General features: G+C 42.6%; 1 protein-coding gene across 6 annotated transcripts; it reads right to left on the bottom strand.

The window, feature by feature from the left end:
• Window positions 1–9,915: 9,915 nt before the first annotated feature.
• Window positions 9,916–65,492, bottom strand: ITPRID2 (ITPR interacting domain containing 2). Of its 6 annotated transcripts, none has more exons than XM_074967714.1 (19): window positions 65,351–65,492; window positions 64,401–64,634; window positions 63,988–64,033; window positions 57,112–57,161; window positions 56,142–56,198; window positions 54,236–54,275; window positions 52,406–52,504; window positions 51,666–51,874; window positions 49,561–50,279; window positions 42,695–42,767; window positions 32,525–32,616; window positions 26,425–27,624; window positions 23,678–23,755; window positions 21,583–21,710; window positions 20,331–20,481; window positions 17,996–18,061; window positions 16,762–17,169; window positions 11,706–11,830; window positions 9,916–11,144 (listed from the first exon to the last, which is right to left on the bottom strand). In XM_074967714.1, exons 2-18 carry the CDS (start codon window positions 64,579–64,581, stop codon window positions 11,720–11,722), a joined length of 3,708 nt encoding a protein of 1,235 aa, XP_074823815.1. In that variant the 5' UTR covers window positions 64,582–64,634; window positions 65,351–65,492; the 3' UTR covers window positions 9,916–11,144; window positions 11,706–11,719. The 6 variants fall into 6 exon arrangements, with proteins under 6 accessions (XP_074823815.1, XP_074823816.1, XP_074823814.1 ...); XM_074967715.1 differs by lacking the exon at window positions 65,351–65,492 and adding an exon at window positions 65,116–65,260; XM_074967713.1 differs by lacking the exon at window positions 65,351–65,492 and having other exon boundaries at window positions 64,401–64,798.
• Window positions 65,493–116,123: the final 50,631 nt, after the last annotated feature.

Below are 116,123 nucleotides of genomic sequence, written 5' to 3'. Positions count from 1 at the left end.
CATCTAGCAGGAGCTTGATAAATAATTGCAATAATAATACCTTGTGAATCTAATTTGTTTTACTCCGCATTTCACCGGCATACAAAAACAGTAGAGGAGGAGCATATTCAGAAATCAGTGACCAGAGCTATCCGCTTTGCTTGGATTATGTGACCTCTGAATGGAGGCGTGCTGTAGCTTTGCAACAACGTTTCCTGGGCTAAAAACTGCAGCTATGGCCAGAGACTCCAACTGACAGTTCATGGAGCAAAGGAGTGGGTGTGAGCCTGCAGCTGAAAATGATGCAGTCAGTCTCCTGTGGCATGTAGCCACCAACTAGGGAGAAAGAGAGAGAGTGAGATGAGGAATGAACAACAGTTTAAAGAAGACATAGGCTCAGAGATATACTGGAACAACTTTAGATAGGATGAAGATTAATGTAGTTTAGGGCTTGAGAATGAATGAAGGACAGTTAGATTAGGTACATGGAGTGACTGTGAATGATTTGGATAAGGAAGGAGAGTGACTGCAAGATGAAGTGAGGAAACAATTTAGTTCAAGCCAAGGACTAAAGGAATTTAATTTTTAACCAAAGATAGGTCTGTACTGCAAAGTTCAGATCTGAATTTCCCCCTAGTTTAACAGCATTCAAATCTGAGGTAATGGACTGAAATAGAGAGGGGGGAAGCTGTAGAGTTCAGCTGCATTTGAACATCACCAAAATTCAGAGGTGCTTGGAGCTGTGACTGAGTTTTAACACCACGGCTGGGATTTTCAAAAGTATGCTTCATTAGCCTAACTCTATTCCCATGTAAGTCAATGGGTATGTTACTATTGATTTCAATGGAGCAGAGTTAGAACATATAGAAAATACAAACAGAACTAGAGGTAACCAAAAACCATACTATCCTTAAACACAATCGTAAATCAGAAAGTCAGGAATGGACCATCTGTTTGGCTTAGATGTATATAAGTGACAATGCAGTAACTTCATGCTGTGGCCATGGATTTGGATGTTTACCTCAAGCAGGAAAGTAATGATGGACGGCCCAGTGGGTAGGGCATTAGTTTATATCTGGGTTCAATTCCCTGCTCTGCCTCAGTCTTCTTGCATGACCTTGGGCAAGCCACTTAGTCTCTCCGTGCCTTGGTTTTCCATCTCAAAAATGGGGATAACGGTACTTCCCTTCCTCAGAGTGTTGTTTGATTTCAAGCCTAGATACCTTGGTGGATCTGGGTCATAAGCCCATAGAATGTGAACAAGAACTAGCCAACCAAACACCGGAGAGAGAATGCTCAGTATCACCTCAGAGCCCTGACCCTCCCCGTCCGGTGTCCCATCTCCATCTGAGGCCATGTCTTAATGCTTCATAGGAAGGAGACAAAAAAAACCCAGAATACACTGGGGGAAAAACTTCCTCACTTACCCCTGAAGGTGACCTGCTGAAGCCCTGACACATAAGATTTTAGGAATATTAGACATGAACGAGAAGGAACACTCAGGGTTGCCCGTCCCTTCCCCCACCATCACAAGCAACACCATCACACAATCCCACTCATAAATTTTCCATCGCTTTCTTAAATCTAAGTAAGTTGTTTGCCCCCAAAACTTCTTTGGGGAGACTGTTCTATTTTGGGAAGTTCTATGACATGTGTCATACAGGAGGCCAAACCAGATGATCACAGTGGTCCCACTTGACTTTGAATCTATTAAGCCTCACTCTCTGAGGGCTAGAAATCTTCTTCTAATTTCCAACCTGAACATATTGATGACCTTCAATAAATACCCATGTGTTTTTGTGCCAACATTGTCCTTTAACTTAAATAGCTTTTCACCCTCCTCTGGTGTTTACACACACACACTTACTTCTTTATAGAGAGCAATCCAATTCCCTCTGAGCCTAGGCTAAACAAGGCAAATTCTTCCCCTTTCCTCTCATAATATAGACCCCCACCACATTCAACTAACCATCCTAATAGCTCTTCTCTGTACTTGTTCCATTTGAATTCATCTTTCTTGAACGTGTACACAGTATTGCAAATGAGGTCATGCCAGTGCCTTGTATTAAGGCCTTAATACTTCTCTATCTCTTATCTATGCCTTTCCTTAATCATGCTAGGATTGCATTTGCCTTTTTTGCAGCTGCATCACATAGGTGGCTCAAAGTCATCCTGTGATTAACCAACACACCCCGATATCTGATAAACCACTATTTCATTTTGAAAACGGTGGCATTCAGAAAGACAGTAAAAACAATGTTTAAGTGAGATCTAGTATCTTCTAACATCTGCTAGGGGCCACTGCTGGAGGCCAGTCTGATTCAGTATGGCAATTTCTATGTTCACTTTAAAAAAAGGCCAATCGGTCACATATGTGAAACTGAAGGAGAGGTGATGAACAGAGCCTGAGGTCTGTGTTCATCTCTCCTGGGGAAGTAAATGTGTCCAGTACATTTCTGGGGGTTTGACCACTTCTCAGAATGATTAGTATCTAGATGACTCAAACCTCTTACCTAAGTATGACACTGCCACTTTCCCTATCAGACCCCTTCAGTAATTTTCCAGTGTAGTGCTCTGTCTCTCTGAACCTATTCTTAGGATCTAGGTTTATCGCATATTGTAGCATAAGGTGTTATAAATTGGGAGTTTAAATGGACCTTAGTGGGGTTTTCAAGAAGTAGAACATACAATAATAGCCCTATACCCAGTTAGCAGAGAGTTTATCAAAAGGAAGCATTCATACCAGTAGGGAGACCTGACTCTGAGCTCTTATATACCTGTGTAACTCCTCAGCTTCATCAGTGCTACCCGTAATTTATAGCACTGTCAGTGAGATCACAGGCAGGCGCTTAGTCCACAAAGAGGACTTGCATTTTCTATGCCCTGCATGGTATCCTGGATTAGAGCTGAAAGTATACCTAAGCACTGCCCAATCTTTTAGCTCAGCAGCTGACTGCTGTTTTTAGTATTCAAGCTGCACTTTACTGTTTTAGTTTCCTTCATGATTCAGCTAAAACTGCCAATAAAAGAAAAAACAAATTTCAATAATCAAAAATCACCATTTAGTTTAAGGATATTTCCCCATCTGTGCTATCTCTTATACTGAAGCTGTGAACCTGCATACTGGATGTGACTTTTTTGTGCCCCTTACTGTAATCAAGCTATCAAAGTTGGATAGCTCTATGGATCTTTATGATTTTCATTTGACATGTTTTTTATTCTTTTGGGAGACGTAGTTGCATTAGCCATAGATTTAGGCCCCTCCATATTATTAAAAATGAAACTCAGCAAAAATTAACTTTAAACACTGCAACCCTAAAGGGGTTTGTCCTCTGGTCTCTTTTCAGACCCTTCCTCTGGCCTTTATCCTATCTTCTCAGCTTGAGCCTTCTCTGACTCAAGATTTTTAGACACCAGATTGGTAAAGTGAAAAAGCAAGGGCCACTTTGAAAATTACAGTCCTCAAGGCTTCACCTCCAGGGAGCATGATCCAATTTCTCTGAAGCTGATGCAGGGAAGTGTAAATTACAATTCTGTGAACCTCCAAGGTCTTTTGTACTGCAGGGAGGATTCAGCTTGAGGGAGGGCAGGTGTTGTTTACACTGTACCTTCTCTCAGGGTTCCTGTCAGAGGACAGCTTTGTAGCTTGGTAGCAGCTCCATTAGTGGGAGCCCTTGCAAAGAGGTGGTGAGTCAGTTTCCTTGTCAGGTACTCTGGCCATGCTCTCGTCATACCTAGAACTATCCACTTCGGGTCCATGATAGACCCTTAATGCAGTTCCCAAGTGCATGGAAAGCTGTAGCCATTTTGCACAGCTGCAAGCTCCCACAATAGGAGGTTTGGGGGCATTCGGCTAGGGCTTATGCTGGCTTTGTAAAGCCTTATGTTTTCTCTCCCCTTGTGTCCTTTTATTCTAATGTTCCATCCAAACATTGTATTAGCAAATAAGGAAATGTTCCTGTGATATGAGTCTGGAGTCTTACTTTAATGCCCAGTGCATGGATAGCCATAGCACAACCCCCTCCTCTGTTGGCTATGGCCTGAACATGGAGAATAAATTACTTACTCACCCCTCCAGATGATCCCTCTAGGCGTGGGGAAACGTTGGCAGCATGGGTGCAGGAAAGCCTGCTTTACTGCTACCTATGCTGTACCTGGCCGGTGAATAAACAGATTTCATACTCCAGGACTCTCAATCTGGCATTTTTATAATCACTAAACAGACACAAATATATTAAAAAAAAAGAAGCTGAGCACTCAGACTTGTTCCCAATCACACTTTGGAAACACAGTGGGGAAAAGAAAAAAAAAGGATTTAAACTCTGACGAAGTGAGAATGTAGAGCAGATGGCGTCTGTTTTGGCAGCAATAAATGCTGCAGCAGGCCGGCAAAGTTGTAGGACAGAAATCTGTATTGAGCATACACAGAGGCCAGTGTTACGTGCCAAGAGGCTTTTGTTTGTCCAGTAGCAGGTTGATCGGGTCTCTCCTGAAACATGTCTTTCCTTCTCCAGTATTTCGCCATTATACTACAATGTTCATGCATACCTATGTGCCACATGAGTACAAGGATTCATGTGTTAGCCTAATAGAAATTTCATTTCATAAACTGCTATTTCTACTTATTAAAGGTCTTTGGGTGAGGGTGAATAATTCCTAGAACAGTACAAATAATAATCAGCTTTACAGTAATGTTAATTTGATAGCTAAGAATTGATACTATATCTTTAAATTAAAGTCATTTTACTGGGATTAACAGCTCTCCAGGCTGTCAGGTAATATACAAACATTTACTGATAAATGCTTTCTGCTGTCGTCTGCAGAATCAGCAAGGCCAGGTTATAGGAAATGAGCTAGATAAATGAGACACAGACTCATTAGGCAGCCAAAAGACCCATGTCTACTATGGACTATATTTCAACATTGTAGAGATTAACATATTGGTAATTTAGTTTTGTATATTTATTTCAGCAGGAAATCATGATAGATTTTTGTCCATTAGTGAGAAAATAGTAAACCTAATGTATTTTCCAATAAACAAAACCCACGTTGCCAGTCAATGCAGACTTAAAATGAAGTCATATTACCTCCAGTGCAGACTAAATCATTAATACAAAATTTTACATCGTATCTTTGCGTTAAACAATGCAGATACAAAACTGAGCTCCCATTGTTGTTTTCAATAATTTTTTTTAGGATATTAAGGTTAAAATACAACTGGCAAATATTGCAAGGGAGAAACTACCACAATTTCAGAGTGTAAACTGGGATACAGAGTCTACAAACAATAGGGTACCAAATTCTGAAGCCATTTAAAAATCATTGGAACTTTTGAGATCTCATTGGACTCTGACAAGACACCACTTCCAGGCTGCTGTATTGTTTTTTTTAAATGTATTATGCTCCTCACCTACAATGTGCAGGATCAAGCCCCAAGCTGTGGGCCTGTACAGTTTGGAAAAATTTGAAGAATGGAGGCAGAAATCCCAAACTCTTAGCAACATAACTTGCCTGCTTTTAATAGCCTATATTCCCATTAACTGAATGAAAAGCATGTACTACAATCAACCCAGCTCTTCTCCCCAATTCAAATTCAAGAGCTTTATAAAATTCAAACCCCAAGAGTTTTAAACATTGCTATGAAAACCACATCTCCTTGCTCTGCTTTTCATGGTACCAGTCTTTGTAAAACTGCACCCATTCATAAACAAACACTTGCTGCACTCTCTCAGAAGAGTAAATCAGCTACATGGTTTGCATTTTGTCATGATCATAGTGTCAGCATATGAAGGTATGCTTGTGAAGGTATTCATTTGTCCACTGCAAAGAAAAAGGCAAGCCTTTCATTAATTATGCATATTTAAAAGTTTTTCTTAAACTAGAATTAGCCTAGTCACTGTCTAATCTCCAGCACAAGATATTTCTCTCCCAAATCATTTTCCGTTTCTCTACTATGTCCAAATAAAAGCATGGAAATGACTATGTGTAATTTTATAGAAAAATAAAACAGAATAACTGCAGAATACACAAATGAGTCATAGTAAGACACTTAGGGATAGCAGCAACATTTTGAAAAATAAACTCATTTTTAGGGAAGCAGAAAATAATTTCTTAACCTTCATTGTTTTAGAAATAACTATAAGACTGGCATCCACCGCTAAATGCTTCATACTCAGCAAAGCAGCTACTCCCATGCCCAGACAATGCTTAGCTGTCAATATGCTGTCCTCTTACTACAGTAATTCAATTACTAACCATTATACTGTGTGTAGATAAATTCACTGAGCTGGTCCTCCCCCTTTAGGCTGTTGGGGAGGGAGAAAAATATCTGTAAAATAGGTAAATCTACCGCATGGTGCTTTACCCCAGGAAACATCTACCTCAGAGGTGTGCTGTGTACAAGTTATTTTCAGACTGCCAATTCCTTGCTCCTCCTCTTTTTAAAATGATGCCATGGTGCTTACCATTACATTACTGTGGCTGGGGTTTATTTTGCACTGTTAACTGGATCGAGTTACATTCTAAGGGCCAGATTCTGAATTCCATTATACCAATGTCAATCTGGAGTAAAATCTGGTTGTCCGCTTTCACTGGGCATCAAATATTATGCTATAGTTTCATTTGTTGTTATGCTTAGAGTGCTGAAGACAATAAAACTATACAGGTTATATTGTACTGTAGACGGCTGGAGGACGACGGTGCCATTTTGGGACAACTTTTGCAGTTTCAAAATTTTTTATTCCACATTGGAATGAAACAAAAGCTTTCAAAAGTTTTCTCAGAACAGAATTTTGTTGAAATGGATGATTTTAGCCTGAAAAGCCAAGGGTTTTTATTGGAATTGGTCAGCAGTGACCAGAGAGCCCTGAATCTCAAACACCATCCCAATAGAAATTTCATTGTTTCAATGAAACTGCACATTTAGATGAAATTTCATTTAATCCAAAATGTTCTGACCAGCTCTAGATTTTTGAGCAGGAGCCATTTGATTGGTAGTTCACAAAAGCCATTGGAGGACACAGACCCTGCCCCACAAGGCTAGATTGATTCACATTTGTCAATGGCTGAACTAGGTCACTGAGGATCTAGGTTAATTTCTCTTGTCAGAAGAGACACCAACCAGGATTGGTTTACAGCAACCCAGGCTTCTAGACACCTCATGACATGGGGCACCTCTTGTTGTGTCCAACTCTAGAGTATTAAGAGCCAACCCACAAAAGAACCTACCACTAAGCTGCTGAGGAGCCTGCCACCACTCATCTTTGGGCATAGTGGGGTGCAACAGGATGGCCAGTCTTCCCACTATGAGCAATGGCAGAAACAGCAGCAGGGTCCTCTTTCCCTGCCTCCCCTCCCCCCCCTTAGCAGCAGCAGGGGCCCCTCTTCTCCCTCACAGAGAGGCAACAGAAATGGCTGTAGAGAGCCCTTCACAGTGTTTACCTCAGATATATCTACTTGGGGGGTGGGGGAGGAGGCTAGGTCCAGCTTCCTCCTCCGGCCACAAACAGAGTCATCTGCTGGGTTGATGTTGGCAGTGCTCCCCGAAGCACTGGGTCATGGTGTTATCATCCAGGAGCAGACAGGCCTGAGACAGTTCACATCTTTTTGAGCTATTGTTCCTGGCTGTTCGAATACTCAGACGTAGGTCATTGCATCAATTGATCTCTGGTCACATCTTAAAGCTTTTGCATCCAAGAGGGCTAGAAACGTACTTTATTAAAATGGAAGACGAGATTCTGATGTAACCCTGTGACTCCAGGAGCTGGGGCCCTAACCTATAATGGCTATGCCTTAAGATAGTCTTTTCACTAGCACTCACCAGTCTGTAGCAGTTGCTGTGCTCTAAAGTTCTTGGCCAAGATTTGCAGTCACCTTAGAAATTCAGCTGCCCAGTTCCCATCCAAATTCCGAAGGTAGTTTTGCAAAAATCAGCCCTTGGTTTTATTTCTTTGCTGACTAGCAGTCATCAAGCCACTATCACAAGGAAGCTTTGGAAATGATCTCTGGTAGTTATTATAAATGTATTCACAGTGAATTTAACTGATAAATTCACTAAGCCATTAATATAATTGTGTCACTCAGCATATGATATCAGATTGCAAGACTGAAAAAGGAAAAGACAACATTGATTTGTGATGAACGGGAGCTATTTCAATCATTTAGACAAAATAAAATGCATCCTCCTTCACAAAGTCAGGGTTTTTCCATTACATTTGAAGTGGCATTACCAATTGGTAATGCACCAAAGCAAAGGATGTTTCCTGTAATAAATGACAACTGTTTTTAAGACATAAGCAGAAGTTGTCAGTAAAAGTTGAGATACAAGTTAGGATTAATTTGCATGACAGCAGTGGTGAGTTTTATGAAGGAATATTAAAAAACCTCGTTTCTTAAAAAATGCCATTGAGTTGGAAAACATTAATGATCAATAGCCCTAAAAGAGGGTGAAGTTCATAGAATCATAAGAACATAAGAATGGTCAGACCAAAGGTCCATCTACCCCAGTATTCTGTCTTCTGACAGTGGCCAATGCCAGATGCCCCAGAGGGAATGAACAGATCAGGTAATCTATTCCCTGTATCTCATTCCCAGCTTCTGGCAAACAGAGGCCAGGGACACCATCGGTGCCCATCCTGGCTAATAGCCATTGATGGACCTATCCTCTATGAATTTATCTGGTTCTTTTTTGAACATAGGACTGGAAAGGACCTTGAGAGGTCTCCTAGTCCAGTCCCCTGCACTAAAGGCAGTACCATCAGGATTATAGGCAGCTGAACAGTTTACGTGTCAGTTTCTGTGTAGTTTAGTATAGTATATCTATTTAAAATTGCACCAGAACCTCACTAATCTGGCTTCTGTCAACAGAATGAAAAATTGGTACCGTCTCCACCTTCCAACAAATGTTAAACAGCATATTCTGTACGAGTGAGATCCCACATTCGTATAGGTTCTGACCTACAAACCCAAAGTAGACTGGGTTCTTCCTAGCTGAAGGACCAGCACACGCTCCCTGACCTGCTCCCACAGCAGAGATCACACTGTCCTACCAAGCGAGGGGACTGCTGTCAGAATGTTCTCTCTGAGAGCCCCTTTCCTTTGGGGTGCTCTCCTCCACCCTGGTCTGAAATAGCTCAAACTTGCTGACATTCCAGACATGCTGCCATTTAAGCAGCATTGGAAAGAGATTGGTGCAGCTGGGGATGGGAATTTGGTTTGGGGGAAGAGTGTGATGTGGGAATTTTAATTTATATTGGGTCTACTGAATAGTCAGATGTAGTTGGAGTGACGCAAGGGAGGGGAAGAAGGTGGTCCACTGCTATTCTGATTGCTTGGGTAAATTTACTTTCTTGTGTTTTTAAACTGACATCAAGGGTGCACAAAGCTCTGGCTGGATGTTCTCTGGAGTGGAGTTTTGAAATGTAAATAGAGTATTTGGGCATGCAGGTTATGAAATAAAGCAGAGCCCCCTTACTGCAAGTTATATCCTTAAACTAACTCCCTCTGGCAGCATTTATGCCCTGCCATTTATATTTCAACATGTAAACATCTAGGGTGGCTTTTCAAGAATGCTCTACATTCATCAGTGGGACCAAATTTCAAAAGAGCTTAGCCCCCAGCAGTTTCCATTGATAACAAATGGGAATTACAGGGTGAAGAACTTCTTTTAAAATCTGGTTCTTGGTGCCCTTAGATTTACCTCACGCATTTCTTAAGTGTCCGGTAAATTCAGCATATGAGGCCTTCTGCAGCCCCCAGACTTAAGTTATCTATTGTGATGCTACTCTTCTGGTCCACATGTCCTCATTTTCTAAGGAGGACTGTCATTTGATCTAAAATCGATGTTTTTAAGCAAAAAAGTAGAATGCACAAAATGACATGAAAAAACATACCTGACTGCACCAATGTAAAAAAACACTGGCAAAGACTATATGTAGGCAAAATAAATATTTTATTGGTTTAATATTCCTGGTTTTAGAAAATCAGCCCTTACGTGTGTCTTCCAAACACATTCATAAATCTTTCAGATAAGCCTTTTTATAGAATATTGTTATACCTTAACAATTCTTTGATTGAGACTGACACAATATAAACATTTTTAATAGCTGGAAATGACAAAGGCACAAAGGAGAATCCCGGCAACATTCAGACATTGTGTTACACATCCACTAAACGTCCATCTGACCACAAAAAAAAAAAAGAAAAGAAAAACCAACAACACATATGAACCCCATTTAATTCCAATTTTATCCATTGGAACAAATACATTTTCATGGCCTAAGCTACAATACAACCAGTGAAGGGTGTGTGGGGGGTTAATTTATTTCAATCTCCCCATAATACAACCAAGGTCACCCATCCACTCCAAGTCGCACATCCCCATTACTTTTCCAAGAGCAGTCTTTTTATTGTATTTTGCTTAATAAAAGACAGAAAAGAACTTCTCTTGATATAACCGAGAAGTAGTCAACACATACACCTAGACAGTGTTTAACATAAGGCACATTTCCAAGGAGGGGGAGGACTAGTAAGGAAGCAAAATAAAATTAAAGTTATCTTCTGCACAAAGATAAAGCTTTCAGTGTAAGAACTTTAAGTAGTTTTAGGTAACCTCATATCATTCTACCACTCTGCTAGTAGTAACCTCCCCAAGAGTTAATAGAAATTTTTACAACAGAATTTTTCTTCTTTTGAAGTGGCACTAAGTAACAGCAGTGGAAACAATTATTGGTTGTTTCAAGCTCTCAAAGTGAATCAGTTATTGCACAGTAAATACCTCATAGAGGTCAGTGTTTTTTATTTAAAAAAGCTAGGCTGAAGATGTAGTTATTTATAAATTGGTTAGATCAAGTTTCATGACACACCTCTCCACAAAGAAATAAACTACATACAAATTAACAATAGGGACGTACAAATAAATATTAGGTCTTTCAAACGGCCATAGTTTTCTTGATAGTTTATGGAAAGTAGTAAACTAAGCAAAGTTTCTAAATCACTATATATGGACTCAAGAAGAAAAAATAAAGAATGCATCATAGAACTAAGCATTGTATACAGTAGCCTCTCTCAGCCGCTGAAGTGAAGCCCAAGTACATAAACGGATGCCTTCACCAGTGTACATCATCCAAGAGCAGAATTCCACAGCTTTGCTGGTCCACATGCCTACCCTTTGGAGAAAGAAAAGGCAATGAAATATCTACAATTCAAGAGCAAGACTAGATTCATGAAGGAGCGTGACACAGTGGTGTCCCTTTAAAACTTGCCAATTGCTTAGATAACTAAACATGTATTTTTATTTAGATAGCCTTTATTTGCAGTAGTCAAGATATGCTCTACAGTGAAAACACAGCTGCATAAGCGAGCACTGCAGATACTGAAGTAAGGACGTTACATATTAAGTAAAATTGACAGGTTAAAGGGCCATCACTATCAGATGGCTGGAGTTTTCAAAGCCATCTAACAGATTTAGGCATATATCTTTCATCCAATTTTAATTAAACTTCAACTGAGCTGATGTAGTTTAGGTTTCAGGGGAGAAGAGCAATGTAAGACTTGACTTTCTTGTGGCTGTATAAAAGGATTTTATATTTTAACTGTGCAAGAATACTTAAAAGTGAATCTAACACTTAAAAATACAAATATTCTATATAATGAAAAATTCTTCTGTAGCCAGTTGTTCCATTTCAGTAAGTTAAATTAATCAATCCAGCAAAATTCAAAATAATTACCTGTAGTACCTGTTTCATGGCTGTGTATCTTGCTTTGCATTAGCAGATCTACTTGGGGATGATACAGCTGCTAACAATCCACTTACTATTTCCCGTCTGATTTCACCAACAATAGATTCTTTGATCTAAAAAAAAAGATTAAACGGAGTTATAAGGTCATTAAGTTATACACAGCTCTGCAGAGGGTAAAACTGCACAGTACAGTAGATTAGATATTAGCTGCATGTCCTAGGATCCATAGTAGCAATGAATGTTTTTAAACAATACAGATGGAAAAGAGTCTGTATTGCAAAATAAGACTATCTGAATTTAAAGACTCTGAAAAATCATTGTGTTGTAAACTAAGTAGCTTTCCAGACAGTTTATATTTATATTTGTTTATATCTAGGGTTACCAGTTTTAGGTTAAAAACTGATAAAATCCTGACTACCTACAATTGTGAGAATAGAATTTTAGTAAATATGCACTGAAAACACCCTAAATGGAGCAATCTTTACAGTGTAAATAGATCTCTGGAGAAAGTCCACAAGACCTAAAGACACCTCTATCCCCGATACCCACTCCAATTCATTAAGTAGTTCACCTAAATGGTGGGCGGGGCTTTGGCTAGGACCACAATTTAATATAAATCAAGGAAACAAATTTACAATATTCATGAGGGTTTATTTTTAGCAGAAAAACACCTGCCCACTCACGTTACCAGTTTGCCATTGGAATACTACTTATGCTGCAAAGACTATTTCACATAATTTCTATTAAAATCTGTTAATTAGGCTTACATATAAAAATTTAAAGGTGATTTAATGCTAGTAAGATCCTAGTTGGAGATGGGGAGGAGCAGAGAATGAGCAGATCACTACAGGCTTCAGTAAAGGAAAAGAAGGAGACCATTATGAGCAGACAAGGTGGTACTACAGCAGTGTATTACACGGATCTGACATGAATTAAAAAAAAATGTAAGGCTGAAAGACTTAGTCTCCATGCCAGTTAATCTCTTGGTGCCTCTTCTGAGACTACTCACTAGTGCCAATAGTAGTGGCTATTTTGTATTATATAATACACAAGCATGTAGGGACAGAATCAGACAGGCTACCGAATAGCCAAAAGGTTGCAACAGTTTTTGGTCACTACCAAACTGAGCTGGATTTGAACAGGAGACACAGAAGGAAAGACTCCATCTCACATAACCAGTCAATTCCCTGAGCCATCTAATGTACTAATATTCCATTCATTCAAATGGGGTGCTTATAGGATGTCAAACTTCATTAAAGTACAATTTCATTAAGATTCTCCCACACCAGGGTACAGTCAAATAAAAATCATCATCCTAAAAACCAGCTTCTTTAATTTTGTTAAACAACATGCAGAATAATAAAGGACCCATTTTCACTTCTTACAATGCTGCGATCTAAGAGTCAAGAAGCACTGTATGTGATATTTCAGTGGAGGCAAGACTGTACTTTCATCAAACAAGACAAGTAGTGTTCAGTACTTTGACATTTAACATTGCTGAATTCCTTTCTGTGGGAGTGAGTTCATTTACTCAGAGCTAGCAGTTAAGGTGTTTTTTTTTTAAACCAGTAAATAGTTATTGGTCAAAGCTCCCATACACCACAGTCCACCCAAGCATATTCTGAAACACTACATACTTTCTCCTTCCCCAGCATGAGATCATGTGGCTATACAGAAGGGGCGGCATTATTTAATAAGCAATGGGTTTAGTATTTGTGAAGGCACATACCAAGAATGCATACTAATAGATTTCCTTTCCTTCTCCAACAAAAAAAGAATTCCAGTGCGAACAATGGAGTTACACAAGGATGACACTTTTCAGTTTGTGGTCATTTTAATGCTTATGAAATGGAAAGATCCTCATGAATGGTATTCAGTAGCATTTGCAGACTCTGCAAAAAACTTCCAGACACCCCTATGCCAATCCACCTAAATCCTGACCTTCAAAACAGTTCCGATTTTGGGCCTGAATCTCTCCTGAATAGGGTGCTAAAACGGTTAAACTGTGTGGCAACTTTGTTATGTGTTCAAATATCACCTGTGGAGTGAGTGCAGGCCAACTAAGTCAACATATTTGAATCCCAGTCTTCAGAGCTCAAAGGCTATTGCACTGAATGTACAGAAGCCTCAGAAAACTCAGACAAATGCCATGAATCTCTCCTCAGAGTGTACATCTTTTTTTATTTCCTATCACCTAAAAGGTTTAAAGAGAAACTTCCACACTGAAGTACATTTGAAAAGAACATTTCCTGAAACAACAGCATACTTTGACTCCATTTTTCTTTGTTTCCTGGACTACTCTTACATACTGTTTGAATTATAACTTTCTCCTTCCTCTCTCAGCTTCTTCTTCTGCAACATCCGGCAATGATATCATAATCCCACATATGACATTACAGTTTGTTGCCGAAAGAACCACAGAGATGTCACAAATGCAACATTAGGGCTTCTTTGGAAGACCAAATGTAGAACGGTAAAATGGGCTGCCTGGTCTCTACCTGGTCCTGTTACCTGAATCAAGTAGGCAGTTTCCAGAACTTCTCTCACCTTTCCTTGAGCTACTCTACTGGATGCCATTAAAAAACAAAACAAACAAAGCCATTTACCACACAGTTACTTTCTATTCTATGTACAGGCGTAAATGGTAGTATCTCAACCCCGCTGGTGCAATGGCAGGAAGCAAATGTCTACTTCTTAGTGCTCATCACAGATACAAGGATGCAATCAATCACTCCAGGTGTACCTCACTAACAGCCACGTTGGGAAACCCTTACTCACATTGCATAGGGCCACACTCTACAAATAGTCCCAGTTGCTTCAGTGGGGCTACTCATGGGTGTAAGGTACTATTTAGGGTTAGCAAGGGTATTGAAAGCTGGACTCGTCTGTTTGACCGCACTGCCAAGTGTTTTCCATATTAGCTAAGCTAGATGTATCCTGTTGTAACATTAGTACTTCACTCAATTTTAACACTGGTGTCCAGCCCTTGTACTGCAGTTTTCTCTCTCTTTTCTTTGTCTAGTTAGGCAGTTACCCAGATCTAAACAGATTAAATTCCTTCAGTCTCTTCTCAAACTAGAGGTCATGCTCTCAAGAACCTGTATTATATCATTTACCATTCTGTGCTCCATTTTACAGTGTAAGCATTCCTGCCCATCTAAGTTTAATGGCACAGAAAAATTCTGGGTGTTTGAAAACTTCAAGGATTCTTTATTTTCATTGTTTAGTTTTTCTACCAGAGCACAAAGTTTCAGTGCTTTTGTGGAAAACTGAGGGAGCTCAGAACTTAGCCTATTTAAGTAGGAATAAGGGGGGGCCTCATGCTCCTTTACCCTCCCCGCTCCCTCCCAAAGTCTGGTAGCATAGCTAGGATTGCAGTGTGACCCCACTTCTGTCTGTTTCTCCACCTGTAAAATGGGATTATTATTTACTTGCCTGCTTCACAGTGGTGGGGTGAAGGATATTTAATATTTTCACAGTGCTTTGAAGATGTAAAGCGATCTAACAGTGCTATCTGCATTGTGGGTGGCAACACAGGGGAAGGAGGGTGGTGGAAGGCAATCTCCCTAGGGCTGCTACTTTTCCTTCCACACAGGTAGGTGGAGCTAAAACTGGCCTGCTTGAGGAAGTAATTTGTACAACTGTACTATGTATAGAGCTGGATCAGATTACTTCCCCACCCCCAACATCCTGGAGCAACTGGGGACCAGGTATTAGGCTGAGGCTCAGAGAGTCACAATTTGGTTGTGGTGTGCTCCTGGGACAGCACAACTGCATACTGCCCTTTTTCAGGGTTCACGGCAAAGCCACAATTGAGCCTTAAGTGACCTGCTGAAGGCCAGTGAGTCATTTTCAGAGCTGGGATTAAAACTTTCTGGTTCCCATTCCTGTGCTCAGTGCACAGAGCGAAAAGTCCACATTCCCACAGGAGCACTTCCGGGAGAAAAATATTTGATTTCCTTTTCCCTAGTATTTTCGGTGTCATGAAATTTGAACTATCATGGCCAGTTACATGCAATTAAGAAAATATGTCACTGTCCTATTTTAAAACCAAACCTGCAGAAGAAGAATGTGGCAACCAACCCCCCCTTTCTTTCACAGACAACAGATAACTGGTCCAAACACATACACACAGATGGGGATCACTATAATGGTTCAGAAGAGCTGGAGTCATTTGTTCTGACCACAGCTCACTCCAGTCACACTTCTAGAACTAGCAATGGCTTTGCGGGAGGGACAGGGAAAGAGGTAGAGAGTAATCTCCTTAAAATTTACTGTTGAGACCTTTTGGATACAATGTTTCATCAATAAATTAACCCCAAATAGCCCTTACTGCCAGATGAACTTCAGAGAGAAACACCTTCCAATGTAATTTTAGTTTGAAGCCTGACATGCTTTCAGTGCTACCAAGCAGAGGCCCTGAGGAGCTCTTCCTTACCATCCCCTTAGTACTAACCAGTTATCCTTTATGTGCTCTAGAACACTGGTTCTCAAAGCCGGTCTGCCGCTTGTTCGGGGAAAGCTCCTGGCGGGCCAGACCGGTTTGTTTACCTGCCGCGTCCGCAGGTTCGGCCGATCGCGGCTCCCACTGGCCGCAGTTCGCCGCTCCAGGCCAGTGGGGGCTGTGGAAAGTGGCGCAGGCCGAGGGACGTGCTGGCTGCCCTTCCCACAGCCCCCATTGACCTGGAGCGGTGAACCGCGGCCAGTGGGAGCTGCGATCGGCCGAACCTGCGGATGCGGCAGGTAAACAAACCAGCCTGGCCCTCCAGGAGCTTTCCCTGAACAAGTGGCGGACCAGCTTTGAGAACCACTGCTCTAGAAGGTGCTGTTAACTGTTTTTCTCAGATATAACAAACAATTATGATTCAACCCATTGGTGGCTGACAGCAGGTCCACTGCTGCAGGCTCCAGTGAGTTTGCAGGGAGGGCAGGGGAGAGGATCCTGCTTCCCAGTGTCAAAGAGTTAAGTGCAGTACAACTAAAACCTCAACTAAGCAACATTTTAAAAACCCAGGACCCCAGTAGACTGACCATGTTTTCTCACCTCCCGTATGACTTGCTGCAGCTCCTCGTTCTCCACACTTTTGTGAATTTCATCCACTGAAGGCAAAAGAGGTACTTTTTCAAGTTTTTGTTCCACCTCTGATTTGGAGTCTACAGACTCCTCAGAGCACTCAGCTTGCTGCCCAGTGCCTGCTCTTGCCGGTGGGGTGGGCGTTAAGGCAACAGATGCTCGGTATAACTTCTTGCTTTGGGTCTTGGATTTTCCAGTCAGCTCCGATGAGTTTACAGCAGCTTTTCTACTTGTGTGACTGGAGCACACTGAAGAAGAATCTGAGTTTCCATGAGAGAACACCGACTCTGATCCCTCTGCTGGAAGAGTTTCCAAACCAAACTCTCCCAGTCCCAACTCTGACTTCAGAAACGACTGCTCTCGAATAAGTTCAGAGACCTAGGAGTGCAGAGAAACCAGTTTGTCTTATTTCCCCTTGTATTTTCTATAATGACTTAAGACAACAACAACTAGAAAAATGGTACTCACTGGTGTGTTGCCTGTGTACCTCACAGGCAACGCCAATTCACACTGTTCTGCAGAACGACATAAGTCATGTGCAGACAGGACTCTCCCTATTTTTCTTATGTATTCAGTCACTTAGTCATTCCGTGATATGTACATGCTTTGCCTTTGTGACTGCAACCAAGGATCATAAGGAATAATCTTCTACTTAAAGCCAAACTAAATAAAAATGACTGCAGTGCTGCAAACCACTGACTTTTGTAACAATGGATGCACCCAGTCAAAGCTGATGAAAAATATCCATAAGTCTTAAATGGTTTCTCCCCCAAGTAAAGCAACTGAAAGATGCCTATGTTTCTGCAAATTCTGGAAAGCTTTCTTATGAAGTCTGTTATAGTTCTATTTGTCTAAATCTAAATAAATTAATGACAAAAAGGGTACTTATTCAAGGCTCCTGGAACTGCAAATAACTGACCATAGCATAAAAGAGAAGTACTGCAGCAACCTCACCATGTGCCAACAATAGCCAGCCAAACCCAAGGAACACCTGCCCTCCACACATTTCTCCTAAAACATAAGCTATATCATGCAAATACTTACATACATGGGTTTCTTTGATCACCTGAGCAGTGCCACTGTTTTCAACAGGACTACTCACGTGGGTAAGTGCTTGCAGGATCAGGCCTCTAATAAATATTAAACCTGTCCCACCTTTCTTAAGAAAGCCTTTTCTAACAATGTTTAAAACAAAATTACTTACTGGTTCCATTACGTTCAGTGGAGAAAAGCATGACAGATTATCAGTGCTTCTGCTGCCATACATGCCCTGGAATATTAAGCAAAATTAGTATATTGAGGTTTGTTTTTTTAAGCTGTCAAATGTTAATAAATATATTGCGTAGTAAGAAACATTCTGAAGAAGTAAAAACATGGAAATCAGGACACATATAAAGCTGGTTAAAGAGGGTCTATTTCAGTCATTTTAAAAAGCAGGCCTTTTTCTATGAGAGGTTTTAAAATATATGTATATTTATAATACTCCAAGACTTTAAATTTGGCTTTGGATCACAGTAATCTCAGTTTTTCCTGTGCTTCAAAAATTTCTCCATGACAGAGTCCCACAGAGGAGGATATGGCCTGTGTCCCTGCTGCTCCTGCACACAGACCTTCTATAACAACATTAAAAAGAACAGGAGTACTTGTGGCACCTTAGAGACTAACAAATTTATTCAAGCATAAGCTTTCGTGAGCTACAGCTCACTTCATCGGATGCATACAGTGGAAAATATAGTGGGGAGATTTTATATACACAGAAAACATGAAACAATGGGTGTTACCATACAGACTGTAACAAGAGTGATCAGGAAAGGTGAGCTATTACCAGCAGGAGAGTGGGGGGGAGTGAGGAAACCTTTTGTAGTGATAATCAAGGTGGGCCATTTCCAGCAGTTTACAAGAACAGTAGGAGGGGAAATAAATAAGGGGAAATAGTTTTACTTTGTATAATGACACATCCACTCCCAGTCTTTATTCAAGCCTAAGTTAATTGTATCCAGTTTGCAAATTAATTCCAATTCAGCAGTCTCTCGTTGGAGTCTGTTTTTGAAGTTTTTTTGTTGAAGAATTGCCACTTTTAGGTCTGTAATCGAATGACCAAAGAGACTGAAGTCTTCTCCGACGGGTTTTTAAATGTTATAATTCTTGACGTCTGATTTGTGTCCGTTTATTCTTTTACGTAGAGACTGTCCAGTTTGGCCAATGTACATGGCAGAGGGGTCTTGTAAACTGCTGGAAATGGCCCACCTTGATGATCACTACAAAAGGTTCCCCCCGCTCTCCTGCTGGTAATAGCTCACCTTTCCTGATCACTCTTGTTACAGTCTGTATGGTAACACCCATTGTTTCATGTTCTCTGTGTATATAAAATCTCCCCACTATATTTTCCACTGTATGCATCCGATGAAGTGAGCTGTAGCTCAAAAAAGCTTATGCTCGAATAAATTTGTTAGTCTCTAAGGTGCCACAAGTACTCCTTTTCTTTTTACAGATACAGACTAACACAGCTGCTACTCTGAAACCTATAACAACATTGGCTGTGAGAGGTAAGAGAAACTGTCAGAGACTATGTCATTCTCATCAGTGCCATGGTCTGAGATGGAGTGGCAGAAGCAGACACACAAGAGTACTTTGTTGAGAGGGTGGGGGAAGAGGGAGAATTAAAGAAAAGACGAGACATGAAACAGTTTCTCTCCTACCCCACTGACACACACGTGTATGTCTCTTTTCTTTCCCAGAAGAATGTTTGTGTTACTAGTGCTTCCTTAATTGTTGAGTAGGGGGTACATATATAGTTTGTAGGATGGTGGCAAAAGAGGAGCAATAAAAGGAAGCAAAGCAGAGACAGAGAAGGGGAAGGAAACCAGAAGAAAGGTGGCACAATGAAAAGCAGAGACAAATTTGCACCTATGTCCAGTCCTTCATTCACTGGGGGGACAACACTAGCGGTAGCACACTCCACCTCTTTGAGGCATAAGTATGCACCTCCTGTTGCTCTCTACAATGACTTTTGGCTAGCAAAGGAGCGGCGTGGATGAACTCCTGAGGGAACACCTCCAGCCCCTAGGGTTGCAGTGATGCATGATGGTTACGGTTGTGGGAGTTCAGGTAGATTTCTTGGGTGGGGATTGAAGAAAACAGGAGAAAGAAGAATGGCAGAAGTGAAGTGGTGTGAAAGCCCAAGGTGTGAGAAAAAGATCTGCACAGCTAGGTGTTAATAGTTTAGCCTCAAAGTGGGGAACACTGTATTTTAGTTTGTTTTCCCTGAGCTTGGACTTCCTCTTCAAATTTGAAAGACCCCCTGACAGATAACAATGAAGCGTCACTTCTGAACTAAACTAAAAACACACCTCCAAGATTCAACAGATTATTTTCCCAACTAGTCAAGGAAAATATTCAAAGCTTTGGTTGGAGACTATTTTGATTTCCAAGTTGGTGTCTTCTGCACTGTAAGGGAGACCTTGTGGTTTACTTCAACATGCAATTAAAGTAAACGTGCTGCTAAGATATATGAATACTTATTGCAGAGCAATACGCACTGTGAGCGTCTGAGGTCTGCAAGGTGAAGACATATGTAAAGTTCTAAGCTGTTCCTCCAGAGCAAGTAGACGTTCCTCTAACTGCATTTCTAGCTCCTGTAGCTCCATGCGGACCGATTTTCTCAAACTCTGCAGTTGATCAGCTTCGTATCTATATGCAGGTAAATGATAAAGAACAACAGTATTCTGTTAGCCAAGAGCCATAATCCATCACATCCTCTGAAGCAACATGGCAGTAAGGACACCAGAATCCACGGTGCACCTCAGTATTGAATGATGCTCGTTCACAGGAAACCTGCTGCCACCTGAGTAGTAGTGAAGGGGAAGGGAGCAAAAGGATAAATTCAAAGAGAAAACTTATGTCAGTGGCTATCTGTAAAAGAGAGGGGGGTTGGCTGCCACATTCCTTTTCTGCATAACAGGGATGTGTTCCACAAGTTTCAAATTAAATTCAATATAAGTCAAGCATATGGAGTTTAGACATTTATACACATTTTTTTGAATGGATTCGTTTCAAAATTAAAAAAAAAAAAAAAACCAACAACATCATCATGATCAAAATTTATTTCTCCTGCCTGGTTCTCTCTTCACAATCAGTAGTAGAAACAGGGTCAAGAGGCCATTATCAACAGGCAAACTGCTTGCGAATTTAATTAGTTTTGAATTAGGCAAGTCAAGAGCTGCTTTAAATGTGTGAAGTAGATGAGCAATATTTAAAACTGTTCCAGAGCAGCTGGATGAAGCTCTTATTGAAATCCATGGTCAGGACAGTTAAACATTGCCAAAATAATTTTTAAACTGCACATGGCAGCTGGGGGTTGAAAGAACATCTGAACACTTTGCAATGTATTTATTTCTGTATAAAGGGGGGGGAGAGAAAAATATCTAAACCAAAAACATTTAACCTAAAAAAATTACAAGTGGCCTTTGATAAAAGCTCATTAAAACCCACAACTATCAAAAACACGCAGGGGAGTGAGACAAGGGTTCTGCTGACTGGTGCAAAAGGCGGACCAGAAAAACCAGAAGAGAAGAATTACAGGCATGGGGATGGGGAGACAGCAACCAAAATGTGAGAGAAAATTCAGGCCTCGTCCTGCTGAATGGCAAGTCAATGAGAAAATTGCCTTTAACTTCAATGGGAACAGGAGCAGGTCCCTATCATATAATAGTTTCTGTTGGACCAAATAAGTTTAGATGTGTGCTTATTTTCTCTTTTTTTAAAAAAAAAACCTCAAACAATGATATTTACCTTTCTTCTTCAGTCATGTGCTGATAAACTGTTGTTTGCTGACGCAACATAGTCAACTCCAAATCCATCATTTGTGTTCTAAACAGGTTTAGACTCTGCCTCACAACCTGTAGTTCCTGAAAAGTATTCTAGAAAGGTATGAACAAGAAGGTGTCACGCACAGAATTTTGTTTATAGGCCCTGATCCTACAATTGGATCCACACAGGTGGACCTCCACCCGCATGCAGAGCTCCACTGACTTTCACACAAAGGCCCACCCACAGGTTACATGACTGGAGTCACAGGCTGAAGTAGTTAAGACACAGAAAAGCAGCCAGTTTAAAAAACTACTGAGAAATTTGGGCTTAACTTTTAGTGTCTGACCCTGCAGACACTCACTCCCATGAATAACTTTCAACATGAATCTCGTTCCACTCACTTCAATAAGACTACTTGTATTAAAAAAAATTACATACATGAGTGTTTGTGAGATTGGGCCCCTATTTGTAAGCTCTTTAGAGCAGTGCCTGTGTCATTATAGAATCATAGGACTTGAAGGGACCTCAAGAGGTCATCTAGTCCAGTTCCCTGCACTCAATGTAGAACTAAGTATTATCTAGACCATCCCTAATAGGCATTTGTCTAACCTGCTCTTAAAAATCTCCAGTGATGGAGATTCCACAACCTCCCTAGGCAATTTATTCCAGGGCTTAACCACTCCGACAGTGAGGAAGTTTTTCCTAATGTCCAACCTAAACTGCCATTATTGCAATTTAAGCCCATTGCTTCTTGTACTATCCTCAGAGGCTAACAAGAACAATTTTTCTCCCTCCTCCTTGTAACAACCTTTTACGTACTTGAAAACTGTTATGTCCCCTCCCAGCCTTCTCTTCTCCAGACTAAACAAACTCATTTTTTCAATCTTCCCTCATAGCTCATGTTTTCTAGACCTTTAATCATTTTTGTTGCTCTTCTCTGGTTTTTCTCCAATTTGTCCACATCTTCCTGAAACTTGGCGCCCAGAACTGGACACAATACTCCAGTTGAGGCCTAATCAAAGCGGTACAGAGGGGAAGAATTACTTCTTGTGTCTTGCTTACAACACTACTGCTAATACATCCCAGAATGATGTTTACTTTTTTTGCAACAGCGTTACACTGTTGACTTATATTTAGCTTGTGATCCACTATGATGCCCAGATTCCTTTCCGCAGTACTCCTTCCTAGGCAGTGATTTCCCATTTTGTACGTGTGCAACTGATTATTCCTTCCTAAGTGGAGTACTTTGCATTTGTCCTTATTGAATTTCATCCTATTTACTTCAGACCATTTCTCCAGTTTACCCAGATCATTTTGAATTTTAATCCTATCCTCCAAAACATTTGCAACCCCTCCCAGCTCAGTATTATCCACAAACATTATGGCATTATCTAAATCACTGAAGAAGATATTGAACAGAACCGGACCCAGAACCAATCCCTACAGGACCCCACTCGATATCCCGTTCCAGCTAGGTTGTGAACCACTGATAACTACCCTCTGGGAATGATTTTCCAACCAGTTATAGTAGCTCCATCTAGATTGTATTTCCCTACTTTGTTTATGATAAGGTCATGCAAGACAGTAAGTATCAAAAGCGGTACTAAAGTTAAGATATACCACATCTAATGCTTCCCCACTATCCACAAGGCTTGTTACCCTGTCAAAAAAAGCTATTAAGTTGGTTTGACACAATATGATCTCGACATATCCATGCCGATTGTTACTTATCATCTTATTATCTACTAGGTGTCTGCAAATTGATTGCTTAATTATTTGCTCTATTATCTTTCCAGGTACTGAAGTTAAGCTGACTGGTCTATAACTACCGGGGTTGTCCTTATTTCCCTTTTGACAGATTGGCACTATATTTCCAGTCCTCTGGACTTTCATCCATCTTCCATGATTTTTGAAGATAATCGCTAATGGCTCAGATATCTCTTCACTCAGCTCCTTGAGTATTCTAGGGTGTATTTCATCGGGCCTTGGTGACTTGTGTCTGTACAGTACACAGCACATTCAGGGTACTACTGAAATATTACTAGTTATTAATAAAAACAAATGTACTGTTCCTTACTTCATACAGAGGTAGAATGGATGATCTGTGAGTACTGTAGGAGCCAACAGCAAGATCGTGTCCTCTCATCGCAGGGTACTAAATAAATAAATAAATAAATAAAGACGAACCACTGTAATTGAAAACACCAATAAGACAATTTTACAAATCAATCCTCATGCACTCGGACACTACGGTGACGGACAGCAGTACAGAATCCTAAAAGAGAAGGTCAGCTGTGCAGAGTCTGAGAAGGAAATTAAAACATGCAGCACCAGTCAAACAACAACGCCTTTGTGGCAATACGTGCTCTACAACTGATATAATTACGATGAAAGGGGGTTTTGATGTAAGGGGGGCATGCAGAACAGCCTTCAAAGAGGAGAGAGACAGGACATCATTGAAGCATGTTTTCCCATAGACTCAGTACCAGCAAAGCGCTGAATTAAAACTTGAGATAGAAAAATAACCATGTCGCAGTTATCATGTTGGCCGCAGGAAACAAGGCTATGTTTGGGCCTATATCATTTGTTTAACGTCTTTGACATTTAAGTAGTTCTGACTAACCTGCTAATGCAGCATAAAAATGGATTACAAGCAACTATTACCTCTAGGGCTGCAAAGAGGATTTGTATAAACAAACAAAAACAGGGCACCATTTTCACATCATGATCACATAGACCTTCACTGTGCAGATTTGCCCTTTTTGTATTTTACGTCAACCTGTTGCCGGCATCCAAAGGTCCCTGCCTTCATGTGGTTTTCTGAAAAACTACTTCTCTTTGTTTTGCTGCATCCAGGAATGGAGCAGCAAGGCAGAATTTGCAAAGTGTTACACGTACACACATGCTGCAGTTGAAAACAACTGCGCATAGGTGAAACATTTGAGAAAAATGTGGTTTGTCCAATGTAATTCTGAGAGAGTTCAAAGGGCAACTGACATGCCATAGAAAATCTGAAACACATTGTAAGAGGAGGTTTGCTTAAACATGAGCATTATAAGGTTTTCGTCCCTCTCTTCCCCACCCTCTGGAATTTATCTGTTCTTCTTTATCCCTGACCCGAAGTTGCAATCTAGTGTTTGGAACTTTTCAGTCACCTTCGCAGCAATTACTTGTCATATGACAGAGGACAACTTTGTACAAAGAATAAAGAGAAGCGACAAATTCTCATGCAAACATGTCCAGTAATAATACTGATGGAGTGAAATATAGTAATCAGGATAGAGACTCTGGCCTGGCTGAGAATATACTTGGTGTGGGATTGGGATGGGTGGGTGTCAGACCCTATCTACATTAGGATATTTTACAAAAATTATTCCCACTGATGCTCATTTGCATCAGCTGATCTGGTGTTCGCACCAGTAAGAATCCTGCTAAAGACATGGCTCCAGTGGCTTCTTCTTCACCAGGGTTAGTTAACATGATGGTGAGAAGACTGTAGTGCTTCCATAGCCTTGTCTATACATGCTTTCACTGGAAGGAATTTCTCTGTAAAATTCTCAGTCTAGACATGAGGTCCTAGTCTGAAAAGACGTACTACCAGCACAGTGCTTACAGTGCTGAGCAGTCCCAGTGGTTTGAAAGTCAATATAGTCAGCCCTATGCCAAGACTGGGTGCTAAATTTTGACAAATGGCAACCACAAAAGGATCAACAACTTCATCATCATTCATCAATTCCACTGGTACCCACACATATACTAGGCACTTTTGACAGACAGAACTCCTCATCCCTGTGCCAAGGAGCATACAGACTGAGGTCCTGGACGTGCCACAGTGTGCATGCAAGTTGATGCCCTGCCCCGCATCAAACCCATCAAAATGAATGGGGCTCCACAGGGGCATAAGAATCCACCCACAAACATCACATGAGAGGACTGGGGTCCAACACCCTGATCTTGCAACTGCTCTGACCATGTAGATTCCAATGCCCAGGCAGAGCAGCCTACAGGATCAGGGCCAAAGTTAGCCAGCAAAGAGGATATCAAGCCAAAGAGAAGGTGGAGAAGGAAGGATATCAATAAGACTATGAGGTTAATCAGCAAGGGCTAGTGCCTGGCATAACTTGGTAAAGAGTGGGTTTTACATTTTAATGTATATATTCTGAGTAATCAGATGTCTAAGCTGGCTAGTTTCACATATGCATTACGGCAAAAGTGGGTCTTAACCAGGGACTTTAATGGGAAGAGTGAAGCATCTTGTGGATCGGCTGGGGACCGGAACAGTGTTCCACGTACAGGGATGGCACAAATGGACAGACAGAGATGTCTGTGAGATACAGAGACTAATGGAGTATTGTGGCTGGTGGAGCAGAAAGGATGGAGAATGTAAAAAAGAAAATGTTGGCTAACTGAAGGCATGGAGTGAAGAAGAGGGAATTAAGCAGATCCTTGAAGGTGAGGACAATAATGTGTAAAATAAAATAAAATCTGAGCAAGTCTAAGTTAGACAACACAGTTCATTTTTTCACAATTTCACAAAGTACGATCATCATTGTGTCAACTGCATTAAGGAAAGCCAGTAAAAGCAAAGCCAGCCAGGAGAGATGATCTTACGCAGAAGTTCATAAATAACATCAAATTAACCCTGCACAAAATGTCACATTTTGGAGCATCATGTTACAACTTGATTTATTTGACAGAACACAGCTGGGATAAATCTAGGTCACATTTAAGACTAGATTAACATTTTGCATTGACTTCAACAGCAATAACAACAACCAAAAAAAACCCCTTTTGACCGCAGCTCTGAATTTGATTTTCTCTTACCTGAGAGAGATTCTGCAGAGAGTTGCGGATATCATGCAGGACTCTGCGCAACTGCATTTCAACAGTAGAGGGCGGGTTAATGGCATGAGGCCGATGAGGATATCCAGCATGCCTTGGAGAGTAGGGGCATCCAAAAGCAGAAGTTAGTGCACCGCAGGAAGATCCTGAGATGCTTGGGATGCTATGGTTGCTCAGTGTTCTCATATGTTCACACAAAGGCCTGTCTTGCCAATCAGAAGGAATAGAGTGGAGAGAACATGTTGACTGAGATGTGTGTGCTGGTATGGACAACGGGCAGCTCTGTAATTTGTTGTGACTGGATTCATTCACTGACCTGTTCAGCCCACTCTGGGAAGTTTCTTTTTTCGTGGGTGAAGGGGCAATGAACAGCGTGGTTTTACAGGTAGGCGGACTGTCATTTGTCTTGGTCACTGATTTCTTGTCCTCATCCACTGGTTTCTCTTCCCCTTCGGGTGTATACTTGTAGGTGAAAGAAGGGGGACTGCACAAAGTCTCTTTTCCTGGAGATAACCGGACATTTACAGAAGAGACAACTCTCACAGGATTCAGTAATGTAGTAGGGAGGGATTGGGACCGCCTCAGAGGATAACCTGATCCGGCAAACTGGTGTGTCTGCTTTAAGAGGAGGAGATCTTTTGACGTGAGTAGAGTGCGCCCTACTCTGGAATCAGAAGTGCTGCTGATCTTCGTCTGGGCTCTTTGCAAAGCAACATTAACCCTGTCCACAGCAGAAGGGGATGAACTGCTGCTTTCAATGGATGCCATTGATCTGAGAATATGGTGTGTTTGGTACTGAGGAAATTCGCATTCACTGCTTTTGTCCAGATCACTCTCATCACTGCCTTCCTCTAGTAATTCAGATTCCTTCTGCTGAGTGGAAACCTCTTCACTTTCTGTACTGAAATCCCCTTGACCCATATCTGATGTCTGAGTCTGCTTGCTTTTACTACCTTGGCTCTCATCAGATACATGTTCCATGATTTTCTCAACATCTCCTGTTCTGTTCTTAGAAGGTACTTCAACTTCTATGAAGAGAAATTCCTCCTTTTCCTCAAACTCATTGAAATCCATCTGTTCTTCGGCTATTGGTGTCTTAATCTCCTCACCAAGCGACTTCACTGTTGTTTCACTGTCACAGCTGTCAGCGCTGCTTCCCATAGCCTGCAAAGACTCATGAACCTGTGAAAGGCAAAGCAGAGATAGGAGAAATGCCAAAGGAAGTGAGAGAACACTAAGAATACAACTTCTACCTTAATAAAATTCAGGCTAGTGACAGAGAAAGTCCATACTTCTGGGGGAAAATAATCCTAAATACAGGTATTCAATGGGAGGGAGAAATCTGGGAATCACTAATGCTGAAAGAACTATATTGGAGAGGAAGTTAAACAGGAGTATATAATGAGATATGACACTGAAACAGGCCAAGGCAAATACAATAAAATAGATGTTACAAAGCATGTGAGCCAGGGTCCTTTCTATACAACTTTATAATATTACGTTCCATTCTAGATACCTCATTGCCAGAAATATAAAATGAAGGTAGATCGGAGAGAAAGAGCAAAGTAATTTGGGGGCTTCAGGGACTTATAAAGAAAAATATTAGAACATAGCAAATACATATATTTTAGGTAAATGATGACTATGGGGGAGCAGGGTGTCCAGATATGATGCCACTCTTATCTGAAGGTTCTTATTCAACACTGATACACGAAGGTGATAATTGTCTTGGAAATATCTAGGTGTATAGAAGGGGTAGACACCAACGAGTGAGAGGAATTATTAGATGAGAGCACTTGGTGTCACTTTGAGGTATGGGATGAAATTAAGAATGGGAAAATTTAGGTTGAACACATATTTCATTTATTTAAGAACACACACAAAATCCCAGTACTGTTACATGACTTGGAACCATCAAGCTTTGAGGAGGGGGTTGGACTAGATGACCTCCTGAAGTCCCTTCCAACCCTGATATTCTATGATTCTATGAAGTTCCACATGTTACCAGCCCCGGGGTGGGCCAACTACGGCCCATGGGCTGCATCCAACCTGTCAGACCTTTTGATCCAGCCCTCGAACTCCCACCGGGGAGCAGAGTCGGGGCTTACCCCGCTCCTGATGGGGAGCGGGGTCAGGGGCTTGCCCCGCTCCACATGTGCCATGGCTCCGCGAGGCTCCCGGAAGCAGTGGCATGTCCCGTCTCTGGCTCCTACACATGGGGGCAAGCAAGGGGGCTCCACATGCTGTCCTCACCCCAAGTGCCGGCTCTGCAGCTCCCATTGGCTGCAGTTCCTGGCCAATGGGAGCTGCAAGGGTGGCGCCTGCAGACAGGGTGGTGCACAGAGCCACCTGGCCAGTGCCACACAAATGTGTATAAGGTACAATCGGGGGCTTGCCATGGCACTGGTATTAGAAGACCCAAGAATTTTTTTCCCAATCTCTGATTTCTATTGCTCTGCACCACCATAAAGATTCTATCAATTTGTTTACTATTACAAGATCATTTATGGAGTATATCAGGCAATAATTTCTTTCTCCACTTTGCCCTAAACAGAATTTTCAGCCACGAGCTTCATATTCATAGGTATTAATCTCTTTGTTGCTTCTGTTAAACTAATGTAACTTACAAAGTTTGCAGAGCTGTCTGTCTACTGTTATACCGAGCAGGGGTATTCTATCTGCTACCCAAGATCCATAAACCTGGAAATCCTGGACGCCCCATCATCTCAGGCATTGGCACCTTGACAGCGGGATTGTCTGGCTATGTAGTCTCCCTCCTCAGGCCCTAAGGTACCAGTACTCCTAACTATCTTCGAGACACCACTGATTTCCTGAGGAAACTACAATCCATCGGTGATGTTCCTGAAAACACCATCCTAGCCACTATGGATGCAGTGCCCATGAAAAAGCTTGCAGAATGCAGAGCATCCTGCATCCTGTCTTAAATTAGATTGTAAGCTTTCATGGCAGGATCTGTGTCTGCATATGCATTTGAACAGAGCATAGATACAGTGGGGGATCCCAATCCTAACTGGGACCTTTGGACACTACTGTAATATAATAAATAATAATAAAAAGGAATAGCAGGAAAAGTGAGTTCCATTAGACTGTAGAATGGTTCCCCTAGAGAAGTGATACCAGACAATGGGGCTTCTACATTTAAAAGCTAGATTGGACAAGACACTAGGACAAAACCTGGTGGCTGAACTTTGTGACTTTGTCATCACCCATAACTATTTCACATTTGGGGACAATGTATACCTTCAAATCAGTGGCACTGCTATGGGTTCCCGCATGGCCCCACAGTATGCCAACATATTTATGGCTGACTTAGAACAACGCTTCCTCAGCTCTTGTCCCCTAATGCCCCTATTCTACTTGCGCTACATTGATGACATCTTCACCATCTGGACCCATGGAAAAGAAGCCCTTGAGGAATTCCACCATGATTTCAATAATTTCCATCCCACCATCAACCTCAGCCTGGACCAATCCACACAAGAGATCCACTTCCTGGACACTACAGTGCTAATAAGCAACTACAGTACCCACCTGCTGAAGTAAAGAAACAGATCGACAGAGCCAGAAGAGTACCCAGAAGTCACCTACTACAGGACAAGCCCAACAAAGAAAATAACAGAACGCCACTAGTCGTCACCTTCAGCCCCCAACTAAAACCTCTCCAATGCATCATCAAGGATCTACAACCTATCCTGAAGGACGACCCATCACTCTCTCAGATCTTGGGAGACAGGCCAGTCCTCGCTTACAGACAGCCCCGCAACCTGAAGCAAATATTCACCAGCAACCACACACCACACAACAAAAACACTCACCCAGGAACCTATCCTTGCAACAAAGCCCGTTGCCAACTGTGTCCACATATCTATTCAGGGGACACCATCATAGGGCCTAATCACATCAGCCACACTATCAGAGGCTCGTTCACCTGCACATCTACCAATGTGATATATGCCATCATGTGCCAGCAATGCCCCTCTGCCATGTACACTGGCCAAACCGGACAGTCTCTACGTAAAAAAATAAACGGACACAAATCAGACATCAAGAATTATAACATTCAAAAACCAGTCAGAGAAGACTTCAATCTCTCTGGTCACTCGATTACAGACCTAAAAGTGGCAATTCTTCAAAAAAAAAAAAAAACGTCAAAAACAGACTCCAACGAGAGACTGCTAAATTGGAATTAATTTGCAAACTGGACACCATTAACTTAGGCTTGAATAAAGACTGGGAGTGGATGTGTCATTACACAAAGTAAAACTATTTCCCCATATTTATTTTTCCCCCCCTACTGTTCCTCACAGGTTCTTGTCAACTGCTGGAAATGGCCCACCTTGATTATCACTATAAAAGGCACCCCCACTCCCCCCACTCTCCTGCTTGCAATAGCTCACCTTAAGTGATCACTCTCGTTATAGTGCGTACGGTAACACCCATTGTTTCATGTTCTTTATGTATATAAATCTCCCCACTGTATTTTCCACCGCATGCATCCAATGAAGTGAGCTGTAGCTCATGAAAGCCAATGCTCAAATAAATTTGTTAGTCTCTAAGGTGCCACAAGTACTGCTTTTCTATTTGCGGATACAGACTAACACGGCTGCTACTCTGAAACCTGTTATACCTTATTCATCCACAAGTCATCTCCACAGTCTTAAAATTGTTGGAAGGAGAATCCCTCCAATTTCCTTTTGACAGAGGAAGTCCTTGATATACCCCTTCAAAACAACCCAAAGGAATGCAACATCTGCCTCGGAAATCTTTATTTTAGAATTTGGAGGAGTGGGAAATGTATTGGCAGCTCCAATTTTTTCAGTTTGCTCTTCTATTTCAAAGGAGCTGTTAGAGTAAGTTATTTAACAGTAGATGGCACTAATTTACCATGATTTTAGAAAACAATCTCTACCCATTTTTATTCCTTGAGACTTTTTTTTCCCCCCAAGTCCTCTCCCCAGCTGCCAAGCTCTCACTTTCGTCTTATATTAGCCTAACCACTCACCCAGATTTTTTCATTCAACTATGTACTTGGTTGAAATAAAACAGCGAAGGCAACAGTCTAAACATTCCATAGCACAAACTAATACTGTCTCATTCACCATAATTTCTTGATGTACCCATTAAAACAAGTAAAACAGAAATCAAAACATAGTGCATTTTTCTAATGAACACAGACAACCATCACTACTGGGTCCCATCTAGGCCACTAAGAAGTTAGTTACAACATGGTTTTATTTAGTAGGAGTACATGGGACCTTAGACAAGTTTTATAACTAGTTTGAAGATCAGCACGGACCAGGAATGATTTACTCTTACTCTAACATAAAAGCATTGACTTCAGTCAATTTACTCTTGATTTACGCCAGTGAGGTGGAAAAATAGCCATCAATATACGAAAACTGAATGATTAGCAGAAAAAAACATTGTCCTATTTATACTAATCTTTGCTCACTGGATATTATGAAAGAAGGGGAAGCAGTTTTAAAGGCTCAGCCAGTGAGCAAAGGTTTACCAAAAATCAGTGAACAGGAAATATTGAACGTAAAGCTTATCCCAGGTCCCAAATCATTCAGATCAGATTATCCATCTAGAAGACTTCAAAAAAAGTCAATGCAAAGCTACAAAAGGAGAGCAGACAAGTCCAGTCTTGAAATGGAAAATCCTGTCAGGATCCAGGACTGATAAAACAAAACAAAAATAGTATCACAATAATCAGCCACTTCTCCAACCACAATGTTATTATCATTGTTTAGTATTTGTATTACTGTAGCCTCTAGAGGTACATCTACACAGCTAGCAGCAGCCCACAGCAGTGAGCTCCCCAGCTTGGCTCAACAGATTTGGGCTCGCACTATGGCACTAAAAATAGCTGCATGGATATCCCCTTCCCTAGCCTTCAGAGCCCAAGCCACAATGTCTACACAGCTAGTTTTAGCAAGCTCCACAAGTCCAAGTCTGCTGACCCAGGCTTGGAGGCTCACTGCCGTGAGCTGTGTATATACCCTCAGAGCCCTAGTCATGGACCAGGAACTCATTGTGCTAGAATCTACGAGCAGCTTACCTGAAGGTGACTAAGCGAAAAGCAATCCGTAGACGAATCTTCAGCAAAGCCACTGCTATCAGAATGCTGACTAGCAGTTCGCAATAGTTGGTCTGTAAAGAAAAACGAGGAAACTATGATAAGTCTGAGACAGATTTGGCAATTTCCTGCAATATCCTTGGGAGATTTTATTGAATTAAAAATCTATCTATCTTTTAGGGTCCATTGTATTAAATTAATGGTTTATGTACCATTGTGGGCTGGGATTGTATTTAACCTCTCTAGGAGGGAGACGGGGTGTAACCCTGGGAAGTGGTATAAATGTCAAAGGATATTGAACAATGTGCCAGGCAAGAATGGGTTTTTGGGACAAACAGGGTCAAGTGCTTTTCATGGGACTTTCTAGAGGGAGGCGACGACAAATGCCCCACCTTCCTCCGGTTATGCAAAAACCCAGCCTTTTGAAGCTATGCCCTGAGGAGAGGATCATTGCCTGCTGATTATGGAATTTCAAGATCAAAGGCTCAAAGGAGAGACTAACCTATTCATGGGTGTGCTTGTTCTGAGCTCAAGTGGTTATGAGCTGGTAAGCCACAGAAAAAAAACCCTTTGTGGGGTCTGAAAGACTACCTCCTGCCAGAGCCCTTGTTGGAGCTGGGGAGCCTGGCTTGTCTAGGCATTCTGGGAATATCACAGGGTTGCCAGAGAACTGTGCTGCCTTCACACCCAGTTAGGGGGAAGAAAGATGCGGGTCTCTGCCCAAGAGAGGTGATGGCTGAGGAGCCAGGAGCCAAGAGCGGGTGTCCTTGCTGGACCACAGAGAAGGGAACTGTGACAAAGTTTATATACAGAGACTTTTAAATTAAAGCACATTAACTTTATGCTTTGCTGAGATACCAAGACAATAGATGCCTTTGAAAGCTAGAAATAGAATGGTCCCATTTCCAAATCATCCATCACAAAAAGCAAAATTTGGTGGCAAAGTGTGTGGTTTTTTTTTTTTTTTTTTGGGGGGGGGGGATTGCTTTGAAACATGAGAAAGTACAAAAGGCTCTCTCAGAATGTCCTACTTGGGAAATGTTGACTAGCCGTGGGATACTGGCCATCTTTTACATTTGTCTTACCTGTGTTCGAGGGTGGCGAAAGAAAATTGCATTATGCTGCGGCTACTAACCCCTTACTTCCTCCAAGGTTCCTTCCCCAAAGCTGAGCCAGTGGCCACCCAGATACGCATGCAGTCAGTGCTCCAGTGGTTTGCTGCACTTCCCCCCTCCCACCCAACAGCTGCAGCAGATGGCAGGGCTGTTCCTTCCTCCAGTGAAGGGGGAAAGGAGACACCACATGAGACCACTAGCCTCTGCCAGCCTATCTCCCAGTCTAGAACGGACTGCAGGGAGCTGAGGGCAATAAACAGTCATAACTTCACATTACGGCAGGGATCAGAAAAGGCCACACATACACTAGGCCTTTGCAAGTGGTTGTCAGACCTCTGAAAAAAGCCAGAGAATTAGATTTTGTTTTTATCCCTGACAGGCTCAGAGTCCACATGCAAAATGTAGCCTGAGAAAATGCCCCTGAAAACATGACAATCAGGGCATCAGTCTAAGCACAAAGGGTGAGATCCTCCTCCCTGTTCCCCTGCCTCATCCCCATTCCCTTTACTCTAGGTAAGATGGCTGGAATAGCATAAAAGGGGCTCTAAAAGCCCTGGTTCCACCCATGGAAAGATTCTCCTGGTACAGGAACTCCAAAGGCAGCCATAAGACTGCCTGCCAAAGATACCTTCACAAGCCCTAGCATTTTAGATGTTTTGGGGGCAGGTGTTGACTGCAGGTTTGCAGTATGAGATACTGCAGAGATTTCAGGTAGCAACAGTGCCTAGTGGGCATTCTGAAGAGACCACTGTTACTTAGACAGGCCCACAGGCCCCTTCAGCCTTTGGAGAAATCCAGGATGTGCAAGCATGGCTTAATGTTACTGTAGTCCCTACCCTGACCCATGAGCTGAGAGTTCAGTACCATGCCTCTTAGGGTATGCCTACACAGCAATAAAATATCCATGGCTGGCCCGGGTCAGCTGCCTCAGGCTTGCGAGACTTGGGCTGCGGAGCTGTAAAATTGCTGTGTAAATATTTGGGCATGAACTCTTGGACCCCATGAGGGTAACTCAGAACTGCAAGTTTTGCAGCAGATACCCATTGTACATTTCACAATAACACTCCTATAGTACAGAACTTTATACATCTATGAACTCATGCTGCCTAAGATGGAGGCATATATAATACATATATAGTAAAAACTTTGAGGACCAAACAGCAGTATCACTAATTGACATATTTTCCCCAAAATATTCAATAAGGAATTAAAGCACCTGTATTCTTCTATCTGCAAAAGAGTGTTCAAAAGATGCTGAAACATAATTGCACGACTAGTTCGCTAACAATAACTATTAATCATTGTTGCCTACAAGACAAATTACACTGAAGCGAGGAAAATGTTAACCAAATCAGACTCCATATGCAAATGAAGCATCCCAATTGACTACAGTCAAGATAGTTAAATCCAAAGCAGACTGCAAAGAGTTACAAAGGGATCTCACAGAACTGGGTGACTGGGAAACAATATGGCAGATGAAATTCAATGGCGATAAATGCAAAGTAATGCATATTGGAAAACATAATCCCAACTATTCATATAAAATGATGGGGTCTAAATTAGCTGTTACCACTCAAGAAAGAGATCTTAGAGTCATTGTGGATAGTTCTCTGAAAACATCCACGCAATGTGCAGCAGCAGTTAAAAAAGCTAACAATTTTGGGAATCATTAGGAAAGGCATAGATAAGACAGAAAATATCATATTGCCTCTATATAAATCCATGGTATGCCCACATCTTGAATATTGCATGCAGTTCTGTTTGCCCCATACCAAAAAAGATATATTGGAATTGGAAAAAAGTACAGAAAAGGGCAACAAAAATGATTAGGGATATGGAACAACTTCCATCTGAGGAGAGAATAATAAAACTGGGACTTTTCAGCTTGGAAAAGAGATGACTAAGGGGGGAACATGATAGAAGTCTATAAAATCATGACTGGTGTGGAGAAACTAAATAAGGAAGTGTTATTTACTCCTTCTCATAACACAAGAACTAGGGGTCACCAAATTAAATTAATAGGCAGCAGGTTTAAAACAAATAAAGGAAGTATTTCTTCACACAATGCACAGTCAACCTGTGGAACTCTTTGCCAGGGGATGTTGTGAAGGCCAAGACAACAAGAGGGTACAAAAATGAACTAGATAAATTCATGGAGGATAGGTCCATCAATGACTATTAGCCAGGATGGGCGGGTGTGCAAAACCATGCTATGAAGCGTCCCTAGCTTCCCTTTGCCTGAAGTTGGGAATGGTTGACAGGGGATGGATCACTTGATGATTACCTGTTCTGTTCATTCCCTCTGAAGCACCTGGCACTGGCCACTGTCGGAAAACAGGATACTGAGCTAGATGGACCACTGGTCTAACCCAGTATGGCCATTCTTATGTTCTTATAAAGCTGCTTATGAACTTCAGAGCTATAGTGCATAGATTCCTAATATTTCAGATAAAGACATTCCCCAATATGTGTACTGGTTTCTTGTTTCAGGAAGTTGTATCGCCTCTCATGACAATAAATCTTTATGACCCTCAAAGCCTAATTCTGCTTACCGCGCATAGATCCCAAATCCCGGGTTCTAGCGAGGGTCCGGTGTACTTTAAATCACTTTCTGTTACATCACATTTTTGCATCTGCTTCAACATCCCTCAGCTACTACTACTTTGGGGGCGGGGGGGGGGAACACACCTCTTTTCCACATTTCACCTGTGTTGACAATTTCACAAATGTGTTTAATTGTGGGGGGACATTTTGAGGTTAATCAGGCAAGGCATTTTTAATAAACAGGATAACTTTTATCCAAGGATGAATCAGTATTACTCTACTTTTCCTTACACCAAAAAAACACACCTTATCTCTATTCCCTTTATGTACAAAAACACCCATCTGCCATACTGTGTACGCAGTAAAGATATTAAGAAAGAGTGCTGTTGGTATTCGAGTTACATGATTTTGGCTCTGGTCCATAATAGAAATATTATCAGCTACTATGCTGGGCTATGCAGATGTACAACGGTACCTTCCTCACAACTGCATATGGGTTTCTGATACAGATTCAGAAACTCTCCTCCCTTTCCACCATTTTGGAGCTCATATTTGGCTCATACAGGTTAGAAAAAGGTGCAAAGGACCCACTGAGCTAGACAGATCATGGATAAAATGGCACAGACCCCAGGCAACAGAGAGTTTTCCTGGAAGAGGGACAATCACACAAGGTGCCTGCAACCCATGTTCCACAATCAGGACTGCAGGTGTCCAACTCAGTCCCAAAAAAAGGGCAGTGCTGGCTCATGAAGGGCATGCCTGGATGTCGAAAATGTGCACTGCCTCTGTCATAAAGCTTAATGTAAAGCTACCTTCCATCACAGAACACAAGGGAGCATGACACTTCACCTGCCCTCCACCAAGGTTAATGCCCTCTGGATTCAGTGGCCTCCCACATGCTTAGATTGGTGTAATTTGTACCAGCCAGAGGAAGTCAGTCAAGCCCATTCCATCTCCTCTGTTTGCATTGTAGCAAAGGCATCATCTCTTCAGAAAGTTTGACAAAGACCTCTTCCCCAACAGACTGCAAGAGGCCATAAGGAGATTATGAAAGGGAAACTGGGAAGAGCAGGAGCCAGCCAAGATGAACAGATAAAGTGGAACACTTAACACACTTTCCAACTAAACTAGGAAAGGAATGAATGCACCCTCCCTGCGCTGCATGGCTGGTGTGATACTAAAAAACAAAATCATTTAAACCATTAAAATATTCAAAATATGCCAGTGCAATTTATGCATTCAAAAACATTTAGGCCGACAAAACTCTGAAGAAAAGAGAATATAGGAGTCCCTGATTTATAAGCATGTCTGCATTTGATGGGTGCACAGCACGGTAATTAACAAATAGTGGAATAACTAACTATGCTCTACTTTACCCTACTTGCCTCTCAACCAGCTAGGATTCTCATCATGCCAACAGTCCAGTCAACTAAAGGCAACTTACCTAAACATCAGAATAGTATTTCTGCTATCATCTGCCCGAGTTTGTGCATCTGGCAGAGAAAAGAAGAAGTAGTGCATTGAATCTGTTTATTAACATCTAGCAATATTTGGGTTACTTGTTGCAATGCTTTGCATCATGGATACTACTAAACCCAAATGCAATAAGCTTTTATATCAATATTTCAGATTTGGGTGGGAGGTGCCTACTTATGGGGACCTAAGAGTACTCTCACCTCAGTGCTTCCTTTTTCCCATTTGGTACTCTGCTGACTCTGCCTGGGAGAGGAGCTCAGATCACTGTCTGCAGCCAAATATGCACTAAACAGTGACAGCAGGGGACACCGCTACCATAAGCCGTGACAAGTCTTCCCTCAAGGAAAGTGAAGGGGTGTCACAGCATGTGGAGGGCATGAGCATGAACTCCCCCAAATAGCTGGCTAATTTCAGGCCTCTCTTTCTGTAGATATGTACGTGTGTGTACACTCCCACCTGCCCTACCTGGAGCAGTAAATATCAAATGGAATTAACAGTGGTATTGCCATTAATGTGTACTACTAGCCCATTACTATGGCCTTCATTTTCAAGAGTTACTCGTGATTTTGCCTGCCAAACTTGAAACATCTTGAAGGGGTCTGATTTTTGGCAGCTGGCTGCTCAACTTCTGAAAGTCAGGTACTCCTAAGGAATCACAAGCTCGGTATTCAAAAATCACTAGACCCTGGAAACATAGCACTATGTCTCTTACATCTCAGATGTACAGCCTGTATTTGTGAAGCTCTATTCAGAAGGTGCCGGAAAGAAGTCACTGTTGCATAAATGCAAGTCATCATTAAATGAAGAATTTTGTTTTCCAGCTAACAAAAGCTTCCTTCCAGCTAACTTTGCAAAAGTTTTTTATATTGGACATTTAGCAGAACTTTATGTTTACAGCACAAAGCAACTGAAGCTCTTCATTTCACTCCATTTCACTACAGTCTCCCTACAAAAACCCCACAAGCAAAACATAGCTACATTTGAGTTATGTAATAACAAATGCCAACTCTGAGCATACTGGATAAACTAGTTCAGTACCATTTACAAGACATGACCTAAAAAGTACATTAGGCTGGCCTTACCACGTTAAGAGATACTTAGCGTTCTCCATGCAGTGTTTGACCTGAGACAAACCAAGACACTAACAGCAAAACAACACAACAGCACTCAAGATAGTTAAGTCCCAGGCAGACTGTGAAGAGCTACAAAGGGATCTCTCAAAACTGGGTGACTGGGCAACAAAATGGCAGATGAAATTCAATGTTGATAAATACAAAGTAATGCACGTTGGAAAACATAATCCCAAATATACATATAAAATGATGGGGTCTAAATTAGCTGTTACCACTCAAGAAAGAGATCTTGGAGTCATTGTGGATAGTTCTCTGAAAACATCCACGCAATGTGCAGCGGCAGTCAAAAAAGCGAACACAATGTTGGGAATCATTAAGAAGGGGATAGATAATAGGACAGAAAATAAATATATTGCCTCTATATAAATCCACGGTACGCCCACATCTTGAATTCTGCATGCAGATGTGGTCGCCACAGCTCAAAAAAGATATACTGGAATTGCAAAAGGTTCAGAAAAGGGCAACAAAAATTATTAGGGGTATGGAATGGCTGTCATACGAGGAGAGATTAATAAGACTTTTCAGCTTGAAAAAGGGACGACTGGGGGGGATATGATAGAGGTCTATAAAATCATGACTGGTGTGGAGAAAGTAAATAAAGAAGTGTTATTTACTCCTTCTCATAACACAAGAACTAGGGGTCACCAAATGAAATTAATAGGCAGCAGGTTTAAAACAAACAAAAGGAAGTATTTTTTTCACACAGTGCACAGTCAATCTGTGGAACTCCTTGCCAGAAGATGATGTGAAGGCCAAGACTATAACAGGGTTCAAAAAAGAACTAGATAAATTCATGGAGGATAGGTCCATTAATGGCTATGAGCCAGGATGGGCAGGGATGGTGTCCCTAGCCTCTGTTTGCCAGAAGCTGGGAATGGGCAACAAGGAATGGATCATTTGATGATTACCTATTCTGTTCATTCCCTCTGGGGCACCTGGCATTGGCCACTGTCAGAAGACAGGATACTGGGCTAGATGGACCCTAGCTCTGACCCAGTATGGCCGTTCTCATGTTCTTAATAATTTGCAAGCCACTTTAAAAAATAAGCTTGCCATTTATAATAAAAAACATTAATTTAAAAATGAAATTGTGTGCTAATGGATGACACTGGCTGCTGTAGAATTCAGCATCGTTTAGGCATGTTTTAATAATCGCCAGCCTATTTCAATGGAAAGGAAAAGAACCACCCATTTTTAGTTTAAATACTGTACATTTTACTGCAGACCCTCTTAAAAATGCCTTGGAAACTACAATAAAAAAGTCAGAGAAAGCAGCCACAGTCCTCCTTTTGGAAGTACAATGTCATTATAAGTATTTTCTCCTTTTATATCTCATAAATTCATAATATTCTGTTCTGAACAGCACCACCCTGGTATGGATAGAGAAACAGCCTTCCAAAAATAAAGACACAAGCCTGCATCTGTGAAGATTACATGTGAAAAATGTATCTCTGTTTGGGTGCTTATGTACAATAAAACCATGCAACTGAAACAGGTTAGTGTATGTTAAAATACTTAACAGCAAATACGTTGTAACAAAGAACTAGAGTTTCCACTCAGAGCTGAACTGAGCTAAGGGATCCCTAGCAAGACTAAGGGTATGTCTATAATACCCGCCGGATCGGCGGGCAGCGATCAATCCAGCGGAGGTTGATTTATCGCGTCTAGACTAGATGCGATAAATCGACCCCTGAGCGCTCTCCCATCGACTCTCATACTCCACCGCCGCAAGAGGTGCAGGCAGAGTCAACGGGGGAGCTGCAGCAGTCGACTCACCACAGCGAAGACACCGCAGTGAGTACGTCTAAGTACACTGATTTCAGCTACATTATTCATGTAGCTGAAGTTGCGTAACTTAGATTGATTCCCCCCGCACAGTGTAGACCAGGCCTAGGACTCTTGTTCAGAGACAGCGGCCAAGATTTTTTCCAACGCAACTAGTAGTTTTTGGTGCCTCTGCATTTGTTGAGCACTTGCTCTCTGAAATCAGGCCCCTTGTCTCAATTTGAGCACCCAAAAATCACTAGTCACTTAAAATGCTTCTCTTCTTGAAACTTCACTGAAATTGGTATGGCCTTGTAAGATTCTTACACTAAGACAGTAATGTTTGGAAATAGTCTCAACTTTTATGTTTAAAGTGACAGTTTCGCTATCATTGTAATAGAGAAGACAAACAGAACTGACCCAACAATCAAATAAAGGTAAATGTTTAACAAAACAGGGAAGTAGATGGCTTGTAGTATGATAATGACACAAAGTCTGCTGAGGTTTGGCAGTTATTTTGTGTCCTATGTGAAATAAATGTTTAGGCTCAGACTACTTTCTAGCATAGTAGCTGTCCCCATCACAATTAGCACCCTTCTCGGTAGATTCAGCTGAGAATGTGCATAGGCATGGAAAATTAACTATTCTCTCACTTCTATGCAGCTGTTCCCAGAACTGAGTTGAAGCACAGTGGAGGGGCAATATGGGAAAGCATGTATTGCTGTTGCCAATTATACCAGTTTTGTGGCTATCCAGAAGTTTTCCATTGCTGGGGCTGTCTGGCACCTTTCATGAACACCAAGTTTATGCAGGGCTTTGGGCACATTTTTTTCCTGAGGTGGGTGGAGGTCTATATAACATACCTGTTATATAGACTGTTTTTGGTGGGAAAAGTGCACCTACTAAGGCTTTGAACTTCCTTCAATGTTGGTGAAGACCTGACAAACAGGAAACCCCTTCAAAAAAATCAGATCTCTGCCATACAAACTGCACAGAGCTTTTTACCTGGGGGCTGTAGTCAAATATCAACTGTACCTATAGACAAGTATACCATACGTGTGTACAATCCTAAGGAAAAAGAAATCAAGATGGAATACTGTGAAAGAGGTTGGTTACTGACAGAACTTCTGTCACTTTCTCTTCTCCTGTCCTACCTTTCACAACAGCGGACTAGTAGTCAGTGCAACTGTACGTGTATTCTGAGAAAAACTGCAGTACCTATACAGGAAGTCATCCTTATTAGGCAGTTTTTAATCTTCAGAGTTCACTTCAAGGTATCCTCCAACATACTGAATGCACCTTTACGGCTCTTGTTAGAAGACCACCTCATTTTATACAGCTTAAATTTGTTAATCTCTTAAATTGTTGCTTTAAACAGATTTCTGTCTCTCTTTAGTTTTTGCTGGGATCAGGCGTCCATGTATACATTCCCTAAAAGAACCATTCACTTAATACATCAGGGTCTAGTCTTTCATTGGTTACACGTGCATCAGCTGGAGACTAAACTTCATTTGCCAGCTTTGAATTAGAAGCAATAACAATGAAAAAATGAATTTAAACCTCTGCCTTGCCCCTCTCCCTGTCCAAAATATAAAATAACGTCATTCAAGATGAAAGCGTGCAACAAATGTGCTACATAATCCAGGTCAGGGAGTTTGCCATCTGAAGAACTAGCACTTCCACCGAGTGCACACATATTGACCCTTGGTGTAGTCAAAAGGCAGATGTAGCATAGCAAATAGTAAAAAACTGGATATACCATACAATTTAGGTTTAAAACAATATAATTTTAGTTTAAATGGGAATCTTATATTACAAGATCTGGATGGGAAAAAAACATACAAACTCAATCATCATTTCAGTGTCTCTGCGCCATCATCAATGGTACAAAAGTCATAACATTAATTGAGGTTGTAAGGCTGCCTCATCTCTTGAATTTAGGGTGCCACATTGCAATTACCTTCTGTGATTTTAAATTTAATTGAAAAGAAGGCCTCCCCGCCCCCTTTTTTTTTTTGGAGGATTACAGCTTAAGTAGTTTTAAATACCCGAGTCAGCACTTCAAGATTCAGAGACACTTTTAGGATTGCCCTGGCTCCGAGGACTAGAAGTCTACTCACCTCTTCTTGAATTGGTCAAGTATAGCTGGTGAGAAGTTGGAACATGTACTGCTTCTCCCTCTGTGCTTTGAATCTAGAGGAGAGGAGATTTGTATATTTAGTTATACCGGTGGAACGTGTTCCTGCACCTCAGATTGTGTACAGCGTATACAGTTTCAGGGAATCTTTTTTTAATCCACCAGGTCTGCAACAACAGGTAGCAACCCTTATTCTAATGTATCTTATCTCGCAAATTAAAATAATTCTTAAATTTAGCATTGTAAGAGAACTGTAAAAGAATACCAATCTCTGGAACAATGCCTCCAGTTTTGCAAAATAATGCCTCTGTCTCGCCTTACATTAATTCCCATAAACACTAGGTCACCATCCTGTGACATAATAGTCTGTTAATATTGAGAATCCTATCACTCTTTGACACAAGACTAAACTAGTAATGTAATTCTATCTTTACCATGGTACATTGCTTTTTCCATTCACATTATTTCATACCCTTTGGGAAATGCAGTTATTTTTAGCCTCTTGCATAAATAAGAAGCATGATGTGTGAATAAAATACATTTAGGCCTGGTCTACACTGGGGGGGGGGGGGGGGAAATCGATCTAAGTTACGCAACTTCAGCTACATCAATAACGTAGCTGAAGTCGACGTACTTAGACCTACTCACCGCGGTGTCTTCGCTACAGTGAGTCGACTGCTGCCGCTCCCCCGTCGACTCTGCCTGCACCTCTTGCAGCGGTGGAGTACAGGAGTCGATGGGAGAGAGCTCGGGGGTCAATTTATCGCGTCTAGACTAGACATGATAAATCGACCCCCACTGGATCAATCGCTGCCCACCGATCTGGCGGGTAGTATAGCTATACCCTTCGTGTAGTGAAACAAGTGGCCATTTTGAAGTAAACACACTACATATAGTGTCATCTTGAAATGCTGAGTATTTCACTGCAATATGAGTTTAATGAGTTCTTCTTAGGAAGAACTCAGCTCCTGTCAGGATTGCATCCATATTTAGCTACATTATTATTCTGAGAAATGCTTCTTGCATTTCCCAGTACATAAAATGGAAGATAGCATGTTGTAAGCCATGAAGATTCCAAATGGGAAACTTCAAATTACATACCATGGAAAATTAATCCTACTGCTTAGTCCTTTTGCAAAACAGTAAAACTTATTGTTAAGTAAACAGTTCTCAGATGACCATTCAAACAATGAAAAGAATATGTTTAAAATCTCAACAGAAAGGCCTTTGTTTTGTTTGAAAACCCTAATACATTTTCTTTTTTGTATGTAACAAAAGATCCATTAGTTCGCATGCAAGGCTAGATTGTAAAAATAAAACCCCACACTAATGTAGTAGTCTAACTAAATTCAAAATTCACAAGGAGAGAAACTCCCAACTGCATCTGTAGCTAGACTCAGCTAAAAAAAAAAAAAAAAAGTACCGATATTTCACACAAAAATTGGTATTTTGCTCATTTTTTAAATGTATTTGTCAGAAGCAAAAAAATATATTTACATTGATGTGATCTTTGCTGCAAGAATAAAGCAAAATGCTAAATACATTTTCTCAATTACAGGAGATTCAGGAAGTACTCAGCAGCCTACGGGTCTGCTCTTGACTTCAGTGGGGAAAAGATAGCAGCTCCAACTGACTTCAAATGGGATTAAACTCTACAATAAGAATAGCATCAGATCTGTTCCTCCTGACTGTGTAGACTGTCTCAAGAGGTAAAATAATCATCTTCGCAAAATACAGGCTACTGAAAAAGAAGTTCAGGCTATAACTGCATAATATGAAAATGGATATAACGTTTAAAATTATCACGCAAACTATTCCACAAAGATTAGTTAGAGTAAAGCATTGATTCCAAAGGAACTCATCCTTGGGAGGAATTTTCAAATCCTCTAGTTGTCCTAAAATGAGGAACTGGGATTGCATTCTCCTGTTATAATCAATTCCTCAAACAACAACTTGCCCCTATTTGTTAATTAAGTTGGCTGTCTGGAATCCATGACCACATCACTAAGAGACTTTATGGCTGTCTAAAGTATATCCAGCCGCAATGTCAAAAGGAAAAAAATAAATCTTAGAATGAAAAATATGATCACAGAAGCTACTATATATTCTTCAGTAACTAAAATGGTTACATTTTAATGTATTCAAGCTATAATCTCTGCTATCACTGTTGCACCATGTTGGAATAACCATTACAGAAATAAGAGTGCCAAGAAGACAAGACAATTTTTTTTTAAAGAGCATTTGATTCCTTTCAGGTTTCACAGATTACTTTAACTCATGATATTCCACACTGAAATATTTATATTATATTTTATTAAGGGAAAAAAAGTCAGCCACTGAAGTGTCTTTTTAAATAAAGAGATCTTTGTTCGCACTTGACCTGAGTTTACCCACTTCTCAACTTTCACAGTTTGATGCCGAAACTTAAGATGTTAAGAACTGATAAAATTGCCTTGTTTCTGTTTTCTATAAAAATCAGAGCATGTCTTATGAAACTCCAATTTATTAAAATGGAAACTTCCAGTGTCAAAAGGACTTCTTAAAAGGAATATGGAGATTTTTCAAAACATGAGGTGAAAAACTGGCTCTTTGCTTATTAAAATGACATAGAATACAAATTAAACAACCAGGAGCAATTTGAGCTTTACTTATGAGAAAACAGAAACTGATAAATGATATCAAAGATATAATGTGTTTAGGGGGGAAAAAAAGAGTCTAAAGCACTTTGCTCTACCTTTGTCAAAGAGCTTAAGATTCTGAAGGCTGCTGAGCATCTGCAATGCAGCACGGGACCTAAAACACTTTATGCAGCTCACAAATTGACTTCTTGACTGAGGACCGCAGGTTCAAGTCCTGTGCATTTAATATTTTTGCTCAGCAACATTTTAGGCCAATTTAACCCCAATGTAAGCAAGTGCAACTCCATTTACTTTAACCAAAGCAATGCCATCATTAACATTTAGATATGAAGTGTTTTAAAGAGTGCCTTGCAGGAAAAAATGAATGCAACACAACTGGCACAACAGCTGATGTTTTAATCTGCTGTAAAGGCAGTTTGTAAAATTCCAGTTATAAGACCAGGAGAACGAGATACAAGAAAAGCTATTTCTTCAAAACTCATTAGGCTCAAGTAGCTCACAATCAGCCACCAGTTATTAATTATCAGAAACTGGTCATTTGTATTATCTTTCTTGGCAGCTTTGGCAATGAGAAGTGATTCACTGAAGCAGAACTCAGCAATCCTTTTGAACATTCTAACCTCCATGGAAGGAACATCCAGAAAGGTCTGAGTGAGGGGCACTGCTGTAATGCATGTAAGGTGTGGCTGGCTGCTGTTTACTGCACTAATCATAACCAACCTCACTCTTACTCGTCTCTTGGTTTTATCCACCTGTTATCTCTCATTTTATACTTCAATTAGGTATAATCTGTACTCGGATAATAAATTCTTTGTGGCAGGGACTTTTTGTTCCATGTGCCCTTAGCACAGTAGAAGCCTAAATCTAGCATCATGGCCCCGATTCCACCCCCTCAAAGAAAGAGTAAGACTGATTCAACACAGTTCCTGGTATTTTGCAAAATATAGCTACTTGTTTAAGACAAGTTACAAAGCAGGAAATAAATATTTGAATTAAATCGGTTTACTTTTTAAAAAAAATTGAGAACAGCCAGTCTTACAGGCCCTTGGATTGCACTGGTCTTCCAGGAAAGACACCTTGGTTCTCTTCCCCTCTCTTTGTTTCTGATGGCTAGGCTCTCTGCCTTTCAACTGCCAATCTCCTTTTCATCTTAAATGCCTTCTACCTCCTGACCTTGGCTGAGCTACTGGATCAGAGTTGTGTTTGCAATCCAAGTGTGCTGCCTCGCAACACAAGCCCATTACTCTTTCCCATCTCTTTAGCCAATATTGAAGCTGGAGACAGACCTTAGTGAATCTAATTGGCTAACCGAACAGAGGTTGCTTGAGGGAAATCCTGCTCTGACTCACTCCCACACTGGCAAGCTTTACAGCAACAGCCTTCCTAATGGAGCTGAGAGAGCCTTAGAAAGCATGGGAAGAGCTTCCTTAATATATTTGTCATCTTTCTGATGTGTAGGAATACGTTCCAAGCAAAGCTTAGGAAAGAGTGGGTGAAGAGTTATTTTCATCGCTTCTAATATTGTTTATTGTTCATTGTACCCTCTTTAAAATGCAGGAAAATAAAATTAAAACGACCAGATAACGTTCAGTTTCGCTGAAAAAAAATAAGAATCCCTCCAGGGGATTAGAAAGCAGTTGAAATGTATATACTCTTATTGTATAAACAAAAACTCACCACAACTCTATCCTACGTTTTACTTCATCATGCTAAAACAGCTGTGTTTATGCACTGATAGCATTGCAAACTATGTCAACTAGAGCTGCACAAACTCATCAGTTTTGGGTTGCAGAGGTTTCAGCAGTCCCTTTTTCAGTTCTGGGTCATGTTTTCCTTCAAGTGTCCAACTCAAAGGAAAATTCAGTGGAAGACACCAAGTTCTGTATCATTTCAACCTACCCTCCTATAATGGCCCAGCATTGCAAAAGAAAAGAAAAATCATCTCAGATTTGTAAATCCAATCTGATCATCGTGTGTGTAACAAAACCTAACAAGAGCCAAGTTTTCCTTGGTTGTGTTACAAAAGCTTCACGCTTTTCCAGTGCCAACATAGCAGCAGACATAGAATTTGTTAAGTTCTGCTTGAAAAGACGACACACAATCCTTGTTATCTGCTGTTTGTGTTTTTCAATCAAGAGGGTGGGAGTTTGTTTGTTTGTTTTTTAAAAAAAAAAATCACATCAACAAATATATTACATTTAAATTCTGAAGGATTTTCATAGTCACTGGATATGACAATTTAAAATAGGTCAAATTTGGAGACTAAGCTACTTGACAGTGTCCATTTAAAAGCTCTCACAAAACATCTGTTAATCCATAACTCGTTAGACACATCTTATAATTACTAGTATGAATCATAGAATATCAGGGTTGGAACGGACCTCAGGAGGTCATCTAGTCCAACCCCCTGCTCAAAGCAGGACCAATCCCCAATATTTGCCCCCAGATCCCTAAATGGCCTCCTCAAGGATTGAACTCACAACTCTGGGTTTAGCAGGCCAATGCTTAAACCACTGAGCTATCCCTCCCCTGTGCAGTATTGTTATGTCCAGTTTGAGATGATTAGTTTCTGCACTCACTGGATTACAAAGCAAACCCCATGAGTCTAAAAGACCGCCTACAGGGAACTGAGACAGAATATCCCTCCTGGACAACCATCACTGAAATAGTTGGCTAGAGTTTTTATGGGGGTAATAAAGGGACTAGCCCATTGCTGGAGGCAGGATACTTGATTATACGGCATCATTTTTAGATCATACTAAATGAAAATTTGCTAATCAAGCAATATTTTTCTTGAGGAATTTGTAAGTGGAAACTTTGGGGGCCTGTAAGTTACGAGTTAAAGGACTTCATCCAAAAAGCATACAGTCCAGTCAGAGAATAAACCATCCAGGATCTAGTTCTTTCTGACAGGAAGGAATTGTTTGAAATGCAGAAGTGGCAAGCTTTGCCAGGGACTGCAAGCTACCTGAATTCAAAGAAGTGAAAAATAAGACAATTTAAATTGATTATCAGAAAAAGTCACTTCCCAACAGGGAGATCCAGTAGAATAGCCTCCAGAGAAAAATGGTGTGGGCCCCATCATTCCAGGGCACGTAAAGGGTCACCTGACAAACTACTGTAGACTATATTGGAGAGGAAATTCCTGCACTGGTGGAGAGTGAGTTAGATCAGTGGCTCTCAGCCTATGGTCTGCAGACCTCTGGGGGTCCTGAGACGACAACTAAGGGGTCCGCGAAAGGTTGTTGTTACCACAGAAGAATGGTTTTCAACCTGTGGTGCGCAGACCCCTGGGGGACCACAGATTATGTCTAAAATTTCCAAAAGAGTCTGCAGCTCTATTCAAAATGGTTAGGGGTCCGCAAATGAAAAAAGGTTGAGAACCACTGAGTTAGATGGCCTAATGGGATGCTGCAACCCCTAATTACTGTGAGCAGTTCTTACTTTCCAAAATGTAAAAAAGATCATTTCACGAACATGGAAGTGAAAGGTTTTATCGTCTGTTAAGCTATAAGCTAATGTTCCTAACTCTTCTAGAACCAGTGACATCACTAACACTCAGCAGAGCAGGGAGCTATGTTGCTTACACTACTAGTAGAGCCAAGGACGTCATCTGCTGCTGTAGAGCAAACTCAGAACCACTAACTCAAATCACAGCAGGCAAATAAATGGAGGAACTAGGCTCACTCCAGGCCTGCTGTAAATCAATTTAGTTTCACTGACATCAATGGAGTTGTCAGCTTATACCAGCTGAGGTTTTTGCCCTGCTGTTTCTGACCATTTTTCTAACCTATGTATTCTGTTGAAGGGTACAATCTCTAACAATTTTTAGGCATTTTTTTAATATCTATTGCAGTTCAGATTTAAACTGATACTACTACTCAATTGGAAGTGGTTACTAAAAAGAAAGAAAATTAGATTTTGTTAAAGAAGTTAGCCTTTTTAAAAGGAAAACAGTAATTAAAATGATAGAGGAAAAACTAGAAGCTTAACTAAAAACACCCACAAAACACTGCATGCAAAATCAAAAATCAGTTTAAAAGAATGTATTTTCCTGGCATGGAGCTGCACGTCGAACAACCTTCTTTTTACCAGCTTTTTGGGTTTGTTTGGTTTAAGGACGGTCATGTCTCAATGTTTCCTGTGTCAGTGTAGGGAACGAGAAAGGCTACATCAACTCTTCAAAATAAGGTAATTTCTTTCCACCTACCTCTTCCATCTCAAAGGAGTCCTTCTGCGGTAGCTTTAGAATAGTTATGGATGGAGATGCTATGGGAGCACAAGGTTCCTTATCTGGGGTTGATGTAGATGGATTTTGCAGCTCAGTGCTATTTTCAAGCTCATTATTTGTAGATATATTAGCATCGCTACTGAGATTGGAGGAGTCCACAATACCAGATTCTTCAGACAATCTATTCTGGTGACTTGGTGAGTCATGCTTTTGCTCATCTGTATGAGGCACATTATCATCCTGAGTTCCTTGTTTGTCACTAATTCCAGCAGAAAGAGTTGTGGCATTAAGTATGTCTATAATATTGGGCTGATTACTAGATATCTCCTCTTTTACTGTAGCCAAAGATGGAGAATCTTTCTTTTTTAAGTGTTTGGGTAATTTTGATTCATTTTTGACATCATTTTCTTCAGTCCCTTGGCCAGGTGGCATTTTCCCTTTTTCAACAGCTGGGGGAGTTGTGCAGCTGCTACTTTCTCCTGCCTGCTGGGGTACAGACAGACTGAGTTTTGATAGGGTCTTCATTAAACGACTTGCAGTATTGCTTCGATTTAAAGGAGCAGGGTTGGAGGTCTCTTTGTTGGAAGACACTGAATTCATGCTGCCAATTTTCTGCAAAGGAGTCCCAGAAACTTGGGAATATAAGGAAGAAAAAGCATTGGCCACAGTAGTAAGCACTTCAATCTGACGAAAACGACCTGAAGCACAAGAACAAAGCAGAAGTTAAATGTTTAAGAGAATAATTGATGCTATTGTATCTAATATTTGTACAGCCTAGCTAAGAATGTCTTGGGACTTGCAACTAATTCTTCTCTCTGGAATGAGTAAACAAAACAACCAAACCTTACAGTGCACAGGTAAAGCCAGATTTCCGAACCCCAAATATCTGCATTATCCAAAGAACATCTCTCTCCCTTATGTAAAATTAACATCAAAATTCACTTTGGATGTTGTGAACCCTCATCTTTATGATCATCCATTTTTATTCAGGTCTATGTTCTGAGACTTTTGTAAAAGTGAGATCACCTGTCCTTATATAGAATTTCAAGAGCATATCAGCAACATGTTAGGAATGTATTGTAATACACACATATATCAAAGCTGATTTCTAAGGTCAACATTTAAAAAATGTATAGATAATATTTTATTTATGTATAAGCTTGGCCTCTATACCTACAATTTAGAGTCTTGTGGTATAAAGAGGTATTGATTCTTTGTACGACACAGTATGTAAATACTAGTTTAAGAACATTAAGAGTTACCTAGAAATATAGGCTGTCTTCATGATATTTTAAAAGGGCAACCCCGACATGCCTCTTTCTGAAATTATCAAGGGCTCTCAAGAGTGGTTATAATACTCCCTAGTACTGAAAACCACAAGTGATCCCTTGACCCTTAACAATCGGAAGTTTGTAAGAGCAGTTTATAACTGCAGAACAAGAAAGGTAGGGAGAGCCCTTATAAATACATTAAGTACAGAAACACAGGTAAAGTAAAACTGAGTACTGACAATACTTAGTCAGCTTTTCCCACTCCAAGTACTGCTGTAATGGAATGCGTCAATTACTCTTTTTCCCCCCCTCTTTCAATACTATGTTGATGCTCTGCACACCAATGGTGGAGTTCTCGGAAGGTTCAGCTTTGGCCTAACTGTGCTTCCAGTGAAGTCAATAGGAGTTTTACGACTGACTTCAATGGGAACAGAATTAGGTCAATACTGAGCACTTTCTGAAATCTCACCTTAAGCATCTACAGGACAAGAAAAGGCTCTTAAGAGTGTTTTTGTTGTAGCTTGTTTCAGTGCTTTAAAATTGAAATGAAAGATGGCTTAGCAGAGACTCACAAAAAGACCAACATACAAGTCAGAAGGTGAAGGATAATGATGGGGCACCTTCCTTCCCCACTCCAATAACCTGCCCAAACACATACAAATCACATCTTGAAATAGTTACAATTAAACAGGACCAAAATTTGACCCCAAGACTATAAAAGCTTTCCAGAATACCAGTCTACAGGTTTCCTTTTCTGGTTGTTTACAAAATTTTAAAAGCTTAAATTAACCTTCATTTTAAAAGTATACTTACTTGTTAAAGCAAAATTTGGATTTTCCACTTCCATGCGCTGCATTTGGGCATTCAAAAACACTTTGATATCAATCCCTCTGGCAAACGATGATGAATTAAAAAATCTTGATGGGATTTTAGAAGCAATATCTGGTTCATCTCTTCCAAATCCAAGGTTATAGAGTACTTCTTCAGGGTCTTCCTCATAAAGATCCAGTAATTCAGAAACACTAGACAAATGAAAAATAAGAGATTTTTCTACACAATGGCTCTCTTTAGGACATGATCCCCTCAATCTGGTTGCTATTTCAGCCCCCCAATCTGTGCCCTATTGAAGTTTTGTCTCCTGCAGCTCAGTGCGATGGGCCCAAGTCATAAGTTTTGGAGGGGTTTACATCTGGCATTTCTGTTCAAGCCATTAGAAAGATGAACCCAGGCAACATTCAGATCCAAACATTTTATTTATTTATTAACCCAACCCACAACCCAAAGGTCTTGAAATCTGAAATGCTTCTAAAGTTCAGGCATTTCCAGGGTTCCAGTCCACTTGTCCTTAGTTTCTGAGAGCCACAGCTAGAAAAAAGTGTCAAGTTCTTTCAAATAACCAAATTAATATCTCTCTTTTGCTACTAAAGCACAATAATACATATAAATCAAGCCAAGTCCATCTATCTTAGGGATAGAAGAAGTAACTATTGGCAGAAAAAGAATGATAAATCCCACTGAACTGTGCCATATCCTCCAAGGTATAGTTCTTTTACCTTGAAACCGTTGCACTGCTTCTCCCAGAACCAGTGGAATTCATACTTCTCCCCTTCTGGTGGAACTGATGTCTCCTCTCCTTCGCCAACATACCATTGCTATCATACAAATAGACAATACTGACATGATGAACTGGTTCCCTGCAGTGATTCAATTCTCAGTCTTTAAGGAAAACTAAGTCTTCACTCTCAGAGAATTTCTTTTCCTGTTCAGTATTCTCTGGTTTACATTAGCTAGATCTCATTTTATTAATACACAGAAATAATTAATCCTTAGCCCCTTAATAAAAAAGGTATATACACCCTGAGAATCCTAAGGCAAGGGATGCAAGCTGAGAAAACACTACTGCGGTCTCCCACAAAACAGTTCCATCTCCCTTCCTGGTCTCACCCACCCAGAAGTGTCAAAAGTATCCCTTACTTCAGTAGGCTTATGTTCCCCACTCCCTTACCTCCCCCACGGGACCACCTCTTCACACCTGAACTGGCCTCAGCTTGCTGCTTGTGTTACCTCACCTCTTAGATGCTGATTTCAACTGCCTAACCCCTTCTGCTTCCTAGTGCAAGGCACGGATTGCGGCCCATGAGCAGCACAAAGCAGGGGAAGCCTCTCAGACAGGCCTGGGAATTGGTTGTGCTTCCAGATTGCGGGAAATGGAATGGGACTGGCTCCAACCAAGACTCCCACTCCGATTTCTCTCTCTCTTTTTTTTTTTTTTTTTTAAATACCAGGGTTGGAAGGCACCTCAGGAGGTCAACCCCCTGCTTAAAGCAGGACCAATCCCCAAATCTCCTCCCGACATCCCCAGCAACTGGTACTGCCTCAGCATTTTCCAGTGTCATATAGGCTAAATGACTTTCCCTGCATGGCATCAGCATCAACACCCTTTTTGGGAATATAGATTTTTAACCATTAGACAATGGGAGTTTCACTTGCAAGCGATCTCGCAGAATAGTCACCTAGGAGATAAGGAAACACAGAGCAGCTGGGTCCATTAATATAAGGGATTTTATTGGGCCTAACTGAGGTGAAGTAGCAAAAGGTCTTAGACTATGTCTACGCCACCTCAGTAAGTCGACCTACACTACACAACCTTAGGTCAAGTTACCACAGGGTGTCGACAGGAGAAACTCTCCAGTTGACTTACCTTACTCTTTTCATCAGGCATACAGTACAGGGGTCGACTGGAGAGTGATCTGCTGTCGATCTGGCGGGTCTTCACTAGACCAGCTAAATCAACCGCTGGTGGATCGATCTCAGAGCGTCGATCCCAGCTGTAGCCTAGATGTAGCCCGAGTCTACTTGTTGTGTAGCTGGGCTCTGACTGCACTTAGAGCATTGCTTTGGGGGTAAGTAGGAGGCCATTCCCTAGAGGCTCTCTCCCGGTACAGTCACCTGCCCCCTTTGCTCCCAAAAAAGAGGCTTTTTCTAGCCAAGATTCCGTCTCAAAGGTTGAAACAAGGAGCAGTTTTCCCGACACTGTCCAGAAATAGATCAGGCATTTGAGTGGCGGGTGAGGTAACTGAATTAAGCCACTTATTTCTTGCAGAAGTGTTGCTTTGTGTTCAGAGATTCCCCCTTTTACTTGAGACTCCGGATTAAATGCGACGGAAGTAAAGGAACATATTTATGGAATACATTTTTGTGAGTATTAAAGTCTTCCCTCCCCACCCCACCCCCGATATTATTAGTGACGTCTTCTTTGTAGGAGTAAACTCTTCTTCATGGAATGCTTTTAGTACGTGGACTGCCTAGTTTACCTCTACCTCATAGTTCAGATCATTTTATTTCAATATTTCCCAAAAACAAAACAAAAATGAGATACTTACCATGTTTCCATTTTTGCATCACTTTGATGTAGATGATTAGCTGCAGAAAAATGAAGGAATGAATTATACATAAAGCTCTTTGGCAAAACAGCACTTATAATTGATAAGAAATGGTAGCCAACAACATACGTTTGTAGATGCCACTCCACCTCCCAGAGTCCATTCTTTACACACAAAAGCATACAATCGGTATGTATACACATTTGTAATAATAGGTGTTAGTTGGTTCTATTTTTTTTACATTAAGATTTTAATCTATTGTATTCAGGGTATGTGTTTATTAGAAAAATTACACATACACACACTTAACCATATCTACCCTTTTAGAGCTGATCAAAAGTTTTTTGAAAAATATTTTTCCTTTTTTTGTGCCCCCCACCTTCAGAAAATTTTGACATTTGAAATTTTTCAGCCAGTTCTAACAGCTTTGTCCTTTTCCCTTTCAGTCATATGACCAGAACTTGGATTGCTATTTAAAACAAAGGGGAAACACTTCACTAACAAGTCCTTTGTATGGCAGGCAGTCTGACAAATGAGAAGTCTATTAGGAGGAATCTTTTTAATCCCACTTACTCTAATTCAGTAAGTGATATGGACTAAATTAATCGCATCAAGTCAACTGTCAAATAAATTGCTTTCCTCATTATTTTTAAAAGACTTAAAAAAAAAATTATTTCCTCCCCCAAGGCCCAACCCTCCTTCTGTGGTGCTGCTGGCAAGACTCTGATTGACTCCAATAAGAACAGGGTTGGGCTTTATACCAGATCAGATCTGACATTTCTCAAACACTTTTTAGAATTGCAAAAAATTGTTGTCAACTTATTGTATACTCCTTATCCTGCATGTATGCACAGGGTAGCTGGACAAGCAGAACCCAATCTGTGAAGTGCTGATCAGCCTCTGCATGTATGGAACTTGAATGTGTTTGGCAGCTCTCAGCACTGGACCCTCATTGCAGATCAGCTACTCAGCCGGGGACCTCTCTGGCAATTTAAAGCATTCAAACCACCAAAAGGCTGTCTGTGCAGGCCACATTTTTGAGTTCAAGAGGTTTTGATTAAAAAAAAAAGCCTGCTCTGAGAGGCCACCTCTCTTCCTCCTCCAAAAGAAAGAGGGGAAAAGAAGAACTGGTGGGAACAAGCAGAGAGAAGCAGAACAGAAACAGTAAAGCAACAGCTGGAGATACAAGGGGGAAAAGTGTCATCACGGACAGACAATCTAAAACGCCTTTCCCTTCATTTTATTTTGTGTGGTGCTTGCTGGTTTTAAACACTTATCTACCGGTTTTTATTTCCAGCTTTATTTAATTCTTTCTCCCATCTTTCAGCCTCTCTTCTCTTTCCTTCCTCCTTAACTATGAGCTATTAGCTGAACACTTGAGGCTAAATTTGGCCCTCAGAAAACCCTCACATGCCACTCCCACTGTTTTCAATGGAACTGGTGCACATGTCTGACCTCCATATCTGGCCCATACAGAGAGAGCACAAGCATTAAACAGTCATTTTTCTCATTGCTTGCACTCCTTCCACCAGTACTTTGGACTGTTTCATTGGAGTTTGCACCAAAGCACATGAAGAAGTAGCAGACAGCTGCTTCCTTCATTATGCAGGCCCCTTTCAAGGCTGGCTCTGCCCTGCAGGAAGGCCAGGTCACAACAAGTTGACAAAAATAAAGAAATAAAGTTTTGGTGAAAGAAAAAATAAATAAATAGGTTTGTTTTGGGTTTTTTGCAAATGTCTCATCTTCCCTCTTGCTTTCCAGACAGCTTTACCATCCGGCTTTGACCAGATTGGAAATATTGACTTTTCAAAATAAATTCAAACTCTTGAATGTTACTTAAATAATAAATAATAATAATAATAAAAAAATTCTTGCTTTAATAGTCGTATAACCCTGCCATACCCACCTTCCGCTCCCAGGGATAAGTCATCTTCAAAACTTCCTCCATTTCTCACCAGCATGCCTGAAAATGTACATTTGGCAGTTCAACGCCTATATAGTGCTGTAATGTTTTCATTCCAAAAGCTCATACAATATTTTTAGTTAAAAACACACAGAGTTAATGCTGTAGGATTTACTCAGAACATCTTTACAGATCCTTTATCCTTTATACCCTGATAATGTACTCATGAAGCCTATGGTATTTTGAAGTTACTATTCACATCACAGAAAAGCTTATTTTAAAAGGAGAGATAAAAGAGTGAGAGGTGGCTCTAAAGCTAATCTAGCAGCCAGCTGAAGAACAACTCCATGTTAACTTGCAAGCTAATTAATCATGACTACCAGCCCCCTGGTGCCATACCTAATGTAAGTACCCGGCACTGGATGTTAAGTTACACTCCAGACATCTTACCACAGAGCTTCAGGGTTAAGAAATTAGTCCAGTCATTCCCTTTCTTCCACCAGTATATACTGCGAGTTCTTTTTATATGCTCTGCCACTACCTGCAGATTCTTGTTGTACTTTGAACTTTCAAATTTTGTCCTGCTCAGGTAGCAAATTTTTCAGGTGTGGCCATTTCGGTTAGAGCAAGCAAAGAAAGACTGCACAAAAGCTGACCTAGTTCTAAGACTGTGCATTAACTAGCTTCCCCCTTCCCCCCACTGCTTCTGCAGAGATTTTGCATTTATATAAGCTGAAGCACAGGAGTAGTCTTTTTAAAGACTTCAACTCTTAAAAAAAAAAAAAATTCTGACCCTTTCCCCCTGCCCTAAACTTCTCCCTCAACTGCACAGGAATACGAATATCTTAGCAAGATCAAGATAGCCATCACATATGCATTTGGGTAACAATTTATGATTTTAAAATCAATATATAAGAAAGCAGAAAAGTTCATCATAAAAGCAGCTATCCAAGAGCACAGAGCCTTTTCTTACCCTTCAATGTAGGATTGCTTTGCTCATCCAGAGAAGCTCCCAAAGGCGTTCTGAAACCACAGAAAAGGTTAACTCTAGTTTAAAACGTTGCTTCTTCATGTCCTTCCTTAAGAGCTACAACCAGCTTGTGGTAACAGCAGTTGTGCCTCCTTCCGCCTTCCTCCCCCAGAAAGCCTGCACAAACACATAGGGACTGACAATAACTTACTAAACAATCCCCAAGTCCCTGAATAAATACTTGTGGGAAAAAAAAAAAACGGTCAATAAAACTGGCAGCACTCTGACCTATGAACGCTAACACAGGAATCAGAAGCAAGGCAAAAGTTAAGAAGGCCACAGGCATTCTGTAGGTTGTCAAAGAAAATCTTATATGTTATATTGTGCCCACACCACCAACAAGAATGAATAGGGAGCAGTGGGGATGGCACTATGCAGGAGTGAATTCATTTTAAACTCATTTACACTTTAAAAGTGGACACCTGTTTTTTCTACACTGAAATCCTAAGGATAGGTGAGTAAGGGAATGAAAGACAGGCAGACACACACACATGCAGATTTTAAGTTCTTTTGGTCAGTGACTGTCTTTTTGTTCTGTGTTTGTATTAGGTGCAATACAATGTGGTCCTGCTCCATGACTAGGACCGCCAGGCACTACTCTAATACAAAAATAAGTAATAATAATAATACAAAGTCTAATCAGAAACAAGAACAATATGAGACCTAAAATATCTGTCAAGTCATTTGCTAGCTCGGATACTGGATCAAATTCTTTAGCTTTTGTTCCAGGACAGATGTAATCACTATTTCAAGAATGGAAAGAGGCTTGTTGAAGGGCCCGATCCTGCGGTCTTTGAAGTCAACAGAAAAACTCCCACTGACAGCAGGATTGGACCCTAATGGAGTTAGTATTACTCATCCTGTGTAAACTAATTCAGTGCATAAGCTCTTTAAACAGACCAAATATTAATACAGAGTGTCCACCAATGTAGACAAATGATGGTTAACCTGCTATGCAGTAAAGCAGCTTGGTACAAACCAAAGACACAAAATAAAGTAAAATATTATTAAAGAAGGGAAAATCAGATGACTTAAGTGTTTACATATGGGCATGTGAAGGTTTTTCATTAGACAAGCAGAGAAAATTGCCCAAAGTTACTCTGAAATAAACAAAGACATGATATAGTATTTGTTCTGTTTCCAAAACTTAATTCTGGAATGAAAAGCGTGTATTTGTTTCCTAACACACCCTTTATTTTACAATGCAAATTGTTCCTCTGGAACAGTTTACCGTTGCTACAGAATAAGCCACAAACCTGTGATAATGAGTCTTTAGAAATAACTCGTTACAGTGACATGCCAATTAAAATAGTGACAGTATGAGTGATATTCACTCAACTAGGCGACAGAACAAGCCTTTAGAAACTCAAATCTCCTGGAATTTTGGGTCTCTCATGGGAGTAAATAGGGCTTTAAGTGACTAGGTTTTTTATTAAATCTATTCAAGTTACAGCAAGTCTTATGTTCTGAATTAACAACCATGCCTATTGTTTATATCCCGGTTTTAATGGCTACATTTCTATTCTCCCTCTACTTCCTTGGCGGCCACTTCAGCATGTCTTAATTTTTAGCTAGACAAAGTTGCTGGCAGCAACTTCCTCAGTTGACGCCAATAGTGTGCATGCACTGGCTGGCAGAGAATGGTAAAAAGCAAGCAGCACAACTGGCATTCTCCCTCAAAAACTAAGCCTGTCACCTCTGCAGCCTGTTAACAGCTATTAGAAAAGAAACTTTGGCAAGCAATCTGTCTCCTTCCCTGCTTGCACCTTTACACATACACAACCACTTTATAGTCCATTCCATTGAAAAATTGTACATTTAAAAAGAGAAGAACGTAAGAACAATGGAGGCCCCTTGAACAGCAGCAAAGCAACTGGGATATGTTTTTAAAAGAATATTTTCAGCAGCATGGCTCGTAAGTCAGCTAATTCGGGTTTGTTTTCAAGTGCATTATGCTGCTAAACAGGAGGTTTTAGAGATCTTTCAATATCTTCTCATACTCAAGAAAAGGCACATTGTACACTGGGGGTGGATACCATACTGCTTTGGCAGACTCCAAAGAAGCTGCCTGCTCTCACAGCCCTAAGTGTAGTGGCACGAGTGTGGAGCAGACGTAACATAGGTCAAGGACAAATGGAAAACCAAAGAATCTGGAATGCAGAGCTTCATAAAAATCTTGACTTGCATTGGGATCAAGGAACCAGTGATTTAGATCCCTCAGAGAGATGACAAGACATCTCCCAGACATTCTAGGTGCACTAAGGAAGAGTGGGTGGGCATGCCATGCTGGATTCTCTGGGATTTTCTACTCAACACCTCCCCCCAAATATTTACCCTCCTCTTTCCACCCATAGTGCCCATCACTGTAGGCTCTATGTACTGATCAGGTAGATTAGATTCACATGGCGGTGCCCATAGTGGACTTCACTGAGGATTCTGCTTTTCACCCGCCCCATTTTGTAGAAAATTTCTTTTGGGTTTGTTTGACCCGGTACTGGTTATTGTAGGAAATCTTTAACAATTAATGAAGATCTTGCATTGTGTTTTAGAAGCAGTTAAAACTCCGGCTGTTAAAATCATAGTTTGGCAGCCAGAGTGCAATTAAATAGTGTGTCCATTCTGCCATCAAAAACTCAAAACAAAAAAAAATATGTCTTCTCATTCACATTTCAAAATCTCCTCTTTCCTGAATATTCTACATGAGAAAGTTCCTAAACGCTTTCCAACAGGGTAAACTATGTTATTATTATAGAAGACATCTTGGCCAAACAAAACACTCAAATTCAAAAAATAAAAACCATCCTTGAGTTCAAATGGAGGATTTCCTCCTTTCTGTTTCAATGTAAGATGGGCACACAGCTGATTTTTTTATGTTTATCTTAAATAGTCTTAGTAAATACACTAAACACTTTTAAATCATTTCAAAACACTGGCAAAGTTGAGATAAATGAAGGAAGACCTTCCTACAGGGATGACAATTCCACGAAATGGAGCAGAAGTGGCCTTTATGAATATTGCCACAATGTGATGAGTAAAAAGAAAAGGAGTACTTGTAGCACCTTAGAGACTAACAAATTTATTTGAGCATAAGCTTTCATGAGCTACAGCTCACTTCATCGGATGCATTCACCTAAATTTACATTTTCTAAAATGTCATATAAACCGAGAAACAATAGAAATGTATTTCATCATTCCTGTGGGGAAAGTATTTTTGGTGGTTTTTACACACCAAACAACAAGGCATTTTGCTAACTCCTGAGAGCCAGGACATGTAATTGATTAGAAACAGAAATAAAATCAGTCTATTTAAGTTGTACACACTAGGAGAAGTCCAGATTATGCAACACTATAGTGAAAAGTGCATTAGATTGTTACAAGAAACTCAGTTACAATCCAGGAAGATAGTACCTGTAATTTAGGTGTTATTTTTAACAATACAATGTAAAATATGTTCAAGATTTTTTATATTGTCTTTAACCAGCAATGTGGACAGAAAAAGAGGAAAACCACCAGGGATCATCGAGGGCTAGAAGAACTAGCCGAATCCATTCCCTTTGATTATGCATGCACATACGCAGAGAGAGAGTAGCAAATGTCTTGTCAAAAAGTAAATTAGATTATTCTCTCACTCACCACCTATAATAGACAAAAATACACATTTTTACACACAAATTTAACTGTGTACTACCTACAGTCTTGAGAGTATAATCCTGTGAGGAGCTGAGCACTTTTTCAAGGTGCTGAAAATTCCCGGCTCCCACAGATATTACTGGTAGTTGTTGGCACTCAGCACATCACAGAATCAGACCCTAAATGCCTACAGCACTGATCCTGCTCCAGTGAAGTCAGTGGGAGTTTTTCCATTGACTTCAATGGGTGCAGGATGGACTGTATTTCCATCTCAGGGAGCCACTGATATTAACAAATCACTTGAGCTTTGTAAAAGCCAGCCACGGTAGCAAAGTTTGAATAGTTTGTGGATATCACTAAGCCCCAGGGTAGAATGTCTATGCATTTAAGACTACAGTGTGCAACATTTTTATGTTATACATGGAAACTAAAGGAACAGTGTCAAAGTAGGATTTGCCAACTCTACAACAGAGGCAAATTTAATTTTTTAGTATAAAGTATAGAATTGGTCAACAACTTGTACAGGATCTTTTATGCAAGGATCACAGAGGGTTTTACAAACCATCTGTTAACTAAACCTTGCAACATCCCTGTTAATCAACTTTTTTGTGCCTTGGTTTCCTCAGCTGTAAAATAAGAAAAAAACCTATTTAAGTGGCTTGCTCAACGTCAGGCAGTCAGTCAGTAGCAATGGTATGAACAAAAGCCAGGAGTTCTGGCTAATACTCTGATCTAATCAACAGACACTACTGCTTCATAAGCTTTCTATCCAGCATAATGATATTAGATTTTATTAATTATTATATAGGTTTGTAACTTTAGTTATTAAGTATGCATATCGTCATTGTGTGAATATATGTACAATTCCTTTAAACCTGTACCAAGAAGCTAAGAAAGGAGAAGATTCTAGACAGAAACTCTGTGACTAGAGACAGACTAGTTTTAGGAAGAATCTCCCCACCCCCTTCCCATTATAGTAAAGCTTCTAGTTAAGCACTAGACCTGTGTCAAGAAAAGGAACATACTGATTTGGTAGCCACTGACTATTTAATAAGATTTGCTGAAATTCTATTTCTTACAAGACCCACAACTCATTAGGTCATAGAAAAGTTAAGGCATCTTCTCTCATTTTGGCAGTCTGAAAAAAAAAAAACAGTCACTGACAACGGACCACAATTTGTCAGAAGTTAATTCCAAGTTTTTGGGATACAGTATGTCACCAGCCCTCTCCACACACAAGGGAACAGGTCACCTAGACTGCACAGAGACTTCTACAACAAGGACACCATATTAGCTCTGCTGAGCTATACGGCAACACGCTCATCAGGCACTACAGTAAGCCCAGCTGAGTTGCTCACTGGGTCAACAGATCAGAATAGCACTGCCAACCAAGAAGTAAATTTTCACCATAAGCTGCTATGCCTAAAGGATGACAGTGAAAGATAACAAATATAGGAAGTCCTGAACTTTCTTTAACTATTGGGATGCCGCCCAAAGCTCACCTAACCTTAAACAAGGACAACTATCCCTGATAAAATTGAAAGAAGAAAAATATTGGACAAGATCAGCCATTGTCACTGGCTAGTGAACCCCAAAATACTATATGGTGGAGACGGAAGAAAAAGCTTTTTTCTAAATCCAACTGGACTGTTTTACGACCATAGCAGTAGTGGTATTCCTTCCACAGTCTTAGTGAAGGGACATAATTAGGGCTCTACCAAATTCACAGTTGATTTTGGTCAATTTCATGGTCATAGAATTTTAAAAACTGCTGCCTTCAGAGCTGGGCAGCCGGACATGAGCATCTGCTGGCCGGGCACCCAGCTCTGGAAGCAGCACCGCCACCAGTAGCAGCGCAAAAATGGGGGTGGCATGGTATGTGGTTACAGGGGTCTGTGGTCGCTCCCCACACACACACACACACACACAGCCAGCCCAAGGTCTGTTTAACCCCTAAGCACCAGGGCAGGGTAAGGCTGGGGGCACCGTGGCCAAAGGCTCCTACTGTGTGCCAGGCTCCAGCTGCTGGTCTTCGCTGGCCTGGTGAGGGACGGGACTTCCTCTTCCCCTGCAGGGGCCGCTTCCGGGGCCAGGTCAGACTCATCTCCAGGAACCTCCCTCAGCTTCAGGAAGCTCTGCGGCTGCAAGCCCAGCTCTGAAGAAGCGCGACTACCAGCAGCAGCGCAGAAATAAGGGTGTCATGGCAGGATATTGCTACCATTACTTCTGCGCTGCTGCTGGCTCAGGCGCTGCCTTCACAGCTAGGTGGCTGGCCAGCATTCACCACTCTCCAGCCACGCAGCTCGGAAGCCACCGCAGAAGTAAAGGTGACAATACCATGACCCCGCTACAATAACCTTGCAACCACCCCACAACCTTCCTTTGGGTTGGAACTCCCAGTTTGAGAAACACTGATCTCCCCCATGAAATCTGTATAGTATATGGTAAAAGTACACAAAGGACCAGATTTCACGGTCCATGATGCCTTTTTCATGGCGTGAATTTGATAGGGCCCTAGAGATAATCCTTTAGGGAAGTCCAAGATACATCGTGTCAGTCAGTCAAACAGAGAAAAAGGATCCTCATGGCCAGAACGTGACTATATGTGGGACAATGGTAAAGCTGATGACTCAACAATGTGTTGCTAAATTTTTAGTAATAAAGGGGAGGAGGGAAAGGGATGTGCACTGTTTCCGTAGAAGTGTAACAGGAAGCCAGTCAAGATGAGGACAGGGAAGGTTTTAAGATGAGCCCTGAAGTCAATCAGGGAGAGAGAGGGTAGATTTAGGGATGACACTGTTTTCCTTAATCTTTGCTCAGTATTAGAAGAAAATGACTCTGTAACGCTTTACCATCATCACATGACAGATAGAGAGGGGATGGGAAAAGAAAAATCAACTGTTTGCCAGACAGCCACACTTCTACATGCATTACTACTCTAGTCACTTACTAATGGTACATTTATTCTCAAAGAGAAAGCGCAATATAGAAAGAGGTAAAAGTAACAGGGATAACTAATTTTTCTCACCTCCTACATGTTTTGAGGGCCCAACCCTTCAACTCACATTCACATAAGTAAAGGTTGTAGGTTCAGGTCCTCTAGCTAATAAAGAGTTGTGGACTCTGCTATTTAGACATATGTAACTATTTAGAGCAGTACTGGAACTTCTGGTTTGCAGAAGTACTTACCTGCAATCTTTAAGCCATATGGCGATCTTTTCGTTTGGAATATTACCTTTGGGAGAAAAGAAAGGGAAGGAGGGAGAAAAGCAAAGAGTTGTAATTGATGCTTTGCGCATTCCAGACGTCTCATGAAGAAAGACGAATGGTGCCTTTTAAACACCACGTACACTACGGCCACACAAACAAGACTGCTGACCAGAGCAACAAAAAAAGACAAGAACAAACAAAAGAAATAAGAATAAACTCAATGGCGGGCCAAAAATATGAGAATTAAAAATACTTTTAAACACACAGACTGCATGTCTCACATATGGTGCAACCCAGTAACGCTTCCATCCGGCAGGGCTCATGGACGGGGCGCGTCCAGGCACCGATTTCCCCCTTCCCCGCCTTAGTAGAGACCGCCGGGCGGGACAGACCTGCTTCTGCTGCCAGGAGCAGTTTTCCGCCGGTGAGATCGTCCTCCTGCCGGGCCAGCTCAACCGCTTCTGCCGAGAGATCCTCCGCCTCCGATGCCTGCCAGGAGTCTCTGCTCTTGGCCCAGGCCTTTCTCTTCTGGCTCGCCCCCTGCCACTCCTCTGCCACCGGCGGCTCCTCCATCAGCACCGCGGCGGCGACGGCTTCACTTCACCAGGCGCCCGCAGCAACGCGCCCTGCCGGGCACACGCGAGCCGGGTTGAGCGCGCGCGGAGCCCCGCTCAGCCACGCGGGACGGGAAGTGAGGGCGGCAGCGAGTTTCCCACGCGAGGCTCCCGCGCAGCCCAGCGGGGAGCGAGCAGCAGCAGCAGCAGCGCCCGAGTCCCCGAGCGTCCGCCCCAGTTCCCCGGCAGCGCCGCCGCCGCCGCCGAGGGGCACCAGCCCGGCGCGCCCCGCGCTCCGCAGCGCCCCCGGCCGGCCCCGCGCGCCCAGGCGACCCTCGCCTCGCTCGCTGTTGCAACACTGGAGCAGCCTCCAGGTCCGCCCTGAAAACGATTCTGCGTTTGGCCGCCCCCGGCCGCCCGGGGTTCGCTTCCTGCAGCTCGCTCCCCTCCCACGCCTCGCCCCAGCTGGCCACTGTCACCTCCGCTTCCCCCCCCCCGCCCAGTGCGGCTTCCGACCGGGAGCGCCGCTCGAGCGGACGCAGGAAAAACTTACAAACAGACCGGGAGGCGCCCGCCCGCCCGAGCCGTGGGAGCCGAACGGCAACCCGAGAACTTAATCCATCGGGGTGTTCCTCAAACCGCCTCCCTCCCTGGGGAGCGGGCAGCAGGATCGGGCCCCTGCCCCGCAGCCAGCGGCGGGGTCCCGCGGAGGGCCGGGCCAAGCCCCGCAGCCACCCTGCCTGCCGCGGGGAGAGGAGCCGCTTGCTGAGGGGCTGAGCCAGACTCACATAGCGGGCCCGGGGGAGGAGGATTCACCCGCCTGGGCTGGAGATTGCAGCAGCAGCAGCGTCCCTCTGAACTTCCTCATACCGCTGCTGGGAGAAAAGTTTGCTGCCCACGTGATGGGACCCGAGCAGAGCCGCTTTTTCTCCGCCCGCCTGCCCGGCAGCCACCGGCTTCCCCTTTCCGCAGCTCTCCCCTGGGGCCAGGGCCGCCAGTGACCCGCTCCCCGCAGCGGCGGGCCCAGGGGCTAGTGGGGCGATGGCCGTGCAGACACAAGACTTGGGAGGGCGATTGTTGTCGGCCTCCTTGGAATAGACAGTAAAATCCTCCGACAGCGTCCGGGGCTTTTTAAACGAGGGAGCAGGAAAAGGGGCAATTGGAAAACCGACCCGCTCTTGCTGGGGAGCAAAAGTTTATTTGCATCCAGCAAAAGGCTCGTGGCAGCCCATCCGCTCTCGCACCACGCTGTCCTCACCTGCTTGGGGAGGGTGAGCTGGTCCAGCTCACAAACACACCGAGAGGGAGGGTAGGGAGAGGACAGGCAGAAGATATTAAGAGCTCAAATAAAGAGGGAGAAAGGGCACACCCGGAAAGAAACATGGCTTAGAGAACTAGCTGGAGAAGAGCGAACAAATAAAAGAGTGTAGGAAAGTGACTGTGGAAAACATGCAGAGGAAGGAAAAAAGGATAAAGGGAAAGGGAGAGATGGAAGGAAAAGTGGATGACAGGAAGAGAAAGACGCAAAGATGAGAACTTTCAGCATTCTGAAGGCATTATTAATGTCTATTATCTCGTCATGGACCAGGGAGAGCCCCATTGTGCTTAGACCAACAAACACAGAACAAAAAGATAGCCCCTGGCCCCAAAGAGCTAACAATCTAGGTTATTTTAAATTATAAAGTAGTTTGAATCTGTTTTAACGGTAACTCGGTTGTGTCCGCTGAAATCAGTGAAATTAGTCCCGAGTTTAGGTGAAGAGGCTTGACCCCATCTTCCCAGATCTAACACTGTGGAGGCTACAGATCACTCTCCTTTTCTTACCAGAGAGGTGACAGGTCATTAGCCCAGTAATGTTTCCTTCTTCCCACCCCTTCCATCTAAATGCACAATGTAGTTGAAGATCAAAGACAACATAGATGGGGCAGTGACTCCACATAAAAAGCTGTGTGATTTTTCATGGCTAAATTTAGCCCTGGTGAGTAAGAAGAGTCATAGTGGTCATGCTGAGTCCACCCTACTCAAAACTTTAATTTCTAAGAGTCTAAACTTTAGTAATCCTCTTTCTGACTTAGCACAGGAATACTGGTAAGAGCGAGGAAGCCTTTTAAAATCTTATTTAAATTCTCTTGAAGTCTTTATAATCCTTAAACTGGCTTCTAGGAAGATTAAAGCATCCAGAGTTTCCTGAAAATCCAACAAACAATATAATGTGGGAAAATGGAGACTCAATGTCCGGGAACAAACCAGTGCCTAAGAAATCACTGCACATACCAGAGAATGTGAAGGGCTTTAGGAGTGAAATCCTTGCTCCATTAAAGTTAATGGTAAAACTCCTAAGGACTATGCTGGTATATCATTATCAGGCAACTGGAGCCCTGTGGGCAAACTGTTGCACCTGTGCAAAGCCTCACTGGCGTTTATAGTGGTCCACCTATATGGAACTCATGGCAGAATCAGAGTCTAAAATGTTCAGATTTCTAAAGAGTCGTATTTTAGACCCTGGATATGCTAGCCCTTATTATCCATGTTCCACTAGGGAGCTTAGGGAATTACCTTCCATAGTGGGGAGTGCTTAGGACTGACACAAATACATCCAAGTCCCCACCTCCTGCCCCTGCTATTCTAACAAAATGTGCAAGACAAGAGAATTTGGAGGTTAACTACTCAGAAAGGTTCAAAAATCCATACCTTATTAAAACAGGGCATGGCTGTAAACGCAGCAGCAGCCAGGAGAGGTCAGAATCATCAGAAAAACTTTAAAAACCAGGTCTGTCCCACAGATACCTTCAGAAAGAGGGGCTAGACCTCTAAGTATTGATAGTAACAATCTCCTGAGGCCAGGGTCCTCTGTAACTACAAGTTTGGAAGGCCTGTCATCAACCCTGGGTTTAGTTTTTGTAGACAAACAGAATAGACACCTTTTATTTAAAAACTAATCTGCCTATAGAAATATGAGGGTCATGATAAACAAACATATTTCCTGCTGTAGTTGAGAGATCATAGCAATGTGGTCTCATTTCTCATTTTCACCTTTCCATAAGTTTCTATTTTTTTAAAGATAAAATGTCTTTTTTTCATGAATAAAACAAGTTTCAGTCCCCATTTCATCTGATACTGTATGTATGTCTTTCTAAGATTACTTTCCCCTTATGCTATAAACCATTGGGGAGGAGGGGAAGAAGGGTAAATCTTCATTTTTCCATGTATTGTGATTAAAAACTAACCAAAAAAACATTGACGTGTGTGTGTATCTAATCTAATTATTTAAAAAATATTTTATCACAATAGCCTATTTATGTTTTGAGATTGGGCTATTTATTATAAAGACATAAAAAAGCAGCCTGACACAACCAAAGATACATTGGGAAATTCTCTTTTAATCATCAAAATCCAGATAACTCCAACTACATTATAGACTTCAATCATCTGTTTTGATCAGTAATATAGCCATCATGCATTGTTCTGTGACTTAAGTAGAACAAGAAGATGAGTTGATGGATACAGGCTAAGGCCCTGATCCTGCAAACACACATGTGCATAACATTACTGCAGAATCATCCCACTGACTTCCGTAAGACTAGACGAGTAAAATCACGCACCAGTAGTATTTAGAGGATCAGGACCTTAAATCTGATTTTCCTTGATTTTGTTAATAAGGAACAAGCATAACATTACCTCAGTGTAATTTGGATATACACTTTGATTCAAAAACGAATCCTTGAGATTGCAATATCTTTGAGATGTTACAGAATCACTGGAAATGTGGAAAATCACAATTATTACACTTTTCTTGGGAAGACAATAGCTTCCATGAAGTAACACACACATCCGAGTTTGTAACCGATCAACAGCATGAAAACTCTTGCAAATCCATGATGTCAATACATACTTAGCAGTAGATATTTTCCAAAGGCAAATATCTAGGTGGGTTTTTTGATTTATTGTTTGCTTTTTAAAGTAATAATCTATATTTTGGATTAAACAGCAGAATTTTTCATTTAAAAATAAACACGTGATTTTCAGTTATAAGTTAAAGAACATCTTTTTAACTAATAAAACCCTATCAGTTATATGGATTTTTAAAATTGAACATACTTTTTTCAAAATTGTTTTAAGTATTCAAGTCATAATTTAACAGTCAATTTTCAGTGAACAGCATTCTGTCACATTATAAGGTCAAATTCATCCCTGAGTAAGCAACGGTAACTTCCTTGAAGTCCAAGCTGCACACAGTTAAACAAGGGATTAATGAAGTTGCCACGTAATTCAAAAACAAGTTTTCACATATGTTATTGGTCTTGTAATCAGAACTCAGAGGCAGAGAATAGCACTCTAACCTGTCACTCAGACCACATCACTTCTTCTTTAATCTCTCCTATTGCCCCTTCTTCTCTGTCAGGTCAAAATTTAGGACATCTTGCTCTGATTCTCACACTCATACATAATGGATCCCCCCAATTACATCAGCCTTATCCCTCGTCACGTTGCGCTAGCCACTCCACTCTGCCAAAGATGTATGAGAAATTGGCATCTTTCTCCCACAAGCATCTCCATACTGCTCCCTGTGCTTGGAAAACCCTCACTCACTTTGGTCTGCCAGGCCACCACTGATCTTTTGAAGCCCTCATGAAAACTCCCCTCTTTCAGAATGTCCTCAATTAGCAAGTCAAGAATACCCACCATTTTATACCTCTGTCATCATCATCTTTTTTGAGTACATATTATTTTTTTTAAAAAACCACCTTCATTGAATCATCACAATCAGCAACAGTCTAATCTGAATAACCTGATAATTGTATTAAGACACACACTGCATCTTTCTTTGCATTATATGAAATACCCACTACACCTTCAGACACTATAAAATAATATTATAATAAAAATGTACAAGGTAATTTCTTCTAGCTGTTGAAGTTCGCTTTTAAAATAAAAGCTGAAAGCAAAAGGATAATCACATTCAGAGTATACCTACCTCTTCCTCTAACCAGAGCAGAGAAGCATGCCTGAGCTGAATCTGTCAGTATTATAAGACAGATGTTCTCTCTCAAATATATAGAGTAGAGTGGATGGAAAATAATCTGCTAGTTTTGTTCTAACAAATTAAAGTGTTAGGGGGACAGTTTCTATAGCTTTTCTAGCAAATAGTTTCAGTGGATTAATGACAACCCACTATATTTTTTATAAGATAGGAAAACCGTGCATGATCATTAGGGCACAATGCATTTCTTCAGAACAGTAGAACTTGTAGGGCTATTTTCTAATAGAAATTTTCTCAGTTTTAAGAAAATGGTTTGTATTTCTAGGACCTCAGGCTGGAGGAGGAAGGAGGAAAAAACCCACTTCCGTCAGGGCGTTTACAAGAACTATAGCGTTGCCTGTTTGAAAAGGAAGTTTCTAAAGGAAGAGCCGGATATCTGTATTCAAGTGGATTACAGCTGCACCACCAGATCAGATAGAAAAAGCTAAGACCAGCACACAGAATGTAATAAAACAAATACCATAGAGAAAGAGAGAGTAAAAGAGGCTTTCAATCTCCCTAAATGCAAATGTACTCATGTCAGCAGATGTGTCAGCACGTAGCTGTAATTTCTGAGGACATTAAGATCTCTGCCAAGAAAGCTGGATAAGAAAGAACTTGCAGGCAGAAGGAAACTAAGCCAATATGGTTCATTTCAGTGTTGTCAGATCCCAAATTATTCCTTTTACTTTCTTCAGCACAATCTTTTCTGAAAATTATTTTCTTGGTCTTTTCTTTTTCTTATTTTTTATGTCTCTTGCTTTCACTTAGCTGTCTTTCCTCTTAACTTGAGGTTCTATTTCTGTCTCATCTCCCAGTCTCCAATAAGTTTTCTCAGTGTAATAGGTTATCTGGATACCTGAACTTATGAGGCTGCCAGTCTAGTATAATACCCTGTTAATGCACCCACACAGAGTATTCTGTAGAGTTCTATAATCCATATGTTACAAAGGGAGAATACTAAGGAATACAGAATACTAAGAAAAGGCAAGTCATTTGCTTGGTATGTGTGCTGCAAGAACCATTTTTAAAATCTATTATTTTTAATTGTTTCCTGATAAATATATAGGATTGTAAAGCACTTTGGTTTGTAGGCTTAATTACAAAATGTGGAGGTTTTATGCATTAACTACATCCTTTCATATATAAAGATAATTACAGCTCTGATTTATTAATTTCTGGTATTGCTCCAAATGGGTAACAAAGAACCTACTTGAAACTATATATGGAAGATAAAGAGAAATCAAGATAATTATTTGCCCTAAGAATACATTGCCCTTTTATTCCACTTTAGCAGTATGATGAATCACACTTCTGCACCCCTTGAAGTCAATGGCGAAACTGACAGACTTCAATTAATTAAGCCTTACAACAACATACCTGTGAGGTAGATATCAGTAGCCTGGTTTTGTATAGTGGTTAAGTGACTTAAGAGGCAGAGGCAGGAACAGAACCAGGAAATCCAGGGCTATGCTCTAACCAGGATATCACCCTGTATTTCCTGAAATTTCTTTTTAGAAATCTGTTGGCTGGATATCCTGCCATAGACATAACTTTAAAAACACTCCTGAGAATTGCTGACTACTAACAGTCCCAAGTGAAGTCAACTGGAGTTGTGTGTGCTCATCACCTCATAAGATCAGTCCCTTGGCCATCATCTGAATCTGCCTTACTGGCTGCACATACTCAATTTTAGCTATAAGAAGGTCGTATCAGCTATATTTGCCTTTCCATTCTATGAAAACTCCATCTTGTGTCTGACTCATTTCTAAAATTAAAATGAATACTTTTCCTTCATGGGAAGTATAGGAAATTCCAGATGTGATGATAGAGTTGATTTAAATGTATCAGCAGAGGTATCAAATTATCATAAACAAAAAGCCGGGGAGGGTGCAGAATCACCGCATTAAATGTAACTCCCCAAGTAAACAACAAGAGAGACACACACCCTTTATATATATATATATTCGCAACAACCAAAATGCATGCAACAATCTTGTGCAATTCATATCTAGTCTAAATTTTTTAAAAAATAAGAAAGTGCTGAAATTTTGAGCTACGGTGGAACAAAAAAGTTTAGCATATTAAGAGTGAGCCACTGGCACAGAAAGACACAACGCTGAGTGTTATAGAGCTAGCTGGAAGGCCTTGATGTGGGGGGAGAGTTAGATTTGGAATCTCTCTCTCTCTCTCTCTCTCTCTCTCACACACACACACACACGCGCGCACACACACACACACACTTAATTTTCTGACCAATTCCTGGCCAGCAAGAGGCTGGAATGTGTGAAATGGGATGGAAGAAAATTGTATCACTGTTTATGTTGCATTCTCAATTAAAGAGAATAAAATCATTTTAACCCTCTTCTATTAGACACATAATAACTGCATTTAAGTGCAACCATAGTTAATACTAATATCACTGACATTTTTTTGACTACTTCAAGAAATAAAAGCTTTTTTTATTTCATGACATCATGATCTGTTCTGCACTGATCAATAATCTCCAAAGAAGGATTTATTTACACAATAGCCCACGTAAGCACTCCTTTAGGAGTCACTGTGTTTTTCAAATGTATTTTTTAATAATAGTTACTTACTGGTCAGACTGGTGTAGCTCCAACAGAGACATTCCAGTCTAAGGGTACATATCGTAGTTTAAAAATGTTTATAAATGGAGACTGGATAGTTCAGCATATAGTCTATTTCTCTAGTGGAGAGGTTACAATCTAGTCTGATCCAGTACTAACCAAGAATCATGGTTGTCTTACAGATCTTTGGTGGCTTATGTGAATTAATCTGAGGGAGGTGACACAATGAGCTCCCACTGAGCAGCAGTCCAAATCACAAAGCAATGTCATATTTTACACTATACAGGAATCTTGTTGCAGTCCCAGGGCCCAATCTGGCAAGACCTCAGTGCACAGAAATCTCATTAATTTGTTTTTAAAGTTCAGTACATGGCAAATACAGTATTGGGGTCTTAGGTGCTGGCAACAAAGAAAATTGAATGGGAATGGAAACTGTGGGCTGCTCTACACTAAAGCTGTAAGTCGACCTAAGTTACGCTACTTCAGTTATGTAAGTTATGTAGCTGAAGTCGATGTAGCTTAGGTCAACTTACAGTGTGCTGTGTCAACGGGAGATGCTCTCCCGCCAACTTACCTTACTCTTCTTGGGGAGCTGGAGTACAGAAGTCGATGGAAGAGCGCTCTACCATCGACTTAACATGTCTTCACCAGACCCACTAAATCGATACCTCTGCATCGATTGCACAAGTGCCAATTTAGCCCGTAGTGTAGACATGGCCTGAGGTGCGCAGAGAAATGATTCCTTCAGACAGAAGTTGAGGGCCAAATTTGTCTTTTCACTTTTCCAGTAGTTAAAGGATTTCATCAATCCAGCCTCTTTCTCAAGGTTTATATTAATTTTGACTTTGGTAAATGCTGAGTCACTCTAGTTCAGGTGACTCCAACGCCTCAAATCCTGCCAGAAACTTTTCCTCCAATTCCAATTTTATATATAAACAAAAAATAAAATCTAACTACAATATCTAAAAAATAGCTGGTGTCCCTTTAAAATAAACTTTCACCTGGACTGAAACATTGCTAATTTTCCATGTGCTGAGAACAGGCAGTGTTTGCTTCTTCCTTAAGTGGTTGTTAACAAACCCATGTAGTTCTGATTTTCTGCAAATAGGAAAGGTCTTTCTTTTAGCTAGCTCGCCAGTCTTCTCATGCATGCACAAACTAAGAGGTTGTATCTTCTTTCAGAGATCATAATCAGTACCTATGGGAATGGTTCTGATATCACAAGTAAGAAATTATAGATTATAGACATGATAGGAGAAGGCTGATTTATTCGAGACAAAGGTACTATTTTTGCATGTAAACATGCTGTATGTTTAGGTTTGGGTTAGAAAAGATACTATAGGGCAGAATACCTCCAAGATGAAGGTGGGAGATGAGGAGACACTTTCTCTGAGGCTATTTTGTATCATCTTGTACTTCTCCTGATATGGCACATGAGAACATAAAGATGACTAACTCATTGACTGACCTTTGTCAACATCTCCCACACTCTCAAAAGCAGCTATCTTGAAAGCAATCACTCTCCTTACAATGTGTATGATAATCAAGGTGGGCCATTTCCAGCACAAATCCAGGGTTTAACAAGAACGTCTGAGGTAGGAAAAAACAAGGGGAAATAGGTTACCTTGCATAATGACTTAGCCACTCCCAGTCTCTATTCAAGCCTAAGTTAACTGTATCCAATTTGCAAATGAATTCCAATTCAACAGTCTCTCGCTTGTAAATGGATACTCTCATGGCTTGTAAATGGATACTCTCATAAAAAGCCAACCTTCCACACAAACTTCCTCGTGGCTGGACTTTTCTAAAACTAGACAAGCCATTTACAACACACACTTTGCTTCTCTACAAAAGAAAAAGGACACTAAACTTTCTAAACTACTACATGCCACAAGGGGCCACAGCAATGGTTCCCTCAACCCACCCAGCAATATTGTTAACCTATCCAACTATACTCTTAGCCCAGCAGAAGCAGCTGTCCTATCTCGGGGCCTCTCCTTCTGCCCCTCCACCCCCATGAACATGATACAGTTCTGTGGTGACCTAGAACCCTATTTTCGACGTCTCCTACTCAAGGAATATTTCCAACACACCTCTGAACAACATACTAATCCACAGAGACCTCCCTACCAACACTACAAAAAGAAGGATTCTAAGTGGACTCCTCCTGAAGGTCGAGACAGCAGACTGGACTTCTACATAGAGTGCTTCCACCGACGTGCACGGGCTGAAATTGTGGAAAAGCAGCATCACTTGCCCCACAACCTCAGCCGTGCAGAACACAATGCCATCCATAGCCTCAGAAACAACTCTGACGTCATAATCAAAAAGGCTGACAAAGGAGGTGCTGTTGTCATCATGATTAGGTCGGAATATGAACAAGAGGCTGCTCGGCAGCTCTCCAACACCACTTTCTACAAGCCGTTACCCTCTGATCCCACTGAGAGTTACCAAAAGAAACTACAGCATTTGCTCAAGAAACTCCCTGAAAAAACACAAGATCAAATCCGCACAGACACACCCCTGGAATCCCGACCTGGGATATTCTATCTACTACCCAAGATCCATAAACCTGGAAATCCTGGGCGCCCCATCATCTCAGGCATTGGCACCCTGACAGCAGGATTGTCTAGCTATGTAGACTCCCTCCTCAGGCCCTACGCTACCAGCACTCCCAGCTACATTCGAGATACACTGACTTCCTGAGGAAACTACAATCCATCGGTGATCTTCCTGATGACACCATCCTGGCCACTATAGATGTAGAAGCCCTCTACACCAACATTCCACACAAAGATGGATACAAGCCATCAAGAACACTATCCCCGATAATGTCACGGCTAACCTGGTGGCTGAACTTTGTGACTTTGTCCTTACCCATAACTATTTTACATTTGGGGACAATGTATACCTTCAAATCAGCGGCACTGCTATGGGTACCCGCATGGCCCCACAGTATGCCAACATTTTTATGGCTGACTTAGAACAATGCTTCCTCAGCTCTCGTCCCCTAACGCCCCTACTCTACTTGCGCTATATTGATGACATCTTCATCATCTGGACCCATGGAAAAGAAGCCCTTGAGGAATTCCACCATGATTTCAACAATTTCCATCCCACCATCAACCTCAGCCTGGTCCAGTCCACACAAGAGATCCACTTCCTGGACACTACAGTGCTAATAAACGATGGTCACATAAACACCACCCTATACCGGAAACCTACTGACAGCTATTCCTACCTACATGCCTCCAGCTTTCACCCTGACCACACCACACGATCCATTGTCTACAGCCAAGCTCTGCGATACAACCGCATTTGCTCCAACCCCTCAGACAGAGACAAACACCTACAAGATCTCTATCAAGAATTCTTACAACTACAATACCCACCTGCGGAAGTGAAGAAACAGATTGATAGAGCCAGAAGAGTTCCCAGAAGTCACCTACTACAGGACAGGCCTAACAAAGAAAATAACAGAACGCCACTAGCTGTCACCTTCAGCCCCCAACTAAAACCCCTCCAACGCATTATCAAGGATCTACAACCTATCCTGAAGGATGACCCAACACTCTCACAAATCTTGGGAGACAGGCCAGTCCTTGCCTACAGACAGCCCCCCAACCTGAAGCAAATACTCACCAGCAACCACATACCACACAACAGAACCACTAACCCAGGAACCTATCCTTGCAACAAAGCCCTTTGCCAACTGTGCCCACATATCTATTCAGGGGACACCATTATTAGAAGGGTTTCCATGTGAGGAAGCCCTGGACAAATCTGCCTTTTGTGGTAGAACATCTATAGTCACCAAATCTGGATATTTCCCAGCTGATGCACAGTTTCCATATGGAATACAAATAAAGCACTACATTCACATTTTCTCATGCTCCCCACAAGCTTTTTATTCTGTCCTCTGTTCCCTCTGTATAGTTACTCTTTGTGTTCATGGAAACAAGAAGCAGTTAACAGCACTGACTAAAGATTATACCCACAGCTTTGCACATCAGGTGAATCTTATATCTTCTGCACAAAGGCCAAGGAAGGCCTTATCAACACAGGAAAGATGCATCATGTTACGAAATGCGTTAACAAACCCATGTTAATTAACATACATGCTATAACGTGATTTTGCCCATTGTACGGACAAAGACAGTTGTGTTTAAAAATGTGTTAGCTTGTGGTGGCTGTTATCCCTACACGACCCACATCCCTGCTTGGTTTTCCTGCCCTCCCAGTCTCCATGGAGAGAGCGGTCATTGTGCAGGTCAGTTCCATAGCAAATGTAAGACTGCTGCCCCACCCCCCTCACATGTTAAGTGGTGGTTTCTCTATGTTTTGGTCTCTGATGATCAGATACATTTCATACTTTCAGTGCAAAGTGCCTCAACCCCAACCTGCAGCATTCTTGCAAATCCAACCCTGAACAGGGACTGACAAACAATTACAAGCTGTCTGTGATTTTGTGAAATAGACAAACATCCACTAACAGCTATGTTGTAATGACCAGATTCCTTCCCTAAGACTGACTTTCTGTTAATTTCTGAAGACAAGACATTTATATGGTGCCTTTCATAATGAAGGAACCTAAAGCGCTTTACAAACAGAAACATATACAGGACAAAGTATCCACGTGGATAACTTCCTTTGCCACTGAATATGGTAGCTGTTTAATACCACACTACAATTTAAGACCAGAAATAGTGAAGAATACCTTACCCCATTACAGATGTAGAGGAATTTAGGTCCCATCTACACTGCAATTTGAAACCACTGTGACACCTTTGTAGAGAACAGTGTTTAAAGAAGGTCAAGCTTCTGCACTGGATAGAGTACTTCTCTAACCAGACCTGCGTTTAAACTTAGTTCTCTAGAAAGGTACTAACTGCAGCAGTCATCTTAAGAAGAAAGACTGTAATTATTCAAGTTAAATTTGGCCAGAATGCTAGCGTTAATGGTCTTACAGTTGTGAAAATGACCATCATTAAGGATCACAAGTGGTCTGTTTTAAAGACCAATCAAAACCAACCAAAAGATGGTATCTCCAGCACAAAAGACCCATAGTACCTACTTACTCACCAACATGAAAATGCTTCACTTAGGCCTTGTCTACAGTGGCAAGTTTCTGTGCAGTAAAGCAGCTTTCTGCGGTGTAACTCCCCAGGTGCACACACTGCCGAGCCACTGAGTGCACAGAAACTACGCAGTTGCAGCGCTGTAAAAAAACCACCCCGACGAGAGGCTTTCTGTGCCAGGGGTACAGCACCACGGTGCCAGTGTAGACACGCTGCTCGATTACAGCGCTGCAATTGGCCTCCGGGAGGTGTCCCACAATGCCTGTTCTCGCCTCTCTGGTCATTGGTTTGAACTCTACTGCCCTGCCCTCAGCTGACCAACCGTGAGCCCCACCCCTTAAATTCCTTGGGAATTTTGAAAGTCCCCTTCCTGTTTGCTCGGTGATGCATGCAGTGGTCTCAGCGCATCTTTCCAGGTGACCAGGCCTCTTCCACACACCAGGCGATCCCCCGCTTGGAGCAATGCCGAGCTGCTGGACCTCATCAGCATTTGGGAAGAGGAGGCTGTCCAGTCCCAGCTGTGCTCCAGCCACAAGAATTGTGATACCTATGGACAGATTTCAGGATGCATGACAGAATTTCAGGATGCATGCAGTGCAGGGTCAAAGGAGCTGCAGAACGCCTACCACAAGGTGCGGGAAGCAAACCGCCGCTCTGAGGCTGCGCCCACGAGCTGACAGTTCTACAAAGAGCTGGATGCGGTACTCGGTGGCGACTCCACCTCCACTACAAAGGTGGCTGTGGATACTTCAGTGGCTCGCATGCCAGTGGAGAGTGGACCGAGCCAGGAGGAGGAAATCTTGGACCAGGATGTGGAGGCGGAGGGGGACCCAGAGGCAGAGGATGACTCGGAGGTCAGAGATGCATGCAGCCAGGAGCTCTTCTCTACCCCGGAGGAGGCTAGCCAGTCACAGCTGTCAGATCTTGATGAAGCACAAACAGGAGAGGAGGCCCCTGGTAAGGGGATTTGATTTTGGGAATCACTGAAGCGGGGGCAGGAGGGTTTCAGAAAGCAGGCTTGTGTCTGTATGATGCGCATACCACCACATGCCTAGTCTGAGCGGTGGAACAGGCTGTTTATTGACTCCCGCACTTCATGGGAATCTGCCTCAGAGATCTCCAGGAAACTCTCATGGAGATACTGGGCAATCCAGCAGGAGGTTCTTTGGCAGAGATGCTTTATTTCTCGACCCATTAAGTGTAACTTTCCTGCGCCACTCTACCATCACTGGGGACAACAACACAATTGCTTCACACAGGCGAGCCGCATAAGGGCCAGGGCAGAAGCGGCAGTCCTGGAGAAGACCCTCCCTTGATTCCCTACTCACCCTCAGCAGTGAGATATCTTCCATAATGAACGCAGCCTGTGGAAAATATGGGGACAGGAATAATTATAAGGCTCCTCCCTACAGTGCTGGCTCTCCCCAAGTTAGTGACAGGTATCTGAATAGTGGCTGTGTTTTAAATCAGTGATATGTGTGTGTTGCAAACAATACTGATTCTGTAAAATGTTGCACTTCGTCTTCACAGATATGACCTTGGGAGCCCAGCCTCCCTCTTTGTTATCGCCAGCTGAATGGCTGTGCAGAATTAGAAAGAGGCCACAAAGAACTACAGAGGACTTTCTGCATGAGGTCATGATGCACTCCATGGCCGAAAAACAAGAATTGAAGGAGTGGCGGGAGAGTGAGAAGAGGGACCAAAAGGAGAACATGGCACGCCAAAATGAAACCACAGAGCTGCTTTTAAACGTTATGGAGCGCCAAGCGGACATGCTCCAGGCGCTACTAGCATTGCAAACCTAACAGCTCTGCGCCCACCTTCCCCTGCAGCTACTGTCACAAAAATCTTTCCCATGCTCCACCCAGACACCGCCAACACACTCTTATCAACCTCCTGGCTCCAGTCTGTACCCACTGCATTCTAATCGTGCCCTGTCATAGTCCAGCCCTGCAGACTCCCAGTACCCACTGCACTCAACACCTGTCCCTCTGCAGTTTAGCCCTGATGAAGTACAGTGCCCACTGCACTGTACTCCAAAGGACAAGGTTGCATATGATACCTGGACGTATACAAATCTTTAACCATCCAGGGACACCACCTCCTCCTGGGACCCTCCCTTCCCCCAGCCGCCTTCAGTGCTGATGTGTATTTTTGTCTCTCTCCTCCGGTTGTTGTTGTTTAATAAAAGAATTGTTTTGGTTTGAAAGCAATCTGTATTCCATTACTGAAAGCAAGCAGAGCCCTGCAAAGCAACAGGCAATTTTCTTACACTTTCATAGGGCATCGTCTGCACCAATCACAATCACTGCACTCCTGAACATAGCAATAAATATTAGTGGCTTTCAGCTTCAAATTGCTGTCTCAAGGCATCCCTGATCCTTATGGCCCTGTGCTGTGCCCCTCTACTAGCCCTGATCTCTGGCTGTTCAAATTCAGCTTCCAGGCACTAAGCCTCAGCGGTCCAGCCCTGAGTGAAGCTTTTACCCTTCCCTTCACAAATATTATGGAGTGTACAACACTTGGTTATAAGCATAGGAATATTGTCATCGGCTAGGTCCAGCTTCCCATATTGGCCGCGCCAGCAGGTCTTAAAATGGCCAAAAGCACACTCAACAGTCATTCTGTTCTTGCGCCGCCTGTTGTTGAAGCACTCCTTGATGCTGTCAAGGTGCCCCGTGTATGGCTTCATAAACCATGGCATTAAGGGGTAGGCGGGGTCTCCCAGGATCACAATGGGTATTTCGACTTCCCCTCTGGTGATCTTCTGGTCCAGGAAGAAAGTCCCTGCTTGCAGCTTCCTGAACAGGCCAGTGTTCCGAAAGATGCGTGCGTCATGCACCTTTCTGGACCAGCCTGCATTAATGACTGTGAAACACACATGGTGATCCACAAGCTCCTGGAGAACCATTGAAAAATATCCCTTCCGATTAACGTACTCGGTGGCTAGGCGGTCTGGTGCCAGAATTGGAATATGCATGCCATCTCTCACCCCACCACAGTTAGGAAATCCCATTTTTGCAAAGCCATCCACAATGTCATGCACGTTGCCCAGAGTTATGGTCTTTTGGAGCAGGATTCAATTAATGGCCCTGCACACTTCCGTCTACACAAGTCCAATGGTCGACTTTCCCACTCCGAACTGGTTAGCAACCGATTGGTAGCAGTCTGGAGTAGCCAGCTTCCACAGTGCAGTCACCACGTGCTTCTCCAAAGACAGGGAGGCTCTCATTCTCGTGTCCTTGTGCCACAGGGCTGGGGCGGGCTCATCACACAGTCCCATGAATGTAACTTTCCTCATCTGAAAGTTCTGTAGCCACTGGTCATCATCCCAGATGTGGATGACGATGTGATCCCACCACTCAGTGCTTGTTTCCTGAGCCCAAAAGAGGCATTCCACTGTGGTCAGCACCTCCGTGAATGCCACAAGCAATCTCATGTTGTAGCTATTACGCATGGCGAGACCAAGGTCACACTCTTCCTGCCTTTGTAGTTTAAGGAATAACGCCACTGCCACTCATGACGTGTTAGAGTGAGCAGTATACTGGTCAATAGTGCGGGATCCATTCCTGCAGACCAAAGAGACAGAGCGCGCAGTACACAAACCATTGAAAGATGGTGCCAAATGCGGATGGAAACACAGGGATTGCTGGGATGTGAAGCAATGCATCAAGGGGCATTGGGACAGGACCCAGGATGCCCCGCGACCCCCTCTGCCTTCCCACAACTTTTAGTGGCAGAAGAGGAAGAGATGTTCTGTGGGATAGCTGCCCAGAGTGCACCGCTCCGAATACCGCTGCAAGTGCCGCAAGTGTGAACATGCTAGTGCGCAGGCAGCTGACAGTGTGAACACACAACAGCGGTTTCCCTTCAGCGCTCTCTGAGCGGCACTGTAACTGCCGGTGTTGTAACTCTGCCAGTGTAGACATACCCTTAGTCTTTGCTACCTTTTTATTATCAAACATAAGCAACGCATATGTGCTTCCATGCATGCACAAGACTAGATAACACCACTATTACAGTAAAAATACTATTTTTAAAAATTGTGAAGAAATGAATCTCACAAAGATGAAGTAGCATCAGAGGAAACTTCTTCCTTTGATAAAGGAAGTCCTTTCTTTTATTGAGACGAGTGATGAAGGAAGAAACTCTGTCATGATGATCTTTTTAGGAATGGCAGAGGACGAACTGCTGTCTAAAACCAATGTGCATGTACAGTATTTTCAAAATCATAAGAAATACATAATAAACACAAGCATTGATCAGTAGAAATAACACCATCACCTAGCTGTTACATAGGACTTTTTACCCATAGATCTCAAAGTGTTTTTAAAAGGATGTCAGTCTCATCACCATTTTACAGATGGGGAAACTGAGGCCCAGGGAGAGGAAGTGACTTGCCCAAGGTCACCCAGGAGGCCAGTAGCAAAGTCAGAAATAGAACCCAGGAATCATCCCAGTCCAATGCTCTATCCGCTAGGCCACACGGATCCCTTAAAACCCAACCTCAGAACAGTGGAGAGACTTTGAAAAAGTGCGTATTTTAAGCTCTTATTCTATATGCACACTGTTACATATACTTTCCATAAAAACCAAAACAGCACAATATAACGTAGCACAATGTAATGCAACACAATATACTGTAAAATTGAGCTAAAACCAAGAGGTAGCTCACGCTGCAATTTCTTTTAATATATCCAATAGCAGTTGGCCTGGCATTACTGTGCACACAACAAGCTATAAGTTTTTTATTTGCCAGTTATTGTTTGTAATAAAAGACCTAAGTCGAATGACGCAAGTGCCCTTTTTGTTTTCATATTGTTTGCTTTAGCTGTAACTGGCTCTAATCCAGTGGTACCTTTACGTAGGCTCCTGTATAATTAAGATTATAGGAAAGGATTGAAGATTGAAAGGAAAACATTACGATTTTTTTTGTGGGAATGCACTGATTTCCATCTTCGTGCATTTTCAGTGGGTATGGCCCACACTGTAAAGATTACCCTACAGCAGTTATCTTAACTTCTTGATAGTGCAGGAATACTAATCCCACTTTAGACTTCTGTTGGACTTTTGAGCTAGAGAACTTCTGAGCTAGAGAGCACTTTGGAGATATTAATTCATTTGCTACAGGCATTTGACATTATACCTAATTTGATATTATACCTAATTTTATAATGTTTTTCTTTAATAAAATCCATGGGAAGGGATCTCAGCAGAAACACACTGCACAAGTTAATACCATCCAGTTTTGACAGAAAGAAACATACCCTTTTGTAGTAATTGGCAGAAGGCATGGCTCTGAACACCAATCCTAGAGAACCAAAGGCTTGTTTACATGGGGAGTTAAGATGATTTAACTAAAGCATGAGGTTAATGCACCTCAGTTAAAGTGCATTGAATCAGTGGGACACTCTCATTCAGTTGTGAAGTGGCCTTAGTTCACTGTAGCTTAATACACAAAAATAGGGTATATCTACACTATGAATCCCACTGGAGTGTACTGTAGCGATGGAAGGGGCTCTCTGAGAGTTGGTAGCTAGGTCAACAGAAGAATTCTTTTGTCCACCTAGCTGTCTACACTGGGGTTTAAGTCCAGGACTGGCTCTGGGCACCAGCTTGGCACAATTCCAGGGGCGGCACAATTCCAGCCACCCCTTTTTTTTTTTTTTGGCTTGGGCAGTTGCGCTCTCGGAGCTTGGGGCAGCAAATTTTTCGCTTGGGGCGGCAAAAAAACTAGAGCCGGCCCTGTTTAGGTCGACTTAATTACATGGCATAGGGCAGGACATTTTTCATAGTCCTTAGCTATATAGTTAAACTGATCTACCTTTCTAGCGTAGACCAGCTGATAGGCTTGAGCAGTGGAGCCTAATAAAGCACGTATGGCCTGTGCCAGGACTCTGGTATAGCCAAAGGACGATATATAGCATATGCTATCCTGAACTCAGATTACTTTACTTCTGAATGTACTTTAATTATTCATTAACTTCACAGCTTTAGTTAATTCATCTTAACTTTCCTGAGTATCCCCATGTAGACCAGCCCCAAGAGAAACAGATAGCTTGGTGAGAAAAATATTGCCTTCCTAGATGTTTGGCAACAGCTGTACAAAGGGGCTAAAGCATTCACAACTAGGCAGCAAGCTTATTTGAATAAAAAAGAAAGCCGATGCTTTTCCACTCTTTGTGGAAGCAAGCCTCTTTTCTTAGGAACGTATGAAACTTCTATATCAACCCACCCCCAAGGTTGGTGCCTGCTGATAATAGTTTATCACTGTAGTGAGGTTTCCAGGACACTATATATAGTAATTTGACTATGCCTGACTCCTCCCACATTCCACAGGACACACCCCATAGGTGCCTTAAGAAGCTCCTTTGTCCAGGGCTATTTTTGTGTTCTAAGCTATACTTCTCCTTACCAGCAAACAACTTGGGCTTATTCTCAGTGTTCTGAGTCAGTTGTTTTTTCTTTTTTTTAAAGTTGCTATGATTTGTAACATGCAAGCCATGGAAATATGCAGATAGGGTCCAAGATACAATCTTTCAATTTCAGATTTGAAAATGTTTCTTCCAGGGAGAATTCTACCCCACTGGCTTAGTTTAACTTCCACCACATATAAGCTGAGTTCCTAAGTCACAGTGATCCCTACCAGTTTTGCAAAATTTGGCAATAATTAAATTAATAATTATTAGTTTCTCTTCCACATCACCTCTCAACACCTTACAGTGAATGGTATCCTTCCTTATTCAATGTAATGTCATTAAGAAAGTTGGACAGATATTTAGGAGAACAATATTTTTAAAACCTCAAAGCCTGAAACTACATACCCATAGTAAAGGAGGTAGAATAGAGTCTCAGCCACTTTTGTGCTACACTGCTTCTCTGTATTTTGTGTGCAAACTAAGAGTCAGTTCCTGCAGTCACTGAAGCCAGTGGCAAAATTCTCCCTGGCTCCACTGGCAGGAGAATTAGATCTAAAGGTAATCAGTAAAGTCTAAATGAACAAAAACATAACACAGAGTTACTTTTCGTATTTATAAGTGGATCACTGAATAATGCTGAAGAATGGTGCTGTAATAAATGCATTCTGGTGAGACTTAATTCTGAGGAATATGAAACTAGGGACTGCTTGACCCAACATGCCTCAGCTAAAATTGTAGCAAAGCAATTATAAAACCTGATTAAACAAGGCTTCATTCCCACACACAACTCCACCTTTCAGACTTGGCAGAACTGTAAGCTGGTAACACCCTGTTGGTGGTTTTCATAAAGCATTTACAGTAGCAACTAAATGCCTATAAAAGTACAGGAAAGGATTTCACTTTTATTTTCAACATGCTGGTGGAGGTTAAGGAATGTGTGTTTTCACACAAAGGGTGGAATTTTCAAAAGCATTCTGCACTGGCATGACCCACTGATGTTTCACGACTGACTTACATGGGAGCAGAGTCAGACCAAGGCAGTGTGCTTTTGAAAATGGCATCCACAATGTTAGAACGTGAAAATGATATACCCCATTGTAACTCTCTCATCTACAGAACTGATCAGCTTCACATTAGGCCCGAACTCTCTGAAACAATTTGCTAGTAAAAGATTCATGCTGCAAAAGTCAATTTAAAGAAATCAGTTGCCCTCCATAAATGCAAACAAGGACATAGTAGTTTTATGTGTTTTCCAGCATTCCCTCAATGTTCACATTATGAAGCCTGTTACTCCTTAAGCTAATATTTTCCATGCTTTAATTTTACTCCAATATACAGGTCCTTGAAAATCTGTATACTCTCTTGAACTTGATGTAATCATAATAGATTCACTTGCTGGACACGTTTCAACAATGTAGTCTACTGACTGCTGCAAAAGTTTAATTCTCAGCATTCAGCAGTTCAGGGTTCCAAGTGAGATGCCATGAAGTGGATAGGAAATCTGATGTTTCAAAGCCTCTTAATAGGAAGACTGAAAGAGTAGGGTCTAAAATTTGGCCCATATAGTCCTCCTTCAGGGCTATATTTAAGGCCTGTCTGATCAGTTCTAATTTATTTTTGTCGAACAAACAAACCCTCTTTGTTTTTCTAGTTGTTACAAGAGGTGGAAAGTAGGAGGTGCAACCTTATGTCCTGTTAGCCCAAGCTAAGTATTCCTGCCTCAGGGGTATGTCCTTCAAGGAGGCCTACATGGCAAAGTGCAAAACAAACTAATTTTTCATCTCTTTAATGAAACAAACAGAAGGAGTTCATATTGTTAAATTAGATGAGCAGCAATCTTAATGTACATTTGAAAAGCGCCAAATGGCTAGAGAGTTGGGGGCAAACACTGTTATTTCCTGTCTCCAATTATCGTAAAAATAAAATACTGTTCGAGAATTTTGCAACAGTGAAGGAAACATGGCAAATGTCTAGCCTATACACTTTACCCATGTCTGCTGAATAAGTTAGCAGCATCCATCTAGTTATGAAGAGTGGCTGCTATTTGTAATGTATTGCTTCCAATTAAATTCAAATAGCTCTGAAAAGAAGATTCTGGATTGCTTTAGACACTTTATTTCATGCTTTGCAGCCAAGAAAAGCATAAAGAACAGGAGTACTTGTGGCACCTTAGAGACTAACAAATTTATTAGACCATAAGCTTTCATGTGCTACAGCCCACTTCATCGGTTGCATAGAATGGAACATATAGTAAGAAGATATATATATATACATACAGAGAAGTTGGAAGTTTAGAAATCCTGAGGAAGATAAGGAATCTTCAGTAAATCTATATGTTTATACCTCCGGGATACAGTTGCCTAAGAATGCAGAAAAGAGATGTATTACAAGAACAGACAATTTTCCAAGGACAACTACTATGAAAATGGTGTGTTTTTATGGATTCATTGATGCAGCTCCTGACCAAAAGTGGCAAATTGTTCTTCCCAAAAGAGTTTCACCATGTGGAGTTTTAGAAAATGTACAAATGTGCCAGGGGATTTCATCTCTGCCATTGTTTTGTGCTGGAAAACTTAGGAGTCAGAGCTGCAAAATATGACACAGAGAATGAAACTTATTGAGGGTCTAGAACAGGGGTGAGCAAACTACGGCCTGCAGGTCGGATCCGGCCTGGGAGCAATTTTAAGCCAGCCCACGAGCTCCCGCTGGTGAGCAGGGTCTGGGGCTTGCCCCACTCCAGTGTTCCAGCCGGGGGCGCTGGGTCAGGGCCGTACCACGCAGCTCGGCCCCGCTCCGGCGCTCCAGCCAGGGTGCCGCGGCATGGACCCGCTCCGGGGCGCAGAGTCGGGGGCCGCGCCACGCAGCACAGCTCCTGGAATCAGCTGCATGGCCCCGCTCCGTCGCTCTAGCAGGGTCGGGGGCCGCTCCACACATAGGAGCCGGAGAAGGAACATGCCACTGCTTCCGGGAGCCACTTGAGGTACACATCAGTCGGAGCCTGCACCCCTGAGCCTCTCCCCATGCCCCAACCCCCTGCCCCTGCCCTGATCGCCCTCCCACTCTCCAAACCCCTCGATCCCAGCATGGAGCACCCTCCTGCACCCCAAACCCCTCAACCCCAGCCCCACCCCAGAGCCCACACCCCCCAACTAGAGCCCTCACCCCCTCATACACCCCAACCCCAATTTTGTGAGCATTCATGGCCCTCCATACAATTTCTATTCCCTGATATGGCCCTCAGGCCAAAAAGTTTGTCCATCCCAGTCTAGAACCTGTAGATGCTGTAGGCCAAAATCACTGTGCACCCAGGAATGAATTTAGCCCCTTGACACTGGCAAAAAGTTGCATGGATTTGGTTCCACTGGATTTGGAATGATCTAAGGGGGAGCCTTGTATATACCAAATATCGCCATTAGGATATCTTCAGACCATTTTTACAATTTAACATTCCCAGTTCAGGGTCATCTTCTCTTCCAGGTGGATTCTTTCCAAGAAGGGCCAGGGAATTCAGCAAATTGGGAGTCATCTGCCCCTCAGGAGACCAGGCACATGGTATGGACACCGAACCCAGCAGTTCTTATCCAACTATGTGTCTCCACACAGTTGCCTTATTGGCCTCTCACTATTCTTGCACCTCTGGCAATGTAGCTTCTGAAGGAGATGGTGCTGCTAGTGGACTCCCACTGTGGGTGGGACAGCAGCTGCCCCATAAAGGCATTCCCACAGGTGTTAATGCAGCTGGATTACTGATCATAAATACACAGGATGTTGAGAGGTACATGCCAAGAAGAGTGGCTGCTCTACAGTTCCACCACTTTCTGCTGTCGCAGTTTCTGAAAAATCATGGAAGAGTATCCATGGGAATGGAAAAGCATCCCCAGGCCAGAATTCAACAACATTTGCTCTCTTCAGTCATGGGGAAAAAATGCTGCCCTAAACCAGTGAGTAGTACAGGACATGAAGAGAAAGTTAATATGTGGCTTTCTTTAATTAGAACTCCGAGTTATTGAGATATGACACGGCTAGCTTTAAATAATAAAATTACTGCAGCACTGTGAAGCCAGAAGCACACCCATTAGCAAAGAGGTTTAATCTGTCTGTTTGTTCTCACTTTAAAAACTGCTACTGAAAGTTTGTTTGAACATTTTTTAAAAAGCTTCATGCAAGTGCCCTAGAAATACACTACTAAGTACTGATTAGCTGATCTACGTCTTTTTGGCAATGCTAGAAGAATAAAGCCATGTACGTAATCTAGTCCATTTAGTTTCCTGGATGCAAAACTCAGACTGACTGTACAGTTGCCTTTTGTACAGTTCCGTCACCTTTGTGGGATCTTAAGTGGCTGTTAAAATAGCAGACACAGCTGCCCAGGGTCTTCATGTTCCCACTGTGAACTTTGAAACTATCCCATTGGAAGTCATAAAAATACATAAAGCATGGAAAATCCAAAGCTTTGGTACATAGTAGATTAATCAATCTGCATACTGAAGATGCCAGTTTTGCCAATGGGTAGACTATGCTACAAATTGTTTGTCAAAGACATTCTTGGACCACCCAGTCACTCCCATAGGTTCAGACCTGGGTATAATTCCCTGCTGTGCCAGAGACCTCCTGTTGACAATTTTAGACAAGTTGCCTAGTCTCTCTGTGCCTCAGTTCCCACATTTATAAAGTGGGGATAACAGTACTTCCCTATGTCAGAGGGGTGTTATGAGGATATGTACATTAAAAATTGTGGAATGCTCAGATACTATAGTGATGGGGGCATATAAGGGACATAATCCCATGCTCCAGGTGTCCCTGAACCTCCAGCTCCAGAAGCCAGGACTGGAAAACAGGGGATAGATCACTTGAAATTGCCCTGTTCTGTTCATTCCCTGTGAAGCATCTGGCACTGGCCAGTGTCACAAGACAGGATACTGAGCTAGACGGACCCTTGGTCTGACCCAGTGTGGCCACTATTAATTACTTAAGAGAGATAGAAATACACACAAGAAGGTTTTAATGAATCAGTAAAAATAAAATTCACTGTGGCATTTGGGGCCACTAAGGCCCCACAGTGCAGCAGGAAAGCCATGGTTCCACTACATGGAAGGCAGAGAGTGGAATTCTGTGACTTCTATGCCAACTCATGAGTGGGCACTATTGGGGCAGGAGAGGGAAAGGTGTTGTGTTGGAGTTGGTGCTTTGGTTAGATCCATAGCCACCGAATCTGCAGTTATACAGATCCACAGGCCACATACCTGCACATCCCTATGCCAGCCCCGGGGCTGGAGTAGCACCTCAAAGAGACTGCAGAGCTGCCCTATCCACAGCTGGGGGCTGGCTTCCATCTCCTTCATCCTCAATGCAGTTCCTTGCACAGAGCCATTACTCCCTGGCTTGGTGGTGGGAATGGGTGGTGGATTTCAGGCTATATGTACACTTCTGCAGTAAGTTGACCTATGTTACGCTACTCCAGCTATGTGAATAATGTAGCTGGAGTCGACGTAGCTTAGGTCGACTTACTGCGGGTTCGACACCGCACTGGGTCAGTGGGAGACGCTGTCCCGTCAACTTACCTGACTCCTCTCATTCCCAGTGGAGTACTGGAGTCGACCGGAGAGTGCTCTGCCATCGACTTAGTGGGTCTTCACTAGACCCATTAAATCAATCCCTGGTTGATCGATCACAGCAGCATTGATCCTGCGGTAGTGTAGACATAGCCGGAATATTTTATGCAATGCTTTCGTTCCTCCATACTGAAGAGACAAGTCATCTTAACATTTCAGGAGAATCTACAGTACCTTATTTTTAAAAGTTTAAATTAGTTAGAGTTTAAGACTTTCAGACTGCTTCTGAGTGTGGGTTCTCTAGAGGTCTACTACTATGGCACCAGTACAATGCAATGTTAATACTGCTTCATGTTATTAATCAATCTTCACAATATCTCTGTTGTGTAGGAAAGTGTTGTCATCCCCATTTCACAGATGGGGAAAGTAAAGCAAAGAGATTGACTTCTCTCAAGGCCACCCAAGGAGTTAAATAGCAGAGCCAAGAATAAAACCCAGACGGTCTGACTGTCAGCCCTGTGCTTACTTCTCCAGAGCATACTGTCTGCTAATTTTACAGCACCCGCCTGTAAAAATCACTCTGGCAGCAGCAAACACCAAAATAGCTCATGCTGATCACAGTAGCCGTTGATATTGCTGAATTCAAGGACATAACTTTTCTGTTCAATTGTCACTCAATTCAAGAGCTTTATCCCCCCAAGTATGCAAACAGGATGAAGTTTGGAGGTAGCTTTCCAATGTTCCTCTGGGATAGGGATCGTAACACAGCCATCAGTCGCATCAACAACCCCATCAGTCATTGCCATTACCACAGACACTTCTTTACTTCACATCTGTACAAAAAATTTTAAAAGCTTTTTAATTCTAATTCATGCAAACTATTACACAATGCGAGAAACACACACACACACACACACACAGCATGAAAATGTAGACAATGCAATGTTCCCTAAGAGAAATGGGTATCCCATAGAAACTTTTTATTCCATCCAAAAGAAAGAGTGATGCAAATTTATTTTAATCATTAACTCCACTTAGCTATGGCAGTACCTGAGAAACTGCCATATGGAATGTATTCCAGGATGGTTTCTAGTTGTAGTGACCTAGAGCCTTCCAAGAAATGAATTATGATACATAAACCAATAGCAAAGTGGCCTTGATTTCCCCTCCCCTAGAGCTACAAATACATCAGCTATGCACAGAGCCATTACTGAACAGTTAATATGTCTAGTAAAAGTCTGAGTAAAACCTACTGCAGCCACTTGGAACAGAAGCATTTGGACAGAATAAGAATTAAAGTAGTGGGAGATTGGGAGGAGAAATTCCAACTTTGTTATCTCCCACTTTCATTTCTTCACGTCAAAGGTCACAGAATTATTGCAAGTATGTTTTACGATAAACTGAATGATACAAAGCATGAGGAGTTGTGTTACTTTGTCCTTTAATTACTTTAAACCCTCAACCCACGCCCTTTTTTCATATCTCCATAAAGAGAAAGATTAATTTAGATACAGCCATGACAAGGCCATTTAGAACTGTTTGCCTATAGTTTTCGTTCAATACACAGGGGAAATGGAAACACTGCAGCAGGTACAGTATCTCACACCACTCTTACTGTTATTGGGTTTGAAAGATTTAGGCTTCCGCTACTTTCCCAAAGGAGTGTTTGTTTGGGCTATGACTGTAGGTGCCTGAATTTTTCTACTGTTTTGTTCTGAGAAGTTATAATAATGCAGCTAGAGAGAGGAAGTAAAGTTTTGTGGGTAAGGCGAAGGACTAGAAAACAATTCCTTGTTCTGCCACAGATTTTTTTGTGCCTTGCTGGGCAAATCATTTAGGGTGGGATTTTCAAAAGTGCATAAGGGAGTTGGGTGCTTAACTCCATTTGGAAATGGGCACCTAACACCATTAAGCAGTTTGAAAAGAGATTGGAAGAATGGTCCAGTTGTTTGGGTGCTAAACTATGACTTGGGAGACCTGGTTCCAATTCCCTTGACCACCACAAACCTCTGTGTTACTTCAGGCAAGCCACCTAGTCTCTCTATGCCTCAGCTCCGCACCTCTAATATGGGGATAATAGCACTTCCCTACCTAACATTGGGATATTGTGAAGATAAATACACTGTAAGGTAGTCAGTAGCAAGTACATGATAAGTATCAAGTATTATATCATGTGTTTCAATACTTCTAAGATGTTTACTTGAAAGATTTATGAAAAGACAAAGATTGAAGTCAGTTTCTGATATTTCCAAACTATTACTGAGAGAAAGAAAAAAAAAGCAATTTTCAAACCCCAAGTGTTCTAGAATTAACATCCACAGGTTGATCATGAACAAGTTGAGCTGGAATTAGGCTATGCTGAAAGTAATGTCTGGCATCTTCTTTATGTACCACAGACATACTTGCAGCAAACAAGAAAGGAAGGAGAAATGTTGAAAGAAATTACAGAGGTTTCTGTCCTCTAAAAGTCTCTTAGCAGGAGAGTACCTTTTCCAAAAGGGATTAAAAAAAACAAACAAACCATCAGTTTAGTAAAATAAGTTTTTCTACTGGAAAATGCTAAAAATAGATCTATTGAGCAACATGGCCTTTTGGTGACTCAATGGAATATTTTCAAGTTCAAAGCTGAAATGTTACAACTAATTTGGGTCAGGCTTAATCTTCAGAACCCTACATTTAGGGCTACACTTCCAACATGGCCTTAACTAAAATTCCACTTTTGCTGGGGCATATTTTGGGCACAGAAATTGCAGATACAAAATGTCAACCTCAATTTCAGTCACTTAGACCTCTCTGTCTCTTATTGCAACAGCAAATCAGAGACTTTTAGATCCCAAACTGGAGCCACAAAAAACAGTTCTCATTATTATTTGTGGCAGGTCAAATGGAAACAATGGGCTGAAAATCTGGCACTGAAAAGGGGCTAAGGAGACTTTGGGAAAAGGGTGACGGCAAGTAATATCACAGTATACCGTGCTCTAGGGTCAAAGTGAGATTAACTCCACCAAACAGCCACTTTGTTCACCAAACACATTGTGTGTGCAGCCAGCAGAAATCCATTAGCTTTAAAATGATAAGACACAGCAAACACATTAACAACTTCTGTGTTCATTGCTTCTGAATTAATTGGAAAGCAGACAAAACATTTTCCCTTCCTCTTCTCAGAAACCATTCACTTCTGAATATTCATCAGGGTCTAGAAAAAACACAAAACACCTGCACAAACAAACACAAGTACAAGTCAGGGGTACTGACAACAGAATACTGTAAATCTGACTTTTTTGCAGCAAGCTCTCAAGGCCTCTCCATAAAGCAAGCTGTTTTGAACACCTTGTCTTCATTCCCTCAAGGAAACTCGTTTGAAAGGAAATTTACCACCTCTGTTAAGCCACATCTCACTTGATCGATGGGAAACCAGAGACAATTTCTACTATTTCTCTATTATGTCAGGGAATTAGGTTATCCTTTGTGTAAGGGGACTGTTGCCCCCTTACTAACATTCAGTGGGAGTGTTTTGGTTGGCTAGCTCCCAGTACTAAAAAGGGGGAAGGGTCAACGGGGAATCCGGACCCTGAGACTGACAGTCCCCAGGAACAATGGGGAGAGGCCAATGCTCCAGGTCAGCCTGAATGTCAGGGCGGGCAGGCTAATCAGGGAGTCAGGAGGCCAGGGAGGTCCTGTCCTCTGTGTGAGCTGGACTTACCTGGGTCAGACAGAGTGGGGCCGAGCTAAGGAGAAAGCAGGGGCCACAGCTGAGCTGGGGAGCAGAGCTGTACCAGATCCAGAGGGACCAGAAAAGCAGCCCAGAGAGAGCAGACCCTGTCCTGGGAGCAGGGCTGCAGCCCCAAAGCCAGAGGCACAGCCCAGAGAGAGCAGACTTACCCTGGGAGGAGAGTTGCACCAACCAGAGACAGAGGGGCCAGAAAAGCAGCCCAGGAAGCAGGTCGGTGCTGGGAGCAGAGTCACAGAAGCAGCCTGCAGAGCAGGCCTGTCCTGGGAGCAGAGCTGCAGCAACCAGAGCCAGAGGGGCCAAAGAAGCAGCCCAGGGAGCTGGAGGCAGAGCAGCAGCAGCGGTGCAGAGACAGAGTGGTGGAGCTGGGGCTGGAGGAGCCTCGAGCTGGGTGCGGTGAGCAGCTGGGGAGAGCGAGGGGGACCCTGGGCAGCGGGCCCAGCACAGGGAGATGCCTCAGCCAAGGGGCTCTGCAGGCCAGGCTTGGATCGTAACCCCGACAGGGCGGGGGCGACACTGGGAAGAAGGGTCCTACCACTTAGAGCCTGAGAGCTTGTGGCCACCACCAGAGCAAGTGTCCAACCCACAGCATCCCTACGGTACAGCCAGGGCCTGAGAAGGAGGCCTGGGACTTACAAGGAACAGACTGTGAACTGCCCTGACATTCCAGAGACACTGTTTGTGATGTTCCCTGCCACAGAGCGGGGTGATGTGTTCCTTTAACCTTTCCCATTTTTCCTTATTCTTTTTAAAATTAATTGTTGATTAAATAACTTGCATTTACTTTAACTTGTATGTAATGGTCAGTGGGTCAGAGAAGTGCCCAGTGCAGAGAGTACACCCTGGAGTGGGGACACCCTAGCCCCTGTCCTAGGTGACCACAGCAGGGTTGGGGGTCGAGCCCCCCAGGAATCCTGGGCCCAGCCTTGTTGGGGTTACGAGGACTCTGCCAGACAGGAGAGTAGAAGGGGAGTCTTCAAGGGCAGGGAGGCCACTGGGTAAAGGAAGTGGGAGCGAGGACTCAGATCCTTTCGCTAGCCCACTTCACCAGGGTAGTGCAGAAGCCAGGAAAGTTCCCCACAAGAGCGGGACTATTCCCCTGCTTACATAATTGGCGTCACAAACAGGATCCTATCCACAGGGTCCACCTCATTGGTTTACTGGTTGAGTACTGGTAGCACTGTCCAGGCCTGGTCAAGAACCCTACCATGGCTGGAATTGAAGAACTATGGGCCCAGTTTGCTGAACTTCAGCGCAGATTATCAGACCAAGTGGAGGCATTACAGCAAGCTAGGACAGAACAGAGAGAAGCCTTATCACTGGCTAAGGCAGTAATAGACCAACAGGCAGCAGAGGCTAAGAAACCCCCTACTATTTATGTCCCACGGGAGCGGAAGGTCATGGAGTTTGGTGGATTCCCGACTAGACCAGGAGACGTTACGGTAGAGGAGTGGGTCAAGTCTGTGAAGGCGGCTCTGCGTGTGCTAAGAGTATCTGAAGAAGATCATGTGGACTTCATAGAGGAGCACCTCAAGGGCCAGGCCAAGGCCACAGTAAATTTCATGGCAGTGGCAGACAAAAAAGATGTGGAAAAGGTGTTTGAACTCCTCCTAGAAGTGTATGGAGACAAGGTACCTATAGGAACCCGACTAAAGGAGTTCTTTGAGCGAAAGCAGGAGCCCGGTGAAACTATCCAGGCATATGCATATGACCTCCAGGAAAGAATGAGCAAAGTGGAGCGGCGAGACCCTCAACAAGTTCCAGACCCAGATATGGTTCTGAAAGAGCAGTTAGTGCTGGGGCTCCAGGATGATTCCCTCTGCTGCAAAATGAAAAGGAGGTTTAAGGAAGAGCCCAGTAAGAAGTTCCATGAACTCATGCATGCTGCCATTATGTGGTCAGAAGAAGAGGAAGTTCCTGTGACAGAGAGAGCCAAGCCTAACTGCCGTACACGAAGTGGGGGCCTAGTGAATGCAGCTGCTGGGGAAAAGGCCCTGCCCCAAACACAGTTAGCACTGCACAGTTTAAGTGATGCTGTCCAAAAACTGGTGGTCCAACAGGAGGAGATGATAAAAGTGATGACTGAGTTAATGAAAGAAAAAAATCCCATTAGTATGTCAAAGTATCCAAGGGCACTGGGATCCCACAGAGCCCCACTAAAGGATGAGCTGGGAAGGTACATCTGTTACACTTTTGAAAAGCCAGGGCATACTAGCCGGGAATGTCCATTGAGAAGGAGAACAGAGTCCCAGGCACTGAAAACCAATGGGGCACCAGGAGCGAGTGGTCCATCTGCAGTAGAAGGGCAAGCAGTGGCAGAAGAATTCCTAGGCCTCTCCTTGGTGGAAAATCACTCCGCATACAGTGTTGAAAGGAATGTGGGCAATGCCAGCATATCTAGTGACTTCTGTAAGCGAGCATTTGGAAACTCTCTAACTGCTAAAGTATGTATAGCAGGGGTGAAGACCAGATGTTTGTTAGATGCTGGCTCGGAAGTCACCACCGTTACTGAATCGCATTTTCAAAAATATTTGAAAGACAAGGAACTGACCACGCACAGCACACAGTTTGTACATCTAACAGCAGTTAATGGACTGGCAATCCCAGTGGTGGGATGCCTCGAAGCAGACATAGACTACATGGGCCAGACACTGCCAGGGAAATGCATCTTCATCCTGAAAGACAAAGACTCTGAAGGGAGCCATATGGGAAAAGGAGTCCCAGGGATTCTAGGGATGAACATCATGAGTGAGCTAAAGGAGCTACCATTGCCAGAAGAAGGAACCAGGAGAATGAACCGTCATGGGCACTCTAAGAAGAATGCTGTGCTGAGTAGAGTACTGGCTCGAGCACGGGGACAAAACCATGCATTGGGCCCTGCGGGGCAGATTGGAAATGTTAAAGTGGGCAGAAAACAGAAGACTGTTATTCCTCCTTGGAGAGGGAAGTTCCTTGACAAACACTGCTGGGTATCAGAAAATACCAATAGATATCGAGCTCTTGTAGAGCCTACATCTGGGGTAAACCTACCTAATGGACTTCAGTCAGCCAATGTACTGACTTGTGCCATCAAAGGAAGAGTACCAGCGAGTCTTCTAAACTCAAGCGTGAAGGTTATGGAGTTAGAGCCTGAGGAGGTGATCCCTCAGGTGAAGGTAACATTTGGGGAGAGGGGAGAACAAGTTACCTTTCCTCAGGAAAGATGTTGTAGGAGACTGCCAGTTCCAGTTCAAGCGGCATACCAAGGGCTGATTCCTGCACAGGTGGCTAACTCAAGGGTGTTGCCAGAGAAGCATCAAGAAGCCTTTTCAAAGGATGAGATGACCAATTTCGATGACTGGGTCAAAGGTGTCCACAATAGACCAAAGACAGCCAGCGAAGTTGCTCTCAGTACAACTAAAGACACAGCCCAAAGTAGGAAAAGGACTTACGATCGCAAGTCCAGTGGGGCTCTCATCAGACCTGGTGACTGTGTACCAGTTCATAGCCACAGACGCCAGAGACAAAATAAAATACAGGACAAATGGGAGCCAAATCCCCACATTGTGGTCACCCACAACAATCCCGAACTGCCAGTGTACGCTATCCAGCCTGAACAAGGAGGTCCTGAGAGAGTAGTACATAGGGACCAGCTAAAGCATTGGACTTTTAGTCTTACCAGGGCTCATAGGAGGCAAAGAGCAGCATTTCCAGAGGAGACTAAAACCAGTGGGGTAAACCCAAACTCTAATGGGAATGGCCAGATTCCTCAGACTCACCCAGTTTTACCCAAGAACAGGGAAATAGAATATATGAGTAACGAACCACCAGTTTTAAGAAGGTCCCAGAGGGCTAATAAGGGTGTACTTCCTCTTAGACTTAGAGATGATTATGTTGTTGGTTCTATGAAGTGTTTTAATTAATATTGTTATGTATAGTATGAAGAAATAAATGTGAAATGTTAAATATTCTTTTGATAATTGTTAATGGGTTTTTGATATGATACAATGTGGGTATATGTTGTTACTATGGGGCCCGGATGTACTGGTGTGAATATTGTGGCTGTGGAAGAATTTTAGCAAGGGGGAATGTAAGGGGACTGTTGCCCCCTTACTAACATTCAGTGGAGGTGTTTTAGTTGCCAGCTCCCAGTACTAAAAAGGGGGAATGGTCGATGGGGAATCCGGACCCTGAGGCTGACAGCCCCCAGGAAAAGTGGGGAGAGGCCAATGCTCCAGGTCAGCCTGAATGACAGGGCGGGCAGGCTAATCAGGGAGTCAGGAGGCCAGGGAGGTCCTGTCCTCCATGTGAGCTGGATTTGCCTGATAGTGGGGCCGAGCTAAGGAGAAAGCAGGGGCCACAGCTGAGCTGGGGAGCAGAGCTGTGCCAGATCCAGAGGGACCAGAAAAGCAGCCCAGAGAGAGCAGACCCTGTGCTGGGAGCAGAGCTGCAGCCCCAAAGCCAGAGGCACAGCCCAGAGAGAGCAGACTTGCCCAGGGAGGACAGTTGCAGCAACCAGAGCCAGAGGGGCCAGAAAAGCAGCCCAGGAAGCAGGTCAGTGCTGGGAGCAGAGTCACAGAAGCAGCCTGCAGAGCAGACCTGTCCTGGGAGCAGAGCTGTAGCAACCAGAGCCAGAGGGGCCAGAGAAGCAGCCCACGAAGCAGGTCAGTGCCGGGAGCAGAGTCACAGAAGCAGCCTGCAGAGCAGACCTGTCCTGGGAGCAGAGTTGCAGCAACCAGAGCCAGAGGGGCCAAAGAAGCAGCCCAGGGAGCTGGAGGCAGAGCAGCAGCAGCAGCGGTGCAGAGACAGAGTGGTGCAGCTGGGGCTGGAGCAGCCTGGAGCTGGGTGCGGTGAGCAGCTGGGGAGACCGAGGGAGATGCTGGGCAGCGGGCCCAGCACCAGGAGACGCCTCAGCCAAGGGGCTCTGCAGGCCAGGCTTGGATCATAACCGCGACAGGGTGGGGGCAATACTGGGAAGAAGGGTCCTACCACTTAGAGCCTGAGAGCTTGTGGCCACCACCAGAGCAAGTGTCCAACCCACAGCATCCCTACGGTACAGCCAGGGCCTGAGAAGGAGGCCTGGGACTTACAAGGAACAGACTGTGAACTGCCCTGACATTCCAGAGACACTGTTTGTGATGTTCCCTGCCACAGAGCGGGGTGATGTGTTCCTTTAACCTTTCCCATTTTTCCTTATTCTTTTTAAAATTAATTGTTGATTAAATAACTTGCATTTACTTTAACTTGTATGTAATGGTCAGTGGGTCAGAGAAGTGCCTAGTGCAGAGAGTACACCCCGGAGTGGGGACATCCTAGGTGACCACAGCAGGGTTGGGGGTCGAGCCCCCCAGGAATCCTGGGCCCAGCCTTGTTGGGGTTATGAGGACTCTGCCAGGCAGGAGAGTGGAAGGTGAGCCCTCAAGGGCCGGGAGGCCACTGGGTAAAGGAAGTGGGAGCGAGGACTCAGATCCTTTCACTAGCCCACTTCACCGGGGTAGTGCAGAAGCCAGAAAAGTTCCCCACAAGAGCGGGACTATTCCCCCGCTTACATTTGGTGAGGTGGCTTAGACAACTGTCCATCTGTACACAATTGTGTAACCCTCTTTATAATTTGCCAATTTAGAATCAAGATAGAAGCTGGTTGTTCCCTTCAAATATACACACTTTTAAAAAAGTGTCTTAAGCAGCACAAGGTCATTTGTTTTACTTAGAAACTAGAAGGGGATCAAATTCCTGTAATTTTAGCTTTGTTATGAGAAGAGGGAAAGATTCCGTACATTTTAAAGTTTCCAGGCTGCATTCTACAGTTCCACACAACTCACGGAGCCCTATAAAAAAACCATTTTGCATGTTAGTGACAATAGAAAACTCTTGTAAAGGTTATGTACCACATATACTTTCCACATCAGTACATTGCTATGCATCTCAAACACATGAGAAGGAATGATTGAGTAATTTTTTAATAATAATTTAATAATTAATTTAAACATGGGAACTTTCAAAAGCAAATGAACAGCTGAGTACCTTTCATATTTTTGTGATCCTTGTTATTTTTACCATCCACTGGCATATTAGACCTTGAAAAAAGGAAATGCAAGTACAATGATCAAAGTCTGCAACAAACAATGGCAAAGAGATTAGCACCAGGAAAGAGGCAGTAGGAGCAAGGATCACAGAAAAATGAAGTGCAAAAACAATACGGGGAGAAAACCTGGTGCCCTGCTGCACTCCAACTTCAATCTTTCAATGGGACTGAAAAGTGGAAAGCAAAAGTGAAAAGGGGATGTGTGTGCATGAGCCACTGGAACAAGTGAAATCGGAACTTCACTAGAGAAGAAAGTTGCTTTGACTTCTAATTGAAACTCACAATGGAAAAGAGAGACAGAGACAGAGAGGGGACGAGCGTGTGAGTGCAAGCGCATGTAGAAATCAGTAGAGTGGCAAGTGAGGCATGTCTTGGAGATGCATTCTTTGGGAAGCTGGTAGCCAATGAAGCAGTAGGCTGATGTAGTTACAGATGTAGATGCATGTGAATGGGGATTTGTGAGCATTAGCACTTCCAGCATGTGCTCTGGAGACAGATGGGGAAACTAACAATGAAAAAGCTTTAATAATCAGGGTATAAGGCTATCAGGGCCTTGGTAAGTGTTTTAAATAATATAGGAGGACAGAAATAGGAAGCCTTGAAGAGAGATCAGCATAGTTCTTTGTGAAGAAAGCTGAAGTTTCTTGCGCATGTGACAGAGAAGGGAGGAAGGTAGAAGGAGGAGGAGGGGGAAATCCCTTAAGGATGCTCTCCTTGCTTGGGAGAATAACGTCAGTTTGGAGGTAGTGAGCAATGGTGGAAGGGCAAAACATGTTAACAGAGCACTGCAGGGCAACCTTCTATTTCCCTTTAATGGTTGTAGGCTGGACTTTTTCAGTCCATCTTTTGCACTCCATGTTTACCCCCATGTATGGACATCACGTCTTTTTCTCTTACCTCAGTCCTTTGGAGTTCTTCCCAGGGTTGTGGAAGAGCAGAAAGTATTGCTCTTTTAATATTTAACTAGTGTAGATTAGAGTTAGATATTTCTGATACTTCCAAACAATGTTTAGATTCCACAGTGACAGACAGCTCAGAAGTGTCCAAGCTAGATGGAAAACTCCTACTGAAAATGTAAGTTTCCATATTAAAACAAAAGGGATATTTCCCTCTGGACCTGTTTTGATTATGAGATACTATCAGCATTTACTGATATTGTAAGCCACTAAGTACAACTGCAATATGCAAAATATCTACATTTTCCAAGCAAGTTAACAACATGAGGAAGGGAATGGAACTACAACGATATTGTTTGATAGCATCTAGTTTAGGGGAAGATATGGCCCACACAAAAAAATTGCAATAAAGCATTCATAACAAGTAGATGCAGTGACATACACAGGATACGTTCAAAGGCTCAAACTCACTGCCAACAGAGACAGACAAATTGTGACTTGTCCATATAGGATAACATAAGAGGATTTCCTCCAGTTTAATTTCTGACAGTTACACTGTGCAGGCATCAGTTCACCTCCACTACCGACTGCTCTACAGCTTCTGAACTTGTATCAAAGTATGGCCCACTTAACTAATAAGATGACAGCTCAAAGCAGACTGCACTGATCATTGTACAATGTCTGCTCAGTTTTTAAGATATATGGGGGCTATTTATATTAGAGTGGTCACCCAAAAAGCATTGCCAATTGCCTTCAATAACTAAGTTACTTTATCTAAATTTTACTCAGTTAATACTCCAGATAACTAGGGAATAACCTTAGTTAAAGCAAACTTGGCATTATCTAAGAGTTATTACTGTAGATGGCACTGTATAGCCAGCAAAGAGGAAATCATTCAATTAAGAGGCCTGCAATGTGCCTGATGGGTGTTCTGGAAATAGCAGAGGCATGAGGGGGAAAACGAGAGGCAGAAAATGGCCTGTGTGCTAGGCTAACCACTAAAATGTAGCCACTATAGCCGGTCAGAAATGTTTTGTCTGAAAAGGTTTCCAGGGGAATACTCTGTTGTCGTAAGATTTTGATACAGAGTCCACCTCACAATACATCATGTCCAGCCACACTACAGCACAAGGACCGAAGAGCAGCTTCTCCCACTGAAACAGCAGGGAAAGTCTAATGTATGTTGGAAAAATGGAAGTACACCAGCTGGCATTAGGCCAGGATACCAGGATTTACATCCCTACTCATAAGAGGAGTGCTATGAAGTCATTCACTGTTACATATGGTCAGGACCTCCATTGCATGTGTCACTCAAAAGATGCCTGCGCAGTGTCCACCAACACCATGTTGTGTTTTTTCAGTACTGACTCCAAAGAAAGTGTGACACTAGCTATCTTAGTGACATCACTTCCAATAATGAGTGTTCCATACAGGTCTACCCTCCGACGGCTGACTCAAACCAATGCTGTTTACCTTGAGAGTCTGAACACAGGACCACAACACAAGGATGTGTGACTTCACAATGTGTCCCAAAGAAAAAAGAAGACTTCTAGAGAATTAAAGTGCACCTTTCCCCCCCCCCACCCCCAAATACACACAGGACCACAACACAAGGATGTGTGACTTCACAATGTGTCCCAAAGAAAAAAGAAGACTTCTAGAGAATTAAAGTGCACCTTTCCCCCCGACCCCCAAATTGTAAGCAGGAACTCCACCCTAAGTGAAAGAGGAACTGGAGCAAAAAAAGGCTGACTGCCCACTGGACCTGACACGGTCTTTCTTTACCTACAGCTGATTGATACCAGCAAACCTTGTGTGACTGGAGAGGCTCAGCAGAGAAATGGGAGCATCAAACAGAGGCTGTGCCTGTTGTCTGCTTCAGTGGTTCCTCCAGTTATGATCTACTTGATGCTTTCCACCTCAGCGGACAGAGTATGGAGTGGACCCACAAGAGCAGAGCTTCCATAGGCAGCATGGTGATGGCTGGAGGCCTGAATGAGATGAGAAGAGGAGGTCTTACAAGAAGAGAGATGGGGAGCAGGAATAGATTAGAGAGAGGCAGGTGGGAGTTGAGAGAGTGATGAATGATTGAAATCAATGGTGCTTGCTATTTTAACAAATACAAACAGCGCAGTCTCAAACTAGAATACGCTAAGTGGTATGAATAGAAGTCACATCACCAGAAAATGCATTACCAAACATCCATCCCATACAGCATGATTAACTCAGTAGGTTAATTTCTGATGCAGAGAGTCAGGATTTCCTGGCACACATTCCAAAGCCAACAATGGGATGACACACCATGATCGCTGGCGCCAAAGAGCAAACCCATGCAGTACATCATGGCATGTATCTACAGCATATACATTAGTAAATAATTTGTGATTATGCATGACAGTCATCCGATAAGAGCTTTATTTTTAGACCATGAAGTTTTTTGTTGTTGGTTGTGTTTCGTTTTGTTTTGTAAGTACGACATCCCTACTCTTCATTAAGAAAGTCTATTTTTGGCTCACAAATTTCCCCAAGGCATAACCAAACAGTGGCCCAGCAAATAGGTTAATATTTTTTAAAATACGCAACAAGTTTGAACATTGGTTCTTACCTAATTACGTTCTCTATTATTGCTGCTGGATTTCTGCTGCTGTTCCCACAAGGTAATTAAGCTGCTACAGCATATAATTCCTAAATCCTCCAAGAAAAATGAGGAAACTAAAGCTGTAAGCATAATGTGCTACATACTGTAAGAAAAATATCTGTTTCTTGGCAACTAGAAAAACAATTCATTTCAATTACCTGATTCCAACTAGTCCACATCTGCTGTTAAAACGCTAATGACAAAATATTTGAGTGCTTTGAACTACTACTAATGATATTGCACAAAGCACAGATTAGATTGCTTGGAAAAAGAGTTTAAATAATAGAGTGCACCGTCCATTTTTAACCATTTCTAAAATATTTGATTCAGTAGTTTTGCTTCCTGTCCACTTTATACCAATCTCATGTCATTGTTGCATCATATTTGCTTGCACTATAGTAGTATCTCTTACTTCAGAATTACAATGTAAAAAATAATCATACATTAGGTAGAACTCCCCATTGAAAAGTATGTAGCGTTCTTATTAAAGATAGTTGGTGCAATATAAGACATAGATAGCAATAGGGTTAGAGGTATTATCTAAGACTTGTCTGTGTAAGGGGACTGTTGCCCCCTTACTAACATTCAGTGGGGATGTTTTAGTTGCTAGCTCCCAGTACTAAAAAGGGGGAATGGTCGATGGGGAATCCGGACCCTGAGACTGACAGCCCCCAGGAAAAATGGGGAGATGCCAATGCTCCAGGTCAGCCTGAATGTCAGGGCGGGCAGGCTAATCAGGGAGTCAGGAGGCCAGGGAGGTCCTGTTCTCCGTGTGAGCTGGATTTGCCTGGGTCAGACAGAGTGGGGCCGAGCTAAGGAGAAAGCAGGGGTCCAAGCTAAGCTGGGGAGCAGAGCTGTGCCAGATCCAAAGGGACCAGAGGCACAGCCCAGAGAGAGCTGCAGCAACCAGAGCCAGAGGGTCCAGAAAAGCAGCCCAGGAAGCAGGTCAGTGCTGGGAGCAGAGTCACAGAAGCAGCCTGCAGAGCAGACCTGTCCTGGGAGCAGAGCTGCAGCAACCAGAGCCAGAGGGTCCAGAAAAGCAGCCCAGGAAGCAGGTCAGTGCTGGGAGCAGAGTCACAGAAGTAGCCTGCAGAGCAGGCCTGTCCTGGGAGCAGAGCTGTAGCAACCAGAGCCAGAGGGGCCAAAGAGGCAGTCCAGGGAGCTGGGGGCAGAGCAGCAGCAGCAGTGGTGCAGAGACAGAGCGGTGGAGCTGGGGCTGGAGCAGCCTGGAGCTGGGTGCGGTGAGCAGCTGGGGAGAGCAAGGGGGACCCTGGGCAGCGGGCCCAGCACAGGGAGACGCCTCAGCCAAGAGGCTCTGCAGGCCAGGCTTGGATCATAACCCCGACAGGGCGGGGGTGACACTGGGAAGAAGGGTCCTCCCACTTAGAGCCTGAGAGCGTGTGGCCACCACCAGAGCAAGTATCCAACCTACAGCATCCCTGCAGCACAGCCAGGCCTGAGAAGAAGGCCTGGGACTTACAAGGAACAGACTGTGAACTGCCCTGACATTCCAGAGACACTGTTTGTGATGTTCCCTGCCACAGAGCGGGTTGATGTGTTTCCTTCAACCTTTCCCATTTTTCCTTATTCTTTTTAAAATTAATTGTTGATTAAATAACTTGCATTTGCTTTAACTTGTATGTAATGGTCAGTGGGTCAGAGAAGTGCCCAGTGCAGAGAGTACACCCCGGAGTGGGGACACCCTAGGTGACCACAGCAGGGTTGGGGGTCGAGCCCCCCAGGATTCCTGGGCCCAGCCTTGTTGGGGTTATGAGGACTCTGCCAGACAGGAGAGTGGAAGGGGAGTCCTCAAGGGCCGGGAGGCCACTGGGTAAAGGAAGTGGGAGCGAGGACTCAGATCCTTTCACTAGCCCACTTCACCGGGGTAGTGCAGAAGCCAGGAAAGTTCCCCACAAGAGCAGGACTATTACCCCCTAGGCTGAACTGGGGGACTGTGCAGATGTAAGCGGGGGATGTGCTATTGCACTCTAACTGCCCCATGTAGACCCTGCTGGCATGAACAAAAAGGTACCTAGTGCACATTAACCTATTGGACCACGTTAACATGCACTAGGTGGTTTTGAATTCATGATTGCATGATCTACATAGGTCATTTAGATCACCCCCCCCCCCCATGGTCCGGGCTGCAGCACTGTGTAGACAAGCCCTTAAAAACTTGGTATTCTAGATTAATTCTGACTTTGGTAAATACAGTCTGTCTCACCGTCAATGGTTTTCTTTGCATGAGGAAGGATTATTCATGTGAATAAGGGCTATGAGTCAGGGTTGCAAGATTGGCCCCTGGCAATTTCAAATGGAGACTATGTTCTTGTGCACTTCTTTCCTAAACTCTGTGTCATGCTGCTGTGCACTGTTACACCATCTGATATGTTTCATCCAGAGGTGGCTGCAGCCAAGCGATGGGCAAACAATGTGATCTTTATATTTGCATATCAGGTCAAGGAGCAAGATCAAGCTTTTATTGATAAAGTCCTTTGGGCTTCTCAGGGTAAGCATAAGTATTGTTAGTATTTCATAGACAAAGTCCAAAGCATGAACATACAAAGTTCTGCCTTCCTGATTTATTTCAGAATGAAAAAGCATGAGGAGTCGCTACGGCCAGGAGAACCCAATGACTCACTCAGAATTGCCAGCCTTGAGAGATCAAAATGCGTGAGTCAACCCCCAAAAACCATGGAATTTTTTAAAAAAAAGATTATATTGTGGGTTTGGTCTGTCTTTCAATGTTTGAACTCCCCCTGCCTCTGTGTGTGTGTGTGCGTGTGTGTGTGTGTCCATTAGCGTTGCCCACTCTCCCAGACTCATTGGGTAAGGTGATTTTAGCCCCCACTGCAGGACCTCTCACCCCCACATCTGCCCATCCCCTGGCCAGCAATTAATTCTGTCTCCCATCCCCCCATCACTTCAACCCTCACCTAGCCCCTGTCACCAGCAGTTCAATACCATCCCTCCCTAGTCCACCTGGGGCTGCTCAGCCACTCTCTCAGGCCTAGGTGGGGGCTGCAGTAGCATCCTTTCCAGGCTAGGAGGCAGCTCCTGAGGTTCTTCTCCCCCTGCTACTCCTTCCCAGGCCAGGTGTTGCAGGGAGGGGGGCAGAGGAGAAGAGGCATGGGCCTGGCTTGTTGCTCACAGCAGGGGTGGCTGGAGGAAAGAGGAATTAGGTGGCAGCAGAAGGGACCTCTACATGTAAGAGATTCAGTACACAGGAAACAGAATGGCATCCCCTTTCAGTCACCTATAGTAACTACACACATCTCCGTGCATTATTATTGAAAAAGAACAAGAATTTAAATTGCTAATAACAAGGCCTCATCATAGAGAGCCAAGTTTGCAGCCTGCCTCTTAACTCTGAACATGAATATTTAATGTGTGCTTTCAGGTATGGACTCAAGTAGGACACATTAAACTGCTTTAGCAACTCCCATTTATTTGGAGCACACCAGCGAGAAGAGTTTGCAGAGTCTCAGTCATTCCTATATTCCATATTTCTTCCTAGCAGATTCTGATCCTTAAAGAGATAGATACTATTTATCACTGCAGTACTCTGCATGTAAAAGGACAAATCTATCAACTACCGTACATGAACTGCACCTGCAAATACTGAATGTACAGATAAAAGACTAGACTCTACTTTCTCAAAATGTTCCTAACGAGTTCATAAACAAGCTTCTGCAAATATAATCTCTAGGTGTATTTTGCAAAGGACATACTATATTACTATTTTTTAAAAACAGCAAAACACTGTTCAGTTTGCATACATACTTTGTTTACTAATGGAAATCTAAGTTTAATGTAAATCATGTGCACTGAAGAAACTGATCACCATAAAATTCAAGTCTCCAAAGCTATACAAAGAGGATACTTAACCTTGGATAATAGTCTTTCTTGGGATCTTTCATTCCCATCCTCCACTTGTAATAAAATTAATATTTTGCTTTTCTATAAGATCTCAAAGTGTTTCATGAATACCAACTTAACCCTCAATTCCTTTGTAAAGTAGGTAAATATCCTACGCATTCTGCAGATGGATAAACAGAGGCAAAAAAAGGTTAAGTGTTTCATCCAGGAGCAGTCAACAGAAGAGCTAGGAACAGAACCAAAGAGTCCTAGTGCCCAGACTCCTGGTCCAACCATTAGACCATACTCTTCTATTAATCCAGGTCCCCTGGATCCACCTCTCCTATTGCTAAAACACAATGTAAGTGTCACTGTGACTAGTGACATCATGGGGATTTCACAGAACACTCAGGGAGTTCCCACTTTCCTTGTTCTCCACCTTTGAAGCACTCCATGCCCACTCTGTCTCTAGGCATGGGGGGTGGGGGAGAAAATCTCCATTATTTTCCTGCATTCCAATTCCCCTCCTATGCTCCTGCTACACATCATAGTCACTCTCAATGTGTCTGCGAAGAAAGGAATGGGATTCATGTCTTGGACCATAGCAACACTCCTTGATTAGTTGGAGAGTAATACTGAGTAATGCACATTATTGTCTGTGCAACTCTCAAACTCTGCTAGCCTTGGGAGCAAAACACCACCACCAAGAATCCATGCTAGGTTCTTGCACATCAGGACAGAACTTTACCACTGGGCTGGCCTGTGCATAGAAGTCATGGCTTTTGTAGTATATATCATACAAGATACAAACATTCATTAGTACCTTTAATATAACCATGTTTTCTACCTTGCCTGTTTTGGAGCAGTAGATGGAATTAACACATAGGTAAAGATGTATAATTTAACACTAATGAATACCATAACAAAGCTTCTCTCCTCTCCTGTTGATCAATTTCTCTTACTTTTGTCAAATGACAGATAATAACACTAGGGAAATTAAACACTGAAACCTGCAGAAACTCTGGGGACAGTATTTGTTTAAAAGCCTGCTGAACTCTGGAAGTTATGACAAAGTGCATTGTGTAAGAAAGTCCTGTAACCCAAACAGATAATATTCTGGTTAATATCATGTTAAGCCTTTACTTGCCTGAAACATCAGTTATTATTAGACTGCTCAGCAGAGTATCTACAGTGCAGAACTTTTTGTTCATTTCAGCACTACAGAAACCAAAAGAAAGTCCAATAAGTTATAGATTCAGTCAAACATCAAATAGCTCTTTTAAAAAAAGGATAAAATTCTAAAAGAGGATTACTTATGTTTACTTCACCTTTGAAGAAGTATTGTTGCTCTACACCACATTGCTCCAGTCCTAATCAAATGTAGCTAATGGGTCCATACCCAAGAAATAAATCTGGAAGTCATATGAGAGGAAGGACTGTGCAATGTATTAGTCAGGAAAATGGAGCTGATGATGCCCTTTTGCTCTCCAGCATTGTGGAAGATCTCAATGTATATTTGTTTTATTGTACTAACTGAAAAATTCATTACGGTTAAAGAATAACTGTTAAGAACCCTGTTCAAGAGTTTCTGATAAGCAATAACACGAGAGGGCGTATTGCAAAAGGGAGTTTAGATTCAGACCAAATGCATACTACTGCTGTTTGCAGGAAGTTGCTGGACTTGTTTCCAAATAGGATAGCATTACCTCAGGAACCCAAATATGACCTGCAGATCAAGAGATATGAACTAATGAAGTGCAGCTGTAACAAAGGTAGTTTTGCTTGTACATTTGGCAGGCAGTCACATTAATTTGTAAATTAGGCAGTAAAGAAATGTAACAATATTTTCAAAGTCCACCGTACTGCTTTTGAGGTTTTGTGGAACAAATATGTGTGTGTCTGACCTGGAAATATACTTGGTTACTAAATGACAGGCATTATTCCAAATGTCATTTCAAATAACTACTCAAACTACTAATAAAGATGCCACAAAGACAAAGAGCTACATTTAAAAGTTGCTTTCAAATCCCCAAACAAATGTTACTACATAGACATAGGGCATAGCTTGCTTTGAAAGTTGTGCAACAACATATCTGGTAAATACTTGGAGGTTATTTCTCAATGCTGGACTACATCAATAGTTTGCATTTACTAAAGTTAAACTTACACATTGCTATGAAAAACATGGTGACGGAAGATTATTCTGCCCACCAGTCTAATTTCACAGCAATAGCTGTTACAGCTGTAGCCAACTGAAAGACTTGAATTCAGCATAGTTTTCTATCCTAGACCAAGGGCCAATGAAGATATAGGATGTACAAAATACCACCCCTTTTCACACTCTGCATCGTAACCTCCTAGCTATTAGAAAGAAATGTATTATATGTAGCTCGAAGGAAATAAGACCCGATCCAATGTCCATTGAAATGAATGGGACTCTTCCAACTGACTTGAACAGGAATGGGATTGGAATCTAAGGGGATGCCTGCACTTTGAGCTGGAGGTGTAATTTCCAGCTTGGGTAGATATATGCGCACTAGCTTTCATCAAGCGGGTGCACTAAACATAGCAGTGTAGAGCGGGTGCTGGGACAGACTAGCTGCCTGAGTCAGTACCTAGGTTTCCGGGCAGGATTTTGTATTTGGGGAGGCTCCTCCATGCCGCCCCCTGAATGGTTGAGGCTACACTGCTATTTTTAGAATGCTAGCTCAAAGCTAGCATGCAGACATTTACCCCATCTGGAGATTACACCTCCAGCTTGAAGTGCAGATGTACCCTCAAAGTACAAGGACATTCTTTTCCATAAAAAGAAAAGGAGGACGTGTGGCACCTTAGAGACTAACCAATTTATCTGAGCATAAGCTTTCATGAGCTACAGCTCACTTCATCGGAGGCTCACGAAAGCTTATGCTCAAATAAATTTGTTAGTCTCTAAGGTGCCACAAGTCCTCCTTTTCTTTTTGCGGATACAGACTAACCCGGCTACTACTCTGAAACCTGTCATTATGCAAGGCACGTCTTTTCCATAGTAGTCCATATTAGTATCATTGCACTCAGTGCATCAACTGATGTTTACTAGGATAAAACACACAACTTCTGTAGCAGGATTCTAGCAATGTATTACTGTATGTAAAATTCCTGAAATGCCCAGGCACTTTTTACTGCCTGGGCCTTAGACCAGTGTGGAAGCACACAGACTATCCAGTATCAGATGGGGGGTGCCATTTTGAACAATGCACCACTCCACCCCCAATGACGTGACCTCGTATACATGCTGCATACAAGGTCATGCTGGTGGGGGCAGGGCAGGGCAATCTTAAAAATGGCATCCCCTGTGTGGCATGACCTCGCCCACACCATGTGTATGAGGTTGCAGCGGTGGGGGCAGGGTTAGGCAGGCAGGCCTGCGCCGTTCCCAGAAGTGCCGGAATATCTGGTACCCTGGGAACGTGTGAGTAGCCACCCTATTTCCTTGTGTTCCATCAGTTTGTCTGCATCCATCTGTTGCCTCTTGTCTTATACTTAGGTTGAAAGCTCCTAGGGGCAGGGACTGTCTTTTTGGTCTATGTCTACAGCACCTAGTGTAATGAGTTCCTGGTCCAGGACAAGGGCTCTATGGTAGTGCAAATAATTATAATTATTTGTATTTCTGCTTATCCTGATAAATATCTTCCTAAAGAATAAGTAACATCTCTTTCCTTAGCTGTAGATTTTTAAGCCATCTTTTTTAGCATTTTCTCAGCAGACTATGAACAAAGTTGCAAAAGCTACAAAGCTGAGGAAATTGGCTGATGTGATTACAGAGCCATTGGCCATTATCTCTGAAAACTCGTGGCGATCCGAGGCGGTCCCAGATGATTGGAAAAAGGGAATTATAGTGTCCATCTTTAAAAAAGGGAAGAAGGAGAACCTGGGGAACTACAGACCAGTCAGCCTCACCTCAGTCCCTGGAAAAATCATGAGCAGGTCCTCAAGGAAACCATTTTAAAGCACTTAGAGGAGAGGAAAGTGATCAGGAACAGTCAACATGGATTCACCAAGGGCAAGTCATGCCTGACCAACCTGATTGCCTTCTATGATGAGATAACTGGCTCTATGGATATGGGGAAAGCAGTGGACGTGATATATCTTGACTTTAGCAAAGCTTTTGATATGGTCTCCCACAGTATTCTTGCCAGTAAGTTTAAAAAGTATGGATTGGATGAATGGACGATAAGGTGGATAGAAAGCTGGCTAGATTGTCAGGTTCAACGGGTAGTGATCAATGGCTCGATGTCTAGTTGGCAGCTGTTATCAAGCGGAGTGTCCCAGGGGTCGGTCCTGGGGCCAGTTTTGTTCACATCTTTATTAATGATCTGGATGATGGGATGGATTGCACCCTCAGGAAGTTCGCAGATGACACTAAGCTGGGGGGAGAGGTAGATACGCTGGAGGGTAGGGATAGGGTCCAGAGTGACCTAGACAAATTGGAGGAGTGGGCCAGAAGAAATCTGACGAGGTTCAACAAGGACAAGTGCAGAGTCCTGCACTTAGGATGGAAGAATCCCATGCACTGCTACAGGCTGGGGCCTGACTGGCTAAGCAGCAGTTCTTCAGAAGAGGACCTGGGGATTACAGTGGATGAGAAGCTGGATATGAGTCAATAGCGTGCCCTTGTTGCCAGGAAGGCTAACGGCATATTGGGCTGCATTAGTAGGAGCATTGCCAGCAGATCGAGGGAAGTGATTATTCCCCTCTATTTGGCACTGGTGTGGCGACATCTGGAGTATTGTGTCCAGTTTTTGGCCCCTCACTACAGAAAGGATGTGGACAAATTGTAGAGAGTCCAGCGGAGGGCAACGAAAATGATCAGGGGGCTGGGGCGCATGACTTATGAGGATAGGCTGAGGGAACTGGTCTTGTTTAGTCTTCAGAAGAGAAGAGTGAGGGGGGATTTGATAGTAGCCTTCAAATACCTGAAGGGGGGTTCCAAAGAGGATGGAGCTTGGCTGTTCTCAGTGGCGGCAGATGACATAACAAGGAGCAATGGTCTGAAGTTGCAGTGGGGGAGGTCTAGGTTGGATATTAGGAAACACTGTTTCACTAGGAAGGTGGTGAAGCACTGGAATGGGTTACCTAGTGAGGTGGTGGAATCTCCATCCTTAGAGTTTTTTCAGGCCTGGCTTGACAAAGCCCTGGCTGGGATGATTTAGTTGGTGTTGGTTCTGCTTTGAGCAGGGGGTTGGACTACATGACCTCCTGAGATCTCTTCAAACCCTAATCTTCTATGATTCTATGAAATGCAACACTGGCTTTACCCAGTGGCAGGGGGGTGGTGTCTCACATGGCTCCTGCATCTTATCAAAAAGAACCATGTATCTCTAGGGTTTGAAATTAACACTGCATATGGTATGGAATTTTCTGACACCCTCCTCTGTGCCAACAGCCAGAACAACCTAAGCCACCCATCTGGACCCAGATCAAAATGCATTTTTCAACCTCAACATTCAAGAGGCCTCCGTAACAAAACATTGGACTCAAAGTGTCATATCAATCAGAAGAGAGCCATCATAATAAAACTGTTGTCTTCTACTTTTACAAGCTCCCTTGATTTTACTTACATTATTCTTCACTCTTGTTAATTACAAGGGAAGAAAAAGATCACTGAAGGGATACAGCTGCAAAGGAGCATACTGACATCCCAGTAAGGCAGTACCTCCTCAGCTGTATTTTTATGGCGATTCACAAGTTCTCTGTTTAGAAATCTATTTCCAATACATGAAAAATCAAGATTCCAGTGTCACTGTGAGCCAACTCTGAGGCCAGTCCACTCCCCTGCTGCTATGTCAGCGTCGTACACACAACAGTGCCTCCTGGTGCTCTTCACCAAACAGCGTGGACGGGAAAGTTGGTTTTGATTTCATACAAACGTTCTGAGCCAGCTATTGTGGGCTCATAATATAAACGCCCAAACAAAAATACATCAGAATCACCACAGTTTGCCCGGTTTATTTGTTGAAAACAGGCAAAACCAATGAGCTTCTATGAGTCCTTGTCCCCAGCATCAGAATTTGGTCTATGTTTGCAAACCTGGCCCAGTGAAACTGGAGAGGAGCTTGAAACAAATTGTCTGATCTCAGCACCCAAGTACAGACCATGATTTAGATTCAGCTCTGGCTCATCTCTACACAACACCAGACCTGTTTCCATTTTGATTTGGGTGATGACAGTGCTGCTGAGCTCAAGCTATGACCAAATAAAGCCCAGAACATCTCCAAGTTGTGGATCTAGAAAGCTACAGTTGTAACATTGCGTAGTTATATTTCAGATCACACAAATTCCCTTAGCATAGTGCCCGTATAGTTGGTTATTGTTAAACTTTTCATAATAAAACTATAAGCACTAGGCTCACGGCCAATGTTCTGCTAGTTCCAATACAGTATTTTCAATGGACAAAATACCAGGGCGAAAGTCCCATTGACATCAGTAGGTGTGGCACCTCCTTTCAGAATTTTTTATTTTTTTAAATAATGTTCAGGCTAAGCTCGTCTGCTCTAGGAAAGTTTTACAAAGATTACCCGAGATGCCAACACAGGTTCAGCTGCACCTCTGAACAGCCCCAGTGTAGATGCCTCCTCATCTCTGCCAGATGTTTTCAGCAGCATGTCAATTAGACTTAAGGAACTTAAGTGGTTTTTTTCATATGTTCTTATATTTTTTTGCTAAGAGCCGAGATACAAAGATGAAGTAGTTAAAAGTTCTTAACTAAACAAACTTCCTCGTTATTATGGGCAGTTATCTATCATGTGCTGCACACTAGCTCCCGAGAAAGAAGCAGTTTATTCATTTTAAGCCATGTTGATGACAAAGGTTTTTGTCCCTCGTGAAGAAAGAAAAAGTACTGAAATCTGTTCTAAAAGTAGGAAGTTCATGAATTAATAAACTCGAGAAGCTAAGTTTGAACTAAAAGCCTAGAGGGTCATATGAACTGTTCTATACATTGCAAGCTCTTGGCAGCAGTGGCTTGTCTTATACATCTCTAAAGCACCGCGCACACCTTCTGCTGTCTGGTACAGTATACATAATAAAAATAAATACTGCCAAGACTATTTTTCAGTATTTGGAACAGGTTCACTTCATTTATTACTCTCCATGAAACTGATGACAAGTTTGTAGTGAAAATGCACGGTTTTCACAACTACATTTAGAGGGCCTGAACCCCTTTCTAAGACTGGCTTGTGAAATCCATATCTACGTTATAATTTAGGTATTTCAAAATTTGACAAATTTCAAATTTTTCTCGGGAGTATCGTGCCTTATTTTGACTTATGAAGAGAAAGTAGTGGAAGAGGGAGAGATATAGCCAAGACTGAGAGACAGACATCGATATAATATGGAACATACATTACTACAAGAAGAAAGACTGTCAGTATCTCTATATTATGAATGGGATATGCCATAAATTGTGTGGTAAGTTTAATTTTCACATGGTTCCCACTACAAGCCATGATACCAAGTCAGGAAGCAGCCATGCCTTCTGGCTTCATCTCTAGAAGGAGCATGTGGATTGAAACTGGGTGTTGGACCCCTAAGATCCACAATTTGAGGTCCAGCCAGGGCGAAGATGGAGAGGAAGTGCTGAAAAACCCAGGGCCTGCCAGATCTTTCTGCTCAATGAGAGCAGTGAGTGCCCCAAAGGAAAACCATTGTCTGCTGTTCTGGGGTGTCTTTCATGCAGTATGACCAGTTGCTGGAGGATTCTGGGTGCTGGCCCAGAAGAGATGCAAGCCAACTGTGCAATCAGATGATATCTTTTAACTAGGCAGGGTCAGGGTGCCTATGACAGTGGAAGCTCTTGATGTAGGTAGTGGAAGCTCTTGATGCATTACTAGTAGTGGGTTCCTCTCTTGATCCTACTATTTCAAACTCCTCTTCCTCACTCAGTCACTGGCATTTATAGGAGAGGAGGCACTTACATCAATAGCTCCCACCCACATGGGCCCTCTAATGTGCTTTACTCGTACAGTCTTATTGCTAGCAACACACGTCTCAGCGGCATGTGCCCGTAAGGAATTTTCAGCCCCAACAGAAATATAAACGCAAAGCATTGTAGTTAATTTGCCTATATTGAAATAATAATGGATACAGTGTGTTATTTGCATCACCTTCTACATGGAATAGATTTAAATGTCTAGTACTGCTGAAACCTGGCTCAGTGATACAGTGCACTGTGTACACTGAATAGGTGTTAAGCGAGCCTATTTAAATATCACCACTCCTGTTGGTCTATATCAGTGAGGCCTGAAGCAGGGTACTCCAAGTGTTATGCAACAGCTTAATTAATGTAGGTATGTTTTGCTCAATAGCCATCGAGCACATTCCTTTCATTCTTTGGCTTTATGTTTTTTAAATTGCAATTAAAAATCACTTTACTGGAAGCCCAAGGAAGTTAAAAGCCACCTTGTTCAGCCTTCTGTCATTTAAGGATGCTTTTGTGATTAAATGAACCTCAGCCAACCCTGAAGCATATTCAAGAGCCTAACAGAATTCAACAGCTAAGTGTTGTTCTCTATAGCACCCTTCATAGCCAAGATAGCAAATCAATCAACAAATAATGATTTACAACAGTAATTATGCTCTCGACAACAGCTTACACACAGTCACAAAAGTCATTTCTGACCCAAGTGGCACCCATCTTGCAGGAAAGCAACCCCATTTGTGACCTTGGCAATAAGAAAGCCCAATGTAAGACTGTAAACCTATTAAACTAGCATTATGGATTGCAATGCAGAGACTAAGGCCTTGTCTACATAACAGAGTTAAGTTGACTTAAGTTACGTTGACGACCATGTGCCACTTTAATTACATTGGTTGTGCACGTCCACACAATGCTTCTTGTGTCGATGTACCACGGCCACAGTTGTTGCTCTTGCACTGACAGAGAGAGAATTGCATCCTGGGTAGCTATCCCACTGTGCAACTCGTTACCCTCTGCTACTGGGAAATCTGGGAATGGATTGCAGTGCATCATGGGGTTGTGCTCACTGTCCCATTATGCAGTCCTTTCCGTCCCATCATTCGATGGTCTTCCGACTTCATTTCATGCCATTTTTTAACAGCCGCTCTAAACTGTGTGCCTGCCATCTCTGCCTGAAAGCATGGATCTTGAACTGCTGACCAGTCTGGTGAAGAGTGTTATGAACACAGTGTGGTTGGTTCTGCAGTATTTCATGAGCTGGGAAACAGAAAGTAAATCTGTGGTGCCCTCCCTGCTGTGTGCAATGGAAAGAAATAATTCAAGATTGCTGCTAGCATTCACAGAGCAGCTGCACACGGTGGACCATTGGTACTGGGCTCAGGAAACAAGCACTGAGTGGCAGAATCACATCATGATGCACGTATGGGATGATGAGCAGTGGCTGCAGAAATTTGGATGTGCAAAGCCACCTTTCTAGAACTGTGGGCAGAGCTTGCCACTGCCCTGCAGCACAAGGACACCAGAATGAGAGCTGCCCTCACAGTGGAAAAGTGAGTGGCAATCACTGTGTGGAAGCTGGCAACGCCAGACTGCTACCGGTCAGTTGCAAATCAGTCTGGCATTGGAAAATCCACCGTGGGGATTCCAGTGATGCAAGTGTTAAATGCCATTAATCACTTCCTGCTATAAAGAACTGTGACTCTGGGTAATGTGCAAGAAATAATTGATGGCTTTGCAGCAATGGGATTCCCTAACTGT

Source organism: Natator depressus, chromosome 11 (assembly GCF_965152275.1).
Source record: "Natator depressus isolate rNatDep1 chromosome 11, rNatDep2.hap1, whole genome shotgun sequence".
NCBI lineage: Eukaryota > Metazoa > Chordata > Testudines > Cheloniidae > Natator > Natator depressus.
This window is presented reverse-complemented; position numbering and strand designations above follow the sequence as displayed.

Excerpts from the sequence above, each read along its gene's own strand:
- ITPRID2 (XM_074967714.1), bottom strand. The coding sequence starts at position 64,581 with ATGGAGGAGCCGCCGGTGGCAGAGGAGTGGCAGGGGGCGAGCCAGAAG. Across the intron at positions 64,034-64,400 it reads GCTCCTGGCAGCAGAAGCAG|GTAATATTCCAAACGAAAAG; the intron begins GTCTGTCCCGCC and ends TTTCTCCCAAAG. Across the intron at positions 52,505-54,235 it reads GATGCAAAAATGGAAACATG|CAATGGTATGTTGGCGAAGG; the intron begins GTAAGTATCTCA and ends TTTGTATGATAG.